Source organism: Sitophilus oryzae, unplaced genomic scaffold, assembly GCF_002938485.1.
Source record: "Sitophilus oryzae breed Bouriz unplaced genomic scaffold, Soryzae_2.0 scaffold_1111_pilon_pilon, whole genome shotgun sequence".
NCBI classification, from domain to species: domain Eukaryota; kingdom Metazoa; phylum Arthropoda; class Insecta; order Coleoptera; family Curculionidae; genus Sitophilus; species Sitophilus oryzae.
The window spans coordinates 1352145-1496323 of NW_022145740.1; the positions used below are offsets into that span (position 1 = coordinate 1352145).

The window sequence follows — 144179 nt, forward strand, 5'->3', positions numbered from 1 at the left end:
GTTTATTTCAACCCCTTGCACTCATTTTAAAAAGTGAAAAATCACCCGAGAAAGTGTTTTCATAACAGTAATGCTTTCCATAAAATTTCATTAGTCTATCGTTTTTCGTTTTCAAGGTAAAAAATAAAATTTTTCCGCCATCTTTGTACCGCGATATCTCCCTAATGGTTGACTTTTGACCCAACGTTTATAAAGCAAACTACCCTTTATTTTGAACAAGGAATCACCCCCTGAAGTTTTTCGCATTTGTTTTGAAACACCCTGTATATTACGCTCAATAGACGAATTCGGGCAATGCCCGAGAAAAATACGCAAATCTAGTTTTGAGCAAGGAATATTTTCCAAACCCGAAAAATTAATTTTATTCGATTATTTTTTGCTTAAAACATAAGTGATTTAATTTCTAAACAAACTAAACTTTGGTTGGATTGGTTTAGTTATTTGGCGAGTTGGTTAGCGTGGTTATTTGGTTTTTCGGGTTTGGGAAATATTCCTTGCTCAAAACTAGATTTGCGTATTTTTTTCGGGCATTGCCCGAATTCCACTATTGGGCGTATCATATATATAAAAGATGAAAAATTAAACACACTCTGGTTAAAAAATATCTATTCCTATGTGGCGGATTCATCTCTCCAAAAAATCTTATATGGGTATTTTGCCACTGCAAGAATATCTAGAAAATAAAATAGTTATTTTTTGTAAAAACTGTTGCGTTAACCCAACGGAAACTACTTATCAGCAATTAGGTATACAGATAAACAAATTTGCCTAACGAACAAAAAAATGCTTAACGTTTCGGAAAGTTTATTTTATTCGATTATTTTTTTGCAAAAAAAACACAAAGAATTGCATGAAAAAAAAAAATATTCGTTGAATTGGTTTAGTTTGTTAAAACAGATACGTCTACAAAAACCGTTGACGTTCTGTTAAAATGACATTATATCAAGTTAAACTTCAAAATTAACAACACAAAACATCCCCCTTTAGAACTTTTTCTTTAATGGCCATTAGCGGGAGTAAAAGACCAACCGCCCGAACAAACACTAGAGGCGCCACCGGTCATCAAATGGTGTAAAAATTGCCAAAGTTTAATCATCTAATTTTGACACAAGGGGTTGCGCTTAACTTTTTCAATTTTAATTCAATATTATAAATGTTTTCTTAGTCTAAAGTTGCATTATAGTAATTTAAATTATATTACATAATATATTTAAAATAAAATATTATGACATATATGTCATCCAGTTGCGTCTAAAAACGTCATCTTGATATCAAATTAGGTATACAGATAAACAAATTTGCCTAACGAACAAAAAAATGCTTAACGTTTCGGAAAGTTTATCTCTTTCCGTCGTCGGAAGCAAAAAAAATACAAAGAATAATGAAAAAAAAATATTCGAGAATACTTTAGTTTGTTAAAACAGATACGTCTACAAAAACCGTTGACGTTCTGTTAAAATGACATTATATCAAGTTAAACTTCAAAATTAACAACACAAAACATCCCCCTTTAGAACTTTTTCTTTAATGGCCATTAGCGGGAGTAAAAGACCAACCGCCCGAACAAACACTAGAGGCGCCACCGGTCATCAAATGGTGTAAAAATTGCCAAAGTTTAATCATCTAATTTTGACACAAGGGGCTTAACTTTTCAATTTTAATTCAATATTCATTGTTTTCAGACTATATTATTAGACTTTGTTGTATTTTGTGAATGTATAAATGTTTTCTTAGTATAAAGTTGCATTATAGTAATTTAAATTATATTACATACATATTTAAAAGATTCAAATATTATGACATATATGTCATCCAGTTGCCGTCTAAAATGTCATCTTGATAACAAAAAGTTAGTTATTGTCAAAAGTAGTTAAAATCATGTTAAAATATTAAAATTTACGAATTTATAATTAGATATTTTATATTATTTCAACAACAAACACATAATAGTACAGCGTAATGTTGATATGCAGGTCCAAAACAAAAAGTGCCGTTATTTTTCAGTTTTCGTTGAAAGCCGCGGAAGTTTCATGATTTAGTGTTGTCGGATATTTTTATTTGTAAAATAGAAATATTGCGTTTGGATTTCAAAACTAAAAGTGGAAGTTTATTGCAAATGTAAGTAAGCGTTTATCCATTTTATATTTTACTTTTTCCAAATATACATATATATGAAATTTTATAATTCGTTTTATTTAAAAATGTTAGAAAACAAGCTTGTAATCCTGTACTTGACATAATTGTTACGCAATATATTCCATTTAAATGTAATATATTACTTCTTTTCAATTAAAAAATGTAAATTTAAAAAATATATTGAAAATATACAGGCATTAATTGAAATTTTTGAGTGCGAACAAACACGAGGAGGCGCTTTATTATTTACTTTCATTTCTTAACATGACAGACGAAGTTCTAAAGGGGATGTTTTGTGATTAACAATTATTGCCTTTTGGATTGCAAAACTAAAGTGGAAGTTTTATTGCAATGTAAGAAATAGCGTTTATCCATTTTATATTTACTTTTCATACCTACGACAAATATACATATATGGAAATTTTATAATTCGTTTTATTTAAAAAATGTTAGAAAACAAGCTTGTAATCCTGTAATTGACATAATGGTTATGTAATATATTCCATTTAAATGTTCAATTAAAAATGTAAATTTAAAAAATATATTGAAAATATATACAGGCATTAATTGAAATTTTTTGAGTGCGAACAAACACGAGAGGCGCTTTATTATTTACTTTCATTTCTTAACATGACAGACGAAGTTCTAAAGGGGGATGTTTTGCGATTAACAATTACTACCTTATAACAATTACTTAATAAGGTAAAACCAAAAAGCCCCAAACTTTCTGTATGATTATTTTTAATTTTTTACGTATGTTATGTTTATTTATGTTATGTTCTTTAAAATCAAAGTATCAATCACCTCGTATGTATGGAGTTGTAAGTTGTATATATTGTGTATTGTTATCATTGTGTCTATGATTTAGTGTTTGTATTTTGTTTAATGTTTTGTCAATAAAATATAGTGGATAGTCGTTTTTTATTAATGTATTTTTTACACCTTCTGGTTATTTGTATTACCGGAGGGTGGTAAAAAGTCGTTCATGTTTTCAGATGAGAATGGTTATATGTCATTATGGGTAGATTGTACCGCGTGTGGATCTGTTGTGTCCCCCTTTCTTGAATTATAACTCATGCTGAGGTATGTGCCCATTGGTTCGAAGTATTTAGTTTTCGGCCCAAATGCTCCCATCTCTATTTGCATAAATAACTATTTTATGAAATATCGACCGATTTTAAATCAGTTAAATTTGTGTACTAAATTTCCTGTTCATTCATTAATCCAGAACTGTTAAACCAAACAGTATACACACCAAAATATATCCTTCTAAAATCATTTATTCGGCAAAACTTTTTTAAAACAATTTCTTTTCAGGAAAATCCGAAAAAATTCTAAAACCCAATAAAGCCAAGTCATTTTCCTTCCTTATTAAACACCACAGAATAGTAAAATCATTTTTCCGAAACCGTAAAATCAGTCAGGCTCAACCGTAACAATCTCCTTCTTCGACATTGATCTTGAAATTTAACGCTTTGCTTCGGTTGTAGACCGATTTTTTTTTTCAATTTTACTTTTTTTCGGCTTCAATCTCTTGTTCTATTTGCGTCACCACCGCTTTGTTATGCTTTTTCATTTCCAATCGACGCTATTCCGGTATAGGCGGAATATTTATAATCTTTAAAGCTGATTGTAAGAAGCTGATCGACATAATCTAAGGAAAAGAGAACAGAAAATAGAAGGAATTAGGTACCTAGTTGATATTTGACGGCGTTGACGTCAATATGGAGCGAGTTAAGTATGTTACTTCCTGATTGGCTAATTTTTTTATAGATTTTTTTGTGTTTTCCGTTGAGTTCTATGACGTCAATGCATTTTTTTATATCCAAATCGTGCACAGCCGTACCTTTCTTTAATATTATTAAATATACCTTTAATAAAATATAACTCTATATTTATATTGCCTTCTTATCTTAATCCGATCTTTAAGAACTTTATTTATATTTTGACCATACCAATAGGTACCCAAGTAGCATTTGGACGTTATCTAACGTCGGGTATACGTCGCGTCCAATAAACCCGACGTCGGGTACCAACGTCGGTTCGACCGCCTGACGACCCTTATTTGCACCTAAATGGGGAATACAGATTCGGGTCGCCTCGACGTCGGTATCTGAGCTAATAGGGAATGTAATGCTACCAATTACCAACGTCATATTACGTTGGATTTTAGTCACATAAAATTCGTCGCTAAGCACTTACATTACGTTTGGTTTCATATTCGCTACCAAGAATACATAAAAACCTAACCAAACTACCTAATTACAAATGGATTCATAATCGCTCCTCGAATATAACTATAAGTGCCTACCTAATTTCATATTATAATAATTCTGAATCATTAATCCAGACATCAGTTTTGTCAACGGAAGTCACTTTTTTATATATCCGATTAAAATACTCGGAAAACAACGAGCTCCTTCAAAATTAGGTAGATTTATGAAATAAAAATATCTATAAAAAAGTAACTCGCAAAATATTTTTTTTTTTCTAGCTGGTTTAATCATAAAACTGTACTGTGGTTCCCCCCAAACTCAACCTTATCAATATTATTCTACTAGAAATCGGAATGTGAATATAAATTTTAAAAACAAAAAATGATTTTAAAATGGCTGACAATCGGATACTTGTTAAGAATGGCGGATTCTTGTGTCCGACTTAATATGAACTACCAATATCCCAATTCCGACCGGGTCTCCAATATTAGTCGTCTCACACGACAGAAGTCATCAAACCGGACGACCGGCAATCGTATTATGACGTATATAATTCCAACGTACGCCACGTAACCTCACTTTGCGTATCAGTGATTTGTGGATTTGTGCAACTATATTTTAGTTTTTGTTTTCTCCTTAAAAAAAAGGGCAGCCACTTTTTTAAGATAGTATATATTAAAATTTAAAAGAATTGGAACCAGTACCTCACACGTGGGAGGAGGATGGGGTCTGCTGGTTTCCTAAGCTAAAAAATGAAATTAAGATGCACCAAAGGATGCACCAGTGTAATGTAGCATCTCTTCCGGATAAAAAACATTCGTGGGTGGAGGCAAGACATCACTACTACTATTATTATTTTATTTATTAGCTTTCTGTAAAATGTAGATGAATGTCTAAATGCCTTTTTAGTGTTTTTTTAGGCATAATAAAAAAATTAAGTTTGTTTACAAAAACTGTTTATTAGGTTATGTTCATGATGTTCATTAGGCCGCAAATGCTACTTAATGGGCTGTATTTACGGACGTAAACAGAGATACGTAAATTAGGTTATAAATATGAACATAAAATACAACAAAATATAATTGGACGTTACTTTAGGGATTATCAGTATGGGACGTATCCTATTCGGACAACGGGTAGACGTCGTGCTAGTTCAAGTATATGTACGTCGTGCAAGCCAACGTGGGAACGACGTTGGGAAATTAATAAAAATGGTACGTTGTTATTTTGTACGTCTACAGATCGTTGGATTTACCGACTCGGATCCAACGTCCGGTCGTATCACCAGCACCCGACCTAAATTTGCACAAAGTCTGACGTCGCTTCAGGTCAGATTTAGTTCGAAGTCAGATAGATGCTACTTGGGTATGGTAGGCTATTAAGATCGGCAAAAAAAAGTTTTTTTAATTTCACTCAAAATGAGTTATTTGGGTCATAAATGAGCTAAATACAAAATATTTTCAGAGCATGTCTGCCTGTCTGTGTGCCTGCCTGCCTGTTCAAAACAGAGCCTTTTTTCTCTTTTTCTTCTTCGTTTTGCAATAATGATCGCACTAGCAGCCGCTATTAAAAATACTTCGGTATCATCCATGTCCGAACAGCACGAACGCACGCACTATACATATTACAATGTGGACGCCGTTGCTTGCGAGCCGAAAGATCTTGAAAAACACGACAAATAGGAAGCGCAAGCAACGCAAGCACAATCAGAAACAAGAGCGCGAGCAAGATCACGAGCAATGTGGACGCACCTTAAGAGTTCCGTTTTTCCCTTTTGATGTATGGAACCCTAAAAAAGTGCATGGTTTATTTAGTATTTTGTAATAACTACTTTTTCCAAATATACGGTAATTATGTTGAATTTTGAATAGTGTGTATGTTTTAATCAATTCAAAGCTTAAAAACCATGTCCCTGTTAACTGAACAAAGCCCAATAAAAACGAATATTCTCTCGTATATTGAGACCGACGAGAATAAGAGCCGGCCTATTAGAGCCAATGAGCTTTAATAAGGCTCAATTCAGAAGTTCAAAGAGGTTACGGCTGGTAAGGAGCGCGATCCCGCCAGATTAATAAGTGTGGCGTCACCCGGACTTAGTTCCAATTTAAAGACTGCCATCGTCGTTCCGCTTCTTCCTGCACATAGTTGACTACTTAAAAATAAATGGGAGACAGTGGCGGATCCTTGGCAAGGACACATGTGCCCTCAAATTTAATGCATCTTTTTGAGAAAAAAAACTAATTTTATTTTTATCAATCTTTGACTTCGTGGCCGGCCGTGGCTCCAGCAGTAGTGTGTCGACTGCTGTGCGAGAGGTACTGGGTTCGATACCTTGTCCAACTCTAATTAGCAGAAAGCTGTTTTAATACCACTAACTCTGAGACCCCCTCCCCGAGGGTCAGCTTGAAGTAAACAAAGAACAAAGTTGAAGTCTAACATTACCCAAAATATTCTCAAAAAAAAATGAATTAATTGAATAGTTGTTTGAATAGAAATTATACTAAAAAAATAAAGTAGGTAGTGAATTAGTAGACACTTAAAACCTGAACAGCGAAGAAGATGGGAAATAAAGATATTTTATCAAGTTTCATACGCAAATAACGTTTAAGAACTGCGGTTGCCAAACCGGAAAATGAGACAACAAGATCTTTGTTCCCTGTTGATTTCGAGCATTTCAAGGTACCACCTGCCAACGTGTTGTTGAGTAAATGCAGAAAATCAAACAGAGTCTTTAAGTTACTTTGAATCGCAGTTACATCAAATATACTTGAATATAAACAAAATGGAATGGTTATAATAAAATAACTCAAAATTGAGAATTTCTACGTTAGTTTTCGATATGCAACACCACAGTTGTTTATTTAGAAGTTCAGAATTACAAAGGTTTAAATTCGGACATATAAAATAGTTAAACAAAAACTAGATAGATGGATAAAAATTCAAAATTGATCAATTTTTACCAGTGATTTATATATAAAAAATTGTTTCCTCTCACAGGAACACAGAGAAATTTTATCCGATAGTCAAGCAGCATCAATAATCAACTCACTAACGATCAATTCGAACTTGGTCGAAGATTGTCTACAAAAGCTGAACCTAAAGTCCTACTGTGGGTGTGCACCCACCAAGGGATAGAAGGTAATAAAAAAGCAAATGATCTAGTAAGAAAAGGAGCAAACACTCCACTAACTTAACCAGAACCGTTCTACTTCCCAAGTGGAAACCAACTTGAAACGGAACTCAAGAACCTATAAGACTCCATCCGTAACCTGCCCATATAACACAAAATATCCGCAGGATATTCATAGAATGTCGGAATGTCCCATTATAAGATCATCTTATAAAGACATCTATAGGATATCCTCCAGACATCCTGAAATCCTGTAGATGTCTCAGAATAGAATGTCCTATGGATATCTCTGCCGTGTATCTAATGTACATCCAGCTGAGATATCCAAACATGCTCATGATAATAAAATATCTTAACAATATCGTCTAGATATTTAGGAAAAATAAATAATGTACTACTTTTTATATTACATAAAATGCAATAAACCATACAGATAGATATATATTACGTCAAGGCAACAAAATATCCTGTTGGTATCTTCTGGATAACCTGGATATTTATGAGCTTGGCCACTCCCAGTAATACAGAGAATTTAAAACGCCCGCACAGTGCTTCGTCCCATGGACAAAAATCAAAAAATAAGTTGAAATTTACTAATATCTGAATATATAATTTTATACTTATAGCAATGTTCAACCATCCTATATATTATTTTTTATAAACAGCGTTTTTGTTAGCAAATATTTTCACTAAAAATAAATTTTGCGATCATTATCTCATCAGTGAAAAGAATAACATTCATAGTAGTTCTGTATATTATGGAGTTAAACGGGTACGTACTTAATTGAAAACCACTATGGATATTGTTAAACAAGGTATGTACTTTAAATTTATTTCTAAACAAGTTCGTGATTGTTTAGTTTTTATTTATTTTTTAAGATGATTCTTAAATGGGTATAAAAATTTTACGTTTTTCAAACTTCAAAAGGCATTAAAAAAACATATCAAAACATATCGTATTTATTGAATATTTTGTTGCCATATTCTACACTTTTAATTTTTGTATAGTTCACCTGCGTCTGCTTGCGACGAACTTTATTTTATAATACTTTTCAGATGGAGTAAGATTGATAAGCAATGCCGATCTGGCTAATACTTGGCTTGATCATAAGGACAAGAACTCAAAATTATTAGTATTTCAAAAAATATGTTCTTATTAGATATTGATGAACCTTCCAGTCAAATGAGACACCACTTGTGCCTGAAAAAGTCCACTATGTTGGAGCGAAACGTCGAATAAAAAAAGTGTCCATCTTTCAGTTTATTATAAAATCTCATACCCAAGAAAAGGAAAAAATAATATATGCATATGGTCTATTAAAGAGGTAACTATTAACATCCGAACCCCTCATACCGACAAAATGAACAGTAACAACGCGAAAAAGTAACATATTAGAAAATGATGTACAGAAATATCTTATATGTGAGGATACTTCATCTACCTGTGATTTAGATACTATAAATTTAGAAGATTCTGTCAGCAGTGATTCTCCTGAATCAGAGTAGTTACGATCTATGCATTTTGTTGTCCTAAAGTAAATTTATAGCATCTTAATTTTTTTTTTAATTAAATATAACATTAATGTTTCTTTTTCATTAAAGAAAAACATTTTTATCTTATATTAGGCTTATATTGTAGGAATCATGTTCTAATGTTATTTCAATTCTTTTTTATCACAGGAATTTATTTAATACTTACACCGTTTTCATACTATAACTTATTATTTTCTTAGATGGAACACAGCTCCAACATTATTATTATTTATAAGATTTTTTTTTCATAAACGTGAGACTAAGAACATCATCATTTAGTACAATGAGAGTACTCATCATTTGTATTCAAATAAACCTAGTTTGGAATAAATTGCTTACAATAAATATATATATATACATATATATATATATATATATATATATATAACCGATCAAAAACAACAAAAATATCCTGTTGGTATCTTCTAGGATAATCTGGATATTTATGAGCTTTTGTCCTCTAGTAATACAGAGAATTTAAAAGCACTGTGCGCCCGCGCAAAAAATTTCCCACAATCCATCAGGACAGTTGTTTATTTTTTATGGTTTTTGCATCCTGTCTTATTCAGTTCTTTGAGTTAGTGAAATTCGAGGTGAATTCGGTCGTTTGTCGATATTGGATGGGCTTAAAAATGACTGAAACTAACAAAACTGGTTGAGTTTGACTTAGTTTTTTCTTATACTCATAGTTCTAGCCTTGTTCTAGCAGAAATTCTATCCTAACCTCAACTAATGTCGAAAAACGACGAACAACTCAGGGTCTCACAATGAAGAATTTGTGACAAAATTATAGGTGAAAATTTGTTGAAAATCGCTTGTTCTTTATCCCTAAACCCATTTTCGTGTTTGATCTATTCAAACAGAAATCCTATTTTTGGGTTTAAATTGTGAATTTCTGGAATTTTATCCCTAAACCCATTTTCGTGTTTGATCTATTCAAACAGAAATCCTATTTATGGGTTTAAATTGTGAATTTCTGGAATGTGTCGTGTTAGAAATTATACCTGTATCCTGTGTGCTAACTTTGATGTAAACTGTTGCTGCTAGACATAAACTGCTGACTCCGTAAAGGGTAGTATAATCTGGTATAATACCATACGATCGAAAAAAACGGCGTCAAAGGTGGCTTGGAAATGAAGATTGCTGTTATTTTGTACGTAAAATTATATGGGGAATGTCATCGATCGTAATTTTCAAGCCAATTGGACGCCGTTTTTTTTCGATGGTACAGTATAAATTGAATGCTCTTAACTCATACCAATAAACTTCTAAATTTTGACGCAACATTTATTGACATAATATGTAGGTATACCTATTTTAGAGCTGTTAATAAAAATATCCAATGAATAACGTCAAAATGTGGCTAAATAAAACTAAATCGCGAACGTTTTTACTATAAACTAAGTATGAAGTAAGTATTGTCAAATAACAGTCCTCATATAATGTCCTAAAAATATTCTATAATGCTCCCAACATCCATCCTTGTATTATCCTAGAAATATCCTAAATAATCGTGAAAGGTTTGCCTAGGGATGTCTTGAAGATGACTTTTTTTGTCCCACTTGGATATCCCATAAATATCCTCCTCTAGTTTTTGGATATCCCTAAGATATTTACTATATTCTTGGTGGATATCCTCAAGATATCTATAGGATTGTGTTGTGTTATATAGGGTGGAATGGGAGTCCTCCAACTGTCTAAGACACTCGAAGAAATTTCTCAGAAATTACAACCAAGAAAAATCAAAAATTTTCCTTGATTTAAGTAAGAACAATCTTCGGATTGTCTTGGGTTTTTAACAGGATACAGTCTCCTCAATGAACATCTCAGTAAATTGAAGCTAAGAAACAACGACGAATGCAGATTCTCTGGGGAAGATGGGGAAACACCAGAACACCTCATCACTGAGTGCGCCTAGACGACAACCATTCGTGTCATAAACTTTGGTACGACTATATCGGAGATGGAAAAAATAACCTCTATAAAACCGTCTCAGATGCTGGCTTTTGTCAAAGCCCTGCAACTGTATGACGAGTTATAACTCAAGAAATGAGGAACAAAAATAAAATTCCTTAAAAAATCTGTTTTGAATCCAGTATTAAGCACCGTCACATCCTCAAAACTTCTATATCTGATTTAGATCTCAATTTTAATCTCTTTCACCTCTTCCTAAATAAGCCAACGCTCTGACTTAATTAACCATGCACCTATCCAACCATAATGCCTCTCCTGACGAGAGATACCTGCTAACTGCCGATAAAAAATGCCTCTTGGTACCACCATAAAACGTACCGGAGGGCTGAAGCCCCGATACCATCGAGATTCTTGACGATCGTTTTTGTCCGTCCACATCCGGTTGACTTGGTACGCGGCAGCACAACGGAGGTAGTCCGGTTTCTAAGAACGCGCCGTTGCCAGATCGACGCGGCGAGAAATAAGAGGAATGTTTCAAAGGTGGAAGTCGTTAAATTCCGCAAGAATCTGTTTGAGATGTTTCACAACGTAATATTTCATTTAAAAGAAAAATGTATATTTAACGTTCTTTGTGAGAGTACTTTGAGAATACTGTTTTGGAATTGTTTAATTTATTTCTTTAGCAAGTAGATTAGAATTTAGAATAAGTGGGAGGGGGGTTAATCTCTGCGACCTTAGAGATCTATTGTGTCCCCCTTTCTTGAGTTATAACTCATCATACAGTCCCAGGACTGCCTACGGAGACCTGTGTCCCTCATAGTCGAGGAGCTACGACCCAGGCCGGGTAGACGAAACGGTAGCTTGTGCCGCCTGTTGGGTTTAGAGGTAGGAGGTAGGCTCCCGACCCTTGGAGGAGGTGGTAGCTTGTATGCCACTTGCGGAGGATGGTCTCACGCAAGTGTCAGGCACCTCTCCTGTAGTTCTCTTTGGGTTTGGCCCCTTGGAACTTTCATTGTTACTGTTCCCAGTGTCGCTAGGGGGTTTCCCCACAGCTTCACCGGTGATGTTTTTATTACTATTATTACCAAATCTCATAGTGTTCCTATGAGTCGCTAGGGACAGTCGGTCCACTTCTACAGAGCCCCGCATGCAGAAGTAAGGGGTAAAATACAATGGGGTGCCCCCCGGTGCTCCAAGGTTGAGGCTGTCCGTAGCCCCGCCCGGTATCGATATATGTCTTGGTGCAATTCCTTGGCCACGACACTACAGTCAGGGACAAGACGATGAGTGAGATGCTTCTTAGACCAAGCCAAGTGCTAGAGGGGATTCCCCCAGCACCTGACCAGGAGCTTCCCCACCAACGACAAGGTCTTGCATCTCCTAGGGGAAGTAGCAAGTAGATACTAAAAAGATATTTTTGGTTTAGAGCAACGGTCCCCAAACTTTTTCTAGCACGGTTCACCTTACAGACTACTTGAAAGTGTCAAATTATCTACATTTCTTCCCTTTCCATTTCCCTCACTCGGTTTTTCTTATTTCTTGCCTCATTTAATTAAGCAAAATATTCTTGTAATATCTTTATTAAATACTTATCTAATAAACAAGAAGATTAACAATAATAATTGAAGATTTTAATACATTTATTTGTTGAAATTTATGGTCAAATTGTCCTCCAAGTTTTGCCTGATAAAAATGCTTAAAATCTACTACATTCTGGCGTTTTAAAAAAGCAACGAGTTTGTGATATTTTGATATGTCAGTCTTTTCCCATAATTCTAGCATTGTCCGTATCATGCTGTACGTAGCCCAAAGAGTAGATGGCTTTTTCTGCCTTGCCATGTGGCTAAAATATGCCATCAAGACTGTCTCCGAAGCAATATTCTTAGCATTTCTTTCGGCACACCATTTTTCGTATATTTTCAATGCTATTTCATATCGCCCCCTACTTTTCTCTGGAAGTAAACTGGCTTCTGCTCTTTTTGCAGCTTCTGTAAGTTCTGGTGGAGTACCAATATTAAAGTAGTCTTTATTATCAGAACTTTCTGACAACATTCTGGCTTTCTATGTTATATAAATTCGAAAAAGCGAACGAGAGATTCAAAACTGTCAGTTAGTTGTTTGTTTTGTTGTTGAAGGTTTGCGCCGCGCCATAACAACCACTGGTATCGGTAACTATAGATATGGAAATGCCAAAACAGAAAACGACAAATTTTCGTATATTTATTTTTTTTCAAAATAAAATACTGTCCTTATTTTTTAATTAATGATGTGGTTGTAAATAAAATAGTATACAAACCTCGGAGGAAAGTTTTCATTATTGTCTCGAGATTTAGTAACACTTCCTTCCTCAGTATGTAATATACTATTACTATTAAAATAGAAAACAAATTTCTTGCAGTAGAGGTATATAATAAAATTATATAAGGATTCTTGCCACTTAACTGCTAATATAGAAATTTAATTCTACGCTGTGTTTGTCATAATGCGGATCAACCTGCTCTCACTACCGGTTTCGGAGCCCTACTCCATCATCAGGTGAGCTTGGGAGATCCACAAAATGACAACCACAGCGCAGAGATAATTAATTCCGACTTGTCGGAAAGTATCGGTTAGATATTAAGTCCCGAACGGGAGATAGCGGCCTGCGTGCAATGGTAGTACTTTCGTACCACCGAGGCGCAACTATCGGTACTAAAAGGATGGTAAAAGGCTTTTTTTCAGGCAAGCCAAATTATAAAAATAGAAAACAAATTTCTTGCAGTAGAAGTATATAATAAAATTATATAAGGATTCTTGCCACTTCACTGCTAATATAGAAATTTAGTTCTACGCTTATATAATTTTATTATATACCTCTACTGCAAGAAATTTGTTTTCTATTTTTATAATTTGGCTTGCTTCCAGTTTTCAGTTATTCTAGGCATTCTTTGACCAACTTTGAATTGATGGATACTGAGTTGATCGCCGTTATCTGCGTAGATTTTTGCCTGAATGATATTGGTGTAGGTGCCTGGTTGATATTGGTTCGGAGTATTTAGTTGAGGACGTTCGCAGATCCTGAGCGGACCATTCTGAGGTTTTTACACGATCTTGTAGCTATTAAAACTATTTTTTAAATGAAATCTAAACTTTCCCTAAAGCAAACTATTTCCTTCGAACATCGGCAACGCCGCCTCGGGTACTGCCGATCGCTCCGATCCTTGCAAGGTCAGCGACTGATCCAGCATCCGAGAGCGGCTCGGCCGCCCCCCTTGCCTCCTCCCGCCGCCCCCGACTTAGCTTTCCTTCCTTCCTACGAAAAAGCACCGGGCGCATTCCGCACTTAGCAGCGTTGCCGGCGTGCGCGGAAAACCCTGAATATTGGGGAAAAGCGACATTTTTGCTTGAAATATTGCAATTTCGATTAGTGGGCATGTTTGTAACTTGCAAAAAGCCATCAATCATCAAAGCAAGATATTTCACGTTGTTTTTTAGAAATTAATCTTAGAAAAAGTTCTAAAAAAACCTTTATTTGCACAGAGTGCGATCGTTCCCTGACAAAAAAACACGAAAAAAATAATGAAACAACTTTTCGTTAGTAAGGAATTATACTGGGTATTTCAAAGAGATGCACTCAGATTAAGGCAAAGTCTTGTTAAGTAGTTGAACGTATCTTTGTCATTTGCGGAAATATGGCGGAGAAATTGAAATTTCCGCTTTTCGTAGAAGGAAACATTTTTAGCTCTATTCTTTGATGACGTAAAAAATCGTTTAAAACGTTTCGTTTTTCTTGGGCCATTATCAACTTTATTTTTTTAAATATACGGATTTAATTTTTTTACTTTATTTTTTAGAAGCTTATGATCACACAAATACAATGACGTAGCATATACTTGCCCAGGAAATGTATTATAAAGAATATTCCTTTGAGAGGCAATGTGTAGGAGAGAGATGAATTGATGATTGACTTTCGTTATGTACAGGGTGGATCAAATTCAACGGTTTTAAATGGAAACAACACCCTTTTCTATAGGAGATAGACAAAAACTAATATCGGTGTCTGGAGCTCATTTTTGTCAAAAACATGATGGTGAAAACCGCATATCGATATCTGTTACCGTTTCGGAGTTACGGGGTGTTTTTCAAAAATATGCATTTTTAACCTTTCCGGGACCGTGCTACAAAAAGTTACGTTTCAGGCCGTGTGAAAAAGTTACAGAAAGTTGCTAAAAAAGGGTTTTGTAATATATATTCTAGGATTACCTAATAGGAAAAAAGTGAGAAATAAAAATTGTAAAGTTATTAAAGAAAAAACGCATCTGGGGTACCTAAAATACCCCGCACGGTCCCGGAAAGGGGTTAACAAATCGCTGTAACTTTTTTGCAGTGGAAAATTTTGTATTATTATGAAAACATTTCCAATGCAGCTTTTTAAGTAGAATTTAATGGTTTAAGTATAATTTTTTTAAAATTAATAATTTAATAATTATCAACAGAAAATTTGATTTTTTATATGGGACACCCTGTATATTTTTAATTTATTGCAAATAATTTAAAATTACCTTTCCAAAAATATAATACACTTGATATTTTGCTCGATTCCTCTTCGAGATATAGAGTATATAAAAATTTGCCCGCTTTAAATAAGTAGGCTTTGAACGGCACAAGCTGCAAAAAAATTCTAGCTGTGAGCATCAATTAAAATGAAAATAATATTTGCTATGAGAGATGCAGAATTTTATAACAATTTAAAATATATTTAACCAACATCAACACATGTCATACTATATCTAATAACAATAAAAATAAATAGCAAACCAAGACATGAGATTTTGCTACAGGACATATCGACCGTCTTCTGTTATGGACAGACGGGGCAGTTTTTGAATATTTCTCGCGGAATTCATTAACTCAGTAGGGGTGAAAGATACCCTCTCATAACTGCTAAGTATTTCTAATTCTTGTCTAGATTATACGGAAGAATAAGGAACCTTTATTCTTCCGCAAATATATCCATAGGATTAGATCCATGGGCACTAAGTCAGGCGGCCTCGATGGCCGACAGCTGGGATCTTGGTTAGCTATTCAATTATTCTTGAATATGGCTGCAAAAATTTGCTGATAACTTCAGCGTTCAAAGGCGGTGCGTCGTCTTGCTGAAAAAATATGTTTTCGAGTTCCATTAAGGGCATATCATTAATTAGGGGCCCAAAGCCTACTAGTTAAAAGTGACGAACTTTTAAAAATTCTGTATTTCGAAGGGGATTATAACAAAATATCAAGTGTGCTATATTTTTGGAAAGGTAATTTTAAATTCTTTTTAGTTAATTAAAAATATAGAGGGTGTCCCAAATAAAAAATCAATTTTTCTGTTGATAACTCTTAAATTATTAATTTAAAAAAAAATATACTTAAACCATTAAATTCTACTTAAAAAGGTGCTTTGGAAATGTTTTCATAAAAATACAAAATTTTCCATAGCAAAAAAGTTACAGCGATTTGTTAAAAATGCACATTTTTGAAAAACACCCCGTAACTCCGAAACGGTAACAGATATTGATATGCGGTTTTCACCATCATGTTTTTGATGAAAATTGAGTTCCAGACACCGATATTAGTTTTCGTCTATCTCCTATAGAAAAGGGTGTTTCCATTTAAAAGCGTAGAATTTGACCTGCATATGAAAACCAAGCATCATTTTTTGAGTAAGGGCGATACATTAACGCTTTTGGGAGGTCAGAAGCTTCTAAAAAAAGAAAACAAGTCCAGGTGTCCATTTAAAAAATAAGGTTGATGATGGTTCCAGAAAAAAGAAACGTCGTAAATGACGTTTTTCATTTTACCAAGGATGAAGTGTCTCTGAAGAAAAAAAGTTCTTTGAGAATGTTTTGTAGATTTTTTCCAACTTTTTTTAAAATAAAATCCGAAAAAATAATACCAAAAAAATACAATATAAATAGCAGATAAGCTACTGAGATCTACACCTAAGTCAAATTAACGTGTAATTAACGTATCCCAATTAATTTTGAAATGTTGTAAATAAAAGCAAAAATGCAGAAAATATATTCTAACGAATTTCATAATTGATTGGTTTACTCACACGTAACTAACGCTAGATTTCATGCCCTTGGGAAAATACTTGCTCTTCTTTCTTTATTCAGTACATCTTATATTGTACTGAGCGTATTGTCCGTACTCTTGGTACACACGAAAATCGGCACCCAAGACAAGAAATGACTGACTTGTTATAGTTACCAGTGAAAATTATTCTCTTAAATAAAAAAAAATCTTCAATTATTATTGTTAATCTTCTTGTTTATTTTTGTTGATGTTAGTAAGTATTTAATAAAGATATTACAAGAATATTTTTCTTAATTAAATGAGGCGAGATATAAGAAAACCCGAGTGAGCGAAATAGAAGAGGGAAGAAATGTAGATAATTTGACACTTTCAAATTTTTTAAAAGTCAGTAATGTCAGTATTACATATGTGGTTGTAAATAAAAAAAATAACGAATCAGGTTACAATTTTTAGTTGTAAAGACCTAAAAATCGACTTCTCTGTCGTCAGGCGGTGTTCCAACCCGGAAAACCGATCGATCTCCAGATAAAGTACCAGTACTGCCACGATCGAGGCGGCCGCCGTGTCCCGCTCCGGAGGCAGTACCGTCCGCGGATTCAGTAGAACAAATTATTGAATGCGGGCTGTGTGCCACTTTCCCTCTTTACGTAATTTACGTAATCTTTTGCAACGAAAAGTCCACCGGGGATTAGAGACGTACTGTAGGTTCAGCTCGTTTAACGGTACGACAACGGCTCTCTGATCCCTGATTTTTCAGCGTACTCATTCATTTATTTATTTAAACATAGCTACATAATAATTGAAATACGGCTTATAAATGCTTATATTCAAAAATTTAACAAACTACAATTTCCAGCAACTACAAGAGAACTACATGGGGTGCGTCTCAAAAGTGGCTCACCTCTATAATTTTTTTTTTATTTTTTCAGATAAATAAACGAGATTTGGTATGAATGACACTCTCGGATTTTTTTTTACTTTATTCGATAGAAAACGACACTTTAAATTTTGAAACGACACATTTTCGCATATGGTTTATTTGAAATTGTAACATACGTTTCATAACGAGAATTTAACTCGAAATACCAAGTGAGTGGTATCAAATTATTCGTAAATAAATGCTTTTTCCAAATATGCTAATGAGCCACCCTTATTCCATTTGAAAAAAATGAGATATGATTAAAAATACGATTTGGGCATCTTTTAACCAGCCAGGACAAGACACGAAAAACATTAGACGATCAAATCTATTTTTCCAAAGCTCCTTGATTAAAAATTAGTGTTGTTAACACAGCCATGGCACTTTATATTGAAATTTAAAACACGATTTATTTTTAAAGCAAAAAAGTCAAAAGTTGCCATATGATATGTCATTCTAATCAGATTGTAATTTTCCATCGAATAAAGTAAAAATATACCAAGGGTGCCATTTAAAAATCAAAAGTGGTAGTCATTTCCGGTGAAACAGGAAGTGGTCGAAAACAATTTAATACGTCAATCAATCCTAATTTATGTAATATACTAACATACCAAATCTCGTTTTACCTGAAAAAATAAAAAAGTTATAGCATAGGGGTTAGCCACTTTTGAGACGCATCCGGTATAATTTCTAACTTTTTCAAACTATAGGTATATATTTAAAGAGAAAATTAATACAACAATATTTAGACAATACAATACAATATATATTTACAATTCATGGAATATGAAAAGAAGATTACGTTCAATCTTTAGTTTTTGTATACAGTTAAATTAGCAGCAGACTTACCAATAACAACATATGATGTGTCAAGTTGCAAAACCCGCCTTATCCGTTTAAAAAAATAGCCTAATGACATATATTAATAGTGGGACCCTGAAATCTACATAAACATAGTCCCAAACTGCAGTAAAAGTCGCTGCTATTCCTATATAAAATTCACTACAAATTACGTTACTGCAGCAAAATCCGTCTTATCCACTTATATTTGATTTATATTGTCATTATTGCAAATCCCGCATTTTTTTATAAGTTTTTTACACAAGTATTACCTATATTACTACTGACGTCTTATCGCATTTCATATCCTTAACTAATTTTAATAAAATGGCATATCTAATAAATGAAGCTATGATGCAGATATACATTGCTGTAGAGGTGGGAATTCTAGTTCCTTGAGAGGGACTAGTTCCTTAGTTCTAGTTCCTCCAGAGGAATAGTTCCTTGAACCAGGTCTTTAGTTCACAATAGTTCCCAACTAACATTGACATCCCCCTTGCTTGCTAATGCGTTTCGTTGTCAGTCAGAACTATTCACAGTATGATCTGCATAATTTTTATAATGTACGTAATTGTGTATGTTAAAAACATATAGGTAATTTTTATTGCAGATAAAAAAAAATAAAAAAAACTCAAATCAGAATTTAGAAAACTATATCACAAATCAATTGGAGCAAATATTACAAAAATTTTACGAAAAATTGCATTTTTCCTCACTTCAAGCTTTTTGTTTTTGTCTAAAAATTCAGAATATCTACTTCGTTTTATAAGATATTTCTTAATTTTAGGGACCTAAAGTGAAACATTCCCATAAAATATTTAAAAAACAAACTAACAATCAAAAACAGTATCCACGACAATTTTCTGTGGTAATTACACCGCGCCGGCTGTGGCAATAGACAAGGCCGAATCCATCGTCGTCGCCTTGTATTATATCTCGGATCTGCCGACTGAATAGATTCCCGTGAACTAGTCTTTTAATAGTTTCTCTATGTCCGGATCCGATAACATACGGCTGGCACTCCCCACGCCTGCCTAGCATCAATCGCGCTGGCTGATCCATACGTAAACTAGTCTTTTATTAGGTCTTCTAGTTCCTTTAGGTCCGGATCCGATAACATACGGCATACGGCTGGCACTCCCCACTCCTACCTAGAATCGATTGCGCTGGCCCGATCCGTTCGTACGTAAACTAATCTTTTATTTAGTTTAGTTCCTCTATAGGTCCGGATCCGATGACGTACGGCTGGCACTCCCCACTCCTGCCCACCATCGGGCTACGCGCGCTAGCCGATCCGTCACCGTCGCATATTATTCTATATCGGTCACAGTCTCGATCCCGGAATAGGTCCTGAGGAACTAGTTCTTTGAGAAACCAGGAACTAGTTCCTTTTATTCCGGGGTCGGAATAGTTCATTGGAACTAGTTCGTTCACGAACTACACACCTCTGCATTGCTGTAACAAAACCTGCAATATGCATCATACTGCAACAAACCCTCACCTTATCCGAATTATTTTTGTGTTTTTTTTCTCTTTCAAAATTAAATATTAATTTTTATTTCTAGAAAAACGAGATACAAAACAATGATTCCACTCAATGGGCATGTCTTGTGTAAAATAACGCTTCAAAAATTTGCTAAAACAGTTTTTGCGTATTATCTCGAAACAACGTTTTTGGGATAAGATAGGTTTTGCAACTTGACGCCTAGAAAATCAGAAAATCAAACTTTTTACACGGCAAATCGTAACAGGTATTACCACAGTTTAAAGAATTGTGGTATTACTGTCTTTAGTTTTTTTTTGACCCATACGACTTTTTTGGAGAGATGAATCTGCCACAGAGGTATAGACATTTTTTGACGCCTCATATTTAGACCAACATCCAATAACATAAAAATGAAGAAATACAAGTGAAATAAAAATGAGATATCGACTTATAAAGTAAGTCACGGAATGTGACGATAGTTCTCTATCCGCTTCTTGTTAGAACCCACGCCGACAAAAAGAAATAACGTTACGCAATTGTGCCCGAACCGAACGCACGCTCGGTATATTCGAGTGGCGGAAGTGAGCTGCATATACGCGGAACAATATGGCGCTGTTGTCCGCGATAACGTAACCTAACACACTTTGCCAACCAACTAACCAACTAAAGACGGCAATACCTGTTACGATTTGCCGTGTAAAAAGCTTGATTTTCTACTGTAAAGGCTAGGAATTATCGGAGACAAGAAATAGCCATCTTATCCGACAGCCTTAAAAAAAAGTAGCAAAATAAGCTTTCAGCCACACTTTAAAGAATATAAATATATCAGTTGACCCAGTCTTCGCCCGTATCAAAATTCCTCCCGCCGCTCCCCGCCTGTCTTGTAGACTTGGGTCAGTCTACATCCGTTGCTCGACGTGTACACAGCATCACAAGTTTATTTTAGTTTTGTTTTCGGCCCGACGCATAGGGTGAACCAAAAATAGTGTTTAGTTGTTCTGTTCGAATTGTGAATAAAATGTCTACTAGAAATATTTGTGCAGTGGATGGTTGTGAAAGTAGAATGACAGACAATATATCGTTCTTTAGGTGCCCAAAAGATGAAGGAAGATATGTGTTTATATAGTATAGGATATTAAGTATATAATAATTAAAGTATTAGACATATTAAGTATATTATAATTATGGAAACATAACTATGAAAAAATTGTTTTAAAAATATACATATAAATTAAGAAAAGATTTTACTCGAAATATGCACAAAATATTTATAACAATTAGTTTATTATTTTAGTAGATATTTTAGAGTAGTAGTAGATACTTTACTATTATGTTTTGGATTTTGCAGTATTTACCGGTTTGCAAAGTGCATATTAAACTATTATTTAGGATATTTGCATTTTTTTAAATAGCATGTATTACTTTTTAGATGTTTGTATTTAACTACCTACCTGGAAAGTCCAAATTTTATCGTTAGGTAATAAAAATACGTGCATACAACTTCTTCTGCTATTGACAAGTTTTTTTAGAGTTTTTACTAAATTTTATGTAACAGTAAATATAACAATTGACGAGCACATGGGAAAAACGATGAGTATCCAGAAATGATAAATGTTCAGGAAACCGTTTTTTTTTAATTGAAATTACGCATGGACTTTTATATCCGAGTTTATATCGTTTTTCCTATTTTTAAATGCCTGTTTCTATATGGCCGTTATCGATATTCCCGTTTATTTAGGTACCAAAAGGTGTAGCTTTTTGGTACTTTCATTATTTTTCCCGTGTGCTCTTCAATTAGTAGTAAATACTGTAATAAATTATATTTGCATATTTCTTAAGTTATAGCATGTTTTGCTTTTTAGCTGTTTGCATTTAACTTGAATTATCTACCTTTTTATTAAAAGGTAATAAAAAGTAGTTGGATACAACTTAAATACAACGTAAATTATTTTGTTCTAAAATTAACATGAACAAATTAGTATTATAAGATAATGTACTTAACTAAAATCCGTTTTTAATTTTACTTTTCAATTCATATCGTATTTATATTTGTAAACAATGAGATATGTTATTAAATAAGAAGAAGAAGAAAGTAAATGCATATTGATCAATTATTAACGACGCCTAAAACTGTTAATCAATAAAACTAGTACTGTATTTTTATTTTTCTACTTGCTATATTAAAATTCCTTAGTATTTTTAGTTGATCCCTCGTATACGGCCAGCGTTCTGACTGATAAAATAGCACTTCCGCTGCTCCCGGTAAACGTACAAATTTTTTGTCACCTCGAAGGGTCCCGGGCCGCCTTTGAAGTCAAAATAACAATAGAATTACTTCGAGTGGGCCAACTGATATATTTATATTCTTTAAAATGTGGTTCAGTATTTAACGTTTTATGCAAAACTGGCTAGGTATTTTTACACAAACGAAGAAGGAAATTAAAGATAAAGAGTAACTATATCCGTATTGTAGCACATTTTTAGACAACTTCTTTATTGTTTAATGTTTTGATGGTCAAACATCAACAAAATATTCCTAATGTTTGGACTAAATTTTCTCTAAAATAAAGACATAATTTAAAATACCGTTACAATACGGAAATTGATTAAAGTTTTGTGATTACGGTAATATATAATTTGTATGGTTTTGTAACAAATTGCTCGCTATTTTATGGCAAATGCTGAAGCTCTCATACCTTAATCAAGCCTTAATTAAAGCACGTGTGTTTGGAATTTTTGGTGTGGTTTAACACGACAGGATCGGGCTTAGCCTTAGGGCAGATTTATGAAATATAATATATATTTCCTTCGCCCACACACCCACTTTACCCGACTCCTTTGAGGGACCCGAAAGTACAGCGTAATAGACTCTTAAGCATTGGTGTAACTACAGGGGAGCCCAGGGGTGCCGGGCCCCCCCAGGTACTGCAGGGCACCCCCAGAGAAATCCTGAATTATGACTCTTACCTACGTATTAATTTTTATTTGCTTGCGATGCAGTAAAAATGACGTTTTTTAGTTTTGTTTAGTTAATATTATTTTGTTGAGTTCAAAAAATGTGTTGATTTTTATTTTTTTAGAAAATTTGTAGGTATTTAAGTAATCTACGGGAACACGGTTTGATAACCAAGTCTATGAAATTTATTGATGAAGAAATTCATGTAAACGTTTTATTCAAAAAATATGTTTTTGAATGCTCTTAGGTAAGTTCTTTGGATTGACAAGGGGTTTTTAACAGACAGATGTGCAATATCAATATTATTAAAAATATTGTGCATTCCTATAGTATTATCCTTCCATATAGCTACGACAAATTATAACGTGTACGGTATCTTTACTACCACAAATACGACCTGACCCACTTTAGCCTTATTTTTAAAATGGAAAAAGCAACGAGAATTATTTAACGTTTCGAGAGGTGGGGTGTTATGTCATCAGTGTCGGCGACGAGACATAAGTCTGGGAACGAAAAAGTGCAAAAATTTCTTAACTCTTTATTTTCTCGTTTAATTCTCGCAAATGTTGGAATTCAGTGAGTATTGAATTACGACGATAGTCTTTATTATTAACCAATTTGATCTTAAAATGAGTTTTTCAAAATTTTAAACTAGCCGTTTTTAATCGGCAGTTCGCAATCAACCGCCATGGAATATTGAGACGCCCAGTATTTAAATATAATGTAATATTTAGATATGTGTAGATACAAAAAAGGGACAGCTGTAAAGAGTGAAATACCACCCTGTAAAACACTTCCTAAAAAAAGAAACAGATTAATCATGCCATCGAAATCATTAAATATCGACAATCGACAATTGCCAAGTCCTGTCGGCCAGGTGGTCAGTCGTGGTCCTGTTTCAGCTGCCCACATATCATTTTTTGTCCGACCATATTCATATAACAATGATTTCATAGATTTTATTGTACAGGTATCGATGGACATAGAAATCTACAATATTATTATATCGAATGACTAAGCGAGCTAAAAATATTATACATTTTACTAGGGAATATACATATAGAATGTTCAGCCGTCGTTCAACGTTACGTCATAATATATTGAACTTTCTCAATCACTTGACAACCAGATGAAAGAGCGAATTGTTGCATATTATTGCATATACATTTGATTTGGGATTATCTTCCTCCGAGGGTACACACCATTCCACGGTTGGAATTTGGCCCTCCGTGCCGCCATTCACAGTCGAGGAGCTTGCCTCCGGCTGAGGAACCCGTGAGGTGGAGGCTGGAGGATCTGTCTCCATTTTCTCCACCTCTTTCACTTGGTCTCTCCTTAGACCTGATACCGGTGTTGTCCCGTATCTATAATAGAGGATATGTCCCTCGTTCTCTATTGCCTCCTTGGATTTGAGGTCAATTCCTATTGTGAGGACCTGACCATGACCCTCCTCCCTCGAGTTGATGACTCGCCAACTCGATGTCCTTACATTGAAGTTCTGACCCTGGACAAGGCTCAGCAGGTAGGTGGTGTCTTTCCCCTTGCTCCTCGGCAGAAAGACCGTGCTGGCCGCCCCTTTAGAGATGTTTTCTTCCTTCACTGCAATCAGTTCCGGCCCCTGCCAATTTTTAAGGCCCTCTTAGGCCTATAAAAAATAAGCATAATAAACCTTGGACCACTAAAGGTTTACGCATATCTTCTAAAAACATGCGTTCGTTATCTCTCTTAAAAAAATTCTCAGACAGTCTCTTCTTCCACAATTACGTAAAACTATACAGAAAAATTTATCATAAGACTATAAGAGCCGCTAAGGACCTTTATTATAATAGGAGAATAGTCAATTCTGGTAATGTTGCTAAGGAAACATGGTCTATTGTGAATGAGTTAAGAAACAAAGCTTCTTCGTCTAGCAATATCTCTACCTCGCCTGAGAACCTTAACGATTACTTTGTAAATGTAGCGAAAAACTTAACTAATACCATATGTCCTCCTCATGATCCACTTTCTTATCTCTCTAATGATAATGTAAACTTACACAGTTTCTTTTTTTCGCCCGTAGTTCTTGAAGAGCTTCGCAGTACAATTAATACCATCAAATCCTCTTCTGGGACCGACGGGCTAACTTTAAAAATGTTTTCGAATCTGCCAGAAAGCACTCTGAATCACCTAACAACTTAAATAAACATGTCGTTCCAAAATGGTATTTTTCCAAAATGTCTTAAGACGGCAATAATCATTCCTCTGCATAAAGGCGGAGACAAAGATGAAGCTTCTAACTATCGCCCAATTGCACTCCTTCCAACGCTATCTAAGATCATAGAAAGGTTGGTTAAAAGAAGGCTGGTATCTTTTGGAAGGCTTTTCTGTTTAAGTACAAAATACTTACTGAATATCAATTTGGATTTCGAAGCAACAAGTCCACAAATGACGCTATGTTTTCCCTGCTTAATAATGTTTACTCCAGCCTAAACAACCATCATTCTACAGCAACAATTTTCTGTGATTTTTCTAAGGCGTTCGATTGTGTAAATCATAAGATCTTAATTAATAAACTGCAGCACTGTGGGTTCAGGGGATCATCTCTCGAATCGTTTAAGTCGTATCTGAGCGACAGAAGTCAACTTGTGAGGGTGGATACCACGTTGTCTTCTAGCAAGCCAATAGAATGTGGAGTACCACAAGGCCCAGTACTAGGCCCTATTTTGTTTCTTCTTTTTATTAACGACATTGCTAACATAAACATCAGTGGCAAAATATGTCTTTTTGCGGATGACACTAGCTTCACTTGGAACAACAAGGACATCACGGCACTTCATAGGATTATATCAAATGACTTAATCACCATTAAATCTTGGTGCGATTCGAACCTCCTGACTCTCAACATTTCTAAAACTAAAGCTTTGTCGTATAAAAACTCGTTGCAGCCTTTTGTACTTAACAACACCACCATTGACGTCGTCAAATCTGTAAAGTTCTTGGGGCTTGTTGTGGACAATTCTCTGAAATGGGACATACATATCGAAGCTTTGTCAAAAAATTGAGCTCTGCCTGTTTTGCATTAAGGTACTGTTTCTAAGGAGCTTAACTTGTCAGTGGCTAGAACTGTTTATTATGCACTTTTTGAGTCGCACCTCAGGTATGCCCTTCCATTCTGGGGTACGTGTTGTGCGACTCAATTTGACCGCATTTTCAGGCTCCAGAAGAGAGCTGTTCTATATTCACTGGGACTAAACAGCAGAACTTTTTTAAAAAATTAAAAATATTGACTCTTCCTTCCTTATTTATATTTGAATCCATTTTCCTAATAGGTAAACATGTATCAGCTTCTCAAGGAAGGTCATCTCACACTTATCCACTCAGGAACGCGGAGCAAGATCTTTTCTACCTAAGGCAAACTGCAGGTTGACTCTGTCACGTTCAAGAATATGTTAGGGATCGGTAAGTTAAACGTAGGTTTAGACACCTGTACTATTTATGAATCCTTAGATATTTCTCGCTGTTTTCAATGTAATGGTTACAATCATACTTCTAAAAATTGCAAAAGTTCTCAGTGTTGTCCACTGTGCTCTGAGGAGCACACAGTTAAATATTCGCCATTGAAACGTATGCAGGATGCATATAATTTATATCAGTGTAATTTTGATATTTTCAGCTGCAGTTTGGTTTCGGTTGTTAGTTCAGTTTAGTGGTTTTTCTTGGTTTATATTGTTGTTGTTTTTTTTCATTGATATGTATTTTTTCTCATTGATGTTATTTTTTATTTAATTTAATTATTTTGTATTGAATTTTTTTTGTGTGTAACCCACTCTGTAATTGGCGTAAGCTGTAGAGTGTTGTAGAATAAATAAATAAATAAATAAAATAAATAAAACTACAGCTCAAAAAAAAATGTTAGTATATTTTTCTAAAAAACTGAAGTTAAAATGTTAAATAGAAAACGTATTATAATGGTTTATTGCAATACCGAGTCACCCTGTATACTGAGTCAAGTTTAATTAAATTATATTGGATTTCTAATCAACTTTTTTTTCTTCAGTACCACAGTCCAGTAGTTTAACTTCCTTTTTTTCTACATTCTATTGCTTCTTCTTCCTTCAATAAATATGTTTTAAAATATGAATCGGAAATTAGATTGCTATCAATTTGCTAATTAAATGTTACTGAAAACAGGTTCTAGATAATTACATACATACCGAGAGAGATACTTTGCCGTTGCAAGTACTGTCATATTCTTTTTATTTCTCACTAGCAGGAACTTCATTAATTTCATAAACATGAAATAAATATGATCAAAGCAAAACCTTTGAAGGCGGGTAAAAGGACAAATAACTCAAAATCTTTAAGTTGTTTAATTTAAATTTTAATGCTTAAAAAAACAAGGGGGCCGACATGTTTCGGGAATTTAAACTATTCCCATCATCAGGCCCAAAGCTAAAACAATTACAGAGGTCAAATTTAAAATACAATCACAAAAAGTTAAAAAGTCAAAAATTTTTTTACAAAGTCAAAAAGTTATATCTATCACAAAAATTGTTCAATCACAGATAACAATATGGAATGCTAAATTTGAAAAATTAAAAACAACTAGACTAAAATCATAAGGTGAGGGGAGCCGTATAATCAGCTTTAATTAGATAAATTGAAAGAAAAAACAAACAAGGCAATAATCAAATCATACCTCAATGTACAATTCAAAGAAATTTACTTAAGCATTAGTTAAATTTATTTTGAGTGATATATTTTTTTATTTATTTTTTTTTGTATTAGTAATGTAAGTTGAGAATTAATTATTTCAATCTGTACTTTGTATTCCTCCTTCAAAACCATTTTAGAACCATAAATACAAAATGACACACCCTTCACAAGCCTGGTAGAACACCTTTGGTCAGTTCAGAACCCATTATTATCTAATAAACTATTCATATTTCGTCGAAGACGTAACTTATACAGCTGAAAATGATCGGCTGAAAAATAAAACACAAGCCTTGCAACAGGCCCAAGGCCCGATGGTATATGTCCAGGTGTAAAATGCGGGCTAACCAAAATAAAATTAATAGATAATAGGCTTAAAAAACGGCGATATACATCTTTTGGTTTTAGTCTGACTTTAGTTTTAACAAGGGCTGGTTGGAGTGTTTAGTTCTTGTTCAGAATTAAAGGGCTGAAAGTTAGGAGGGTAATAGTGAAAGTGTTTGTGTCATGTGAAAGATATAATATAACGAAATTATGTACGGGTACACTTCATATGATCAAGAACCTGATTACTACTGGACTACAGAAGAACGAAAATATGATTTCTACATCAAATCAACTGAAATGAAGAAAAAACAACGACAAGACAGACATTTTAGCTACAAGCACGTGCCCCATAGTGAACGACCGCCTCAAGTTGTCGAAAAAAGAAATGCCAGGGAACGAAGAAGAGTTCAAGCAGTGAACAGCGCTTTTGTCAAATTGAGAAACGCCATACCTATACAAAATTCCAGGTAAAAAATTGAGGTTTTTTCGAAAAATCTTTCTCATATTTTGTTAACATTTTTTTTTTATTTTATTTACTGTGTTTATATTTTTACCTATATTTAGAAACCACATATTGCTACATTTTTATGAAACTAAAAATGCTGCATACTGATTTGTCCTACCCTTCTTAGTTTCGGAAATACAGGGATATTTGAAATTGTTGCATTTTTCCGACTCCCCTTGTATCTTGGTTATCTTATAACTTATCGAAAAGGTGAAACTTTTTGAGTTTTTCTCATATCTCTGAGTTTTTCACGTAGAATCCAGTGGCGTAGGAACTGTCATTTTTGAAATATGACTCAAACTTAAAATTCGCCCTGGATTTCGGTAACTAAGGGGGCTAGGACCAATCTGTGTGTAGCATTTATAGTTTCATAAAAAAACTAGCACGGTGATGTAAAATCCGCATCTTTGTATCTCTACTAATAAACGGAAAACCCCATAAAACACACGAAAATGGGATTATCCTGTCCTGTACTGTCATACTGTCATACGTTAAGAGATATATGTAGTCTCTTTTTGGAGAGACTACATATATGTATATATCTCCTAACATTATTTAAATTTTGTAGGGATCCATTGTAACATTTTTTATTTTTTTTAGGGGCAAAAGAATAAGCAAGGTTAAAACCCTGTTGCACGCCATTGAGTATATTCGACTATTGAATGGACTGTTGCGAGATTACGGAAATTACGCCTGCTCTTATGAAACGGTACTACCTTAATCAGACTTTTTTCTATTAATAATACCAAACTTATTTCCTTCTTATAACATTTAAAAACTATTTTTATAACCAATAGTTTTATATTAATTTTTGTATTAGATATAGTTACGAAAATTGGAACTATTAGAATATTTTTACAGTAATTTTATGTAAACCAAACTTATTTTTCTATGGTACAAGGTGTCTCTAGATAAGTGCCAGATCTCTAAAAGTGACAAGATGACCTCTATAACTTCTTTATTTTTTCCAATAAAAAAACGAGATTTGGTATGTTAATGTATGATATAAATCAGGATTGATTGACGTATTCCATTATTTTCGGTCGCTTCCTGTTTCACCGGAAATGACTACGACCTTTGATTTTTAAATGGTACTCTCGTTATTTTTACTTTATTTGATAGAAAAAGATATTCTGAATAGAATGACAACTTTTGACATTTTTAATTAAAAAAAATTGCATTTTAAATTTGTATGATCCAGTTGGTTGGGAAATAACAATCAATGACATTTCCCATATAAATTTACATATAAAATGACAGTGATCTTCATTTCATAGCCATCACTGACGCCGTTTTTTCGATAATGCGGTATTTTTCTTAGAAGATCTAATATATTTATTTCTCTAATATGAATAATATTTAAGGGTCAACTTTCGTTTAGCTGAAATCAGTTCTTAGAAAAAAAAATTGTCTTTGAAAAGCTACTGTGAACCACGGAAAACACAAATTTTCCTGCGGAAATGCGTAATTTCCAAATTTCGGACTTTAGAATAACTGAAATCTGCTATAAAAAAATACATTTTGCGTTTGATTTTTAATATTTTTTCTGAACACATAAACACAAAAATTTTCCTGCGGAAAGTATTTTAATGGCCCGTTTTATAAAATTGTGGTACTGCTTTCAAGAAAAAAGTTTTTTTTGCATTTATACATATTTATTCTAATAAATTGAACAGTTTCTGGCGAAAAATAAAATATATGCATCTTCCTCATTGAGGAAAATAAAAATTTTCCTGCGGAAATAAACTGTATGCATTTTTTGAGGAAATTTAATAGACTTTAGAATAGCTGAAATCTTAGAAGCGTTTAAAAACTCAGTAAAATAAAAAATTTCCTGCGGAAATGCTTGATTTTCATTTTCCATTTTTGTAAGCATAAATACATAAAAAAATATCTTTTTATCACTTTTGAACCAAAAAAAATCATTTAAAGGTGTCTAAAATGCTAACCAATCTAATAATAAATCTAATAATATTTTTACAAAATCACAGTTAATTATTAAAATATAAAAACCACAGCTTAACACCCTCCACAAAGAAAAGCTAACCAAAGCAACCAAAATCCTAACCAATCTAATAATAAATCTAATAATATTTTTACAAAATCACAGTTAATTATTAAAATATAAAAACTACAGCTTAACACCCTCCACAAAGAAAAGCTAGCCAAAGCAACCCAAATGCTAACCAATCTAATATTTTTGCAAAATCACAGTTAATTATTAAAATATAAAAGAAAACTGCATGATCCAACGATTTCTTGTTTTGAATCAACCCTATTTATGTAAAGCTTTAATAAAAAACAAGAATAAGTGCAACATTCCGAGGTACTTATAGTTTACAAGAACCTATATTATCTATTCTGAAAGAATTGTTATTCCTCCGAAAGATGTTTTACCCCACCCAGCACCCCTATTCGCTCCCGGGTTCCGTAAACTTCTAAACTGAAAAATGTATGAGAAACAAAGTGCACAAAATGACATTGACACATTTCCGCACGAATTTTTTTGTATTTCTTTGCTCGTAAAGGCTCGTATAAAACAAATATAAGTTCATTTTTCATGTAACTGATTTCGACTATTCTAAAGTCAAACCATTTTTTTATGTAAAATAAAAATAAAAAATCTCCGCAGACACTTTTTTGTGTTTTTATGTTTAGAAATATGTCTAAAACACACCCCGAAGACTAGTTTTGATGTAACAGATTTCGGCTATACTAAAGTCCGAAAAATGAAAATGACGCATTTCCGCAGGAAAATTTTTGTATGTTTGTACTCTTAACGCCTTCTGAAAGTTGAGCCATATTTAATAATGATATTTTCTCATTTTTTAGGAAAAATACGAAGGATACGAGTGTGACATTGGTGACAGTTGTTGGGACCCGGAACAGGACATCGTAGATGAAATTTTAAGTTAACACGCAAGCAAACATAAACCGTTTACTTCCGTATGTAACCATTCGTACTACAAAGAACGACATTGTAACTTAATTATGACCTAAGTCAATAATTTATTTTTAGCACATAGAGATTGTCTTGTTTCTAAATAAATAACTTAAAAATGTGAAGAACGAACCATTTACATACACTATGCAATAACCAAAATTTGATTTTAAAAAAAAAATTAAGCAATTTTTTATAAAATCTTTTTAGAAATAGTTTTAAAACAAATCAGTAAAGCATCTAATCACTTTACGTAAGACAATCACAAGTATTTTTATAAATATCTTAACAGAGTTTTTTTGTAATATTTAATTACGTTTTTTTTTATAGGGACAATAAAATCTGTTACGCCACTGTTTAAACTAGTCAAATTAAAAATCTACCTCTAGTCAGAAGTACATCAAATGTAATTTAAGTAAATATGTATACTTTTTTGTAATTTTATAACAAAAATGAATAAATATTTTGAAAGAAAAGTTTTATATTTCTTTTTTTATTCCTAATTCCTAATATCTCGATGTTTAACAGAGTTCCCTGTTTAGAATCATCATCACTATTTAGTATTCTAATACCAACGTATTTTTGAATTAAGTATGATGGTACCCACATAATTCTCGATTTTTCAACTAGGTATCTAAATAAATTTGTCTTAAAGTACCACTTTTGGTGTTCTGAAACATGAAACAATAAAAAATACAGAAAAAAAACTTTTAAAAACCAGCAGAAAGCAAGGTCAAGCCCTAGGTGCCATTTATTTGGCTCGTAGTCATGTTTAGATTTTAATGGCACTTACTGATAGGTTGTAATTTATTTTTATATTGAGTAAAAATGTTTTTTAAATGACGTACATACAGGTTGTCCCACTTAAGATGGATACAAGCCAATATCTTGGTTGTTTGTTGAGCGTACATTTTGCCCAGACGTACATTTTGCCCAGGGTAAGAAATGCGATACCTCATAGACGTACGTTTTAATGGGGTTTGATATTTTTCGAGTCAAGAGTAAACTACCCTTAGAACAGTATTTATTTCAAATCTGATAAATTGTATTGAAGCCTCTTTACCCAAGATACTTAAGTTTTAATTTTGATAAATATTGGTACAGGGTGTGTCATTAAAATAAGACATTTTTATTTTTATTATTATTTTTTTAAGTAATTACGACGCCACTGGATAAACAACTGGTTTATTATCGTTAACCAATTATAACCAATTATCAATTAATAATCGATTTAAGTTTTCAGATAGCTTCCATAATAATTAAGATACGATACAAAAAAACTTTCTTTAGAGCATATTTTTCAAAGTTAATAGTGATTGTTTTAAATATCTAACTATTGGGATTTTTTAAAATATTCCTCAATAAAACGAATAAAAATCATATTTCAGATTCCATTGAAAACTGGGGTTTTAAATTATTTTGTAACACATTTTATTCATTTGTATTAGCAAACTTAAAAAACAATTTTTTAAAGTAAACAAAATAAATTGAAAGTATTTAGTTTTTTTGTATCGTATCTTAATTATTATGGAAGCTATCTGAAAACTTAACTCGATTAATAATTGATAATTGGTTATAACTGGTTATTGATAATAAATCAATTGTTTACCCAGTGGCGTCGTAAGTACTTAAAAAAATAATAATAAAAATAAAAATGTCTTATTTTAATGACACACCCTGTATCAATATTTATAAAAATAGAACTTAAGTATCTTAGGTAAGGAGGATTCAATATAATTTCTCAGATTTGAAATAAATACTGTCCTAAGGGTAGCTAACTCTTGACTCGAAAAATATCAAACCCCATTAAAACGTACGTCTATGAGGTATCGCATTTCTTACCCTGGGCAAAATGTACGTCTTATAGCCATACAGCCTCCTGCCAAAAATGAAAAAGATCGCTCAACAAACATCCAAGATATTGGCTTGTATCCATCTTAAGTGGGACACCCTGTATTCAAGAAACAAATTCAAGAAAAAACAATTTATTTTGTGTGTCTGGAAAGTTCTATCCTTTTTCAATCTTTCTATAATTAGTGTTAATTTTTTACAAGTTTTATGTCAATATTTGGTAAATGACGTCTAGAGATTGGCCTCGCCAAAATTATCATCGATTGTTATTCCCCAGCCGTCTTTAACGTCGTTTTTTTTTCGATACGGTATTATTTTATTCGTATACGAATTAAATAACTACAAGAAATATAAAAAAGATAAAAAGATTAATAGTACGTATAAAAACATCTTTACAGGTACAAGACAATGAAGCAGATAAGATATTTTATTCTTTACCGAGAATTAAATTCGAAGAATTCCTAGTCCCTACTTCTTTGCCAAATTCAATAGTCTCCGCCCCTTTTTACGTTTTAATTTCTGCCACCAGTTGGCAGCATCGACTTATACAGGCACATTGACTAACTATTAATATATAAACAAGGGTAATAGCCTTGTTTATATATTCGTAGTAATAGGAACTCATGTTTTAATACAGGAGAAATATACAATATGATCGAAAAAAAAACAGCGTCAAATGCGGCTGGGGAATGAAATCAAGATCGCTGTAATTTTATATGTAAAATTATTTGGGAAATATCATCGATATTCATTTCCAAGCCAACTGTACGCCGTTTTTTCGATCATACGGTGACCAAAAAAAACGGCGTTATGTTATATCCAGTTGCAAACAAAAAAAACGAGATTTGGTTTTGGTATCTTACTATATTACATAAATTAGGATTGATTTGACGTATTGAATGGAGCGTCCGGATTGCACAACGACCTTAGCGTGTGGCCGCGGGCAGCCCAGTAGGCAAGCGAGACAGCGACGCGCCGATTTAACAAAATAAATAATTTTAAACCTGCCGTCATTTCGTTAATAATGATCGTAGCGTGTTGATTTTTGCATAGAAATACTCATGAGACTTTAGCGCTTCTGACAAGCCTAAATAACTGGATTATTTTTTTATATTTTCGATTTGTTTACATTGCCAAAGCAAAGACTGGCAGAGCCAAACTGACAGATATGAATACTATCATTTAATTAGTTATGCATTTAGTTACAACATATTCAAAATTTAGGTCTATCGGTTTATGCTAGCAGTAATAACGAGTATAAATAAAAAAAAATGGTCAGTACAACGCTCGCCGTTTTTAGCACACGTTCAGCTTTGGTTTTAGTTTTTGCGCTATTTTTACAGAAAATAAATTCTGAACTTTGATCAAATGACAAGAACATTATCATTGCCGATATCCCCTGGTTACAATGTAGTTCTTTTTTCAAAATATTGCATTGTTTTAGCTTAAAAAAAAACTTGAATTATGCGGCTTTTTTGCGAGAGCTACCGGCGCTGCGTTAATAAAGAGATGGCTATGTTACATACATTAAGTTATAATATGCTCGGGCAATGTAAACAAATCGAAAATATAAAAAATAATCCAGTTATTAAGGCTTGTCAGAAGCGCTAAAGACTCATGAGTATTTCTATGCAAAAATCAACACACTACGATAATTATTAACGAAATGACGGCAGGTTTAAAATTATTTATTTTGTTAAATCGGCGCGTCGATGTCTCGCTTACTTACTGGGCCGCCCGCGGCCACGCGCTAAGGTCGTTGTGCAATCCGCACGCTCAATTGTTTTTGGTCACTTCCTGTTTCACCGGAAATGGGTACAACTTTTGATTTTTATATGACACTCTCGGTATATTTCTACTTTATTCGATAGAAAATGACAGTCTGAATCGAATGACACATGTCAACTTTTGACATATTATTCATATATGGTTTATTTAAAATTGTAACATGCGGTTCATAATGACAATTTGACTCGAAATACCAAGTGTCTGGTATCAAATTATTCGTAAAAAAATGCTTTTTCCAAATATGCTAATGAGCCACCCTTGTTCCATTTGAAAAAATTGAGATATGATTTAAAATACGATTTGGGCATCTATAAACCGGCCAGGACAAGACACGAAAAACATTAGACGATCAAAACTATTTTTCCAAGGATGCTTGATTAAAAATTAGTGTTTTTAACACAGCCATGGCACTCTAGATTGAAGTTTAAAATACGATTTGTTTTTAATCGAAAATGTCAAAAGTTGACATATCATATGTCAACTGAAGTGACCAAAAACAATTGAATACGTCAATCAATCCTAATTTTTGTCATATACATACTAATATACCAAATCTCGTTTTTTTATTTCAAAAATTAAAAAAGTTATAGGGGTGAGCTACTATTCAGATGCACCCGGTATAGGAAATAGGAAGGACTGTAAATTTCAAAGTGCAAGACAGCCAGTTGACCGGCTGGTACTGAGTAGGCTGTGGCTTAAACTCAAGTTTAAGTCTTAGATTAATTTTAAGTGTTTATACGGAGTTTTTGCCATCAATCATATCCAAATACGGGAAAAACGAGGCGATGCACGTAATGACGGATAATTTCGACCAAGTACGCATCAGCGTACTGTGGTAGTACCGCAGCTAAATAATTTCTTCGTCAATTTCCTCCGATACCTTAGTTATATCCGTCCACCTGTTGGCGAGAAGGAAACCCTAATTATACCGGTTTCTCCAACTGCGTAGTACTTTTCTGTTCGGCACTACTCGTTTTATCTTCTTCTTGTTCTTCTTCATCCCAGCAAAGGAACTCTATATTTCTTCGACTTCCTGTCGCAGCAAATGCGTGTTTTTTCGAAGAAATGTTTTCGAATCTGCTGTAGCATTTTTCTTGTTACTTTATTTGTAGGTATGGATGTAAGTTAAAGCCGAGGATATATTATTTAATTTTAACTTATTTACTTTTAAATTTGATTATAACATACATACGGTTATACACTTTCAACCATGATCAGTAATAAATTATAGCTGCCCTAGCGAAATAGGCCTCTATAGAAACGCAAGTACAAAATAGAAAAGGCAAATATAGAAACTCTCGCCATAATATACAAAGAAGCCAAAGCAAGAGTAATCTATAAAATCCTTAAGTGACTCACTGATTAATTACGATCCTGCTCAAACCACTCAACCAAAGAATATTATAGTTAACACGTATTCGTAGTAGAATTATCTTTGACTCAACGTAAGAAGCTCAATTTTGGCATATAGGTTGATTCTAGGGTGTAGAGGTTCGATAAGAACGGATTTTTCGAAATTCCAGTTCCAAGGGTGTGAAACCACCCTCAAATATTACAATATTTTTTATTTAAAAAACGGTCAAGTTTCCGAATAAACACTTAAACACGTATATTTAATTTTGTTTTCTACATATTTTAAGTTTTTTTAAAAATTTCTACAGGGTGTTTCGAAAAATCTGGTCATTATTTGATTGATCACGATCCTGCTTAAAGCGCTTGACGTAAAAAGCTGATTTTTGAAAAACGGATTGACTTTAGGGTGTAGAGATAAGAAGGGATTTTTCGAAACTCGAATTCTAAGGGGGTGAAACCATCCCTCAAATATTAGAATATTTTTTATTTAGAAACCGGTGGGTTTTTCGGAGAAACTCTTACACAGGTATATTTTATTCTATTGTTTTACATATTTTAAGATTTTTTTAAAATTTATACAGGGTGTTTCATAAAATATGACCATTGAGTAATCACGATTCTGCTTAAACTGCTTGACGTTTAAAGCTAATTTTTGGCAAACGGATTGACTGTGGGGTGTAGAGGTTCGATAAGGAGGGGTTCGATAAGGAGGGAGGGAAATTCCAAGAGGGTGAAAACGCCCCTCAAATATTACAATATTTGTTATTTAAAAAACTGTTAGTGTTTTGGGAAAACGCTTGGACACGCATAATTTATTTTGTTTTTTACATATTTTGAAATTTTTTAAAAAATTATACAGGGTGTTGGAAAAAATTGGGTAGGTAATTGATTAACCACGATTCTGCTTAAATAACTGCTTGACGTAAAAAGCTTATTTTTGGCAAACGGATTTTTCGAAAGTCAAATTCCAACGAGATGAAACTACTCCTCAAATATATATTCTATATACTTCAATATCTTATTTCTAGATTTCGATAGGTATGCTATTTTCCCAACTATTTTCCTATGAACTTATATTCATCATGCAATCTAGTATTGTAAATAATAAAAAAAATTAGTCCTTGCGGGCAATATGCTTATAAAATATATCTATTTGATGTACGCACATAAAAACTCTAGGCATAAAAACATGTATAAAATAACATGACGAACATAAATTAACTAATTAAATATTCAGTACTTTGTTGCACGTATCAAAGACAGTATAGTACCCGTCATGTGTAAGGCATTAAGGAACACAGGTACTATTTGTATTTAAATATCATAGAGACAGAAAATACGACTGTTAGGCCGGCCAGAATTGAATGTTAATCCTTTCCTGCGCTAACGGGGCTCCATGAAAATTCTCTCACACAGCCAAAGGACATTATACGCCTATACAAGGACGTGTCCTTAATGTTTTATTACTGTTTTTTCATGGAACGACCACGGCTCATTTATATTCGGTTGCAATAAGGTCCTATTGGCAGTTTCGAGAATTTATTACTTACATATTATGAATGTTTCGTATGTACGGAACATTCTCATGGCATAACAATATATGTTTTTCTTTATTATGCCATTGTTTCAAAAGAAATGTCTAAAGTATGTCCAACAATCAGGAAAATTTTCGAAAGACGACTTCCAAAAATGTATATCTATAGAAAACTATTAACTGTGTTCTGTGTAGAGAAGTAGAATATATAAATTAGATAAATACCACCTTAAAATATGGAATATTTTGTGGAATTCTTTTCTAAACTTATGAAACACTCTGTATATTGAATTTCTTTTATATATTTATAGGTATGCAACCAGATATATAAAGTACTGTATTTTTAGTTGCATAACAGTTTTTCTTCTTTTTAACATTTAGGCTTTAAATCACTGGTACAGAAGCCAAGTTCACCTAAATACATGGCCACAGTAAGAAAAAAGAAGAAGAAAATCAGTATTTAATATGATTTTCTTAAGATATATTCTTTTTATCAGCCTATATATTTTTAAAATAATTTAAATTATATCAAACATTGCACTTTATTTAAATTAAACCCGTTTATTTGTCTAATAATGCCTAAATTCAAACACAAATTATAGCAAATTTGTATATGATATCTGGCCATAGATTATTAATTGAAAATTGTTAATTTTTAAATCAGCTTTACTGACATTTCGGCTTCGAAAAGAGCGCAATTTCTTAATTTTTATTTTTAACCTGTAGTTATTTGTTATTCTGTTTATTATCGTTAATAATATACAAATGTTAAAGTAACTAATTATCTGTATCAGTTATAATAAAATCAAAATGCCTATGATAGAGCTGAAAGGTGTTCCTGTGGAATTTCCATTCGAACCCTACGAAATCCAAAAGAATTACATGGAAAAAGTTATAGAGTGTTTACAAAACGAAACAACGGCAGTTTTAGAGAGCCCTACAGGCACCGGCAAGACCCTGTGTTTATTATGTGCATCACTGGCTTGGTTGCAACTAAAAAAGACACAATTACAAGTATATAATTTGCTGTAAAACAGTGTACTTTATTTTTTATAATTTTTCCCTCGTAGCTTCAAAGGAGTATGCCTGTTATCCCTAACGAGCAAGAAAATGAGTTTTTGGATAAATTGAATAATGAACTAGAGAAGAAAATTGGTAAAATAGCGACAGGTAGATCGTTTCTTGGTTTACCGACTATCATCTATGCCTCTAGGTTAGTATTATACCAAAAATATGCGTATTATTTTGTCACTAAGGGTCTTAATGTTTGCAGAACTCATTCACAGTTATCACAAGCTATGCAAGAGTTAAAAAGGTCCTCTTACAGTCACATGAGAGCTTCAGTACTGGGTTCTAGAGATCAGTTATGTATTCATCCTGAAGTTATGGCAGAACCAGATCGAGGTCTCAGGGTGCAAATGTGTCGAATGAAACTAGCTACGAGAATGTGTCATTTGTATAATAAAGTAGACCGGCTTAAAGAAGACCATAGGATAAATGATAGTTGTATTATTGATATAGAAGATATGGTAAAATTAGGGGATAAACATAAATTTTGTCCCTATTATATGACCAAAGAGTTACAACAAAGGTCGGATATCATTTTTGCACCATATAATTACTTGTTGGATCCAATAGCTAGGAAAGCCTTAGGTAAGCTTGTTTTTTTTATTGAAATAAATTAATAAAATGAAAATTATTTAGGGTTAAACTTAAATAATAGCGTTGTGATTCTGGATGAGGCTCATAATGTTGAAAATGTGTGTGAGAATTCGGCCTCGATAGAAATAAAAGCTTCAGATATAGCTTTGGCTATTGAAGAAACTACTGGCATAATGAAACTAGTCAGTGAAACAGTAAATTTTAATGATTCGCCACAAGGTAAGTGTAATTTATTAATTTGTATTAAAAATAGGATTGAGAACATTGAAATTATTAGAAATTGGTATATGATATATTTATTAACAATTGAAGGGTTTTTTTATATGATTTATCAGTAAAAATACTATCTAATATATAGGGTGTGCAATTTAAAAAATCTGAGATTTTTGAATTTTAAATAGTTAATATTCATAAATTTATTTTGAACGTCCTGTAGCATGAAACTCAAATGTCTTTACATATATGTTTTTCTTCATCTTTATAAAACTCTTCTACCAAATTTGAGTACTCTACCTTCAAAAATAATACTGTTACCGACAATTTTTTACCATACTGAAATCTAACATTGAGATTTTTTATTTTTAAATAATCAAAATTCATAAATTTATTTTTAATGCTCTGAAGTATCTAACTGAAGTATATTTACATATATATTTTTCTTCATTTCTATAAAAAAAACTCTCCTACCAAATTTGAGTACATACAAAGATATAGAATTTTACTCAGAACCTAAAAATAAAAGCCAACTAACCAAATCAAACTTTTTTGAATTTTGAAGTACCTTGTATACTCAAAAATAATTTTAAATCGTGTATTCCCTAAAACATTCCCTAAAACTTTTCTATTTAACATTTTTTTATAATTAAAACTAACGAGATAATGAACTTTACTCTATCATTGACTCACCCTGTACACTTATTTTACTCAGATATCGAACCGGAAGAGCTGGCAACGCTGAAAGAGATGTTGCTGAATTTCGAAAAAGCATTAGACGAGATAGTTTTGAATAAGACCGAGGAAGTTAACAACTATCCTGGGGATTTTATTTTTGAATTGTTGGAAAAAGCTAGTGTAAGTTTTGGAATTTTATTTGGGTGGCGTCCATTGATAACGTGTGGAAATCAAGGGGGGAGGGGATCCAGCTGAATCTCATACAATCTCACGTAGGGGTGAGGACAATATCAAGTAATATTTTTCAGGCAAAAAAATAATAAATTAATTTAAAGTTTAAAATTAATTAATTTTAAAGTTTTATGTTAAACTGGCTAGGTATTTTTACACAAATGAGCAAGGAAATTAAAGATAAAGGATTATACTATATCCGTATTGTAGCAAATTTTTAGACAACTTTATTTTTAAGATTTTGATGGTTAAAGATCAACAAAATATTCCTTATGCTTGGACTAAATTTACGAAAAAAATAAATAAAGACATAATTTAAAATTCCGTTACAATACGGAAATACAATTGAATTTCTAGGGATTACAATTTTATCACATATATAATTTATATGGTTTTATTGAACAAAAAAAATACACCATTTTACGGCAAATACTGAAGCTCTGCAAACCTTTAATAAAACCATTTTTTACTTAGCACGTGTGTATGGAATTTTACTGTTCATTACAGCCCGACATTGTCGGGCATGCTCCTGAGGCAGGTTTTCTGAAATATCTCTTCTTGAGGCTGGCCACACACGCTGCTTTCACTGACCCTGAACCAGACCCTACAGTTTCACGCGGCATAGCCATTCTCAAAACGCTTCTTTGGACTAATGGACATACGTGCTCGATGGGGTTGATAATAAAAAAATGCCGGCCAGGGTTAGATTTAAGATTGATGAGCATTGATAAACTCACTTACCACTCTGGCTGATGAGGCCGTGCATTGTCCTGCATGAGAATGAAGTTTCTCCCAAAATCATTGGCATATGGTAACGACGAGAGGCTCAAGAATTAAAATCACGATATGTGATTCCTGATGGAAACCTTTGTAAGGACAGGCAGATCGGTTTTCAGGCTAACTGGACTTTTCCCAGACCATAGCTGTTGCCACCTTGAGGTAGGGGTAAACTTACTGAACATGCCAACCTCATACGCCGCTGAAGCTCCACCCTAAGCCTTCTGAATCGGATGAGAGCAGACAACCTTAATCATTATTAAGAAGAGACATTGTTCATTCGACCACTGAACATGATCGGAGAAACAAATATCGTATCTCTCGTTCCGCGTAAAATACAAGAGACGCTCTCCAAGGGGCGTCTGCTTCTTTTGTCTCACCTCTCTTATACCTATTGCGAACAGTGTTTAAATTTGGTTTATTATGTTTCCTGGAGAATTAAACTATAGCTCTGGTGCTGGCAAAAGTCGGTCGGCGTCGAGCATTTTAATTGTAAAAAAGATCTTGCTGAGGGTAGTGCGATGTCATGCCTTGTGCCTTTCAGCAACATCACCACTTTCACGGTAGCGTGCACTTAATCGCGATATTACACTTTGCGTTGTATTTAATGCTACTGAACAAAGAGAGAACAGTAAACCAGCTTCGAGCAAACGTATGGCCCTGAAATCGCCTCTGAGAAGATGTGCACGCTCCATAAGAGACGTGGAAGGGATAGCAGCAGATTTGAATGCAGTCTGACCAGTTGACCCAATCAAAACCTCTGTCAGTACAGGTTAAAGTTCTAGGGACAGGTGCAACCTAATAGTTAACCTACATAGGACTAAAAAATTCAGCCAACACTTCCGCAAATATCCCAAATTTAGAAAACTACTAATGAAACTATTTTATGGGAAATACTGAAGCTGTCATGAAGTTATTAGTCAAAACGTTAATCCCAACGTGTGTTTAGAATTTTTGGGTGTGGCTTAACACGACAGGATCGGGCTTAGCCTTAAGCCCCGTTCTCAGAACTACGTCGTGTACATTGATTGACACTTCAAACGACCAATACTGAAGCTGTACTAAATTTAAAATTGACAGCTGTTTTGAATTTTCCTACAAATCTGATTGGTTCTTTGTCGTGTCGCTGGCGGTTTGACAGTTCTGAGGATGGGCTTTAGTCAGATTTCTGAAACCATAACTATATTTCCCTTCCGGCCACACATACTGGGACTTTACCCTTCCCCTGAGGCTTACCCGAACAGTACAGCGTAATAGCCTCTTAAAAACGCCTCATGTAACTAATGGACGCCCCCATATAAAAAATGAGATAATAAAAAAAATAAATGTATGATTAAATTTAAGATTAATGCTGGAAATTCTTATGTAATTATCGCTCTGATCGATAAAGTAGTTCAGTTCCTATCAACAAAAAATGATGGACCGTTTGCAAGGAAAGGCAAAGCTTTGCAGCTTTTTTCCGATTTTCTAACTATTGTGTTTGCGAGTAAAGGTAGGTAAATATACAGGGTGGCGCCTCTCATACGCCGCTGAAGCTCCAAGAATAAAAATGAAGTATAGAGAGCAGACAACCTTAATATTATTAACAAGAGACATGAATTCTCCATTGCATATCGGGATAATATACTGGACGTTCCGCTTAAAATACAAGAGACGCTATACAATATTCAATATTAATTTTGTCTCACCCAGTATACCTTTTTGGGTCAAATTTAAATTTGGATTAATGTACAATGGTTAGTTTAACTATACTAAGGGCTGGCAAAAGTTAGTCTTGGGTCGAGATTTCCGTATGTAAAAAGAGTATAATGCGTTTATAATGTACTGAACAAAGAGAGAACAGTAAACACGTTGCCAAACGTATGAAATAAACCGAGAAACTGTGCACGTTGCTAAGAGACGTGGAAGGAGATATAGCAGATTTGTCGCAGTCGACCGGTTGACCCAATCAGTACCTCTGTCAGTACTTAAAGTTCTAGGGAAAGGTGTCGTACATCATGCGTTCAGTTCACGATATAATTACGTCTTAACGAGTCGTTGTAATTTTCCCTATAGCTTGAAGATTTTTAAGTGCAAGTTAGTCGCACTTGCATTTTTGATAAAAATAAGTGGAAGTTAGTGTTCGACAGTGGTCGCGCTATTAGAATTCTGAATTCAAAAATCGATATCTCGAAATCTGTTATAAATAATTGATTGTAGTTTTTTAAAAACTTTCTTCTATCTTTCTAAATAAAAAAGTTACACGATTACTGAAAAAATGAATGGGTTGTTTAACATTTTAGAATGGAAAAAACAACCTTATCGAATTTTTCTTATGTAAACATATTGTACATGATCCGATCTTCAAAATAAAAAAAGCTTCAATATCTAAAGTGGTTCTTAAGTTATGGCGTGTTATGTGTTAAAAAGTTGAATTTTTAAATTATCGCGATTACTGACGTTTTCTCGTTATGAAAAATGGACACCCTAACGATATCCTTATAATTTCATTTCAGATGCTCAGAAACATATCTAATGATTTTATCTAGTTACCTTTTCGAAAAAGTCTTAGAAATAAGCGGTTTGCGATCGTGATTTTACTACACCGTCGCATTTCTCTCACTCCGACTTAATAAGATCCCTATGCGATTTACTTCCACACATATGTAAATACCGACCCAAAAGTAACAGTTGCCAGCACGGTATATCAATCAGGCTATACAGGGTAAAAGTTTATTGTTCATTTTTAAATAATGCTTTAAATTAATCAACATATGCTTGCTCATTTCAATACAAACTGTCGTTGGAGCTGCGACGGCATATGAGAGACGCTGTACAGAGTGTACCAAAAAGTTAGCAATAAATGTTAATGCAGAAAATTATGCATTTCAGCTACTAAAGAAAAAGTAAAATGGTGTTATAAAGTACACATACGGGAAGAGGACAAATCAAATAAAAGTAAAAAAGTACTAAACAGCTGGTTGGCCAAGGGTGGTCCAACCAAAAACAGGATTTTGTGTTTTTGGTGTTTTAGTCCAGGATTTGGGTAATAACAGGTCACTTTAATTGTTTTTTTTTTCAAATTTATTTGATATTTTAGTATGGACATGATTTTGAGTAATAACATTAAGGCGTTGATACTAACTAGTGGTACTTTGGCTCCTTTAAAACCTTTTATATCGGAGCTAGAGCTAAAAGTGACGGTACAGTTAGAAAATCCGCATATAATCGGTTCGAATCAAATCTGTGTCAAAATTTTGACAGCTGGTTCGGATGGGGAACCTTTAAATAGCAGTTATCAAAACAGGTAAGTAAAAATATTTTTTCTACGACACTTTCATCAAGTGTTCCGTACCTCAGAATTAAAAAACGGAATCCTTATAATAGTACCAGATCTAGCAACGTCGGAAAAACAAGTATTTTAAGACGTCTGGCTCTTTGATATATCTTTTACTATGCTCTCTAGAACAGCATGCAGAAAAAAAAAAAAGCCCGTCTGGCTGCATAGTTAAGTATTAAATATATTTTTTTGAATCACCAGATTTATTTAATACTTTACTATCAGAATATAAACGAAAATGAAATAAAAATGTCTTTGTCCTGACCCGGATTCGAACTCTGAATCATCGGTTCGTGGTCGGAAACTCTACGCACTGCGCTATGGAGACATGTTCGATTTATATTCAATACTAGAATTTATAGGACTAAATTAATAAAGAATATAGGATCTTCTTCTGATGCGCAGTAGTGAACGCAACGGGTATCGGTAGCCAGACGGGCCGCATGCTATTTCAGAGAGCATAATAAAAGATATACCAAAGAGCCAGACGTCTTAAAATACTTTCTCGAAAACGTTGCTAGCTCTTAGACTATAAGCTTGGTGATGTAAAGCTGTTTCGGGTAGTAAAAACTAAGTGAAAAAGAACCCGAATGTCGCTTTGTGTTGTGGCAATTTCAAATGTTAATAAAATTGTCGAAAAATGTTAACACGTAAAGGAGGGCGTAATTACGTGGTTGTTGAGTGCAATAACATTCAATAACTCACTTTCCCTGATATTCAACTCTACCGAAGCAACGTTTTATCGCTTCACAACTTCTCACTCTCTCGATTTGATCAAAAGCAAAAATGGATTCAAGCAGGTCGACGAAACAAGTGAATAAACAAAGTGCCCGTTACATAATCAAAAAATTAAATAGGTATATACTATGAAAGGATAAATTATATGCAGAAAAAAAATCGTGGGTGTTTGGGAATGTTTCCTTTCGAGCCTTCCTAAACACCCACGGTTTTTTTCTGCGTACTAACTACTGGGAACTAACAATAATTATAATGATAATTATATTTTGCAATACTATTAATGGTATACTTGTGTAAAATCGATTATTTCTGGGGCTTACTCAACCGGGTGTCACAATGCAAATTCACCTCAAATATCCATTTAGTTGGTCATTGGCAAGCACTCTCTCATTGTACATGAAAGTAACAAAACAAACATTTTCTGGTCTGGATAAAATTGATAGTTAAATAGTAAAACTCACCCGGGGGTACTCCGCCCCCTAGCCACTGACATTCTGTTCAATATATCCCATTCCATATCTTCCATCTAATTCAAATATTGTTCGGATCTATTGGTTAATCTTCAACAACTAGCTGTTGTCACCTGAAATAAGTATAGGGGCTTCCCCCGGACGCAAATCTGCCGCTAAACAGATTTGCATCCCTAATAGTCAAAAAGACTCGCAACCTTAGTCAAAAGACTCGCATCCTTAATAGTCAAAAAGACTCGCAACCTTCTCAAAAGACTCGCATCCTTAATAATCAAAAAGACTCGCAACCTTAGTCAAAAGACTCGCAACCTCCAAATGTCAGCTCTGTGACAAAACACAACACAACACTACTTTACAGCCGGCCGGCCCGTCTACTACTGACCCGCCGACAAGCTAAGCCTGACATCGCTTGCCAATGAATCATACTATTCTTTTCTAATCGAGTTTCAAATAGAGTGTTTTAGCATTACTAGATAAATAAATAGAGACTTTCCGAAGGAATGCATATTCTTTATTAGAATACTGAATAAATAAAAGCATTATTATAACGAACTTATTTTCCAAGTTTTACACTTGTTCTAATCAACTAGTGCTTAATTTTTTTATGAACATCTTCTAAAATTATAATAGTAAAAAGGTGTCATTCAAATATGTTCCCAGTATTCAAATCTGCGATCGAAAAAAAAACGGCGTCAAAGTTGGCTTGGAGATAAATCTCACTAACTTTTCACTGTCGAGTTTAGCTGTTTATATGTAAAATGTCGTCGATTTTATTCCAAGCAAACTTTTTACCATTTTTTTTTTCATCGATCAGACATGGCACATGGCACAATGAAATAATTTTTAGGGAGAATCCTAGGTATATCAGCTCTCTGGGCAGGACCATAGTAAATTTAACGCGAATCATACCCAATGGCCTTCTTATTTTTTTCCCTACTTATCCTGTCATGCACAAGTGTCAAAGTTCATGGCAAGAAGACGGTATTTGGAGCAGCATATCCAGTCAAAAAGTAAATTGAACCACCTCTTAATGTACTATAAAGTATTTACTGTTTTTTTTTGCTAATTACTAGGCGATATTTGTTGAACCCAGAGAGAAAGATGCCTTCAACACCGCAATGGCCGGGTACTATGAGAAAGTCAGAGATCCCAGCTTGAAGGGGGCCATTTTTATGGCCGTGTGTAAAGGAAAAGTTTCTGAAGGTAAACATTTTTTTTAAATTTTTTTCATCGCCAAAGCATTTACAAAACAAACAAAAGCAAAAAAAAAATACAATACAAATCATGCAATTCAAAAAAAAATTAGGTCATTAAAATTACAAATAGAACATACAACAATTTTACAATAGGAAAATTGTAAATGGATATAATTTTAAGAGTTATAAAATTTTAAAATTCATTGTTCATGATTATACATCAACAAAAAAGTCGTTTACCGCATATAACCACCGCTCTCTCCAGTAAGTATGATTTCAGAGCTTGGCGAAGTGCGGGAAAGAATGAAAGTGACTTGATATTCAAAGGCAGATGATTGTACATCTCTTTGGAATTGTACAGTACCTTTAACTTGTTCTGAGCTCGGGGTTGGCAGATAAAGATCGTGCTCCGCATTCCTAAGTGGATAGTTGTGAGATGGACTTTCGGGAATAGCAGATATGTGCTTGCGGATTAAGCAAACGGATTCAAAAATGAATAAAGAAGGAAGAGGAGTCAGTATTTTGAAACTGCTCTCTTTTGAAGTTTGAAAATACGATCAAATTTTGTTGCGCAGCAAGTACCCGAGAATGGAAGGGCATAACGAAGATGTGACTCAAAAAGGGCATAATAGGCTATTCTAGAGGTTGATAAGTTAAGTTCCTTAGAAACTGATCTTAGCGGAAAACAGGCAGCGCTTGGTTTCTTTGAAAGCTTTGATGGGCAAGTCTCATTTTAACGAGTTAAGAAAGGAGTAGAATGCTATCCATCCGAGTCTACCCTACATCATATTTTTACACGTTTTGAATAAAATTAAAACGTCACTGATAAACCGGAATTTAAGTTGGCCATTTTAGGGGCCTGTCGCCGTCGATCTAAGATTTTTGATATGCTCCCTCCTTAATATTTTTATTCAAAGAAGAAAATACTACTAGGAGGACTATACTACTGATAATTGTTTCTACTATAATTTTTTTATATTAGGTTTGGATTTTACCGACGCCAATGGTAGAGCTGTCATTATTACTGGTCTACCATATCCACCCTTAAAGGACGCAAGGGTTGTATTGAAGAGGAGGTACTTAGATCAGTGTCATGCGAAAGACCAAGATGTAAGACACTTTTTTAAATAATATTTAATCTCAAATTATTTTTATTTATTTATTTTTTTGAAGTATTTAAGAGGCCAAGACTGGTACTCGTTGGAAGCTTCAAGGGCTGTCAATCAAGCGATAGGTAAGTGACATTATTTGTAACTTATAGACCACTTTTATACGAAGCCACTTGTAGGCAACACATATTAATATTTTATTTCAGGTCGTGTAATTCGTCACAAAGACGACTACGGTGCAATTTTGTTACTAGATCAGAGATTTAATAACTTTAGAATTAAGGAACAAATGTCGAAATGGCTCAGGGGACATATTACAGTTGTGGGTAAATATTCGGAAATCATAAGAGATCTGAGTCAGTTCTTTAGGAACGCACTAAAAACTGTGAGTATCTACAGTTTGGTAAACGGGGAGATCTGACATAACGGGGCATCTCAATATAACTTTCTTTTACACGAATATCTTGTTTGATTTTATTATTTTAGTAGATAGATGTGTGAAATAATACTTCAATCTCTTTTAATTCACTTCCGTATTATATTTGGCGCCCAACGTGGGGCGGCCAATACAAGGTAGTCTGCCAAATGCATCTGAAACAACGGGGTAACGATAAGGGAACGCGGCTTTCTAAAAATATGACCGATTATTATTACTTTTTACGATTGTTGATAAAAAAACAAAAAATATTATGAAGTGATGATTTTCGTTTTTAGTTACCCGCTCCTACTGCCAAGCCTTTTATAAATAAGTTACCGTCAACGTTTAGCGATGACAGTTATAAAACAGGAAACCTAAATTTCAGTACACAGAGTTCTATATCGTTATCGTCCGATTCTGACTGTTCTGTGATATCAAATCCCGGCTGTTCAAATGCTGGTTTTGACTTGATGAGCGTATATACAAGTAAGTTTAATTGTTTGAATGATTTAATTTATGTTTATACAGATTTGGGGTCACAGTAGAAGCGTGGTCTGGATTTTAACGTGTAAGACAGTGATGCAGACAACTTAATAAACAAAAAATTGGTCAAGTGCGAGTCGGACTCGCGCACGGAGGGTTGCATACCATTCATTATCTATACATTAGACACTATATTATTATAAACTTTTTTTCCGATTTAGCTGAAATATTGAATGCCCGTATAAGTAATTTAAAAAAAATGAAGAAACACATTACTAAAAATTGTATTAATCAATAATAAATATGTAAAAAGTAAAAATAAATATGCAAAAATATGTAAAAATTAAAAAAAAAACGATTAAAAAAAAGTCGCCTAGGCTAGAATTCGAACCTGCCTTACTACGGCTCATAGCAGCGTAAAGTCCTAACGCTTTAACCAAGGACTTGAAAGATTCTGTGTAAAATTCTTACTTAAAAGATAATGTTTAGTGAAAGTACTTTTTTATTTATAAACATTTATTTATTTCTGTTTTTAGTATTTGTTCTTATAGCGGCAACATAGATACATTATCTGTAAAAATTTTAACTGTCTAGCTATAACGGTTATCTAAAAATAACAATTTTGTCCACCACTACCACGCAGTATCGATGACCAAATTAGTATACGATTTTGTAAAAATACTTTAAAGATTTTAATGCTTCGTTCTCTAGGCATATTTATGTTTTAAAAACCGCATAATGGCACTGAAGTTTTTTAATTTTTTATATATAATTTTGCATTAATAAAATTACTTTTTTACAGATAAAGAAAACGGTTTAGTAAGAATTTACAGTAACAAACGAGAAAACAGTGAGATTATACAAAGTAACCAGATTAAGAAAAAGAAATACATTGTGCAAACTAAAACGTTGCCTGTAGATGAGGAAAAATTACTTGATCCAAAACAGTCCTTATCTGAATATGTTGCGATGGTATTGTTATCTATTATTATTTATTGGTTATTTTTTTCTTAGACTTATTAACTACTGCTTAGTAATATTTTTATTTATTTTTTTATTATTTTTTTTTGTTTTGTTGATTTTTTTAAATAACTTAAGTGATGATTTTTGAATAAAAATTCTTTATTATATTTTTCTAACAGATTTTTATTTCACTTTCATGAAAATTGGTGTTATCTAAAAGCTGCACAAGTTTATTTTCAGTGCAGTTTGTTAAGGTAACACGATAGAAAGCAAAATTATCTGATTAAATTAAATTTAAATAATACTCTTTTAAACTCGGTTGATTTTACCAATGCTTATTCAAGCTCATGTTTTTGTCAATTTTACGCATATTTTATTTTTTATCTCGAAAACTAATACATAGGTTTAGATTAGTATAATCCAAAAATCTAATAATATACTGAGTGTTCCATTTAAAATAACAAAGATGCTACCACTTTTTAAGTGATCTGGCAACACTGTAACGCTAATAATTTTGTAGATAGATGGAGCAAGTGCTTTTATGTAGAAATTCAAATTTTCCATAAACATCTAAGGTACCATCGCCGTAAATCGCCCTATGTACAGGTTGCTACAAATTCGAGGTACGAGCATTGGTATCTCGGTAACCGTAATAGATACTTAAATATAGATAGATGGTTAAATTGGATTAATTGTTAATTAGATGTTCACCAAGATGAAATCAAAAAAGTTTTAAAAATTTCAAGGATTGCTGAGTTTTTTGGGAAAAACGGATTTCTTTGAAAATAAATGTTATTTTTTCCTGTCGTTAGATTTTAGAAAATCAAAAAACTAATTGCACATTCTCATAACCACTTTATTAGGGCTATCTGATAAGATACAGAAGCCAACTTAATATTTTTAAATACTGTTACGGATTCCGTGGGTCCACTATTTAAACTCACGATAAAATACTTAACGAATTTATTTGTTTCACTCTACACACAACTTATACTATTTACAACACAATTTATGCAACTAGTATTACTCTAACGGTATTTCGCGGTATTATTCAAACTTCAGACTATCTTCAGACTTTAGACTTCAACCTTCAAACTTGTCCAACTGTCAAAGCGCGGGCCTTATATACCCCCTGGCGGTTGTTTCTAGATTTTTCTAAAGAATTCTATAATTTTCTTTACTTTCTGGCGAATGCGCCAGGTTCCTCAATGCACGTTGCGATTTTTTAGCAGTATGCAGTTATGCAACCAGTAATACACCTTGACAATACGGACCTGCATTTTTTATTTCAGATTTTGAAAGAACTCGGTCTCCTGAGTACAAAGATATTTTAAAAGTTTTTTGATGGCATCTTGGTGAACATCTCAAAGCGCAACATGTTCGTATCTATTACGGTTACCGAGATACCAGTGCTCGTACCTCGAATTTGTAGCACCCTGTATAGTCTTTTTTATAAGTTATTTCAGCTAAAAAAACCTCGACTTTTTTTAGGTAAAGAAAAATCTGGGGTCAAATTTCCAGGCTTTCATAGATGAATTGACCGCATACAAGGAGCATAACGACATCAATAAATACTTGGATAAAGTTGACCCTTTGGTTCCGAGCAACTTGAAGTATATTTTCATAGGAATGAGCAAATATATCCGAGAAATGCACAAGGATACGTTCAAAACCTTCTTGAAAAGATACAACTTGAGTATGCCAGAAGATTTATAAGTTACATTAAGACTAACTAAACTTAATTTCGTATTTTGATATATCTTTTTATTTTATAGAATTAGTTAAAAATTAATATATATCTAAGTATTTTATACAGCTCAGATTTTTGTTTTTTAAATTACCTCATTTTTTTATAGTTTTCATAATCGTGGGAATTTTCTTCTTCTTTTGGCATTTGACATTGTGTGTGGCAACACTCTGATTTAAACTAAAAATAACTAGACAGTGGATACAAATGTATTCTTGACTTACATTGTATTATGGTAAGTTGCATATTATATACTCTGTTTTTTTTCTCAGGTAAGATTTCGACAGACGATGACAGAAGAAAAACAGATGACGTCCCATACCAATCTATTTATTTTACTAAAAAAAGTTTCTAATAATTTTTAAGTTATCTATGGATGGGTTTAAATATAAATCCGTCATACGTCGTGTCTTGTTGTTTTTAACCAGTTTTATTGGTTTATTTAAAAATGACAGATTGTAATTCAATTTTATTGGTTTGACGGAACGATGAACGACAAACGAACGCCGATGCGTATGAACTCGCCTTTAGATTTTTGTCATTTTTGACGCTTGTCAAAGTCTTGCCAAATTATAGGTTATAATTTTGTGTCAACTTTTGTTAAATACCCTGCGTTTTGGAAGATGATGCATTTTGATTCGTATTATTACGTGTGTTTTGTGTCTTTTGAAGTCAAGTGGAGGAAAAATCGAGTGAAAATTAACTGTAGACCCAGAGCACAGCCAGAACACAGTTTATGGTTAATACTCGCTGCCCAGGCAGAAAGTCTTATACACCAATGAAGTTGCCATCGATAAAGTTTGTATACCATTTCGTCGTAGATAAGTGCATCTCGTATATGGTAGAAGGATCAAACTAAACACATACTAAAAACTGAGTAGCTGTAAAATATCGACATCACACGATAGGTAAATAATGGATTTTAGTACTGCAGAAAAATAATGTCAAAAGGTACTGGTTTAAAAAATTAAGATAAGTAATAATTAATAAGTTAATTAATCAACTTTTAAGGTATAAAATTTGGTAGGTGTTATTATTAATAAAATAGTTTGTTTTATTTACCTATGTTGTTTTATTTATTCCTGTGGAATATTACAAATTTGTATTTGTACATAAGTTATATTGATAAATATAATCATAAATGCGGGTAGTTTCATAAAGCTTGAAAGTAAATAATAGTTCTTTTTTATATTTTTTTGGTATGTAGTGTCCTGTTCTTGTTTGTTATGTAGTAACACATACCGTTTTTATTAAATAAAATAACTCAATTACATTTTTTCAGTTTTATACAGTTTTTTTCACAATATTTTGAAGTAATCACTTGTCATCTTGTCAATCAAATTTTAAATATATCCTGCTATGCGTTCCAGTTGTACCAACTTATTTCTTTGTAAAATAAAATAACTACTTTGAAATTAAAATGACAGACACATCTATCACTGTCAAGGATCTTCTCGTTGGACAGACTATAGTTATTTATGTATCAAGGGAATTATAAGGGTATCTAATCTATACTAATATATAAAATCCTTAAGTGACTGACTCACTGATTAATCACGATCCTGCTCAAACCACTCAACGTAAGAAGCTCAATGTTGGCATACAGGTTGATTCTAGGGTGTAGAGGTTCGATAAGAAGGGATTTTTTGAAATTCCAGTTCCAAGGGGGTGAAACCAGCCCTCAAATATTACAATATTTTTTATTTAAAAAACGGTCAAGTTTCCGAAAAAACGCTTAAACGCGTATATTTTATTTTGTTTTCTTACATATTTTAAGATTTTTTAAAAATGTATACAGGGTGTTTCGAAAAATTTGGTCATCGATTAATCACGATCCTGCTTAAAGCGCTTGACGTAAAAAGCTGATTTTTGGAAAACGGATTGAGTTTAGGGTGTAGAGGTTCGATAAGAAGATAAGCAAAATATATACACTAAAATGACATTTAATATTTTCATTTATTTTTTTAATGTTATAATGTGTTTGTACTGGCAGTATCGTCAGTTTCTGGTAGTTTCCACGTTAATGGAACTCCGTATTCCAAATTTAAACTGCACAGTTCTTCGATAGATGGCAGCAGCTCATACCGTAGCATTGATGTCAGAGTTTGGGAGTGTAACAAAAGATGGAGTCTTGTAATAGCCTAAAACAGAGATAGTTTGTCAATAGCGCCCTATACACCAGCTTAGAGGTGTGTAGTTCGTGAACGGACTAGTTCCTATTAACTATTCCGACCCCGGAACAAAAGGAACTAGTTCCCGGTTTCTTAAAAGACTAGTTCCTCAGGACTTATTCCGAGAACCGAGATATAATAATATGCGACGGCGACGGATCGGCCAGCGCGATCGTAGCCCGATGCTAGGCGAGAGTGGGTAGTGCCAACCGTATTTTACCGCTCCCGGAAAGAAAGGAAGCTAGGCCCAAGTAGCACAAATATGTTTATATCAGTTATATAAACTGCTACATAACAATTTGTAATATAACCTTAAATTTTTATAAGAGGTTTATAAAATAAAATTATTTTTTCAAGTTTTATAAGAGTCGCAAACAACACTTTTAAAACAGTATTACGGATTTTATAAAATGTTTATAAATCTATTTTATAAATGTTTTATAAGCACTTTATAAATTAAGCGATAGTTTATCTACAAACTATGCTTCCAACAGTTACTAGATATTAATAAAACACTAATAAAACTGTTTATAAGCAGATTTATAAATATTTTAAAAATAACATATTTGTCTCAGTTAAAATATTTTTGTAGCATGCATCTGCATTTTTGGTTTTAGTTTTCAAGAATAAAATTATAATATCGTGTATTTATAGTGACCAAGATAAAACTGATTTTAAAATGGCAAAGTACACATATATACTATTTAAATGACAGATATGGCTAATTTAAAGAAAGATGTAAATCGTATAAAAAGTATATCGCCTAAAACGCTCCAGGAGTCAAATTTTCCTGCGGAGCAAATTTTACTGATATTATATATCCATATTTGTGGAAATATTTTAAGGCGCTTTTATTTTAATAAGTTTTTGCAGTTATAATAAATATTTAATTTTTAGGAAATTACTGCAAAATTACCTGTAAACTGGAAAATCGACATTGTCCAATATCCGATATTATTGGGAACTAATTCGTTTCTTATAAATACGTTTATTTTGCAATAAATTTCGATTATTTTGTATTGCAAATCCCGACTCGATAAAATGGCCGACATACAGTCGTCCAAATTCAACATAAAATCATGGCGTCGGCTAACAAAACATTTTTGTTGCTCAGAGAGCAGTTATACAATTAATTTGTTTTACAATGATGCTATACGGAACATATTTGTTTTATTACTTAAAATAATGTCTGCAAAATACAATTAAATTCGTCTATATATTCCGGTGCTGTCACATTTACAACAATAAAATTATAGAAGTGTGCTTTTAAATTCGCTAGTAGGTTCATCAATACTTATAACATAGGAAGACATTTTAAAAAATTAAAATTTTTACTAGCATCACTTTCTTCTGGTGTTATATAACAGTTTTTTTTTAATTTCTCTCTGGTGTCAACGTTTCCACAAGAATTTAAAATCCTTTGGTAGTTATCTTTAACTTTCTTTTTAAAATGTCCACTTCTTTTTAGCTTCTTCCAGTTAGAAATACTTGACATTTTAAGTTTTAGGGATAAAATCACAATTTTAAAATATATTTTAAACTCTGACCAAAACCAAAGTTTGAGGTTAGTGCTATAGTAGGTTTATAATTTTTCCTAAATAACATTTTTGTATTTGGGGAAACACTTTGGTTTTTTAATCGTTTTATAAGAATTTTAATTCGTTTCTATAACAGCAATTATAAAATTGTTTTCTTAGAGTAGCGGTCGAGACTAAATTATTGCGAAGATCAAATTGTTTTATAAATCAGTCGTAAAAACTGCTATAAAACATGTCGATAATGTTTTAATAAACTAAAATGCATATTTTTATAGCTGTTTTGTAAATATCATATAATTGTTTTAAATTATATTATAAATCAATTATAAAATATATCTAGCTTAAGCATAAATAGTTGTATAAGATTTGTTATATAAACGTTCCTGAGCATATTAACGAATATGTTTATAAAAATGTTTTACAAATTAGTCGCCAAAACATCTATATAACAAAATAATAAAACACATTTGTCTCTATGATAAATTTGTGTTCTTTGCGTTTATTATATAACAATTCAGTGTATGAGATCGCTTTAATAAATCGTATATAAAACACTTCTCTCATAATAATTTATTGTGCTACTTGGGGGGGGGGGGGGGGACTGATTAAAAGACTAGTTCACGGGAATCTATTCGGTCCGCAGTTCCGAGATATAATACAAGGCCACGACGACAGATCCGGCTTTATCTATGGCCGTATCATATTAAAAAATATCTTATAAAACGAAGTAAATATTGTGACTTTTTAGACAAAAATAAAGAGCTTGAAGTGGGGAAAATGCAATTTTTCGTAAAATAAGAGAGAAATCTTTACCTTCATATTTATCATTTAGCTTCATTTACATGTGCCAGTATTAAGTATTTTATTATTTAACTCCGATTTGAGTTTCTTTTTTAATTTTTTGTTTTTATCTGCAATAAAATCTTACGTTTATGTTTTTAATATAGGCAATTTCACGTCTCGTAATATTTTGCACATTATAAAAATTATACAGATCATATTGTGAATAGTTCTGATTGACAACGAAAAGGAACTATTCCTCTGGAGGAACTAGAACTAAGGAACTTCTGTTTCTTTTTGTTAAGTTTTATTTGCATTAAATTACTAAAATAGTCTTTATTGGAAGATTTTTCTCTGTAAAAATAGCCTCTACCAAAATTCTATTAAAAAATGAAAGACTTGCAAGAGTCTAGTAACAAGACCAAGACAAAGGTAGTCTCGGTCTTGATCTTGCATTTGCTCATAGGCTAATATTTAATATCTACCTTCCAGCACAACAAGGGAGCATTTCCCTTAACATACACTCTTCTGTCTTTGAAAATGTGTTGCAAAGGTACTTTCAAAATGACAGTATAAAAACTGCAACTCGAGCTGCAAATGTTGTAGAGACGATTCTCGTATGCTTGGTCGGTGTTGAAGAAAATCTTCATCTGACGCGAGTTGGACAAATTAAGGTCATTCCATAAGTTTAGTATAAAACCTACAAACATGAATTGATTTATTTTATAGATTATATTCAAATTTAAAAAAAAATGAGAATTAATGAAGCTCACGTTTTGGTATACAGTTAGGTTAAACCAATAAACAATTTTTTTTGAAAGTGGTTTGGACTTTGTTCTTGATTTTAACATTAAATATATTATATTGCAATACACATAAATATGAGCCGTTTATTTTATTTAAACGAAAATTGATAAAGAAAAAAAATAACAAGGAATGTCATCGTTTTTCTAAAAATGAGATAGATTGGCTATACACAATTATAAACTCGGTATTTGGAAAATGAGTGGCAGATAAAAGTTAGATTAATCTACAAATATAGATAAGTTAGATATATTTTTAGCGAGGACCGCAACTCTTTGGAACCTCGGTTACAAAATCGCGGTATTTTGTCGCGGTATTTTTCTGGAACGGTCGCTATTGTAACGCGACTCATGTGGAACCGGTATTCCCATCACTAATTCTTACAGCGCTTTCAGATGGAGCGGAGCGTCCGCGTGTTTTTTCAAAATAGCCGTCGACGAACTGATCCGGACTGAGCATACGCGACCCATGTGAAATTGTTAATATAAACTCATAGTACTTGCTCGAAGTCGCGGACGGTCCGCTCCATCTGAAAACGCTGTTATACAGAAGTGAACGCTCTACAAAAAAGGTCTCTTACAACTTTTCGATAAACCTACTCCTTCAAAAGTTATTTACGGTTAAAGTTAACCACTTGGTAAATTCCTAAATTTTTCAAATTTTTTGACAAAATTATGATTATTTTTAAAAAATTTAATCTATTATTTGGAAAAAAAGCAATTTTCATGATACAATGATAAACAATTTTGAATCATGAAAAAAAACTGAATGCACGACAGGTAGTTAATTCTAATACTTTAGTAATTAATAATAGTATCAGGCAAAAAATGGTTGAAGCTTTAAAAGTGAATAATGACGAAGAGTTCGATATTTCGTAAAAGCTTCTTAAAAATGAAGCCTGATTAAAAAATCAGGATGATTTTAAATGGTTTATAAAGAAAAACATTGATTATTTCATAAATTCAAATTCGTTACAATTCTTTAAACGGTTTAATATTGATACAAGTTTTCTGCAGTTAGGCAGTACGGAATAGTTAAATGATCCTGGATATATGAGAGGCTTAGAAATTGTGAAAAATTTGAGAGTAGTTAATGATACTGCAGAAAGAGCTGTTAAATTGTCAGAAGAATACATTAATATTTTATCTAGAAGTGGAAATGAAAAACTGTAATGAAGTTCATAAAAATTTCTGCACTCATTCCTGGGACACCCTGTATATTGTGTTAATTAATACTAGAATAAAAGGGACTTCATTTTCTTTTGATAATGACAGTCAATGTATTTTATTGTTAAATCATTATTGTAATGAACTTCATTAGTGTTCCGATTGTTAAATTAAATAAGTTAAATATTTAATTGCCATATTGTAAGAGAGTTTTGATCGGTTTTGGTCGCTATTGTTTAATGCGAAAAACCGAACCGTTTGCGCCGCTCGCCCTACTCTGCTAGTGCAGGCTGAGTGGAGGGGAGCGCCAGTCGAGTACCTTGGCTGCAGCAGTTCCAAAGAAACAGTTTGTGGTCGCACGAGAAACAGTGAAGTCGAGTCCGGAGTGCCCCGCCAAGTGACCAGCTGCCAGCCGCCGATCGTCGCCGTACTGTACAAGGTAAGCACCCACCGCCGAAGTGATCGAGGGTAGGTCGTATTATTTTTATTGTTATTAGCGTTTACTCTACTACCTGGGCGCGTTATAGGGATAAGGGAGTTAGTCGCCGGGATTGTTAGGATATTAAAAGCGCGGGAGGACAACCATTGCCGACTGGGCAAAAGAGGGAATACGCTGTGCTAGGGCAGGCCGCCAGGAACGGTGGCCCTTAGAGGTTCTGTCTGACATCTGCTCAGGTACGACGTATCCTTCGGTTGCGGAGACGAGAGTCCTTAGTTTTCTTTATTGACATTAAAAATTACCAGGGTTGCCGACCAGGCAAAAGAGGGACTACGCGGTACTAGGGCAGGTCGTCAGGAATGATGGCCCTTAGAGATTCTGTCTGACATCTGCTCCGGTAAGACGTACCTCTCGGGAAAAGCTAATTACGGGCTAATAATTAATTAATTAATCTTCTTAAGGGACAGCCAGGGTAGTTCAGTAAACGCACGGGTCGCGAATATTTATGGGGCTAGAACAGGATCTCGCCCAAATCCCGGGGCTGGTTTTGTCGCTCCCGTATTTCTCTAGGTGTGCCGTCCGGACGGCATCCTGCAACAGTGACGCTAGACGGGATCTCGCCGAAATACCGAGGCTGTCCTGACCGGGCGGTGTGTGTGCGGGCTGCGCTTATCCGAACGGCATACAACTCGCCGAGACTTCACTAAGGTCAACTGGTATCTCCACTGTATAAAAGCTACCCGTACTGGCACTAGTGGTCTCTCAAACACTTTAAACTTTGGGGGTGGTGCCCGAGGTACCGAACCAAGGCAACTCGGCGTCCGTGAGCGTTCTCAAAAACGGAGAGAGCCTCACAAAACAATATGTGATTCAGCTTGTATAAGAAGAAATATCAAAATCCATCTAAAGAATGTTTATTAAAATAAATCAGCTCTACTTAAATGGTTTAAACTTCATTAGACTGGAAGATTTCTTAATTCCCAACCTTAACACCATCAGAATTGTATATTTTTAAACTAATACATTAAATTTTCAAAAATAATAATAATTTTGTCAAGAAAGTTGAAGAATTTAGGAATTTACCGAATGGTTAACTTTCACCGTGAATAACTTTTGAAGGAGTAGGTTTGTCGAAAAATTGTAAGAGACCTTTCTTGTAGAGCGTTCAATTCTGTATAAGAATATGTGATTGTCATGGCTGCGAGAGAACAAGATCGAGAGAGAAAGAATTTAAACCGCCCTCGTTGAAAAAATACCGAAAAGTGTTTAAAGCGTCCGTTTCTTCCAACTTTGATGCCCTCTAGCGGAACAACGAAGCACTTTCGTATACGTAGTAGCTCTATGTCCACGGAATATTGGGACACCCTGTATAGTGTTACTGAGTTACTACTTGCCTGTAGACAACCCTTCTATATATATGATTACGTCGTTCCCATTATCAATAATGAACCCAGTGATTAAATCGCTCTCATCCAACTTCTGACACATAATCCTTTGGTTATGGTCCCAAATTTTCGATAGAAACTGCGTGGCCACTTGCTTTTTGAGAGCGATGAGCATCAACCTTTTATAAGTGTTCGGTATCTGATGTAACACCAGTGACGGCGCTTGCGGGGACAATAAATACACTTCTACAGTTAAAGAAGTTCCTTTTTCCATCAACAACCACTCTCTGAGTACCGGTTTGAATGAACTGTTCAGTTCTGTGTTAATATTCGCTAGGTTAATCGTATTGACAGGGAGACTCCTGGTGTAAGGCTCTGGTACTTGGTTTTTGATGGATATGTTCCTGAAATTCGTGCATTCTTTGCTATGGATTTGGGCTATTCCTCTGAAGTCCCAGACATTCCTTAACAAAGAACTCAGGTCGTAAGAACAGTAGCCTAAAAGTACATAGTCGGGCTGGGATTCTTCGAATTGTTTGGTGTAGTCCTTCGGGATGTTCGGGTAGACTTTCGCAATGTTCTTATCCCAGTGATTCTCGCCGAAGATTTTGGGGGTTATATCTGAAGTTACATACCTTTTAACACCATATATCTAGGAAGATAAAGGCTAGTTATAATCTGGATATTGCTAAGAAAGTAAAGACTGTTCAGCCATCGTTGAACGATGGCTGAACCATTGATTAAAAATCAATCATCAAATACCATTGATTAAAAAAGAATAAGTAGTATTAATAAGTATTACCTCCACTATAAACCTTCTCGAATCCAGGTATTCTAGCAGTTTAATTTTAGGTAAATGATTCGTAAAGTAAATATGAGATTCGTCAAAATATATCGTTTTGTCTATTGGTTTCTCGATAGTTGTACATCCTGCCACGAAGGGAATGGAAAATTTACAAAAAATATCGGTATACCTGAAATAATTAAAAGAGCTTAGATAAATTAGAACAAATTGGTTGAATCTATACAGAACAAAGAGTATATTGCTACCAGTGGCGTGCATATAAATAGGCTAAAAGGCGTTGCCTACTCCAGACAAAATCATAGTCTTTTTTATATCATTACAAATACTCATAACTAATCCAATAAAGATTCGCAAACCTTACCCTGCTTTAATTTGCACTGCACGCCACTGTAGGCTAAACAGTTTTCCACTTACCAACGAAAGAGATTAGACAGCGTTAAAAGTAAAAATGTTTTGGTGTATTGTGGTAAACTAGTGATTTATTTTTACAACTTTCAATATCATTTACCCAGTATTGTCGAACACTTCGGAGGGAAAATCAGTAATTTTCTTTATTTTAACCACCATAGGATTCAGTTCGATTTTCTGACTTCTAGTCAGCAAACGATTGACCGAGGCAGCAACCAAGAACTTCGGCACGCTAGCCTTGTACTGCTCCACGCTAAATATACTCATTTCGGGGTCGGTAAAGAAGGTTTCTCCCTGAATTTGCAAGTTTAATTTGGTCACAGACTTCTCGGCTTTTTCTTTTGGACCTTTTTTCTTCTTTATTTCCGGTTCAGTTTTTTTCAGTACTTTTTTAACGTCAGTTTTGGAACCTTCCATCTTACAAGGCTTCACGAAGCCTCTGAACTTCAAATGGGGCGGTCTGGTTTTGTTTATCGCAAATTCTATCATATCGGAAAATAGTTCTGAAAGAATTATTTTAGATATTACAAATGAACTTTTGAAGCATGGTGGTCCCGAGCTAGTAAAGTATCTAAGACTGTTATTTAACAAGATTATCGAAACATCAGAAACTCATCAAGAATGGCACAAAAGTTTCACAATTCCTGTATTTAAAATAGGACAAAAATCTACACCCGAAAAGTACAGAGGCATAACTCTCCTCAATACAACCATGAAACTCTTCACTAATACTTTGAAAGGGAAACTCGAGGAACACATTTTTTTAGGTTTTACACGAAATCGATCAACTAGAGACGCCGTATTTATCATTAAACAAATTAAAGAAAAAGCAATGAGTTTAAAATACTAATATCTGTTTCATCGACTTGACTAATAAAGCATTCGATAAAGTACGCCTATCTGACATTATAAACATATTGAAAGAGAAAAAAGTGCCTGATAATATTGTGAAAATCGTCAGAAAACTAAACATCGATAACATAACTCAAGTGAAAGCAGGGAATAATCTAACACGAGACATACCAACACCAGGAAGCATTAGACAAGGAGACAACATTAGTCCCTTCTTATTCAATCTCTTAATGGACTTCTCTCATCATAGAAAAGGTGACCTCGATGGATATCGGTTATCGAATGGAACACAACAGAGTTAACATGGTGCGTTACGCTGATACGTTTTTTTTTTATGAGGACGTCTCCAAAGCTCTATCAATCAAATCCCAATTTACAATATTAATGGGTGATTTGAATGCTAAAGCTGGACAAAAAGAAGATGAAGCAGAAATATGCGTGGGTACATATGGTTATGGTGAAAGAAATGAGAGAGGAGCGAAAATGATCGAATTCACGCTGCAAAATGGACTATATGTAATGAACACCTTCTTTAAGAAACATCCAAATCGAAAATGGACCTGGACAAGTCCGGACGGAATTACCAAGAACGAGATAGATTTCATCATGACTGATAAAAAATGGATAATTAGAGATGTACAAGATTGGGCGAATTCTCCATAGGAAGTGACCACCGAATAGTTCGAACTAGAATTGAATTCAACCTTAAATCTGAACGACAAAAAATGATAAGGAAGAGGACCATGAGAAAATGGGTAACACCAGAAAAGCCAGAAGAATATAGAGCAATGGCAGCTGAATCTGGAATCTGGAAATCTGGAAAGAATGAAAAATATGGAAATTGAAGATATAAATAATCACATTGTAACTATTTTAACGCAAGCTATTAAAGAAAATTGTCCTAAAAAGGATAATCAGGGAAACACAAAACTAACCCAAAACAATAAAGACCTGATAAAGGAACGTAGAGTTATGATAAACAAACATAATAAGATGATTATAGGAAACTTAACAAGAAGATATCAAAAGAGATAAGGAAAGACATCAGAACCCACAATACCAACAAAATAACGCAACTCATTGAGAGAAATCAAGGATTAAAAGTTTTCAAAAAAGAGGCAATCATAGGGAGAGCACTAATTCATAAATTGCAAAATGCAGAAGGACAGATAACATCAAATAGAGCAGATATTCTGCTTGTTACGGAAAATTTCTACCAGCAGTTATATGACAACCCAAACCCTAGAAACTCGTATAGTACCATACCAACTGTGATGAATCAAGGCTCAGAAGAAATCCCAGATATTACTTTAGATGAAATATCGGCGGCATTAAACTTTATGAAAAATAATAGGTCTCCCGGTGACGACAATATAGCTATTGAAGCCATTAAAGAAGGAGGAGAAAAGGTTCTCAAGGCTTTGCAAATATTATTCAACAAATGTCTTGTCGAAGGAAGAACGCCATCAGAATGGGATAATGCCAATATAATCCTATTACATAAAAAAGGGGACAAAACAAACCTTACCAACTATCGGCCTATTAGTTTACTGAGCCACACATACAAATTATTCACAAAAATCCTCACAAATCGTCTCTCCCTAAAACTAGAACAATATCAACCAAGAGAACAGGCTGGATTTAGATCGAACTTCGGTACAAATGACCATCTGTTGGTGGTGAAGTCCCTAATAGAAAAATGTGTTGAGTATAATAAACCCCTCATTTTAATATTTGTCGACTACGAAAAGGCATTCGACTCTATCGATCAACACAAATTATTCAAGGCCCTAGCCGAATGTCGTATAGACACCCGTTATACTAACCTTTTAAAATATATATACGACCATGCAACAGCATCTGTATCGCTACACGAAAACACAAATAAATTCCGTATTAAAAGAGGAGTACGGCAAGGCGATACAATTTCCCCCAAATTGTTCATAGCACTATTAGAATATATGTTCAAAAGACTAAACTGGGAGGAAATGGGCATTAATGTTAACGGGGAAATGCTCAATAACCTGCGTTTTGCTGATGACTTGGTGCTGATTACAGACAAAATACACGAAGCTCAAAATATGCTAAAAACACTTAAACGGGCGTCAGATAAATTGGACTACGCATAAATTATTCAAAAACCAAACTAATGACTAATCTTGTTATTAGTGGAAATGTCTCGGTAGACGGAGCAAATATAGAACAAGTATATTCATATAAATATCTGGGGCACGAAATAACAATTGGCCGCGATAACCAGACGCACGAGATACAAAGAAGAGTAGGACTAACATGGGCAGCATTCGGCAAACTAAGATATGTGTTAAAATCAGATCTACCAATGTGCTTAAAGAGGAAGGTGTTCCATCAGTGCGTTATGCCAGTACTTACATATGGCGCAGAGACACTTACACTGACGAAAAAGTCCATAGAAAAAATCCGTGTAGCCCAACGAGCTATGGAAAGAGCAATGCTTGGTGTATCTCTAAGAGACAAGATACCCAGTACAGTTATAAAACAGCGTACACGAATAACAGATGCTATATATCTGCTTAAAAAACTCAAATGGAACTGGGCTGGGCATATTGCCAGAAGAACGGATGATAGATGGACCAAGCTAATACTAGAATGGCGGCCAAGACAAGATGCTCTCAGAAACAGAGGCAGACCTCCGACAAGATGGTCAGATGACTTGAAGAGATTTAGGGGAAACTGGATCCAAGTGGCACAGGACCGAGAAGAGTGGAAGGATTTGAGGGAGGCCTACGTCCAGCAGTGGACACTTCAGGCTGGTTGATGATGATGATGTTACGCTGATGATGCAGCCATTATCGCGGAGACAGAGGACGATATGCAGAGACAGATTCATAAATTCTGTCAAATAAGCCGATAATTAAACATGATTATCCCTACAGAAAAAACTAAATGCTTAACTTTCTCTAAAGATCCGGTAAGATTTCAGATATATATATATATATATATATATATATATATATATATATATATATATATATATATATATATATATATATATATATATATATATATATATATATATATATATATATATATATATATATATATATATATATATATATATATATATATATATTCAGATACCTAGGATAATATGTCGCACTACCATGATCTAGAGAAAGATCTGAGAAGCCAGATAAACAGAGCAACGGCCATGTCAGGATGTCTGAAGCAAATAGTGTGGTCAAACCTCTTCATGCGAACAGACAACAAAATTAAAATTTATAAGACCTGCATCTTAAGTTCTAATATAAAAATATATAATAAAGTTCTAATAATGAAAACTACTTTAATATTGGCACTCCACGAGAACTTACAGAAGCTGCAAAAAGAGCAGAAGCCAGTTTACTTCCATAGAAAAATAGGGGGCGATATGAAATAGCATTGAAAGTATACGAAAAATGATGTGCCGAAAGAAATGTTAAGAATATTGCTTCGGAGACAGTCTTGATGGCATATTTTAGCGACATGGCAAGGCAGAAAAAAACATCTACTCTTTGGGCTACGTACAGCATGATACGGACAATGCTAGAATTAAGGGAAAAGACTGACATATCAAAATATCACAAACTCGTCGCTTTTTTAAAAGGCCAGAATGTAGATTTTAAGCCAAAGGAGTCTAGCATTTTTACCAGGCAAAACTTGGAGGATTTTCTCACGAAAGCACCTCAAGAATTACTTATGTGGTTGTAAATAAAATCTATTACTATCTTTGAATAAAAATAATGTATAATTTATAAAGTATAATGCTATCCATATGTTCATGCAAGAAGATAGTAATTACGCTATAAATAAATAATTACCGTTGAAATCATCTCTGTATACCATAAAGGAACCTTCTTTATCAACTGATCCATTTTGATCGTTCGTAATATTCGCAGCCTTAGCCGACGTTCTAGAGATGGATTTGGAGTTGACCAAATGCGTTTCTTCGATACGTGCTTCGACGAATCCTTCATAATCCATGTCAATTTCCTTTACATAAAATATAGTTGATTTGTCTGCCTTAGCCCTTAAAATATACATTTTTATGATTAATAGTCATCTAAATAACTAAAGAAACAAGAAAAAGTCATCTTATCCGATAGTGAAGTACCCTTAAGAGCGATCAACTCAGTAACCGTCAATTCGAAGTTGGTCAAAGAATGCATAGAGAAGCTGAACAAATTAGGCAAAGAAAATAAAGTTATCCAACAACTTAAAGCAGAACGCAAGAACCTGGAACATTCCATCCGCAACCTAGAATAGAAATCTTGCAACGGTTTTCATGCATCCGTTGTCCGACGATACGACGATACGAAATTAATTTTAATGGTTGAATTTAAAGACTTCGATTGGTTAGGAAATTACGCAGTTTTTAAATTTATTGCATTTTCATGTTCATCGGATATACGATTTGTTTGTGACTGGTGTCATTTTATATTTTCATTTCCATAACGATTTCGCTGTTTTACTTAGAGCGCTGTTTTATAAGAGCTAGCAACGTTTTCGAGAGAGAATTTTAGAAAACTGGTTCTTTAATATATCTTTTGCTATACTTTCCTGAACAGAGTGCCGACCGTCTGGCTGCCGGTAGACGTTGCTTTCACTACTGCGCATCATACCTGTATTCAACATCTGTTTACTACTGCGCATCACAAATTCTCCTTGTATTTCAGAAACTAAGGAGGCTAGGACAAACCTATGTGTAGCACATTTAGTTTCATAAAAAAGAAGCAAAGTAATGTGAAAATCGCATCATTGTGTCTCTACTCATAAACAGGAAATCCCATAAAATACACACAAATGGGATACCCTGTACAAATGTGATCGCATTAGTCTACCGGCAGCCAGACGGCCCGCACTTTGGCCAGGAGAGCACAGAAGAGAGCAAAATGCTCTTCTTGAGAACTGCTGTCAGTTTTCTAGACAGTTTTCCGTTGTAACTGACACTCAAAACTGGCAGGTAAAGCGTTAGGTGTAGGTGGGGCTTTAAAAATATTGGTAATTTTACGAATCTGAATTTTTTTTCTGGCGATCTCAGGCTGTTTTTCAGAAAAACGAAAAATTATTTCAACATCGAATTTTTCTTAATTTCTCATATTTTTAAGGTTTTCTAGCACAAATTTTGTTAGGTATTCAATAAACATGTTGTTTTTGCTATTTTCTGTTACTTTTTTAACCAATTCTATGCATAATAGAGGAAAATTTGCTAAAATAAATTTGTAAACAATCTGAAAATGTTGGATTATGTGTTTCTGACATTTAAAGCAACGTTGCCAATGTTAAACCTAAATTTAGCGCAATTCATTTCGCTCCCTCTGGGATTACGAAAGGCGGTCACCGGAGGAACGGCTCCTATACATAACTGCTATTTTACCAACGAGATTTGACTGTTTACATATAACCACGAAGTTGTACGAAAGAGTTTTGATTGCATTGATTTCAATTTCTATGCGGAGGAGGTTAATCTTTTTTTGTTATATTATATCAAAAAAAGATTAACCCCTTCCGCAAAGAAGTTGAAACCAATGCCATCAAAACTCTTTCGTGCAACTTTGTGGATATTGGAATATTTAACTATTATTGTCCCCAAATCTCCATAGGTAATTTATTTAAAATCCTTAATAACCCGAAAAAATACAAAATATGGCAACGTTGCAAATTTTCAAATTTCTAGATTAGATCTAGAATCTAGAATATATCTCTCTCATTACATAGGAGAGAGAAAGAAGGATATATGAAATGTCAAACTTCCATCTGGTCTCAATTTTCTTTGTTATGGTGGGTTCATACAGCCAAATAAAATAAAATAAGAATAAAATAAAATAAGAAATAAGGAATTCTTATTTGTGTGCGTTCATACAGTCAAATAAAATAAAATAAGAAATATATATTTGCTCATGCGCAGTACGATGAGGCTGGATAAAAGTTAACTTTTACGATTGTTTATAGTAATTTTACTATTTATAGTATATTTATTTATTCGTTGCCTACTATATTATAAATTTTACTTATGTGAAATTATAAAAAATAAATTAAATCCAAACTGAAAATATTTGTAGGTTAGAATTGAGCTTGCGCAAAGCCGTTTTCACATAAAATAAAACAAGAAGTTAAAAGATAAAGACTTCTTATTTTATTTGTTATTTTATTTGGCTGTATGAACGCATGTACGGTATCCCATATAACCAACTTTCTTATTTTATTTTATTTTATTCTTATTTTATTTTATTTGGTTGTATGAACCCACCATTATTTTGTTAAGAAAAGTATTTTTCAGTAAAATTTTGGACATTTTTCTATCCTCAATCAAGTGTGGCTTTTAGATAAACTATAATATAATGAAAATGTAGTGAAATTATTACTTTACAGGGCTGAAATAAAGAAAAATTCAATGTTGAAATTATTTTCCGTTTTTCTGAAAAACGGTAAGAGACCGTCAGGAAAAAAGTTCAGATTCGTAATCTACGACTTCAAAATAGGGTATATATCAATTTTCAGGTTTCCCAATAATTATACCAAAATATTAATAATCTTACGCATTTCCCATTTTTTTCTTATCAATAAAAACTTGAAACTCTATCACAGACGATTGAAGAGCTGTTAAATCCCCTATAGATAGTTCACTAACTTGATGTTCAACGCACACAGGAGCGAATACAAGCCCATTCTTCGTTACAGTTCGGAATATTTTAACACTATCCGGTGATATAATCTAAAAGAAAAAAAAATTGAACTCAAATATATCTTAAAATTAATTCTCCCCAACTTTGACTGCTTTCTCCCAACACAACACATCAAAAGAATACCGGCATTTTCCTTTAAGCAGTTCATACTCAACGCGGCAAAAATTCTGCTGTTTATCTAATCTGATCAAATTCGGCGGATCTTCGTCTTCTATAACGTTTAATTTTTGCTTGTTGTTGATTTTTTCCGCTTTTTGCTTTTTCTTAGTCTTCTCTTCTTTGGCCTTGAAAGAGAATGCCAAGAGGAATTTTAGTTTAAACGTAATCATTTAAGAAAAATTTATGTTTGCAACCTAACACTAATTTTAAATAAGTGAAATAATTATGTCATGTCAACTTAATGTCATTTAAAATATAATTTAGGTAGTTAGGCCAGGGGTTACCTGGGGTTAATTTTGAATAAAAAAGATTGGAAAGAGGATATCTGACACATCCGTTGTCCCCAACAAAATGGCGTCTAAGAACACTAATTCTCCTCCAGCCCGTATATGGGCGTTATGTGTCTTTGTATTCTTTAGTCATTCACGTCCAAGGTTATATACTATATTAATAACCTTTTAATAAACTTGATTGAGGTCACCCCGTATTTATAGAAATTATTTTCGTGACCACCCAGTATTATACCAATTTCTTAAACTTATTTCCTAATAAATTCACCTGTTAATAAAACCAAATATTTATACATCAATAATCGTCATATAATTGCCATACCTAGCTATTTTATTACTAATTATTGCTAATAAAAGTATTAAGTCTTTTTAAACATAGCACGTGTAGCTTTTATGGTCTCGTGCCTTTAAAATATACTAAAAATATGCCAGAAATACACAAATATGTGTTAAATTGCAATATAAGATTAGATAATTAATTTCTTTATTTCGTGTTTCCTGTTGAAAAAACAGCATGTTGTATAATTCTCCAAGATTTCTATCAAATTTTAGATCAAAATATTTGCTAAAGTTTGTACAACGATACATGACAATGACAGTTGTGCCTGTCATTTTTTCGATATCGTCTGTCGAAATCTCCTCCGACTTGTTGGACAGAGCCTCATGCTTTAACTAAAACTTATCTTATACATATAGATAGGAACTATCGAAAACATAAATAATCATCTTATCCGAGAGTCAAGCAGCCTTCAAGGCGATTAAAAGTTGATTCTCACTAAACCTTCCATATCAGCTCCCTTCCGTTTACATAAAATATTATATCTGTTTCCCTTCCATTCCATATACTTTCCTTCCATACATTATTTTTTTGGCGGACGGACTGAATCGTATCGGAAACAACGTTGTCAAGTTCTTACGTTTGTACCAGCTCTGTTAAGGTAACTGTCCATTTGAGAGTATTACTCTCGCGAGAACCTCTCGATAGTAGTTCTCGCATATCGATACACGTCTGCGACTACCTATCGGAGAATATTCATTTTACTATCAATAGTTTACGCAACGATTTGCTCTCAAGTGTATACATATTATTTTTAATAGCGGATAGTTACTTCCGAAATACGATTACGTTTCGTATTGTGATAGTTCTAGCAGAGAATTATTAATTTAAAATGGCAGCTACGCGCAAAGAGTGGTCAAAAGACGATACTTTAATAAGTATATACGAGGAAAATACAGTTTTGTGGGATACCATGGGATTAACTATCTGCACTTCTATGTTTCTTTCACACTACACATATTATTTATTCATTTATTCATTCACTAACAAATTAAATGAAAAATTACGAAAATACAAACTGAATCAACACATACTAGAACTGACGGAAAGCTATTTAAAAAATCGACCACAAAAAATTTGCATGGAAAATATTGAAAGTAAAACTACCATGGCGCCATATGAGATACCGCAAGGAGGAAATCTACCATCTCTCCTGTATATCCTTTATACAAACGATCTCAGCGAACTAGCATTAAATCACTAAATGGCATCATATATGGATATGCCGATGATACATGTTTAGTATATACAGGAACAGATCAGAACATCCTTGAAACAAACATAAACAAAGACCTGCAAAAAGTACAAACATGGTGCTACAACAATCTCCTAACCATAAACGAGCTAAAATCAGAATATATGATATTTAAAACAACAAAACAAAAATTAAACTTACAAATAAAACTACAAAACCATATTCTACGAGAAACATCAACAATCAACTATTTAGGGTTAAAAATACAAAATAAGTTGAAATGGGATGTTCATGTAGTAAAGCTGAAAAATGAAAATATACGCACAATTGCAGCTTTAATAAAAATTCAAAAATTGATACCAAATAACATGAGGAAACCTTATATCACGCACTGTTTACCTCCAGGATGAACTATTTAATGAATATATGGACTAATACGACCGAAAAGAATTTAAACGCATTACAACATCAACAAAATAAAATTTTAAAATTAATATATAAATTACACAAAAGAACACCAACAAACATATTATTTGATACAGTGCAAGAACTAGATATAAAACAATTAATACTTTTTAATAATTTGCTAAATATTAAATTAAATACAAACAAGGAAGTTCAGAATTACCAAACAAGGAAAAAGTCACATATTAGATGCCATAAAGTAAAAAATAAGACATTAACACAGAGACTAACAGCAAAAAGAATTCAAACATTCAATAGTTTAGCAGAGAAGGTAAAAAAATTGAAATTTATACAATTCAAAAAGAGGATTAAATGGTTAATATTAAATAGAACCATACACTAAATCCAGGAATCGACGACAGAAATAATTAAGAAAAGAATGCCTTCGATACCATCTGGCCAGGATCTGGTACCAACAGGTCACTGATGCGACAGATGAAGAAGGACGACACCCAGATCTTTTATGATATGTATATGCTGTACATTATTTATGTGTTGTATATATGTTTTATATGAGGGAATAACTAAATTGATTAAAAAAAAACACAAAACACGTTAATACACAAAGAAAGGCAGTTGATGAAACAGAAATCTCAAATGGATACCCTCCTGACAGATATGTATGACAGTAAGCATTTGGAGAGTTTTTAGTTATCTAGCCGATAGCAAAAATTCTTTAAATCGCTCTCAAATGGATACTCTCTTTAGAGTGACTATCGAGAGTCACTCTCACGAATTACTCTCAAATGGACACTTATTACCACCTTGAAATCAACCTTACCTGAGAATCAACCTTACCTCGGACAGTGCCTCCTCAATGAACACTTCAGTAGATTGAAGCTAAGAAACAACGGCGCATGCAGATTCTGTGGGGAAAATGGGGAAACACCAGAACACGTCATCGGAGCAATACTACGGCTCAAGGAAGGTAACGGCGAGAGACCACCGTGGCAGGATATTACGGACAGAGGGCTGGTTTTCAAAGCTCTCTGGGCTCAGTGGAATTCACTGGTAATTGAGAATGGATTGTTAAAGCGGACGTGGGAAAGTGCGGATGGCAGGACAGTAACAACTCAGTTACTGGTACCAAGGAAGAAAGTTACCCAGGTATTGGAAGAAATTCACGGTGGTAAACCTAGCAAAACTGGAGCCCAACTTGGAGTAAACAAGACCTTGAGTAAGCTGAGAGAGTTTTTACTGGGTGGCTTATTGAGAAGATGTCAAGAAATGGTGTCGACAATGTAAAATTTGTGCAGCCAGCCAAGGACCAAGCACTCGATCTAGGGGAAAATGAAACAATATAACGTGGAACTTTGTACGTGGGTAACAAGTACGTTTTGGTGGCGATGGATTATTTCAGTAAATGGCCGGAAGTTTTTGCCATTCCAAACCAAGAAGCATCGACTGTAGCTGAAGTATTAGTCAATAATGTCTTCAGTAGATTTGGAATTCCCTTAGAGCCTCACACTGACCAAGGAAGGAACTTCGAGTCAAGACTGTTCCAGAAGATGTGTGATCTACTGTGGTATTCACAAGACCAGAACAACGGCTTTACATCCGCAGTCTGATGGGATGGTCGAAAGATTCAATAAGACCATTGAAGGACACCTCTCGAAAATGGTGGACGAACATCAAAGAGATCGGGATCAGCACATACCGCTATTTCTAATAGCATATAGAAGTGCAGTTCACAACACCACCAGATTTTCACCATCGAAAATTTTGCTTGGTCGAGAATTACGGTTGCCTTGTGACTTGGTGTTCGGATCACCAGACGACAGCACCACGAACGTAGTGGACTACGCGGATGAACTGAAGGAAAGGTTATTGGAAATTCATAAGACCGTTAGAAGGAAGATTGGGCCAGCCAGTGACCGGATGAAAGCTCGTTACGACCTCAGAGCTAATTCTACGGGATTTCAACAGGACGATATGGTGTGGTTATATAACCCGCAGCGCAAGAAAGGAAGGTCCCCAAAGTTAACTCCAGCATGGGAAGGTCCTTATACAGTCATTAAGAGAATAAATGATGTTGTGTACCGGATTCAACGCAGCCCTAGAAGTAAGATGAAAATCTGGATCGATTGAAGAGATACCGGACAGGAAACCTTGAGAAGGGGGCAATGTCAAGGTGTATGTGACCCTAAATTGTATTGCTGGTTGCCTACATTGTCGCAACGTGTATTGCTGATTGCCTACGTGTCAAGAAACCTGGCGAATTCGCCAGAAAGTAAAAGACATTTTTAGGCGCCATCTCTTAATCAAGTCGACAAGTAAGCGTATCAGACAATCGAATTTACTGGTAGATGGCAGAAAAATAGTAGGAGTATATAAAGGTCCGCGCTTAGCAGTTGGACCAGTTTGAAGTTTGAATATACCGCGTTCTAAATTGCGAATCGGACAATTTGGCGAAGGAATTTTATAAATAGTTGTGCGTTTAACTAGTATAAACTGTGTGTAAATAGTAAATTTAGAAGAAAAATAAATTCGTTAAGTATTTTATCGTGAGTTTAAATTAGTGGACCCACGGAATCCGTAACAATACTGTCGTTGAGGCTGTGTATATCATATTGCGTTATGTTTTCCCATTCTTCTTTATAAGGACCAAGTGAAGTCCATTTTAATGAAGCTGGTACTGCTTCGCGACCTCTAACCCTCCTGCCCATTCCTTGTATCATGCCTCCTGCTAAGCATTTGCCAAGCGTCGAACGACTTGGGCAGTTCATTGTAGTATATAGTTCACAATAATCACCAAAGGCGGCTTTGGTGATTGATTTGAAAGGCGGCTTTGTCACAATGATAAACAACTTCAAAAAAGAAATGATAATTGAAAAAATTGCAATTTGTTGGTGGCAAGCTCATTATTTCGCTCTTAAAAATAATTAACCAAGGCATGTATTGACATGAACAAGTAGGCAAGTATTGAAAAAACAAAATGCTCAGGAGACTGCTGGTTCTGACCGTAAAATTATATTTTAGGAAAATTTACACACGAAATTATTGCACAGGGTGTTTTATAGTTAGGGTAAAAAAACAATCCCTCGATTAACCCTGTATAATATGCCAAATACTAGAGTTTATAAAAAACTGAGTTTACGAATAAAAGGTGATATAATTATGTACAGCCAAAGAGTAGACAAGACAAGAGACGACAGTGAACAAAGAAGTCGAATTTCGCGAGAGAGACGCAGATATATTAAAATTTAAAGGTCCCATCAAGTCCCATTTTGTCTGTTGCCAAGTATATTTCTTTGAAAAATAAACAAGATTTTCTGAAAATAAATTAATAATATAAGAAGGATATAAGTAACGTATATATACGGAAATGTAAATTTTTAGTTTAGGTTGGTTTATGTTCTTTTTTCGCAATGTACTGATAATATCAAAGAAACAGAATAAAGTTGATCGATTTCAAAGATAAACAGATAAAATCTGAAAATCTGACAACGGCGTATTTTATTTATTCTAACCTATGATTTTAGGACGCTAATCAGCTCAAACAAAAACAAATCTGATTAGTTGTTTCCTTGCATTTTTGCCTTTTTAAGGTGTGTTTTCAGAGTTTTTCGATATATTTTATCGTTTTGACACTTTTTAAGGTTTAATTTTAGTATCGTTTTTGTTGCGTACTAATTTGTAATTATTAGGGAGTTTTCGTTGCTTACAAATTGCAATTCCGGTTAACGCTAATTGACAACTTTGACATTTCAATTTCGATTATCGTATATCGTAACCGCTAGCTGCCGATATTTTACGGACGTTAGCCAAAGCCGTTAACATAGCGGTACGCATGCGCACTAGCGCAGTAGAAACACAACATTGAAAAATACAGATCTAACCTAACCTCATTCTATTTTGTTTAAGTTTTGATTATTTATTTTATCTGTGTTAAACTCGTTGGGAATTCTTAGTGCTTCAACTAATCGAGGAATGTCTTTTTTTCAAAGCGGAAGTTAGTTTTGCACTCTTGGTTAGATAATATTTCTAGGTTGAACTCCCCATAAAGTTCTGCTCGATATTCGATGTTAGCGGTTATGGTTACGTATCCGTTAACCGTACCGTTGAATTTTTTTAAAGCAAGGAAAACTCCCTATTGTTAAATATGAATACTGAATAGGACAGGAGTAGCAGGAAAAGACGAGATGGTGGCAATGTGTGTGCTTATAAAGACTGCAAAAATAGGTCTTATTCTTCGACAAACATAATATTTCACTCTGTTCCAAAGGATCCTGAAAAGTATTTTTATAGAAATATACTATGTAATTATGTTATTAAACTAAATGTAATCCATAGATCGAAGACATGGTTAGAAGCTTGTAATATATTTTTACAAAAAAAATTGAGCAATTTTTTTTTTTTTGCACATAAACTCCACATTGTGATATTACACTTGTTCAAAAAAGTCCATATGTAAAAAAATACACGTAAATAAAACATTTCTTACAAATCGACTTGGTCACTTTATCTTGTTTACCAACGATATACAAAATATTGCTTTTATTATCTTTATTCCCCGAAAAATTTATTTTATATAATATAAGAATAATATATTTAGAAAACTCATTTTTTTTTTTCATTTCTATTTATTTCTTTACCCATACAGTAACTATTTATAAGCTATACAGGCAAGTTTTAATAACAGTCTATTTCAAATTTCCCGCGAAGAAATTAAGAAAATTTAAAGGGACAAGCGAGACGAGGTCACTCTTCCCACCACACTTTCAAACATGAAAGGTACCGCGCGAACTGTCGTCTCTTGTCTTATCTACTCTTTGATACAGCTTACTAAAAAATTCATGAAAATAGGGGTAAAAATAACATATTATAGAACTTTAAATTTGGACCAAAAATTTCTTCGTTTTGGTTCTTCGATCTGAGTGTATATCCAAAAAATAACAGAAAAAATATCTACATCCAAAAATAGACAGAGAATGTAATCTATTTATGACTCGAGATGGTTTCTTGATAGTTTTTCTAACAGCTTATTTGACTAATTTAGATTACGGAGTAACTTTTCAGATATTATTGTAAATTTCTTTTTTTACATTTGGCGGTGTGATTAAAAAGTGTACTCACGAGTGAAAAACGTGGGTAAACATTCTTTTCGGCATTTATAGGATGTCCATAAACTGGTCCTATTAAATAATAAAAACATTAATTGACCCACAGATATGTAAATTAAGCTATAAAGGCGGAAAAATTGCAAATATTTAAACAATTCGGTATAATAGAACAACGAGATTGTATATAAAACATCGTTGATTTACTGAAAAACTTGCTAAAACTAAAAATAATGTATTTGAAGATTGTTTTATGCTTGATTGCAATCTTTGCATCCATTCATTTGGTTTTTGGTGCCACAACTGAAAATGATACGTTAATTTTGGTTCATGTTGTAAGTAGATTTTGTAAATTTGATACACAATAATAATAAACAGGGTGTTTCAAAAAAGGGTGGCGCTTCTCATACCTCTCATCATATATCTAGTTTTAATTCCGTAATAAAAACAATCAAATAATAAAGATCTACTGATGCAAAATCATAAAAATAAAAATATCTAGGAAAATCTTTGACTAAAGGGTAGGCAACTTTAAGAATATTTTGAAGATATATGAATTCTCCATTGAATATCGGAATAATATACGGGGTATTTTATTTAAAATAAAGGAGTAATCTGCTTTTAAAAGTGACCAATGTTTAATATTAATTTTGTCCCACCCTGTATAACTTTTTGGGTTAAATTTTAATTTCGTTTAACATACAATGGCTATTTTAATGAAATATACAGGGTAAATTCCAATGTAGGTAGCTTTTATTGAAATTTATTCTTTAATTTTAGAAAATCTTAAATATGTCAAAAACCTTACATTTTAGTCATATACTATATTTATAAAACTCACTTTTATTTTTCTCCTAGAATACGAACATCAATTAATATACAGGGTGTCCCAGAAATAAGTGCAAATATTTTAAGGGGTGGTAGATCTCCATGAGAGAAACATATTTTATCTTTATCGTTTTTCAAATAAGTCCAAAATAACGGAGTTATTTTACTTTGAAAATTTCCAAAAAAAAAAATGATTTTTTGCTAAAATTTTGAGAACCATTGGATCTTTTCTGGATCTTTTTTCTTGTAAATTTAATCTACTACTTATGTGTATTATCAAGAAATATTTTTTTTTAATAAAAACTAAAAAAATTTCCAAAAAAATTTCGGAAATAGCTATTTCGGAAATTGTAAGTGATCTTAGCAGACTGTTGTCCCACTGCAAGTCAATAATTGCCAATGTTATAGTTTGGATTTTGTTAACTGCATATCAGACAAATGGTTGATTTAACATAAATGCACAAAAAGTAGGTCTACAGATGATTGGTTGTAAAGATAACAGACGTGTTTAACGCCCAGTGGGCTGAGGGAGGTACTAGAGAATTATAATCTTCATATAAAAAGGTTAGGGATTTATTGTGGCCATAGACTTAAAATAAAATATAGACTACACTATTTACATCTCAACGCGGTCAAACAATCTTTTTTGTACACATGTTTAATTCTGGGTACAGTCGACCGAGCCTTCCTCATTCAGCCTATGTTGTCACGTCTTTAATATTATCAATTTTTTTTTCTTGTTATAAACATATATTGAGATATTAATACTACAGTTTAATAAAGTAGGTTTTCATATTCCATAGATGTATTAAATAGTCCTTATACTACTAAATTATAAGTCGGATACTGTTTAAAAAGGATAAGTTCTTTACAATATGACAACACCGATTAGAGGCGAGGGAGCCTATTCATTCATTTATTACCTTGTAGTACGCGTCGCACGTGTGCGGTAAAGCTTTGTTGCCGCTATGTCCCCGGCTGTATTAACGCATTTTCTTAGCTTGTAGTCCTTAGTGTTTATTTTATTGACTTTTTCTGTTCAAGAACTATAAAATATGGTTCGACAGTGCCAAATTTTCAAAAAATTTGACTTAAATAATCCATTTAAGTCTTGAAACGACTTTCGACCGTAGGCAACTCTCAATTTACCCATTAGGAATCAGTGGCGTTGTTGTAGAAAGGCGCTTATTTAGATAATATTTTAGTAAAATGTAAAATCTGAATTTTTTCTCTTACATTACATTATTTACTTACTTACATTGTAACAAAATCATAATTATAACCCTGTTAATAATTAATAATGTTTTAATTAAAAATATATTCCGGTTTATTCTAAAATTATCTTCAGAATCTAAAATAACATACAAGAATTTTAAAATGATATTACATGATGAAACAATATTTTTTAATATACCGGGTGGTCTCAAAAGTGGCTCACCCCCTATAACTTTTTTATTTTTTCAGATAAAAAAACAGATTTGTATGTTAGTAGGTATATGACATAAATTAGGATTTATTGACGTATTCAATTGTTTTTGGTCTTTTCCTGTTTCACCGAAATGATTACATCTTTTGGTTTTTAAAGGCACCCTCGGTATATTGCTACTTTATTCGATAAAAAATGACACTCTGAATAGAATAACATATCATATGTCAACTTTTGACATTGTCGCTTAAAAACAAATCGTATTTTAAATTTCAATCCAGGGTGCCATAGTGTTGTTAAAAACACTAAGTTTTAATCAAGGAGCCTTGGAAAAATAGTTTTGATCGTCTAATGGGTTTCGTGTCTTTTCTAGGCCGGTTAAAAGATGTACAAATCGTATTTTTAATCATACATATATCAATTTTCTTAAATGGAATAAGGGTGACTCATTAGCATATTTGGAAAAAGCATTTTTTTATGATATATTGATACCACACGCTTGGTATTTCGGGTCAAATTGTCGTTATGAACCGCGTGTTACAATTACAATTAAACCATATGCGAAAATGTCAAAAGTTGACATATGATATGTCATTCTATTCAGAGTGTCATTTTCTATCGAATAAGGTAGAAATATACAGAGGGTGCCGTTTAAAAATTAAAAGTTATAGTCATTTCCGGTGAAACAGGAAGTGACCAAAAACAATTGAATGCATCAATCAATCCTAATTTATGTCATATACTAACATACTAAATCGCATTTTTTATTTGAAAATATAAAAAAAATATGGGGATGAGTCACTTTTGGGACGCACCCGGTATAATAAAGACAGTACCGAGTTAAATAAATGTAGTTTTGATTTTATTCACTTCCTATCACCTTCCTTGCTTTAATGGAACAGATTTATGTTTTCTCTAATTTACATAATAAGACATCACTTAACCAGAAAAAAAATTACAACAATCATATTTTTTTTTCTCTCCCTGTCGCCGATTCTATTATATCTGTGAAATAAATCCTGTTTTGATTAATATTAGGGGTTGTAATTTCGATTATAAAATTTCTTCTATAACGTGTATTTTATTATTTTTATCCTTTTTGGACTCTAAGACGTTTTTTCTAATAAAAAATTTTTAATAAGAAAAAAAAATTCTTAATAAAAATATAAAAAAGGTTAAATACGATATATTTTTAATTTAATTATAGCTTCATTAAAATAAAAAAATTACCTAGCTATGATACGGAGAGTTCAGGTGTACTTGAGAAACGAAAGACAGTTGTGTTTCTCGGCAGAGTCGTCAGGAAACGACCGTTACGACAGAGACAACTTATCTATCGCTCGTGTCGCACTGGTTGTAACCTAAAATAATAACACAACAATAACAAGACATTGTCTGACCGCATGTTCCAGCTATTTATGAATGAGATGCTCAGTCTATATTTTATTTTAAGTCTATGATTGTGGCCCTCTTTTGATCCTTACATTACACTGATTGAATGGTTGTCGTCTCTGCGCACTCAGTGATAAGGTGTTCTGGTGTTTCCCTATTTTCGCCACAGAATCTGCATTCGCCGTTGTTTCTTAGCTTCAATCTACTGAGGAGATAGTGTTCTCAAAACCCTGTGACAAATTCGAAGATTTATATTTAAATCAAGGAAAATCTTTGATTTTTCTCGCTCGTAAGTCCTGAGAAATTTCTTCGAGTGTCCTAGACCGTTGGAGGATTCCCATTCCAAGTTACGGATGGAGCTTTCCAAGTTCTTGAGTTCCGCTTTAACTTGGTTTCCACTTGGGAAACAGAACGGTTCTGGTCCAGTTAGTGTTCGCTCCTATTCCAGCCAGATCGTTTGCTTTTTCATAACCTTCTATCCCTTGGCGGGCTGGCACCCAGGGCAGGAGACCACAATAGATCTATAAAAGTCTCAGTGGAATATAAAGAAAGATTTTCAAGTTAATATTCAAGTTCGTATAAGCAAAAACTCTCTTACAACCAGTTTTCTATGGTCATACGTTTTACTACTAAACTGATTAATGATTCGGAGTGTTTTCGATATTTATAACCATTTAAACGGTCTTGTTTCATGAATTATTCTGTTAGCGATCTGGTTGTGGACGTTTCGACACACCTGTTACATCATTTTCGGTCGCTGACAACCAGCCAGTCACCACCTGTTTGTAGATTGTGATCTTATCATGTTTGGCGCTTATGTTTGAATGCTATTTTTTAGTTTTAATAGGGCGACGTCCACTAAATTCGTGATGGAATCAAAGGCTGGCCACCAAGAATTTGCAATTTTTTCAATTATCATTTCTTTTTTGAAGTTATTTTTCAATGTGACAAGGCGGCTTTGGTGATTATTGTTGGTCATGTTCGACGTTTGGCAAATGCTGCTAGATGTCGCGAAGCAGTACCAGCTTCATTAAATGAACTTCGAACGGGAAAACATAACGCAATATGGTATATGCAGCCTCAGTGACAGTATGAAAGGACATATACAGGCAGTTATAGCAGTCAAGGGCGGCAATACAAAATATTAGGGTATTTTTTTACAATTTTTTTTTCTGTTTGTATACTTGAGTATTACAGATGTTTTCTTTAATATCGTTAGTTCTGTTATCATTATTAATGTTTAATAAAATTCGGACTGTATCGTTAGTCTTTAACGTTTTTTTTATTTAGTATCCAATGCACTATAAACGTATTGCTATGATGATGATGTTACGCTGATGATGCAGCCATTATCGCGGAGACAGAGGACGATATGCAGAGACAGATTCATAAATTCTGTCAAGTAAGCCGATAATTAAACATGATTATCCCTACAGAAAAAACTAAATGCTTAACTTTCTCTAAAGATCCGGTAAGATTTCAGATATATATATTCAGATACCTAGGATAATATGTCGCACTACCATGATCCAGAGAAAGATCTGAGAAGCCAGATAAACAGAGCAACGGCCATGTCAGGATGTCTGAGGCAAATAGTGTGGTCAAACCTCTTCATGCGAACAGACAACAAAATTAAAATTTATAAGACCTGCATCTTAAGTTCTAATATACAAATATATAATAAAGTTCTAATAATGAAAACTACTTTAATATTGGCACTCCACGAGAACTTACAGAAGCTGCAAAAAGAGCAGAAGCCAGTTTACTTCCATAGAAAAATAGGGGGCGATATGAAATAGCATTGAGAGTATACGAAAAATGATGTGCCGAAAGAAATGCTAAGAATATTGCTTCGGAGCAGTCTTGATGGCATATTTTAGCGACATGGCAAGGCAGAAAAAAACATCTACTCTTTGGGCTACGTACAGCATGATACGGACAATGCTCGAATTAAGGGAAAATACTGACATATCAAAATATCACAAACTCGTCGCTTTTTTAAAAGGCCAGAATGTAGGTTTTAAGCCAAAGAAGTCTAGCATTTTTACCAGGCAAAACTTGGAGGATTTTCTCACGAAAGCACCTCAAGAATTACTTATGTGGTTGTAAATAAAATCTATTACTATCTTTGAATAAAAATGATGTATAATTTATAAAGTATAATGCTATCCATATATTCATGCAAGAAAATAGTAATTACGCTACAAATAAATAATTACCGTTGAAATCATCTCTGTATAGCATAAAGGAGCCTTCTTTATCAACTGATCCATTTTGATCGTTCGTAATATTCGCAGCCTTAGCCGACGTTCTAGAGATGGATTTGGACTTGACCAAATGCGTTTCTTCGATACGTGCTTCGACGAATCCTTCATAATCCATGTCAATTTCCTTTACATAAAATATAGTTGATTTGTCTGCCTTAGCCCTTAAAATATACATTTTTTATGATTAATAGTAATCTAACCGTCAATTCGAAGTTGGTCAAAGAATGCATAGAGAAGCTGAACAAATTAGGCAAAGAAAATAAAGTTATCCAACAACTTAAAGCAGAACTCAAAAACCTGGGACATTCCATCCGCAACCTAGAATGGAAATCTTGCAACGGTTTTCATGCATCCGTTGTCCGACGATACGACGATACGAAATTAATTTTAATGGTTGAATTTAAAGACTTCGATTGGTTAGGAAATTACGCAGTTTTTAAATTTATTGCATTTTCATGTTCATCGGATATACGATTTGTTTGTGACTGCTGTCATTTAATATTTTCATTTCCATAACGATTTCGCTGTTTTACTTACAGTCTAAAGCCCCGTTCTCAGAACTGCGTCGTGTCGCTGGCTACACAGTTTGACATTTCAAACAACCAATGGGAGCTGTACTAAATTTAAAATTGACAGCTGTTTGAATTTTGTACAAATCTGATTGGTTCTTTTGTCGTGTCGCTGGCGACAGTCGCAGTTCTGAGAACGGGACTTAAAGCCCCGTTCTCAGAACTTGCGTCGTGTCGACTAGCGACACTGATTGACACTTCAAACGACCAATGGGAGCTGTACTAAATTTAAAATTGACAGCTGTTTGAATTTTGTACAAATCTCATTGGTTCTTTTGTCGTGTCGCTGGCGACAGTCGCAGTTCTGAGAACGGGGCTTAAGAGCTATAGTAAACGCCAAGAATGTTTGGGAGTGATTCATCGGTCGCTACCATGTGAACTTGGTGAATTGAAAAACCATGAAATTCCAGTGCCGTGGTGTTTCAAGTCATATAATAATCAATATATAATCTGTTGTAATTTGTTGTTTTAACTGTCAAAGTCTTGTCAAAACATATATTTGGTTATAAATCTAAACTGGAATGCCCCATTGGTCGCACTACAAGCACACCAATGGACTGACGCACAAAAACTAATCAATCAAAGAAACGCGATATAGTATCGTCTTTGTCATTCACGCTAACATTTTAGAATAAGTAGGAGGAGCGCAGGCAGATGATTAGACCGGGCCTTTAAAAACCTACGTCTGCGGTAAAAATTTACGTTTTTAATGTAAAAATGAGAGCACGCGTGTCGATTCTAACTTCATCAAGCGATGAATCACTCCCAAACATTCGTGGCGTTTACATTAGCAACGTTTTCGAGAGAGAATTTTAGAAAACTGGTTCTTTAATATATCTTTTGCTATACTTTCTTGAACGGAGTGCCGACCGTCTGGCTGCCGGTAGACGTTGCTTTCACTACTGCGCATCATACCTGTATTCAACATCTGTTTACTACTACGCATCACAAATTCTCCTTGTATTTCAGAAACTAAGGAGGCTAGGACAAACCTATGTGTAGCATATTTCGTTTCATAAAAAAGAAGCAAAGTAATGTGAAACTCGTATCATTGTGTCTCTACTCATAAACGGGAAATCCCATAAAATACACACAAATGGGATACCCTGTACAAATGTGATCGCATTAGTCTACCGGCAGCCAGACGGCCCGCACTTTGACAAGGAGGGCACAGAAGAGAGCAAAATATATATTAAAGAACCAGCTTAAGACGGATGGCCGTCTTGAGAACTGCTGTCAGTTTTCTAGACAGTTTTCCGTTGTAACTGACACTCAAAACTGGCAGGTAAAGCGTTAGGTGTAGGTGGGGCTTTAAAAATATTGGTAATTATTGGGAAAACTGGAAATCGTCCGATTTTCACCAAAATTGGTTTATACCCTATTTTGAGGTCGTAGATTACGAATCTGATTTTTTTTCTGGCGGTCTCAGGCGGTTTTTCAGAAAAACGAAAAATTATTTCAACATCGAGTTTTTCTTAATTTCTCATATTTTTAAGGTTTTCTAGCACAAATTTTGTTAGGTATTCAATAAGCAATGATGTTTTTGCTATTTTCTGTTACTTTTTTAACCAATTCTATGCATAATAGAGGAAAATTTGCTAAAATAAATTTGTAAACAATCTGAAAATGTTGGATTATGTGTTTCTGACATTTAAAGCAACGTTGCTTTAATGTTAAACCTAAATTTAGCGCAATTCATTTCGTTCCCTCTGGGATTACGAAAAACGGTCACCGGAGGAACGGCTCCTATACATAACTGCTATTTTACCAATGAGATCTGACTATTTATAACCACGCAGTTGTACGAAAGAGTTTTGATTGCATTGATTTCAACTTCTATGCGGAGGGGGTTAATCTTTTTTTTGTTATATTATATCAAAAAAAGATTAACCCCTTCCGCAAAGAAGTTGAAACCAATGCCATCAAAACTCTTTCGTCTAACTTTAATGAATATTAGATATTTAACTATTATTGTCCCCAAATCTCCATAGGTAATTTATTTAAAATCCTTAATAACCCGAAAAAATACAAGATATGGCAACGTTGCAAATTTTCAAATTTCTAGATTAGATCGAGAATCTAGAATATATCTCTCTCATTACATAGGAGAGAGAAAGAAGGATATATGAAATGTCAAACTTCCATCTGGTCTCAATTTTCTTTGTTATTTTGTTAAGAAAAGTATTTTTCAGTAAAATTTTGGACATTTTTCTATCCTCAATCAAGTGTGGCTTTTAGATAAACTATAATATAATGAAAATATAGTGAAATTATTACTTTACAGGGCTGAAATAAAGAAAAATTCAATGTTGAAATTATTTTCCGTTTTTCTGAAAACGGTAAGAGACAAATCAGGAAAAAAGTTCAGATTCGTAATCTACGACTTCAAAATAGGGTATATATCAATTTTCAGTTTTCTTCCAATAATTATACCAAAATATTAATAATCTTACGCATTTCCCATTTTTTCTTATCAATAAAAACTTGAAACTCTATCACAGACGATTGAAGAGCTGTTAAATCCCTATAGATAGTTCACTGACTTGATGTTCAACGCACACAGGAGCGAATACAAGCCCATTCTTCGTTACAGTTCGGAATATTTTAACACTATCCGGTGATATAATCTAAAAGAAAAAAAAAATTTGAACTCAAATATATCTTAAAATTAATTCTCCCCAACTTTGACTGCTTTTTCCCAACACAACACATCAAAAGAATACCGGCATTTTCCTTTAAGCAGTTCATACTCAACGCGGCAAAAATTCTGCTGTTTATCTAATCTGATCAAATTCGGCGGATCTTCGTCTTCTATAACGTTTAATTTTTGCTTGTTGTTGATTTTTTCCGCTTTTTGCTTTTTCTTAGTCTTCTCTTCTTTGGCCTTGAAAGAGAATGCCAAGAGGAATTTTAGTTTAAACGTAATCATTTAAGAAAAATTTATGTTTGCAACCTAACACTAATTTTAAATAAGTGAAATAATTATGTCATGTCAACTTAATGTCATTTAAATATAATTTAGGTAGTTAGGCCAGGGGGGTTACCTGGGGTTAATTTTTTGAATAAAACAGATTGGAAAGAGGATATCTGACACATCCGTTGTCCCCAAAAAATGGCGTCTAAGAACACTAATTCTCCTCCAGCCCGTATATGGGCGTTATGTGTCTTTGTATTCTTTAGTCATTCACGTCCAAGGTTATATACTATATTAATAACCTTTTAATAAACAGGTATTGTGGCTAAACGATTAGATTTTTACAAATTGTAGTTTTGGGTTCGTTGAAGGGTTATTAGAGCTACAATTTAAAATATTTTTTTACAAGATACAGAGTGTCCCAACTAAGTAAAAAAATATTATAGTTGTATTCAAATGGAACTGTATATTATTCTATTTTTAGATTCTACGTTTAAAATAAAAGGTAAATTTGATTAAGGTTGATTGAGGTCACCCCGTATTTATAGAAATTATTTTTCGTGACCACCCAGTATTAGTACCAATTTCTTAAACTTATTTCCTAATAAATTCACCTGTTAATTAAAACCAAATATTTATACATCAATAATCGTCATATAATTGCCATACCTAGCTATTTTATTACTAATTATTGCTAATAAAAAAGATATTAAGTCTTTTAAACATAGCACGTAGCTTTTATGGTCTCGTGCCTTTAAAATATACTAAAAATATGCCAGAAATACACAAATATGTGTTAAATTGCAATATAAGATTAGATAATTAATTTCTTTATTTCGTGTTTCCTGTTGAAAAAACAGCATGTTGTATAATTCTCCAAGATTTCTATCAAATTTTAGATCAAAATATTTGCTTTAAAGTTTGTACATGACATGACAATGACAGTTGTGCCTGTCATTTTTCGATATCGTCTGTCGAAATCTCCCCCACGACTTGTTGGAAGAGCCTCATGCTTTAACTAAAACTTATCTTATACATATAGATAGGAACTATCGAAAACATAAATAATCATCTTATCCGAGAGTCAAGCAGCCTTCAAGGCGATTAAAAGTTGATTCTCACTAAACCTTCCATATCAGCTCCCTTCCGTTTACATAAAATATTATATCTGTTTCCCTTCCGTTCCATATACTTTCCTTCCATACATTATTTTTTTGGCGGACGGACTGAATCGTATCGGAAACAACGTTGTCAAGTTCTTACTTTGTACCAGCTCTGTTAAGGTAACTGTCCATTTGAGAGTATTACTCTCGCGAGAACCTCTCGACAGTAGTTCTCGCATATCGATACACGTCTGCTACTACCTATCGGAGAATATTCATTTTACTATCAATAGTTTACTCGCAACGATTTGCTCTCAAGTGTATACATATTATTTTTAATAGCGGATAGTTACTTCCGAAATACGATTACGTTTCGTATTGTGATAGTTCTAGCAGAGAATTATTAATTTAAAATGGCAGCTACGCGCAAAAAGAGTGGTCAAAGATAGGTAAAAATGGTATAATAAAATTTGATAGACAATTAAATTGTGCATATGATTCACGTAAAATATACAGGGTGTTCCATTTAACTTAAACACATTATGGCCGTTTAAAGCTAGTAATTATTTAATATAAATTTTTAGGCACTCTGTATAGGAGGTAGTAAAAATTTTTATTATTGCAATACAATATCTGATCAATAAATAATACTTTAATAAGTATATACGAGGAAAATACAGTTTTGTGGGATACCATGGGATTAACTATCTGCACTTCTATGTTTCTTTCACACTACACATATTATTTATTCATTTATTCATTCACTAACAAATTAAATGAAAAATTACGAAAATACAAACTGAATCAACACATACTAGAACTGACGGAAAGCTATTTAAAAAATAGCAAACTGTATTTTCCTCGTATATACTTATTAAAGTATCGTCTTTTGACCACAAAAAATTTGCATGGAAAATATTGAAAGTAAAACTACCATGGCGCCATATGAGATACCGCAAGGAGGAAATCTACCATCTCTCCTGTATATCTTTTATACAAACGATCTCAGCGAACTAGGATTAAATCATTAAATGGTATCATATATGGATATGCCGATGATACATGTTTAGTATATACAGGAACAGATCAGAACACAGATGGTGCTACAACAATCTCCTAACCATAAACGAGCTAAAAACAGAATATATGATATTTAAAACAACACAACAAAAATTAAACTTACAAATAAAACTACAAAACCATATTCTACGAGAAACATCAACAATCAATTATTTAGGGTTAAAAATACAAAATAAGTTGAAATGGGATGCTCATGTAGTAAAGCTGAAAAATGAAAATATACGCACAATTGCAGCTTTAATAAAAATTCAAAAATTGATACCAAATAACATGAGGAAACCTTATATCACGCACTGTTTACCTAAATTAAATACAAACAAGGAAGTTCAGAATTACCAAACAAGGAAAAAGTCACATATTAGATGCCATAAAGTAAAAAATAAGACATTAACACAGAGACTAACAGCAAAAAGAATTCAAACATTCAATAGTTTAGCAGAGAAGGTAAAAAAATTGAAATTTATACAATTCAAAAGAGAGGATTAAATGGTTAATATTAAATAGAACCATACACTAAATCCAGGAATCGACGACAGAAATAATTAAGAAAAGAATGCCTTCGATACCATCTGGCCAGGATCTGGTACCAGCTGGGTCACTGATGCGACAGATGAAGGACGACACCCAGATCTTTTTATGATATGGTATATGCTGTACATTATTTATGTGTTGTATATATGTTTTATATGAGGAATAACTAAATTGATTAAAAAAAACAAGAAAACACGTTAATACACAAAGAAAGGCAGTTGATGAAACAGAAATCTCAAATGGATACCCTCCTGACAGATATGTATGACAGTAAGCATTTGGAGAGTTTTTAGTTATCTAGCCGATAGCAAAATTCTTTAAATCGCTCTCAAATGGATACTCTCTTTAGAGTGACTATCGAGGAGTCACTCTCACGAATTACTCTCAAATGGACACTTATTACCACCTTGAAATCAACCTTACCTGAGAATCAACCTTACTCTCGGACAGTGCCTCCTCAATGAACACTTCAGTAGATTGAAGCTAGAAACAACGGCGCATGCAGATTCTGTGGGGAAAATGGGGAAACACCAGAACACGTCATCGGGAGCAATACTACGGCTCAAGGAAGGTAACGGCGAAGACCACCGTGGCAGGATATTACGGACAGAGGGCTGGTTTTCAAAGCTCTCTGGGCTCAGTGGAATTCACTGGTGATTGAGAATGGATTGTTAAAGCGGACGTGGGAAAGTGCGGATGGCAGGACAGTAACAACTCAGTTACTGGTACCAAGGAAGAAAGTTACCCAGGTATTGGAAGAAATTCACGGTGGTAAACCTAGCAAAACTGGAGCCCAACTTGGAGTAAACAAGACCTTGAGTAAGCTGAGAGGGTTTTTACTGGGTGGCTTATTGAGAAGATGTCAAGAAATGGTGTCGACAATGTAAAATTTGTGCAGCCAGCCAAGGACCAAGCACTCGATCTAGGGGAAAAATGAAACAATATAACGTGGGACTTTGTACGTGGGTAACAAGTACGTTTTGGTCGCGATGGATTATTTCAGTAAATGGCCGGAAGTTTTTGTCATTCCAAACCAAGAAATATCGACTGTAGCTGAAGCATCAATAATGTCTTCTGTAGCATCAATAATGTCTTCAGTAGATTTGGAATTCCCTTAGAGCTTCACACTGACCAAGGAAGGAACTTCGAGTCAAGACTGTTCCAGCAGATGTGTGATCTACTGTGGCATTCACAAGACTAGGACAACGGCTTTACATCCGCAGTCTGATGGGATGGTCGAAAGATTCAATAACACCATTGAAGGACACCTCTCGAAAATGGTGGACGAACATCAAAGAGATTGGGATCAGCACATACCGCTATTTATAATGGCATATAGAAGTGCAGTTCACAACACCACCAGACTTTCACCATCGAAGATTTTGCTTGGTCGAGAATTACGGTTGCCTTGTGACTTGGTGTTCGGATCACCAGACGACAGCACCACGAACGTAGTAGACTACGCGGACGAACTGGAGGAAAGGTTATTGGAAATTCATAAGACCGTTAGAAGGAAGATTGGGCCAGCCAGTGACTGGATGAAAGCTCGTTACGACCTCAGAGCTAATTCTACGGGATTTCCTGCAGCGCAAGAAAGGAGGGTCCCCAAAGTTAACTCCAGCATGGAAAGGTCCTTATACAGTCGTTAAGAGGATAAATGATGTTGTGTACCGGATTCAACGCAGCCCTAGAAGTAAGATGAAAACATCTGGATCGATTGAAGAGATACCGGACAGGAAACTTTGATCGAGACGATCAAATTTGAGAAGGGGGCAATGTCAAGGTGTATGTGGCCATAAACTGTATTGCTGGTTGCCTACATTGTCGCAACGTGTGAATTCGAAATTCGAAACCTGGCGAATTCGCCAGAAAGTTAAAAACATTTTTAGGCGCCATCTCTTAATCAAGTCGACAAGTAAGCGAATCAGACAATAGAATTTATTGGTAGATGGCAGAAAAGTATCGAAAATTATAGGTTCGAGAAACAGTCAGTAGGGTATAAAGGCCCGCGCTTGGCAGTTGGACCAGTTTGAAGTTTGAATATACCGCGTTCTAAATTGCGAATCGGATAATTTGGCGAAGGAATTTCATAAATAGTTAGTTGTGTGTTTAACTAGTATAAATTGTGTCTAAATAGTAAATTTAGAAGAAAAATAAATTCGTTAAGTATTTTATCGTGAGTTTAAATTAGTGGACCCACGGAATCCGTAACAATACTGTCGTTGAGGCTGCGTATATCATATTGCGTTATGTTTTCCCATTCTTCTTTATAAGGACCAAGCGAAGTTCATTTTAATGAAGCTGGTACTGCTTCGCGACCCCTAACCCTCCTGCCCATTCCTTGTATCATGCCTCCTGCCCATTTGCCAAGCGTCGAACGACTTGGGCAGTTAATTGTAGTATATAGTTCACAATAATCACCAAAGCCGCCTTGTCACAATGATAAACAACTTCAAAAAAGAAATGATAATTGAAAAAATTGCAATTTGTTGGTGGCAAGCTCATTATTTCTCTCTTAAAAATAATTAACCAAGGCATGTATTGACATGAACCAAAAAAACAAAATGCTCAGGAGACTGCTGGTTCTGACCGTAAAATTATATTTTAGGAAAATTTACACACGAAATTATTGCACAGGGTGTTTTATAGTTAGGGTAAAAAAACAACCCCTCGATTAACCCTGTATAATATGCCAAATACTAGAGTTTATTTTAAATTTGTCCAAACATTTTTTCGTTCTGTTTTTTTTAAACACATCTACATCCAAAAATTAGACAGAGAATGTAATCTATTTATGACTCGAGATGGTTTCTTGATAGTTTTTCTAATAGCTTATTTGACTAATTTAGATTACGGAGTAACTTTTTAGATATTATTGTAAATTTCTTTTTTTACATTTGGCGGTGTGATTAAAAAGTATACTCACGAGTGAAAAACGTGGGTAAACATTCTTTTCGGCATTTATAGGATGTCCATAAACTGGTCCTATTAAATAATAAAAACATTAATTGACCTACAGATATGTAAATTAAGCTATAAAGGCGGAAAAATTGCAAATATTTAAACAATTCGGTATAATAGAACAACGAGATTATATATAAAACATCGTTGATTTACTGAAAAACTTGCTAAAACTGAAAACAATGTATTTGAAGATTGTTTTACGCTGGGTTGCAATCTTTGCATCCATTCATTTGGTTTTTGGTGCCACAACTGAAAATGATACGTTAATTTTGGTTCATGTTGTAAGTAGATTTTGTAAATTTGATACACAAAAATAATAAACAGGGTGTTTCAAAAAATATGTACTATCTCTCGTGGGAAGATTCCTCACGCAAAAATAAGATTTTTTTTTTATATCAACATATGTCCGATTCTGCTTTGTTTCGTAGCTACAGGGAGTTAAAGTGTTTCTTTTTTCAAAAAAGAAACACAAAAAATGACTTTAACCTTCCTGTAGCTAAGAAACAAAGCCGAATCGGACCCTATGTTGATATAAAAAATACCACCTTATTTTTACATGAAGAATTTCATCACTAGAGTTGGCACATGTTTTTTCAAACACCCTGTATAGTGGATTTTAAGTAGGTGTTGTTATTTGTTGACTTTTTTCAAAAATTAGGTAAATACTTGGTAAGAAATAACGGAACTGTTACTTTGAATTGGACAATAAAATCAATTAAAATTCCAAATAACTTTTTTCTTAAAAAAAATAATGTTTTCATGTTTTCTAAAGTTACACAGGCATGGAGACCGGACACCCAATAACGTAGGATACAAGAACAATCCAATATCCAACGAGAGTTTCTTTTGGCCTCATGGATATGGCCAAGTATCTACAGTGAGTAATAATTTGAAAAGTAAATGTCAGTCTTTATTGTACAGGGTGAGTCAACGATAGAGTAAAGTCCATTATCTCATTTGTTTGGAGGTTTACAAAAAAATATTAAATATAAAAGTTATAGGGACGGTTAAGATACACATTTTAAAATTATCATAGAGCATACAGGGTGCTTCGAAAAAGTGTGGCGAATATAACATATGTTTTTTTTAAATGAAATACCATATTTTTTATTTTATTTTTAGATTCTGCGTAAAATTCCATAACTTTTTTATATATAATGTTACATACCTAAAATTAATAGTTTTTATAATATTTAAATTTGTTTAAACAAATGTTAGATTGGAGTGTGATAAAAAATTGTCAGTGAAGGTATTGTTTCTGAAGTTCGAGAACTAAAATTTGGTAGAAAAATTTTATAGAGATACAGAAAAAGACCTATGTAAAGATATTTTAGTTAGATGCTACAGGGTGTTCAAAATATATTTATGAATTTCAACTACTTAAAATTAAGAAATTTCAAATTTTTTTAATGGTACACCCTATATATTATCATTTTTTCTGATAGATTTTACAAAACTCTTCAACTTTTATTAAGTATGTCATATACCTATTATTAATAGTTTGTGCTTTATTCCATTTTTTTCTATTTTGCTCATATTTTTAATACAGTTACCCTATAACATCATAGTTGCCATGACAAAAAGTAATAATTATCAAAATGTCTTCTCTGTTAAGCAAGTTAAGAACAAAACTTGAATTTTAGTTTAATTTGTTGTAATAAGTATAAATTGTAGAGATAATAGTTACAGATTTTCCTGAAATTAATTAGTTAATATGACTGATATAGGCGAACAAGCCAAAAAAAATATATTTTTTGGTTCAGTACTATATATTATATAGTACTTTACTAAGTAGTATAAGAATAGATGTAGATTACCTAGAAAACAACTTCAGTGTGTAATGGGACGGTTTCGCGGCAGTAGTAATATTATATAAACCAGAATTACTACGAGAAAAAAAACTTTACTGTATGTCGAAGAAAATTCCTATATCATCAGTAGTCTTCAACAATTAGGTAATCTAGTATTACCCTTAATCTGTGGCTATTCGCCCCGACGCGCGACGGAAAATCCAAGTGTCCTCTTTCATAATATAAAAATACACCAAGAAATTCACGGCTGCGATTTTAGTTTATTTGAGTAAAGTTAATTAATTTTAACTAATACCAGCAGTTGTAACTAATTATTAAGCTACTTGTGAAAGATAAGTAATAAATAGTTTGCTTTGTCATGGCAACTATGATTTTATAGGGTAATTGTAAAATAAAAACACTAAATCACCACAATACACCAAAACACTTTTACTTATACACTGGACGCGCGTTTCGCTAACCATGTTAGCATCATCAGCAGATGATTATAAACTAAAGTACAATCTACAAGTTGAGCGTTTATATACTCGCTCAGTGGGCACCGAGTAGGCGTGGCAAAATCTAGCCAACCGAGTCAGAGCCAACTGAGCGTAACAGTTAGATTTCCGCCACTAGAGTAGTAGGAACAAAGAACTTGAAGGAATTGGACCGTTGACTCTGTTCATACTATCTTTACATTTATTAATTCTGATGCTTTCATATGCATCTAATTGCCTGTAATTTGAGACTTGTTTAATTAATTTTAAATTATTAAGATCTATACAATGTTCATTATCAACAATATGTTCGGCAACGCAAGATTTATCCGGTCTACCATATCTTATCTGAGCTAAATGTTCTTTAAATCTAGTTGATCTTCTAGTTTGCCCAACATATTTCTGATTACAATCTTTACAAGAAATTTCATAAATACCCGACCTTTCCAGTGGAGGTGTTTTATCTTTTGGATTACCTAATAATTGTTGTAATTTATTCGGAAAATTCGACTTTTCAAGTGGAGAAAGATACGTCTAAATATTTTTCGATACCGTTTGATAGAGAGTTAGCCCGTGGTCTAAAAGGAATTTTTAAGAATGTCAATTATAAACTTGTGTATAGTGCTAATAATAAATTACAACAATTATTAGATAATCCAAAAGATAAAACACCTCCACTGGAAAGGTCGGGTATTTATGAAATTTCTTGTAAAGATTGTAATCAGAAATATGTTGGGCAAACTAGAAGATCAACTAGATTTAAAGAACATTTAGCTCAGATAAGATATGGTAGACCGGATAAATCTTGCGTTGCCGAACATATTGTTGATAATGAACATTGTATAGATCTTAATAATTTAAAATTAATTAAACAAGTCTCAAATTACAGGCAATTAGATGCATATGAAAGCATCAGAATTAATAAATGTAAAGATAGTATGAACAGAGTCAACGGTCCAATTCCTTCAAGTTCTTTGTTCCTACTACTCTAGTGGCGGAAATCTAACTGTTACGCTCAGTTGGCTCTGACTCGGTTGGCTAGATTTTGCCACGCCTACTCGGTGCCCACTGAGCGAGTATATAAACGCTCAACTTGTAGATTGTACTTTAGTTTATAATCATCTGCTGATGAAGCTAACATGGTTAGCGAAACGCGCGTCCAGTGTATAAGTAAAAGTGTTTTGGTGTATTGTGGTGATTTAGTGTTTTTATTTTGCTGTGTAACACCAAAGGTTCCAACCCTCAACTGTAAGGGTAATTGTATTTAAAATATGGGTAAAAATAGAAAAAATTGAAATAAATCGCAAACTATTAAAAATAGGTATATGACATACTTAATAAAAGTTGAAGAGTTTTGTAAAATCTTTTAGAAAAAATGATAATATATAGGGTGTCCCATTTAAAAAATTTGAGATTTTTTAATTTTAAGTACGTTGAAATTCATAAATATATTTTGAACACCCTGTATCATTTAACTAAAATATCTTTATATATATATCTTTTTGTTCATCTCTATAAAACTCTCTTACCAACTTTTGGTACTCCAACTTCAGAAATAATGGCACCACTGACAATTTTTTACCACACTGCAATTTAACATTTGTTTAAACAAATTAAAATATTACAAAAACTATTAATTTTAGGTATATAACATTATATATAAAAAAGTTATGGAATTTTACGCAGAATCTAAAAATAAAATAAAAAATATGGTGTTGCATTTAAAAAAAACATATGTTATATCCTCCACACTTTTTTGAAGCACTTTGTATACTTTATAATAATTTTAAAATGTGTATCTTAACCTTCCCTACTACCTTTATATTTATTTTTTTTGTAAACCTCGAAACAAATGAGATAATGGACTTTATTCTACCTGTACAATATGATCGAAAAAAAACGGCGCGGCGTCGGCGATGGCTATGAAATAAAGGTCGCTGTCTTTTTATATGTAAAATTATATGGGGAATCTCAACGATCGTCATTTCCAAGCCAATTGGACACCGTTTTTTTCTCAAACAGTAGAACTTGAATGAATGTATACATGAAATATGAAATACCTCAATTTCTAGAAGAATATAAGTATATTCTCTGTCTTGTCCAGAAATTGAAGTACATATATTGTTCTTATAGAAATGGAGGTACCTATTCCAGAAATATAATATGAAATTCCTTTCAGGAAGGCAAGAAAATAGCTTATAAAATTGGAACAACATTGCGTAAAAGGTACGACGATTTCTTGGGAGACGTTTTCACGATGAACTACATTGACGCCAGAACTACGGATTCCAACAGGACGAAAATGTCCCTAGAGTTGATGTTGGCAGCACTGTGGCCACCCACCATGGAAGAGAAGTTTTACCCTTGTTTAAAATGGCAACCTATACCATATAATTATATTCGCTCTGACAAGGTATACTTTTTTTATTACATACAGTGTGAACTTTTGATTACAGTTGAGGGTTGGAACCTTTGGTGTTACACAGCAAAATAAAAACACTAAATCACCACAATACACCAAAACACTTTTACTTTTACACTGGACGCGCGTTTCGCTAACCATGTTAGCATCATCAGCAGATGATTATAAACTGTGAACTTTTGGTTTTAACTGTGTCTTTTAGAATCTATTTATCAGAGCAAGTAAAAAATATGAGCTGTTTCAAAGACAATTTATGCTTTAATATGAGCATAAATTTATCCAGGGTACTGATCGTTTATATGCGTACCAATGGGTAAACAAAAAAAGGTAAAAAAAGGTATTTGGGTTGTGGTGACAATAAGAATAATAAATTTGTCAAATATTGCAATTACTACCTTTGTAATCGAAATTTTCACATTGTTCTTTTATTCTTTGATTAGTTGTGTTTCATTGTTTGATTACTGTTTCAATTTAATGCATACATCACCGGAAAAAGCCGCCCAAGTAATCGCTTTAATCGAAAATGGACTTAAGGTGGGTTCATACTTCGAGTATTAGCCCTAACCTTAACCTTAACATTAACCCTAAGAAATTAACCTTGAGAACTTACGGAAAGGCCGTTCATACTTCTCCTACTTGTCTTAAGAAAATAATCAATATTCTCGTAAGCGCTTGCGCTCATATAAAACATATGTTTTGAACTAACCTAAATTTACAATTATTTTTATTATTTCTAATACAAGAGAAACGAATTTTTACGTTAATACTGTCTAGACCAAAAAATATATGATTTATTAACATTTATAAACCGTCAAATTCAACATGTCAGATATTATTTCGAGAATTCTTAAAACCCCTAGCTTTGAGCATGCGCGATTCAGTTTTGAATTAGCATTAGCCCTAAGAATATAAAATATCCCAACCTGTTAGGACTAAGGCTAATGTTAGGACCGATACAACGAGAACAACCGATACAAACATTTCAGAAGTCGGATTTCGGGTTATGGAATGGCCAGCATGCAGGCCAGACGTAAACCCGATAGAACATTTATGGGATGAGCTAAAACGAAGAATTCATACTAGACGAAGAGCCCCAACTTCTATCCCAGAGCTCATTGTTGCAGTACAGGAAGAGTGGCTTAACATTCCACAAGAAACAATATCAAATTTGATCGAATCTATGCCAAATCGTATTAGAAATGTTGTTAGAGCAAGAGGGAGTCATACCCATTATTGAAAATTTAGTTTAATTAATTGTCCATAAATAAATAAATAAATAATAACATACCTCTTAGTAATAAAAAACGATAATTTGTTTCGTGCATTAATTTAATAATTTTAATCCAAAGAAACGAAAATACAAATTAATATCTTTAAACTCTTTTCGAAGAATATGAAATTGTCTTTCAAACAGCTATTCATTAGCTTCTTTCAATTCAGCTATACATTTTTTCTTAATCTGACAAATAGATTCTAAAAAATATATAGTTAACTTCAAAAGTTTGCCTTGAGCCGATTTCTATGCACGCAAGTGTATATACTCCCGACATACACTTGCATTATAGCCTGTATAATTTCATTTACTTACGTTATTTTTGCAGGAATTGGACGGTACCAAAACTTGTAAAATTTACAATTCTCTGTACCAATCGGTATTCAATTCTACAGAGACTCAAAACGCTTTAGCTGAATTTAATCCAGTATTTGAATACGTGTCTAACGCTACCGGTCAGGAATTTAGTACTCCCGAAGATATATTTTCGTTGTACATGGAGTTATTTGCCCAGGTAATTTGTTTAGTTGAAATTTATATTTTATTTCTACATTAATTCAGTAGTAGGGATGTGCAGAATACGTTTATTTCGATACTTTGTAATATTTCATATCGATATAATTAGTGCGATACATTTCGTATCAATGTGTCTATACTGGGTGTTCTGGACCCTGTATACCGGGTGCGTCTCAAAAGTGGCTAACCCCTATAACTTTTTTATTTTTTCAGATAAAACAACGAGATTTGGTATGTTAGTATATGACATAAATTGGGATTGATTGACATATTCAATTGTTTTTGGTCACTTCCGGTTTCACCGGAAGTGACAACAACTTTTGATTTTTAAATGGCACTCTCGGTATTTTTTACTTTATTCGAAACTACAGGAAAATGACACTCTGAATAGAATGACATATCATATGTCAACTTTTGACATTTTCGAATATGGTTTATTTGAAATTGTAACATGCGGTTCATAACGACAATTTGAGTCGAAAAACCAAGTGTGTGGTATCAAATTATTCGTAAAAAAATGCCTTTCAAAATATGCTAATGAGCCATCCTCGTTCCATTTGAAAAAATTGAGATATGATTAAAAAAACGATTTGGGCATCTTTTAACCGGCCAGGAGAAGACACTAAAAACATTAGATGATCAAATCTGTTTTTCCAAGGCTCCTTGATTAAAAATTAGTGTTTTTAACACAGTCGTGGCACTCTAGATTGAAATTTAAAAAACAGTTTGTTTTTGAGTGAATATGTCAAAAGTTGACATATGATATGTCATTCGATTCAGAGTGTCATTTTCAATCAAATAAAGTAAAAAAATACCGAGGGTGCTATTTAAAAATCAAACGTTGTAGTCATTTCCGGTGAAACAGGAAGTGACCGAATACAATTGAATATGTCAATCAATCCCAATTTATGTCATATACTAACGTACCAAATCTCGTTTTTTTTTATCTGAAAAAATAAAAAAGTTATAGGGGTGAGCCACTTTTGAGATGCACCGGGTATATGTAACTGTATCGAAAAATATCGACATATCAAGTTTTTTTTTAATTTTATCGATATAATATCGATATTATTAAAAGTATTGTACACTCCTAGTTTCAAAGTTTTGCAAAAAATAACGAATTTCTAACTTTTCTTGGAAAAAAATGGGGCAGATTAAATAAAATAAATATATTTTTTAGAAAAACTATGGATATGCTCTCGAAAACTGGACAGATCCAGTTTTTCCAGACGTTTTGGAACGAATAGCTGTTACTCAATACTACATAGAAAGCAACACAACCGATCTAAGAAAATTAGGTGCAGGTATGTGTCTCATATTTGCCAAAAAATTAAAATTTAAATTCTTTTTGAATTGAAAACTACAGGATACTTGCTGAAGAAGATCATCAATGACTCCAAAGCTAAAATTGATGGACTTTTGAAACCACAATCGAGAAAAATGTTCGTTTATTCAGCACATGAAAGGAATTTGGCCTATGTGCTGATAGCGTTGGGTGTGTTCAACGATAAGGTACCTCCATATGGCTGTCACATTTTGTTTGAGGTGCATTTGATAGACAATGTTTATGGATTTAAGGTAACTTATCATTATTTGATTTATATTTTTGGGATTTTCAAGTTCTTTTAATCAAAAAATTTGGTCGAAAAAAACTACTATTTTAACAGTAATAACAGTAATTTTGTTTTAAGTAGTTATTGGAACGCGCCCACTAAAAATTGCAACGAATTTTTGTGTTACCCCTTGTATAGACAAGGTGCAAAATTTTACAAGTTCTTTTTAAGTTAAATTATATACTTTCGAGTTACTTTGGCAACATAGGTAGTCGATTTAATTTAAAAATAGTAAAAAAAAAATATAAAACCGGAAGTTATCAAAATGTGAAATTTTGTGAACATGAAGCGACGCCTGAAAATATTTACCCTTATTTAAGGAACACCCTGTATAACTAATATGATTTTGATTATTTTTATTTGCTTTTTTTGAACAGATATACTACCAGGACTGGGAAAACAGAGATCCAAAATTAATGACCATACCAGGCTGTACAGAATTTTGTCCGTATGATAAATTTGTAGAAATATTTAAAGATATTATACCCAACGACAATTTTTGTTAAAATAAAAAACTTTTTTATAACAAATACAAACTCTTATTTTATTTACTTTTTCCTTAACGTAATCGAACATTAACAACCTTTATAAATAATCAACTTTTTATAAGAAAGATTGATCAAACTAGAAAAAATCTTAAAAAAACAAACCTATTTCAGTAAATTTGATCTTAAATTTTAATTTTAGCATATTCTTCGTATAGTTTGATTAAACTTTCTGGCGTTCTCGGTTGAATCAGCGTTAAAGCTTTATCAAAATGTTTATTATCTACGTATTCAATCTCGATATTTTCTTCTAAAGCCATCATGGCGGCTTCATGACAGACAGCATTGACTTCAGCGCCTGAGTAGTTCTCTGTTTTTGTAACTAAATATTCAATATTAACATCTTTTGTCTGTAAAATACCATTATTTTTTCTTTAAAGTGAAAAAAATTGATTTTTTTGATTTGGAACCATACTTACTGGCATTTTAGATAATTTGATTCTAAATATTTCCCTCCTTGTTTGGTTGTCTGGCAACGGCACATAGACGATTCTGTCTAGCCTTCCTGGTCTTAAAAGTGCTTTATCTATCCTATCCGGCCTGTTAGTGGCTGCTAGGATAGTAACGTTGCCTAATGGAGTGACACCGTCTAACTCAGTGAGAAGTTGGGCTAGAACCCGGTCTTGTACACTGGTTGATGAGCCTGTAAATGATTTAACAGACGAAACAGTAAAATTATATAGAAACTTTTCAGAAAAATAAGTTAAAATACAAGCGTCCAAATAACATTCGTTGGTGGTTAAATGCGACATCACAATATTATAGTGAGACGAAAACCTGTTATAGTAAACGCCACGAATGTTTGGGAGTGATTCATCGCGTGATGAAGTTAGAATCGATAAGCGCGCCATCATTTTTACATTAAAAACGTAAATTTTTACCGCAGACGTAGGTTTTTGCGCTCCTCCTACTTATTCTAAAATGTTAGCGTGATTGACAAAGACGATACTATATCGCGTTTCTTTGATTGATTCGTTTTTGTGCGTCAGTCCATTGGTGTGCTTGCAGTGCGAACAATGGGGCATTCCAGTTTATATTTATAACCAAATATACGTTTTGTCAAGACTTTGACAGTTAAAACAACAAATTACAACAGATTATATATTGATTATTATATGACTTGAAATACCACGGCACTGGAATTAAGTTTTATGTGACCTTGAACATATTAGTTCACATGGTAGCGACCGATAGATATATAATAGACCGTTAGGGTAAACCTAAACAACAGTTATTAGACAGTTAAAGCATTACATATCGAGAGATACGGTTCATACCAAGTAAACTTTTAGTTACGTCATCCAGGGCGCGATTTTAAAATTAATTGTCGCCAACCATGGATATATTCGACGCCGTGCTGACTAAATGGAATTTAAATTTTGCGTTGGGGATTCAGATGGTAACTCTGCTGTAAAAAATGTCAAGTTGCCGCATTTATTTATTTATTCCCACGACACCGTCATTCTTTTTGACACTTTAGTTTTTTATTACGAGTTTTTGGTTTAAATAAATAGTGTTGCGATACTTTAAGCACAGTTTAAAGAATATAAATATTGCCAAGATGGCGAAGGATATCATTATCCACCCTAGCCACCCTCCCTGGACTCGATGCTTATGAGTCATATTTAAAGTCGAAGTTTGAATCTTTAAGCCAAGTACGATGGACCACGATAAAGGATACTGATTAATTAATGTAGCATTTAAGAATATTTTTACGTTCATAGTATATTATTAAAAAAAAACAAGAGACTGATAGAAACTAATCTATTTTTGAGTATTTTTAGGTGACATATTATTTGTTTTCTAACATTGAGCAAAAATAAGGATAAAAAAAAGGAAGGGAAGAAATACTTTCAAGGTAAGCTGAGGTAAAGTATACTCAAACCTACTACATTTACATCTCCTGGGGAAAGATTGTGTAGCTATGTTGGTCTTAAAGAACTGCTCGGATGATATTTTGTTAGTTGATTTGTTGCTATTTTTATTCCTAGTATCAACGTCACGTGACTATTTTGGCCTAGGATGCCCATTATTTTTTAGGAAGCCGTGATTGTTTTAGAGGTACTAGTTGAATTTGATTATTTTTTTTTTCCCGAGTCAGAAACAAATATTATTTATAATTTATGTTAGTAATAAAAAAGAAAAATAAACTGGCGATAGTTTTGTCAATATGTATGTATGTTGTTCTGTTTTGTAGACTGTTTATTGTATATGTTTCGATATTGACAAAACATGTTATTAGAAGCCACGCGACTTTTCCCAAACAATCTTTCACCACTTAGGAGATAAAGGACATGTAATGTAGTAGACGGAATAAAGAAAAGCCAAATAGATATTAAAGATAGGAATAAAATATAGTACTTACTCTTTAATTTCTCATGAATTTTGTATCACACCTGCCGATACCACAATAAACACTAAGAAGTCGAAGGAAGAAATGAGTTGCTGTCTGGAAACACGTACCAACCACACCAGTGAGATGAAACTTTCCAGCATCACAAGCTCTGTTCAGTTGAGCAAATGTTAAACACGCCGCTCGTCTTTTTGCCTCGAATTCTAATGGATTGGAGATGTATGGAATTTTTGGATACGGATATGGAAGCAATAACCAGCCTGGAGAAAAACTAATTTGGTTGGTTGAAGTAACAAGCCACTGAACCCATAATACCGCAGAGAAGCCAGAAAACCAAGAAATATTAACAAGTAAATTTTGTTTGGCTCGAATGAAAAACAGTACACTAATGAAGTAAAGAAAAATAATTGTCCAGTATTCCGCTGATCCCAGCAATTTCAAAGGCCGTCGCCCGTTTGACATTGAAACCAAGCGCACGGACGAACAGAAGTATACAATGAATAAGAAGGCAACCAGTCAAACAAAGGCAAAGGCAGTGCTGGCGTGTGCATTACTTAACTGATATGAGTTAGGGTTAAAGCTTGAAGCTTATGGTATTGTTGAAACGGACGCAACGCACCAGGATGCCAGGAGACATATTTTCAGTACGGGTGGTATCGCGTAGGACCTTTTGTTTGTACGGGATTAAAGAGTAAATGATAAAAATATATATTTTTTTTTTGATTTTGATGAGTCGCAAGAAAATCTTAATTAAGCTTAATAGCACATGATTTTTTATCGCTGGGGACCAGCTCTCAAGCCAGGGGATATGTCAAGACTTAAATATAGCCAACTTGGGTTTACATCAAATTGGGAAAAATCATGTAAAATATAATTCTAGTAAACCAATTTGATGTAGATTCAAGGGAATCGTTCGCGTATACGTTGACCTGAATATGTTCTTATGATAAACATTGTTAATTAAACAATTAAAATCAGGTCGATGTAAGCGTGGTGTTTCAGGGCTAGCTCGTACTAAATATCGGTGCTGGAAATATACAAAGGAGATTTTTGAGCACGTACCCGCCGATAATTGGGACGAGCGGAAAAATATAAAATAGTGTGCTGAAGACAGGAGGAGGTAGTAGGTTAGTCCATCGATGTGAGTCGTATTATACAGTTAGTAATTCGCGTCATCAGTCCGTTAGCAGAAGACAGCGCAGACTGAAGATGTTCCTGTAAGTACTTAGTTAACTAAACCATTAAGTCTTGGCATTCCCCAAAATTGTATTATACTGTGAACTTTATGTTAAATAAATGTGTATTTTGTTCAATGGTTGTTTTGATTGAGAGAGAGAACCTGGTATAGCGACCCTAGCAAACAACCCCCAGCTAGGTCGCGACAATATATCAGTTGGCCCACTCTTCGCCCGTATCAAAATTCCCCCCGCCGCACCCCGCCTGTCTTGTAGACTTGGGTCAGTCTACATCCGTTGCTCGACGCGTACACAGAGTTCCAAGTTTATTTTAGTTTTCTTTTCGGTCCGACGCATAGGGTGAACCCAAAAAATAGTGTTTTAGTTGTTGTGTTCGAATTGTGAATAAAATGTCTACTAGAAATATTTGTGCAGTGGATGGTTGTGAAAGTAGAATGACAGACAATATATCGTTCTTTAGGTGCCCAAAAGATGAAGGAAGGTATATGTTTATATAGTATAGGATATTAAGTATATAATAATTAAAGTATTAGACATATTAAGTATATTATAATTATGGAAACCCAACTATGAATAAATTGTTTTAAAAATACACATATAAATTAAGAAAATCTTTTACTCGAAATATGCACAAAATATTTATTTTTAACAATTAGTTTATTATTTTAGTAGATATTTTAGAGTAGTAGTAGATACTTTACTATTATGTTTTGGATTTTCCAATATTTACCGGTTGGCAAAGTGCATATTAAATTATTTTTTAAGATATTTGCATTTTTTTAAATAGCATGTTTTGCTTTTTAGATGTATGTATTTAACTTTAACTACCTACCTGGAAAGTCCAAATTTTATCGTCAGGTAATAAAAATACGTGCATACAACTTGTTCTGCTATTGACAAGTTTTTTAGAGTTTTTACTAAATTTTATGTAGCAGTAAATATAACAATTGACGAGCACATGGGAGAAACGATGAGTATCCAGAAATGATAAATGTTCAGGAAAGCGTTTTTTTAATTCAAATTACGCATATGGACTTTTATATCGTTTTTCCCATTTTTAAATGCCTGTTTCTATGTGGCCGTTATCGATATTCCCGTTTATTTAGGTACCAAAAGGTGTATATTCATGTATTCACCATAATATGTATAAGTAGAGTCTGATAAGGAAAATAACTTGTATTGTACACAGATATGAAAATTATACACCAGAGAAAGTAAATAAATACTGATCAATTATTAAAGAGGCCTAAAACTGTTCAATTCAATAAAACTAGTACAATAAACAGTTCAATAAACAAATCAATAAAACTAGTACTGTATTTTTATTTTTCTACTTGCTATATTAAAATTCCTTAGTATTTTTAATTGATCCCTCGTATACGGCCAGCGTTCTGACTGATAAAATAGCACTTCCGCTGCACCCGGTAAACGTACAAATTTTTTGTCACCTCGAAGGGTCACGGGCCGCCTTTGAAGTCAAAATAACAATAGAATTCCTTAGAGTGAGCCAACTGTATATGTATATATTCTTTAAACTGTACTTTAAGCTTGAAAATGTTTACTAGCAGACCTTGCAGTCGAACATTGTTCTTTTTAGAACCTCTTTTAGTGCGAAGTGTACAAGAATAGCCGTAAAAAAACTCATCGCAACTTTATTAGAATATTTTGAACGGGAAAGCGGTAGTAATAGCCTGTTATGTCCTTTAATTGCTGTTAAGAAGGTGAGTTTTGTTGTTTGTTGATGTAAATAATAACTGTTTATATATTTATAATTAATTTATTTTTGTTTCCTAAAATATTTTGATTAAAAGAAAATATGTAAAACAGGGCAACGCTGTGCCGGTCAAGCTTAATCACATGACTAAAAGTTTATTTGGTATGAACTGTATGTATAAATTCTGTGCAATGCGTTAACTGTCTATTGATTCGTTAGTTTGTCCAATAAGTCATAGATTTCGACAGACGACATCCAGAAAATGACAGACAAAACTGTCACTGTGATGTATTCTCTCCTCAAACTTTATATAACATTTTAAATTTGTAACAGAGACTAAATTTGTGTAATTAAACTTCAACTAAGCTTACCTGAACTCCGTTCACCACCCAACGCGTCAATTTCGTCAAAAAATACTATAGATGGCGCCACTTGTCTGGCTTTGCGAAAGACTTCCCTGACAGCTTTCTCAGAATCGCCAACCCACTTACTAAACAACTCCGGACCTAGCAAAAGTAAACACACACCATATTTTATGTCTCCATATTATGCAAATTATTGTATATTTGAATTTGTACTACCTAAAATTTAGCTGTATATACCTTTAATGCTAAGAAAATTGAGCCCACTTTCTGTAGCTAACGCCTTGGCGATCATAGTTTTGGAACACCCTGGCGGCCCGTACATCAATACACCTCTTGGTGGTGAAACTCCCAACCTCACAAAACTACTGGCATACTTCAAAGGCCACTCGACGGCCTGTTTTAGAATCAATTTGAGGTTATCCTGACCTCCTATATCACACCATTTTACGTTTGGTATCTGAAAATTCGTCAACCGTTAGTGAGATTGAAACTTATTAACGATTCACCAGTTTATTCTTACTTCTATTTCGATTTCCCTCATGGCACTAGGCCTAACTGTCCTTAAGGCCATCTTAAAATCCTCAAACTCTAGGCTGTCCGAAATTCTTCTGTTACATAATAGACTTGCTTGTGAGCAAAGAGAGACCAAATCAGCTCCAACAAAGCCATGAGTTATCCTAGCTATTTCCTCAAAATGAGACGTTTTTAGATTAGATTTAGAAGTTGATAATAGATAGGTAAGAATGAGTTTTCGTTGGTTAGGATCTGGAGTTGGAATTTCGATCTCTCTGTCCAGCCTTCCACATCTACAACAGATACGGGTTTACAACTGTTATTTATAAATAACAGTTTGCAACAATTGCTGCTTCAAAAAATAACAAGTTTGAAAATAACAGTCTATCCATAGTGACCAGTCACGGTGTAAGGCTTCTAACTGTATGTTAATTGGGACTGATGTAATATCGGTATCGCCGCGCCACAAAACTTTACGAACCTGGCAACAGTTCTTTCAAAAATTAAGTTACAAAATAACAGCTGCGATATACATCTGCAACAGCGAAGACAAGATATTTTCCTCAGAACAGCGACGCTCTTTTATATAACGTTATTTTTTTGAAACTGTTATTCATAAATAACAGTTTCTGCTTCCAAAAAATAACATCTATGACAATAACAGCCCACCGACAGATACCAGTCACAATGTAAGGCAACTGACGATACGTTATTTTGCAAGTATTACTTACTTAAAAAAATAACAGGTATAAAAATAACAGTGCACCAACAGCGATCGATTGCGATGTGATATCAGTATCGCAGCAACACAAATTTTTACCAACCTCGCAACAGCTCTTTTAAAAAATAAAATATAAAAAACAGCTGCAACAGTGACACTTTGATATTTAACGATATGCTATGTTGAAACTGTTATTCAAATTCTGTTACTTCCAAAATATAACAGGAATCAGGAAAATATCAGCCCGCCCTTTGATGCTGTGCTTCTTTCTAAAGAATAACAGTTATAAAATTACTGCCGAGGTACACGTTTACATCAGCGTCGTGTTGTTATATAACAATATGATTTTGAAACTGTTATTCATAAATAACAGTTCGCAATATCTGTTGCTCCCAAAAAAATAACAGGTATGAAATAACAGTCCTCCTTTAACAACCGCTCGCAATACGATATCGAGATTGCCAAGCTTATAACAGTTCTTGCTTTCAAAAAATAACAGTTACGAAAATAACAGTACATCCTTTACTTGGGATATTAAATTTTATCAAGTTTCCGAGTAAAATACTTTATTGTCGCGTTAGTAATGTTTCTAAAAATATACTTGTTTATGAAATATCGATTGTTTAATAATAAAATAAATAAATGACAGGAATCTATTATTTTTAAGCTTAAAAAGGTCAATTTTAATTCTACAATAGTCTTACCTTCTTAAAGATGGATCAATACTATCGATTTTATTAGTTGTAGCTATGACAAATACTTTCAATCTATCATTTGTCCAAATATTATCTAAACAAGTCAAAATCGCCGATACAATCTTTTTTTCCGTCTCAGATAATCTACCTAAAGAAAAATATGACTAGACTGAAAATAAGACTACACTGAAAATAAAAAAAAATAAACGGCGTCAGGGTAGGTAGAGAAATTCCGAAAATTTCATAGGTTACCGAAACGGCGTTTTTTTTTCGAAATTCTAAAATATTACATACCAGTTCTTGTAGGGCACAATATATCTATTTCATCTAAAATAATAATGCTAGGTGTATTTTCGACAGCTCTGTCAAAATTCTCTTTAACTACTTCTTCGGGACTAACTGAACTGTTATTATACAGATAAGAAGGACATATTTCTACCACATTTGCGCCTGAACTATTGGCTAGATGTCTAGCTAGGCTAGTTTTGCCTGTGCCTGAATTACCGTAGAGAAGTACTGATTTGCATTTAAAATTTTGTGTGTGAGTTCCTTTGCCTAGGCTTACGTTCATCATATCGGTAATTTCGTTAGATTGAGATGACAAACCATAAACTTGGGTAGAGGATTTTTTAGTGCTAGTTTTTTCTTTATAATCTTCTTGGTTTCTGTAAAGTTAAAATATAGTTAAATACAATAATGATGGGATGAGGTTGGTTAAGATATTCTGCAAACCAAAGACATTCTGTGAACCAATTTAGCTGTACTAACTTATATATTTTCCATTTAGTTTGATTTCCAACAAGATAGAACTTTATATCATCTAATATAGATATATTATCAAATATATCCTCTACTGCTTCGGTCAGTCTTTCACTTATATATTTTATTTGAAATTTTAGCAAATTCCCATAATACATAATGCTTATGTAGTTACCAGGTGTAAAATAATAAGATACATAAGACTTAGAGAGTCTGTTATTTAGTTCGGAGTTTATTTCTAAAGATTTCGGTCCATTTATGACAACAACACTTATTTCAGCTGCCTCCCTTATAAGTTTAGGCGAATTTAGTAATTTTGTTAGAAAGCCTATATCGTTTGATGTAAATCCATGGGTCTCAAGTGCTGTAAAAAAGAATTAGGTAAATAACTTATATAAAATAAATTAAGAAAAGTAATTAGTACCGTTTTTGGTTAGTAAAATCGACGTTAATGATTTTTCATTCGTTGGCCAGACTTTCTGTACAATAGGAGGAATTTCTTCACATGACGACTCTACAATAACAGATTCGCCAATTGAAAATGAACAAAGCTGCATGGCATCTTGACTAAGAAAGACCAAACTATCTATTTCTCTACTACTTAAATTCTTAATATCTTCAGTAGGTTTAATATCAACGATACCACATAAGCGGCCTTTATAGATGTAGGCATGCTGAACTAAACGGGTCTCCGGAGGACAGAAACCGTCATGATTTTCCACGTCTCTGTGTGAAATGTAAGCCTCGCACTTCTCGCAACGAAACCACGGTGTTGATTTTTTCGATTTCTGTTGGGACATGCTTATAAAAGCTCGATTTTAAATGTTTGTTAAATAAACATTTGAATCTCTGATTTGAATTCAAAAAATCGAGGTTAGATGACCACAGAATAGTTTACTGATAATCGAATCGTCAAACAACATTACTTAATCTGTGGTTACTATTTAACCATAGATCAAAAAGGCAATAAGACTGGATCCAGAGATATAGAGGAAGTGGAGATTATTTTCTTATAGCCGGTCTACAGGGGATATCAAAACGTAGTAATAAGACCTTATAACAGCTATAAAATGGCAAAAACTTTCAAAATAAATTACAGCAGTTAAGAATTAACTTTATTTTATAAAAATATTAATTTCTTAACTTTAATAAATCTATGTAAATTAAATAACAAAACATTAGATCCTGACTATTTTGAAAAGTACCTATTTAAAATTCTGCATTAAAACTGTAATATTTATGGTCTTTAAAATCCGTTAGTGGACAAACTCTTTTATTTTTGTTGCACGAGTCCAAGTAAGCTATGTCCTCCTTACTAAGAGTAAAGTCAAAAATATCGATATTTTCGACTATTCTTGATTTTGTAACGGATTTAGGAATTACTGATATACCCAAGGATACCTTAAAATCAATAAATTAGAATTACACTGTTTGTTATAACTAATAATTAAAGATAAACTTACCAAATAATTCAAAACAACTTGAGCTGGACTTTTGTTATATTTTTTTCCGATTTCTGCTACTTTGGGATCGAATATAGTAGGTTCTGGAAATCCTGGCCTACCCATATATTCGCTTCTACCAAGTGGACAATATCCTACAATCGCAATGTCTCTCTGTTTACAAAATTCGATGAGTTTTTTCTGGTTTAAGTTAGGATTACACTCAACCTAAAATTTATTTATCTATTAAACAGTCTGTAAAATAGAAATAATTTTGCAATTGTGCGTCAGTTCTATGGTGTATTCAGAAAAATTAAAAACTATTGAAGGAGGACCTCCAAAGCAGATTTTGAATATTAATACCAATTTAAAATCGTGTATTCGTCATTTTAGTGAAAATGTTTATAAAAGCGAACACAGCGTGTTTGCGGAATTAATTAAACTGGTAGGTTATTCCGGCACCAAAACCAGTGTTACCAACTCCGGGATTTTATCCCTAAATTTGGGGAGAAAAAATCTATATGGGGATTTTTTTAGGGAGTAAAATTTTTTGGGGATATTTTTAGGGATAAAATTTCAATGGAATACCGCTACCAAAGAAGAGATAAGACCGCTACTGCTATTTTTCAAAATTAATAGGAAAGTATAAATAAAACAAAATAATTTATTTATTTTAATCACTGAATCTTGGATAACAGTTGTGGGGATGTTAGTTGATTTAAGAAGGTTTGGTATTGCTTTAATGGAAAGTTTCGAACAGTTGGCTACATTGCTGTGATCAGACGTTTCAAGGTCAACCACTTAAAACACAACAAATTGATTATTTATTATTATTTATATTTTTAGGGTTTTTTTTCGGGACATTTTTTAGGTTTTTAGGGATATTTTGGGGATTTTTGATGCGAGCGTTTTAGATTTTTAGGGAGATAAATTTTTGAGAGTTGGGAACACTGACCAAAACAAGAGAGACTGTCAACATGCTGTCAACTTTAGCATTGATGAACATTGAAAAATAAAAATCCTCCTTCATTTGAAGAAAATATAATAAAAGTTTTTACAAATATGCATACTAGAAGAATTCTAACAGATATATAATAATATGATAACAGATATTTTCCCAGCTTTGTTTTTTACCTATATTTAGTTTTTTTTTAATTGGTTTGATCAAAGGGTTTGATTATTGTTTTAACCTGTTACATTTTGTGTACATTTCATTTTTGTAACTTCAAAATTAAAGACTGTAATAAAAAAAAGAAAGGTCATTATTGGGAAAACTGGAAATCGTCCGATTTTCACCAAAATTGGTATACACCCTATTTTGAGGTCGTAGATTACTAGATTACGAATCTGAACTTTTTTTTGGCGGTCTTTTACCGTTTTTCAGAAAAACAGAAAATTATTTCAACATCGAATTTTTCTTAATTTCTCATATTTTCAAGGTTTTCTAGTACATATTTTGTTAGGTATTCAATAAACAATGATGTTATTGATAGTTTCTGTTACTTTTTTTAACCAATTCTATGCATAATAGAGGAAAATGGCTAAAATAAATTTGTAAACAATCTGAAAATGTTGGGTTATGTGTTTCTGGCACTTAAAGCAACGTTGCCAATGCTAAACCTAAATTTAGCGTGTTTTTTTTGCTCATTCTGGAATTACGAAAGGCGGTCGCCAGAAGAAGGAATTACGAAAGGCGGTCGCCTTTTCCGTTGTAACTGACACTCAAAACTGGCAGGTAAAACGTTAGGTGTAGGTGGGGCTTTAAAAATATTGGTAATTATTGGGAAAACTGGAAATCGTCCGATTTTCATCAAAATTGGTTTACACCCTATTTTGAGGTCGTAGATTACGAATCTGAACTGAATTTTTTTCTGGCGGTCTCTGACCGTTTTTCAGAAAAACGAAAAATTATTTCAACATCGAATTTTTCTTAATTTCTCAAATTTTTAAGGTTTTCTAGCACAAATTTTGTTAGGTATTCAATAAGCAATGATGTTTTTGCTATTTTCTGTTACTTTTTTAACCAATTCTATGCATAATAGAGGAAAATTTGCTAAAATAAATTTGTAAACAATCTGAAAATGTTGGATTATGTGTTTCTGACATTTAAAGCAACGTTGCCAATGTTAAACCTAAATTTAGCGCATTTCATTTCGCTCCCTCTGGGATTACGAAAGGCGGTTACCGGAGGAACGGCTCCTAAACATAATTGCTATTTTACCAACGAGATCTGACTATTTATAACCACGAAGTTGCACGAAAGAGTTTTGATTGCATTGGTTACAACTTTACAGTTTTTTACAGTAACCATACAGTTAAAACCAATGCAATCAAAACTCTTTCGTGCAACTTCGTGGTTATAAATAGTGTTTATATAACTTCTTTGCGGAGGGGGTTAATCTTTTTTTGATATAATATAACAACAAAAGATTAACGCCCTCCGCATGGAAGTTGTAACCAATGCAATGAAAACTCTTCCGCGTAACTTTGTGGATATAGGCAGGTATATTTAATTATTGGCGATCTCATAATAGGTATAAAAATAATTTATTTAAAATCCCTAATCACCCGAAAAAATAGAAGATATGGCAACATTTTGTAAATTTTCAAATTTCTAGATTGGGCTTAGAATATATTTGTCTCTCTCATTACATAGGAGAGAGAAAGAAGGATATCTCAAATGTCAAACTTCCATCTGCTCTAAATTTTCTTTGTTATTTTGTTAAGAAAAGTGTTTTTCAGTAAAATTTTGGACATTTTCCTATCCCCAATCAAGTGTGGCTTTTAGATAAACTATAATATAATGAAAATATAGTGAAATTATTACTTTATAGGGCCGAAATAAAGAAAAATTCAATGTTGAAATAATTTTCCGTTTTTCTGAAAAACGATAAGAGACCGCCAAGAAAAATCGATTCGTAATCTACGACTTCAAAATAGTGTGTATACCAATTTTAGTGAAAATCGGACGATTTCCAGTTTTCCCAATAATTACCAAAAGAAATAAACTTTGTGTTGGTAAAATTACAGCAGTTACTTATTAAATTCCCTTGTATTGACGCTGCGCTATGCCGCTGGAACCTTTGGTTTTACAACAGCAAAATGCCGATTGTCAGAACTATTTTTCAAAAGTCAAAGTAAATTAAAAGTCAAAGTAAAAAAAGGAGCCGGTGGCAACACTGCGGCGTGCATTTTTTATTGATTTTCCTACAGATTATAAATTAAATAAACACTTTGTATATCTTCAAGACTTACCTGATTTACTACAGGCTTTATAGTTCCATTTTTTAAAACTCTGTCTATTTGTTCTGCATTAAAATTTGACACTCCAATAGATTTTGCCAGTCCTAGTTTGTGCCCTTCTTCCATACCTTGCCACGTTTCTATGTAATCAACATCGCTGAAACAGTCTTGTAAGTTTTCGGTAGGCATCAACGGTGCATCTTCCTATAATAGATGTTCTTGGTAGGTGTTCTAACTTATTTTGTATGTGTTAAGTAAGTACCTTAGTACCAAAAGGCCAATGTATCAGATATAAATCCAAATAATCCAACCCTAATGCTTTTAAGCTTTCCTTAAGTTTCGGTACTACAGCGTCTTTGGCATGGAAATTGTTCCACAGCTAAAAAATAATATGTGTTTTTGGCAAAAAACTGCAAATTTTATTTTTTTTAACTTTTTTTATTAACGTTATTATAAAGATACAGATTTTCTTCAATAAGTAAACACGTAAGTAGTATGCAAAGATATAGACGTAGGGAAAATTAATTTTGACAAAAAGATGACCGTCAAAAATTTATAATCGCGATTATTTTCTGATATCCCCTTGTATATATAAGCGCGAACATGGCGGCAGCCATGATGAACGCAACCCAGAGACACAACCATTTTCTCTTCGCACGTCCATGGTCCATGCTCATTCTCCCTGCCTCTATATCTCTGGTAAGTCAAATAAAAGTAAAGTTTAAAATAAAAGTTTTATTTAAACGTATTTGAGGTAAGTTGTATGAAGTGGCAACGTTGCATGCCCTTGTACAAGGTCACGAAAAAATCTGAAAATTTCAGGTAACTGCAGCTCTAAAAAGTTTTTTTGAAATAATTGTATAGGAAAAAACATCATATTATCATAAGCGTTTCAATGGGGCGGAAAAATACCATGAAAAATACTACCACCTAAAGTATTTGCGCTCATTTAAGAAAGATCCTGTGTAGTAAGTATCTACCTATCTTAAAAGGTACCTAAATTTAATTGTTAACAATCCTGATGCAATATATTTAAATATTAAAAATAATATACAGATAAAATTCTATAAACTTAAATAAAAGATATATTAATTTAACCTCTGTCAAGAAAGGCAGAAAAAGTGTACAAATATTTACATTTTAAGGCGTCAGCTTTGTAGATAAAAATATAATTTTATTTCTTTACCTACTATTATAGAAAAATATGCAAACTTATTACCGTAATTATTGTGATTTTTGTTAGTATATTGTGATGTTGATAGTTGATATGTTTTCAACATTCAACATTACTTGATATACATATTAACAGTATTTTTAAACTAAATGCGGGGCTTACTTTACTCGTAATAAAAAGGTCTTCCCTTTTAACAGCCCCACTGGCAATTTTCTCTCGAATAGCACTACCTACTTCCGCTTCATTTAGATAAAACCAGGCACAATCGATATGACGATAACCGGCGTCTATAGCAATTTTTACTGCCTCTTCCACTTCACCAGGCTTCGACTAAAAATCAAATTGAGGTTATATTTTTTAATTTTTTAAAAACAAACAATTTAAAATATTTTAACAAATATCTGAACTTACCCTGTATGTTCCTAGGCCAACGGTAGGTAAAAGAACACCGTTATTTAGTTTAATAGTTTTGGCAATCATTTTTAACAACTAGCAACAACAACAACAAACCAGTACAGAACAGAATAAAATATGACTTGTGTATTTTTTTATATTTTGCAGCAATAAGTTGAGAGAACTTTACAAATATATTTACAGAGGAATTTTCCTGAAGTATGAAATACGCATAATCCTTATCAAACCAGTTAATGAAGCCTTATATAAGTAATTTATCAATAAATAAATCTTTAATAGCTTGATAAACAAATATACATCTTTTTTAAAATCGTGGAGTATTTTTTCATCATTTGTATTTAGTTTTTGATATGTAACGATGGAATGTAATGTATTTTACATCAAAATTGCTTCAATTTTTAAAAAAATATAGATTAATTTATTTACTATCATATATTTTTACTGATTTTTACAAACAATGTCATATCTTTTGATCAAGATCAAGTGACAGAATGCTGATGCCGCTAAATTTATCAAGAAGATTTTTTGTACATAACCAAACTTTTAAATGACCTAACACCTAACCTGATTTATTGTTGATTCTAGGCTTTTCTGCAGACTTTTTTACTTAAAATCTCTTAAAAATGGTAGGTTTTAAAGGAATTTAACTTATTACAGTTCAGTACAAGTTTTTTTGTAGGGTAAAGCCAAGAAAACGAGAAAGATTGCCGTCAAAAGATTCGCAAAGATGAAAAATATGATCAGCCCTAGTGATGCTCGAATTAAAGCTAGCTTGCGAGCTCCTCCAAGAAAGAAAAAAGCTGAGGATCCCCACCAAATTAAAGTGCGTGAAGCCCCGCAAGTCAGTTCAGCTCTATTTTTCCAATATAACACGCAGTTGGGGCCTCCATACCACATTTTAATTGATACAAATTTTATTAATTTTTCGATTAAGAATAAATTGGATATCATTCAAAATATGATGGATTGTCTGTATGCTAAATGCATTCCATATATTACTGATTGTGTATTAGGAGAACTGGAGAAATTAGGACAGAAATTTAAAGTAAGTGTGTTATATTTTTATTTGTGGAAGGTTTTTCAAATAATTATTGATTTTAGGTTGCTTTGCGTATTATAAAAGACCCAAGATTCGAGAGGATTCACTGTTTGCATAAAGGGACTTATGCTGATGACTGTTTAGTACAAAGAGTTACACAACATAAATGTTATATAGTTGCAACAAATGATAAGGACTTGAAAAGGAGAATTAGAAAAATTCCTGGTGTTCCGATAATGTACGTATCACAGCATCGCTATACAATTGAGAGAATGCCTGATGCTTTTGGTGCTCCCAAAACATAGTTGTAAAGTGTATTTGTTAAATGTATATTAACTTACATTTTTATATTTATACTTAATATTAAGTAATACAAAATAATTTAGTTTTTAACTAACTCTTTGATTTTCCAAGCTCCTACAGTATACCTTAGCCAAATCAGGCCTAAATCTATGCCCATCTGAATCCAGCTCCATACTGGTGTCACTTTAGATCCATCGATTTCGGTCCAGTTAATAGCAATTTCCCCGATGGGTATTTTAAGAGTTTGAGCAATGTAAAGTAATTCAACATCAAAAGCCCTTAAAAAATTATTTAATTTTAATTAAACATTGATTATTAAACTCACCATCTCTCGACATGCAAGCTACTAAAACAAATTTCAGCTGCTCTTCTGGTAAACAGTTTGAATCCACACTGGGTATCTTTAATGCCTTTTACGGCAAAGAGCCATACTAAAAAATGGAAGCCGTACATAAGTATGGTACGGAAAAATGTACGACTAGCAACTGCCTCCTCTTCTAAATGCGCTCTTGACCCGATGACTATAGCTAATTTATCGGCTATACTTGCAGATTCTTTGATATAGTCACCTGAATATTTTTAATTTATAATATATTCAGATAAATTTAAAAACTTACATTTTGTTAGTTCTTTAATATTACTCTCTAATTTCGTAAGGTCTGCAAATTTAGATGCACCATCGGCATCAGCAAATAACACTAAAGCACCCCTTGTACTGAACACTCCCTATAAATAAAAAACAGTATAAGCTAAATAAAAAATCTATTTTAAAACACTTACTAATCTGACTGCACCACCTTTTCCTCTGTTTTGTTCCAGTTCCAATACTCTAACTTTATTAGAACCGTATTTTTTGGTATATTCTAGCGATTTTTTCACAGTACTATCTTTGCTTCCATCGCTTACAATGATAATTTCATAACTAAAAGACTTGATGTTTTTTGAGCGTTCCTCTAAAAAATCGAGGCATTCATCTAGCATCGGTGGTACTGAAAATAAGTAAAGAATACGCAAATTACTTGATATGAGTTCGTCTATAAATACTAACGTCGTTCTTCTTCATTGTATGCCGGAACTACTACACTTAAACTTAGTGTAGGTTTTTCGGAAATAGACGAAAATTCTAGCTCTTTTCCACTGGCAGGATCAAGAAAATACTTTTCTTTTTTCGATCTGTGTATAATTGGATATGTTTGGGAACATGCTATCAATATTATACAGAACTAAAATGAGAAATATAATTGTGAATAAGTGCGATATAAATTAAGAGTTTTTTGAGAGACATACAGCTAAAAAAGTGGAAAAAATTAGTGCGGAGCCACAAAATAACCAATATTGAAGGTCCATCGTGAAAATACTGTTAATTGCTGTTAATTTTCTGCTTATGTTGGCATTTTCCAGATAACAAAAAAACAAGAGGTTATGGAACACGTCAAGGGAGGTAAACAATGAAAAACTCAGAGATATAGAGTAAAGAGATTGAGCATCCTTGAGCATGAACGTGCGCAGAACTCTAATCAGGGTAGCCGCTATGTTCGTCCCAAACAGGGGGAGGTCAGAAAGTAATAATAGTTTTATTTTTTTTTTTTCATCTCTAGTTAATCTTAAAAATATCGCTGCTATAGTATATACTAGGGCTGGCATTTCTGGTCTTGGGTACCGATTTTCGTGTGTACGAAGAGTACGGTCAACACGCTAAGCAAAATAAGATGTACTGAATGAGGCAAGTATTTTCCCAAGCGCATGAAATGAGCACAACGAGCCATGATTGAAATACTAAACGAATAGTGCAATTGGCTAAACTATCTAACTACTGTTAAGTAAATTATTATACATAAAATAACTAAAAACAGTTCAGAAGAAGACAAAAAGCTGTTTATCATACATGCCAAACAAATCTTGCAAAACCCAGAAATTCGCAACAATAATAGGAAAAAAAAACGAAATTAAACTGAAAAACATTTTAGAACATATTATCAGCTGTTTTTAATACTTATTGCTCTCCCTCTGTATGACATATAAAATTTTTTGGATGCGTACTCATTACTCATCGAAGTTCATGCTCCTTACCACCATATCTTTGGAAAAATACGAATAATGTGTTGCCATCTGCCGATACAATATCTAAGGTCTGGATATTAGATAAATTAGATTAATTAAATTTAAATATAATTTACTTCTTTTTATAATAATTTGTGGTGACAAAATTAAAAACTATATTATTCTAAATTATTTATTTAGTTTTCTAACTATAAATCACTGTATAAATATATATTTAATATAAAAAATGAAACAGGTTTCTTTAAGAGGTAAAAAAGGAACCTACTAGATGGCACCATAGAACATAAGGTTTTTAAAATTTAAGAAAAATACCCGTGGACATTAATTGAAAAATATCATTATTAAATATTGCGTTAATGAGTGGGATTTGAATAGTTTTCAATGAATTATTCCATTTGTGTATTATGTAAAATTCGAAACAAAACAAGCGATTGTTTACTGCTGTCAAGCATAATTTATTATTTCAAAATAATTTCTCAATCTGTTGGTGGGCCACAAAATGCATAATTAATGCTGAAATTTGAATAACTAAACATTAGTGTCCCTAAAATGGTTAAAATTAAAGTTTTATAAGGTTGAGGAGCTCGACATAGTTCAGCAACAATGATTTCAATAAGCATTTAGCTTAATTGTGATTTTTGTAATTTCCTTTGCGACTTCATAATGCATGCGCTCTTTTAATCATCGATAAATTTAAAAATGTTTATTAACAAATAATACGCCCAACTGTGTTTTTCTAGCATTAGAATACGCCCAGGCAAGTAAAAAATACGCAGTATTATTTTAAATTACAAACGATTTGGTTATTTCATGGATAATTTGAAATAATATATCCTGTGTGAAATTAATATGGGATAACAATAAGTTATTTATATTGCTTTGTTTTTATATTCAACCTAGAATGCTCTCAAAAATTCTAGCTTGCTTAGACGCAAGAAAACTAATAGTTATTTTTTTATACAAGACGATAAAATGGCATTTTATCGTCGACCGAAAAGATTAATTCACGAGCGATGAAATCACGAGTGAATTAATTTCGGGAGACGATAATGCAATTTTATCGTCGCCTATAAAACAATATTATTCTCCATAGCGAGTTACGTTTTAAAAAATATTCAGAAATTATTATTTCAAGGAATTTATTACGAGTATAGAAAGAATATTGTGCTGGGTTGGCGTTGGTTTCTATGTAATTTGACAAATAAATAAAGCTGTCTCTTTAGTTGTCAATTTTGAGTCAATATATTTTTTAATTCTCTTTCGTGTCGATTGCTGATTGAATTGGAGCCAGAAATGGCTCAAAACGAAATATGTAAATCAGGGGGGTGACAGTAAACCGGAAAATTGGAAACAGTTCTGGCGCGATCCTACCCAGGTAGAAAGCATATGGCTTTCTAGACTGTCCTAGACCAAAATCTGAATATTTCTGTATGATTTTTGTTACGGAACATTTTTATGCAAGTCGGCGTCCTTTTCTTTTGTCTGTGTGTCAGCTCCCGAACCTTCTGGCAAGGTCCGGCATAGGTCGGGCGCCATTTTAAATTTTGCCGTTTAGATTTGATTCGAAGTTTGTTTATGATATTTCGGCTGAAATTTATAAGTACAAAGATGTTTTTTGATATAAAGTTCCTCGTTAACACTTTAAGAAAGTATAATTACATGAAGAAAATGATGAAATCGACGTTTCTGCGTGTAATAGGTATGGGCCATAGACTTAAAATAAAATATAGACTGAGCATCTCATTCATAAATAGCTGGAACATGCGGTCAGACAATGTCTTGTTATTGTTTGTGTTATTGTTGTGTTATTGTTTTAGGTTATAACGAGTTCGACACGAGCGATAGATAGGTTGTCTCTGTCGTAACGGTCGTTCCCTGACGACTCTGCCGAGAAACACAACACTGTCTTTCGTTTCTCAAGTACACCTGAACTCTCCGTATCATAGCCAGGTAATTTTTTTATTTTAATGAAGCTATAATTAAATTAAAAATATATCGTATTTAAACTTTTTTATATTTTATTAAGATTTAGGACAGGTTTTTTAAATAAAAATTTAGAAAAAAAGGCTTAGAGTCCAAAAAGGATAAAAATAATAAAATTCACGTTATAGAAGAAATTTTATAATCGAAATTACGTAATTTTTGAAATTAATAATAATAAATTATTAATTTTAGTCAAACATTTACAACCCCTAATATTAATCAAAACAGGATCTATTCCACAGATATAATAGAATCAGCGACGGGGAGAGAAAAAAAAATATGATTGCTATAATTTTTTTTCTGGTTAAGTGATGTCTTATTATGTAAATTAGAGAAAACATAAATCTGTTCCATTAAAGCAAGGAAGGTGATAGGAGGTGGATAAAATGAAAACTACATTTATTTAACTCGGTACTGTCTTTATTATACCGGGTGCGTCCCAAAAGTGGCTCATCCCCATAATTTTTTTATATTTTCAAATAAAAAACAAGATTTAGTATGTTAGTATATGACATAAATTAGGATTGATTGACGTTTCAATGTTTTTGGTCGTCACTTCCTGTTTCACCGGAAATAACTATAACTTTTAATTTTTAAACGGCACCCGCGGTATATTTCTACTTTATTCGATAGAAAATGACACTCTGAATAGAAAATGACACTCTGAACTCATATCATATGTCAACTTTTGACATTTTCGCATATGGTTTAATTGTAATTGTAACACGCGGTTCATAACGACAATTTAACTCGAAATACCAAGTGTGTGGTATCAATATATTCATAAAAAAAATGCTTTTTTAGATATGCTAATGAGTCACCCTTGTTCCATTTGAAAAAATTGACATATGTATGATTAAAAATACGATTTGTACATCTTTTAACCGGCTTAGACAAGACACGAAACCTATTAGACGATCAAAACTATTTTATAGCAATATACCGAGAGTGCCTTTAAAAATCAAAAGATGTAATCATTTCGGTGAAACAACAGTTACAGTTAATAAATAATAAAACTATTTCTGACTATGATATTTAAAATTTAAATAGATAGAATATTAAAAAACATACCGGTATTTGCAGACGCAGGCCCAAATTCAATAAAAATCAAAATTTTTCCTGCGAAAACCGGGCTTTTTTCACAGAAAAGGTATTTTTTGATTTATCAATAATCATTGTCAAGTTGACAATATACAGGGTGTTTTCTAATTAGTCTAAAAAATTATGGTGTGATTCCTCATGTGTTCTTAAAACAATTTTATATAACCATCGGGTCTAAAGTACTTACTTTCTGATCTACAAGGTGTTAAAAATTAAAAAAAAATCGATATTTTGTTTAAAATAAATGGTACACTACTGCTTTTTTAAAGAAAATATATTTTTTTCTTGACTGGCCATCCTTTTTCAACAAAATTGATCTTTTGAGTTTTTCTTGTTCATCAAACGGTTGCCGAGAAAAAAATAAATATACTTATTAAGAGCCCGCCTTAAGCCGATTTTTTATTTTTTAGATTAATTAGGAAACACCCTGTATATGCATATCACAGGCAACCAAATAAACTAGTAACCTCTAAAAATTATTTTTCCTACCACTAGCGACATACCGTGTTTTTAGTGAGTACTAAATTATTTTATCAAAATTTCACCATATAAGGTGATATATGTCAGTTTCCAGGCTTTGAATAAGAAGACTAAGGAAGGAGCATATCAAAAATCTTAAAACCACACCGGTACACCGCGATGGGCCTCAATTTTGTTTCGATAGGCCTCAATGGGGTTCTAATGTGTTTTGTGTTCGATGGGCCTCAATGGGGTTCTAATTTTATTTAAAAAATGTAAAACTATGATGTAGGGTAGACGTGGGGTAGACTCAATAATTTGTTATTTTATTTTACGTTGTGAATAAATGTTGGTAGTTATTAAAATTGTTATAAAAATATATAATTCTAATAAAAATAGATAAGTTATAATAAGTATTTATTAACACAAACATCCGATACGCTACTGAAGCAGGTAAGTCAAATTAACGTATCAAAATTCTTTGAGATCTGATCTTTGACAAGTAGTAAATAAAAGCTAAAATGCAAGAAAATATATAATTTAGTTAATTTAAGTGAATTTCATAAATGATCGGTTTACTACACGTATGTATATTATATAGTCACTTACTAGCGAAAAGTTGTTCCATTATTTCACTCAATTTTTGCCGAGATCTACCGCACGCTACACAACCAACTATTTTAGAGTCTTTTTCGATAAATCGCGATAATGTCACTGTTAATTTAAGTTCTGCTACAATTTACATCTAGATTTACTACCTTTATACAACTATCAGTAGTAGAATAAATAATAAATAACATAAAATAAGATCCATAAAGACTGACAAATCCACAAAATTTCAAATCAAATTCAAATGTGTCAAATGCATCGTGAAACAGAACTGTCAAGGATCCCCACCCTAGAGTGCTTTTATGGCGCTTTTTCCGCCCACCATGCATGAATACATGGATAGCATTATGCTCCTTCCTTAGTCTTCTTATTCAAAGTTTCCAGGCAATGCTAAAAATGTGACAACTAAAAATGTCACAAATGTCATAGTTAAAGGTGGGCGACTAATAAACGAAAATTTTAAATCAGCATTTTCTTATTTTTCGGTTGTAGATAAAACGTTGTACATGACACGTGCGTTTAAACATGATTACAACACTCGTTCACACTCGTTGTTGGTGTAATACACACACTGTTGTTCACACCCGTTCACACTCGTTGTAATATCATGTTCATAAACACACTTGTACCCTTGTACTGTAAATAACTATTTTTGATTTTCACATAAATTAAATATTTGTTATTCTATTACCAACGTTTTTTAAAAAAAAGCCTGTGATTGTTTGAGTAATGAATGAATATTTTTGTTACGGTCCTGTACCTAATTAATTAACCATTTCCTGCATGAAAGCATGAAATTTTATCGATCCACTACAGGACCGCAGTATCCAGACGCAATTCGTCTCTCTTAAAAATGGATAACAAACACCCTCGTTCCATAACAACTGTGGAAAGTTCAAGCTAGCAGACACATTCTTTACTTTGAGAGTTATTCTGTCTCTTTCGCTCTCGCAGTGTGTTAGATACAGTCGTTTCTTTTTATCTCTTCCTAGTCTGGAAACGTCCTCCAGTTTCTTTCCTTGTTTAGCTCTGTTGAATGGCGTAAAGTAGGGGAAGTCGGGGTTATATAGAACAGAAAGCTACCGCATGATCACAAAAAAAATGGTTTCAAATCTATTTCCAAAATTTTTTTTTTCAAACGTTACAAAAGTATTAATTTTTGCGACGCCGATTGACAATCTAAAATATTTTTTTCCATAACAACTGTTAAAATTGCCTTATATCTATCAAAAATAGTAGATAAAATAGTACTTTAAACACAAGGGTAGATTAAATGATACTTTAACAGCTAGGATAGGTTAAAAACTTTATTTCTTCTTGCACGTTTTTTAATTGCTTCCATTTTTGAAAATTTTTGTATTCCTTTTCATAAGTTATTCGGGATTTAAATGGAAGTAGTTTGGATATGGCGTTTGTCGCCTCAGTTTGAATATCTGTTGGTAATTTACTTTTTTCGTTTCTGGCTTCAATTCAATCAGCAATCGACACAAAAGATAATTAAAAAATATTGACTCAAAACTGACAACTAAAGAGACAGCTTTATATATTTGTCAAATTACATAGAAACCAACGCCAATCCAGCACAAATTTTTTTCTACTCGTAATAAATTCCTTGAAATAATAATTTCTGAATATCTTTTAAAACGTAACTGGCTATGGAAAAAAGTGTCAAATTCAACGAGCGTAATTGTAGTTTCTCGATATTATACAGGATGTCCCAGAAATAAGTGCAAGTACTTTAACTGGTAGTATATTCCGGCCTCAGAAACAGGCGAAAAAAAATGTTGAATTTTTATTGAAAAAAAATTCGGATTTTTCCAAAATTCCGATTTTTTTAGTTTTAAGTTAAAAAACAAAATTTCTCGATAATATGGCCAACATAGGTAGTTGCTTAAATTTACATGAAAGAAAATCGAGAATCGAATTTTTTTTTTGGAAATTTTCAAAGTAAAATAACTCGGATATTTTGGACTTACATATTTGAAAAATGGCAAAGAGAAAAAATGGTTCTTTTGACCAGATCTACCACTCCTTAAAATAATTGCACTTATTTCCGGGACACCCTGTAAAATTTCTTACACGGATAGCTGTCTCTTGTTTAATTATGAAGAATCTATAATTTTTATATCTACAAAAATTTTTGAAAAAGGTTTGGTCTCCTTCATTAATCTGTAGTTTTACGATCGAAGGAAAATCATAGTAAAAAATGGCACACCCTGTATATTTTTTTTTATTAAATGGAGAGTTAAAAAATTAACGATTTTTGTATTTAAAGTATTTCAAAATTTTTAATGGTTTCGCAGATACACGCAGTATTATTTCTGCGAAATAATATAGAATATCTGCAAAACCGTTAAAAATTTTGAAATACTCTAAACACCAAATGTTCATTTTTTAATTCTCCATCTAGTGAAAAAATAATATACCGGTCAAAAAAAAACTAAGAAAATTTATTTTATATTTTAGAAAGTTTGGCATAGAATTTTGAACATCCTGTATGATTTAAGGTTACGATATTTATAGCAAAGTAAGTACAGACCATCTAACGTAAATACATATTATTGTTTTGATTTCAGGACAGTTTTTGTATTTTAAATATTTTTTTTAAAAAACGCTGAAAAATATACCTATATTTTTTATTTATTTATAAATATCTATGAAAATATCGAAATATAATTACTCATATCTTAGGATTATGTAAAGTGATCTGAAAGGAAGCCAAAAATGCAATAATATACACGAAGTTCTATTAAAAAAACATCCTGATCTACTCACACTTTTTTGAGCCACCCTGTAAAAGTTAAAATATTTTCTTGAAATACATCCTAGTACATACTTTAGTACAAAGTTTCCAAGTTTTTTATTCTATTGCCGGACCCCCCTGTATAAACTAGACTAAAACTCCTATAATTTAGTCTTTAATCGAAAGCTCTAGCTCAAAAAATAAAAAAGTTACAGCCTGTTAAATTTCAGACAGCCTGTATTTTACGTGTCTTATTTTAACAAAAGCTTCCCCTGCTCAACCAGCATAACCCCACTCCTCCTGACCCTTTCCCATTCAAAAGCTCCCATCTCGCATCTCTTTTCCTCTCTCGCACGCCTCATCCAAGCTCAAAGCTGGCCCTTTACCTCCCACCACCCTGTATACATCCACCCTCATATCGCCGGCGCTTCATCAAGCAAGCGAGAGCGAAAGCTTTCGGAACAGCTGTGGGACTCCAGCCAGCAGCATCGGCCTGCTACGATCATCCATGAGAACCAGCAGGATTTTCGTATAGCAGCAGACGCATTCGTACAGCGTGTCTGCATAGTGTGCCGTGGCCGGACGTATAGCTGTCATTGGCGCGATGTAGATGCGGTTTTGTTTATGTTTGTTGTCAAACGATTTTCGCCGGTCGAAGAAGGAACTTTGAGTTTTTTGATTGTTGAGTCGATTGTTATTGATTATTTTGTTGTAAAAAGACTTTAATGTATTAAGATATTGAGAAAAATGGGACTGGTGTAGAAGTTTTAAGTTTAAAAGAGTTTTGTGTCGTATTTTTTGGAGTGATTGGTGTGTAATTGAAAAAAAATTAAGGTAAGCGTTATTTTGATTTGATTTTTTATGAATATCTTTATTTTGTGAGAATGTTTTTTTTTATTTTTCGGTGTATTAAAAAATGCCAACCGATATATTGAGAAAAATTCCTCGAGTTGAAGAATTTTAGTGCCGAAGTTCATTTTTTTGAAGTTATATAATTAAAAAAGTAACTTTTTTCATTTCTCATACATAATATAGCTTTTTATTTTTGTATTCTGAAGAATATTTTTTCCATCTCTAAATTACACTGGGCGTTTGTTATTATCAGAAATTTAGACCTTTTTTAAATGTCTTTAGTAGACTTTAAGTTGATCGGTGTTTGGTAGATTGTTTTAACAGATATATATGGAAAAATTCTCATACTTAATAGTGAGTGCAGAATGCATTGTTTAATTTTTTAATGTATTAATTGCACTGGGTGTTTATTGTTATCAAATATTTAGACTTTAAAAAAAGTCTATTTTTTACTGTTTAAGTTTTGTGGAAAACATTTTTGGCTGTTTTCATTTTTGATATTAATAATTTACAGGGTCCGGAAATCCTCGGGCATCTGTAGCTCCTAGAATAAAAAAACTTGAGACTTTTATGAACGAGGATGTATTTCAAAAAAATATTTTATTTTCTATAGGGTGGCTCAAAAAAGTGAGTGGATCGGGACGATTTTTTTTAAACAGTAAAAATGTATATTATTGCAGTTTTGGTTTCGTTTCAGGATCACTTGACATAATCCTAAGATATGAGTAAATATATTTCGGTAATTTCAGAGATATTAATAAATAAATAAAACATATATATTTAGCAACCTTTCTTAAAAAATTATTACAAATCAAGATCTGTCCTGAAATCAAAACTATATTAGGTATTTACTTTAGATGGACTATATTTACTTTGCTATAAATATCGTAATCTTAAATCATACAGGGTGTTTAAAATTCTACGCCAAACTTAAATATAAAATAATTTATTTTTCATGGCTTTTTTTAAGGCAAAACCCTGTATATTATTTTTTTTATTACATGGAGAGTTAAAAAATGAACATTTTTTGTATTTAAAGTATTTGAAAAATTTTAATGGTTTCCTAGATACACGCAGTATCATTTCATATGGCTCTTTCAACGGTGGAATGGAGCGAAAATTGATTGGGTGGCTTTTTGATAAAAATTTACTGTGGCAAATGCCATATGAAATATAAAACCGCGAATATCTGGGAAACCGCTAAAAATTTGAAATACTGTAAATACAAAAATTTTTCATTTTTTAATTCTCCATCTATTGAAAAAAATAATATACAGAGTGTTTTATTTAAAAAATCTAAGAAAAATTATTTTATATTGGAAAGTTTGGCCTAGAATTTTAAATATCCTGTATTATTTAGGAATCTAACGTAAATTCCTAATATTGTTTTGATTTTAGCACAGTTGTATTTTTAATATTTCTTTAAGAAAGGCTGAAAAATATATATTATTATTTATTTATTTGTTAATATCTCTGAAAATTTTGTCTATTTTGACATTAGATTTTGAGCACTATGTACAATATTTATTAAAAGTTTACTAATAACGAGCTTTGCTTTTTGACTTCAGGACATATCAATTTGTATTTTTAATTATTATTTGAAAAAGTGCTGAAAAGTATTTTATTTATTGATATATTTTTTTTAAATTAATATAGAGAATATAAATATAAATTCTATCAAAAACTGTCACAAAAATGTATTAATTATCTTTCATACGGTAACTAAAATTTTTGTATAAAGTAAAACTGAAAGTGGTTCAAGTGTATAAAACTGAATATTGAATTTAAAAATGTAATTATATAATTTGGATTATAAATAAAGATGGCATCTAGTTTTCATACCATAAAAATAAATAGTTATAAAATTACATAACATGTAAAATAAAACTAATATCATACAACAACGTAGCTCACTTCGGAGTAGGCAATGTTTTTGAAATGTCAAAGAATAATTAGAATTCGAGTTCGAAATCTTCAGCCTATATGTGTCAAACGTTTCAAAAAAGAAATTCAATCTGACAGTTATAGTGCCTGTCATTTGTAATTAATAGGATTAATAGATTTAATTAAAAAAAAAAGAAATAGAAAAGAGGAAATAGATAAGTGTTTAAAAATGGGTTCATATTTTGCATGTCAACCATATCGATAAACTAGGTAAGTAATTAAATAAGTTTATTAGATTTCTGTAGATTTTTTTCTACAAATTTTACTGAAAGTTAGAATATAGGCTCAATTACATTTGTCACTTTGAATGATCATCTTGGGGGAACCATTATGAGTGTAGATTTTCTTTAATTTTTGGTTCATCCAAAGAGCCACTCAGAGATCTTTCCCCTATTGAATGATTTATCCTGAGTGAAAAGTGTGAACAGTCCTTTCTTTATTTTTTAGTTGACTTAAGTATTAAGATCACCAGCAAACATCTCTCAAATTTTTATAATTTCGATTCAACAGAAAAAATTGGTTAAATTTAAAGTGATTTTTGTTATTTGTAGCCCTATTTTTCTAGTTTTTTTTAGCCAACTGTATATATATAATTATTGATTAAAAAAATTGCAAATTTTTGGTGGCAAATTCATTATCTCTTAAAAATTAATCAAGGCATGTATTGACATGATCCAAAAAACAAAATGCTCAGGAGACATAGTTCTGACCGTAAAAATAAAGGGTAGTTTGCTTCATAAACGTTGGGTCAAAAGTCAACCAATAGGGAGATATCGCGGTACAAAGATGGCGGAAAAATAATGTTTATTTTTTATCTTGAAAACGAAAAGATATAGACTAATGAAATTTTGTGGAAGCTTTACTGTTATGAAAATACACTTTCTGGTAATTTTTTCACTTTTTTAAAGTCAGTGGAAGGAGCTGAAATAAACTAACCCTATCATTCTTGTTAACGAAATTTAAAGAAAAATTTTATCAAACACATGCAAAAAAAATAATTTGGATAATTTAGTTTGTTTAGAAGCTTTTTTATCTCTTGTGTTTTTTTGATAAAATTCACCGAATTTAAATTAAAAAATAAAATGTAAAGCATCACATGTCAGGATTCTTTATTTAAAAACATTTTTAGATAAAGAATCTAGTGGGCTGCTGTCAAATAGTTTTATTTCGTAATAATATCGTTACATTTTCTTCTGATCGATAACCTCCTTAAAAATTATTTACCAAGACAATTTTTAATTCTGTATTTTAATTCATGAAAGTACAAAATAATATCGTTAAAAAAATAAAAATGTTTTTGTCCTGACATGTAATGCTTTACATTTTATTTTTTAATTTCAAATCGGTGTTTTATCAAAAAAACACAAGAGATAAAAAAGTTTCTAAACAAACTAAACTATCCAAATCATTTTTTTGGCATGTGTTTGATAAGATTTTTCTTTAAATTTCGTTAACAAGAATGATAGGGGTAGTTTATTTCAACTCCTTCCACTGATTTTAAAAAAGTGAAAAAATAACCAGAAAGTGTGTTTTCATAACAGTAATGCTTCCATAAAATTTCATTAGTCTATCTCTTTTCGTTTTCAAGGTAAAAAATAAAAATGCACATTTTTGAAAAACACCCCGTAACTCCGAAACGGTAACAGATATTGATGTGCGGTTTTCACCATCATGTTTTTGATGAAAATTGAGCTACAGACACCGATATTAGTTTTCGTCTATCTCCTATAGAAAAGGGTGTTTCCATTTAAAAGCGTCGAATTTGACCCACCCTGTACAAATGAATATATTGCACAGGGTGTTTTAAAGTTAAAGTAAAAAAACAACCCCTTTTCTTTAATCCTGTATAATATGCAAAATACCGTATGATCGAGAAAAAACGGCGTCAGCGATGGCTATGGAATGAAGATCGCTGTCATTTTATATGTAAATTTATATGGGAAATGTCATTGATGTTCATTTCCCAGCCAACTGGACGCCGTTTTTTTTCGATCATACGGTACTAAAGTTTATAGAAAACTGAGTTTACGAATTAAAGTCGATATAATGATATACAGGTTGCTAAAAAAATCATGAAAATAGAGCTAAAAATAACAAAAATATAACACTGTAAATTTGACCAAAAATTTCTCCGTAGCGTTTTATTTTTGTATCTGAGTTGTACATTAACAAAATTGTCTATTGTTTTTGTTAGAGCTTATTAACAACAATAACAAACCTATAATGACATAATGACACGCTTTTTGAACTACTCCATTACATGCTCTGCTTGCTTTTAATTCCAGAGCAACAATATTAATGAATAACGTCGATACGGTATTCGGTATTACTTTTAATATCGAATTACATTATAAAATTCAGTTTTAACACGGGGAATGCGGATTTTCTATTCCTGTACCGACATTCTTTATATTTTAATACGTGGTTCTTTGGAATGCATTTATTGAAGAGGAGAGCAAAATTTTTAATTTATTAATTAGTCAGATATTAATTAGAGACAATTAGAAAATGAAAATGTAGACGTTCAGTTAACAACCTGTGTGATATTGACCTGCACGGTCTAGATATTTTAACAATTAATTTATACGGGGAAAACAAAAAAACTGTATAATAAAGTATGTATTTTTTCGAATAAAAAACATTATTCTGTAGTAAAAGTAAAATTTTTACCATAAATTCTATGATTATACACTTTTTACTTTCTATTTTCTAACTAATATAAATAATTTGAAATAAAAAGGGCCTGGAAGGTGTCTCCTCGCTCAGCCATTGGTAGACCTTCCAAATCGCATATATCTCTGCCTGAATATTTATACAGGGTGGCCCATTAGTGCGACGAAGTCCAATATCGTCGTCGTTGTCGAAAATATGAAAACAAAATTATATAGATATTGCATGGTTTCTAAGAAGGCATGTCCTAAAAATATTTTATTATATACAGCGTGTCACAAAAAAAGTTATTAAGTTTTAAGTTTTTTTAAATTGCACCCCCTATTTTTCTGGGGATAATTAGATTCAGCATAAAATTCTGCATATAGCAGAAAATAGAATGCCAAAACCGCATAGTGCTTCAAATTAAAATAGTGTACTTACTATATGCAGAATGTTATGCTGAATCAGAAAAATGGGGGGGGGGGTGCGATTTAAAAAAAAATTAAAATTTTATCATAACTTTTTTTGTGACACCCTGTATACAACAAAATATTTTTAGGATATGCACCATTATAAACCATGCAACGTTTGTATAAAACTAATAATACGACACGGAGTATTGTAGCTAAACGATGAGATTTTTGTAAGGTTTGGGTTCGTTGAAGGACTATTAGAGCTACAATTTAAAAATATTTTCACAAGATACAGAGTGTCCCAAATAAATTAAAAATATCAAAGTTGTATTTTTTAAATGGAACACCCTGTATATTATTACATTTTTAGTTTCTACGATTAAAATAAAGGTAAATTTGATTAAGGTTTATTACACTTAAACCTTATCGTTTTTGAAATATTTTCAATTTTGTGAAATTGCAGTAAAAATTTTAAGGCTTCGTTTCTCCAAGGGTATCACAGTTTTTAATACTAAATATTGACTGTAGTTTTTTTATTGATCAGTTATTGTGTTGCAATAATAAAAAATAATACTACCTCATACAGAGTGTCTAAAAAATTATTTTAAATAATTTCTAGCTTTAAACGCCAATAACTTCTTTAATTTAAATGAAATACCCTATATATTTTAGGAGAATCAGATGCACAATTTAATTGTCTATCAAACTGTATTATACCATTTTTTACCTATCCCTTCAAGTTTTTGTAGAAAATGCATTTTCTTATAATTTAAACCTCACTTATCCATATACCCATGGAATATTGACATTTTAGATTGTTTTTAAGTAACAAATGTACAAAATGTACAAGCTAGTAATATTATCGTTTTTAGTAAAACGATAATATTACTAGTCCATTTGTATGCAAAAAGAAAACTATTTAAATCTTTATAAAAGAGTATACCATTCATTAAATACAACACCATTATTTTCACCCAAATACTAATTAATTACATACTTAATTGTGTTCGTTAATAAATTATTCTAAATAAATGTGGATTTGAATCAGAAATCAATACAATAATAAGTTATGAAAATGAACGTCTCTGTTGTTATAAATAAGCATTTATTAAAACATTAAATATCATTTTTTAAGTGTTACTTTTTACCACACTGTCTAATACACATACAAAACTCAGTTTTTTAGTATTTGCGGCAATTATTATTAATCAACGCAAACAGTCAGTTAATGTAGTTTGAATACTGGAATCATATTAATTGGTCCTCTTTAACAAATATTTAAACAGTTTTTATTATAGTTTTTAATGAAATAAACGAATTATATCGACAATATTAGTATCTATACTCTTTAAAAATTTGATACATCTTTAAAAATAATCTAAAATGTCAATATTCCATAGGTATATTGATAAATAAGTTCTAAATTTTAAGAAAATGCATTTTTTACGGAAACTTAAAGAGATAGGTAAAAAATGGTATAATACAATTTGATAGACAATTAAATTGTGCATCTGATTCTCATAAAATATACAGGCTGTTCCATTTAAATTAAATAAATTATTGCCGTTTAAAGCTAATAATTATTTAAAATAAATTTTTAGACATTTTTAGATATATTATATTCTTCTATTTCAAGTGCTATTTATTAGAAAAAATGTATCATATAGTATATCATAGTAATTGTAAAAGATATTATTAAATTTAAAATATGACTTTATTAAATAACTAGCGTTTAAAAATTATATTTTCTGATCAAATTATAGACATATATGGTACTCTCTATCTAGGTCGTCTCTAGGAAAAAAAAAATATTAATCGGTATAGTACTAATAAAATTATTATGTCAATTTGCATTTTTTTGATTACCTCGGCAGCTGTAGATCGGTTCTTTAATGTTGCCATTTTAATTATCGAAGGTGTGTCACAAAATACAAATAATATAGACATATATGTAGCGAAATTGAAATTTTGAGGTGTATATGATCTAAATATTGCACGATCGGTATTTGTTAGACTTTGTTTCGCTCTGATTTTTCATGTTTATAGTTGCATGCATTCTCTTTAAGTTAACTAGAAGGAAATAAAAATGTAGTATCACTTTCTTAAACGATGGAAATTTTATGTTTATTAGTATACAGGGTGGTGCCTCTCATACCTCTCATCATATATCTAGTTTTAATTCCGTAATAAAAACAATCAAATAATAAAGATCTACTGATGCAAAATCATAAAAATAAAAATATCTAGGAGGTAGGCAACTTTAAGAATATTTTGAAGATATATGAATTCTCCATTGAATATCGGAATAATATACGGGGTATTTCATTTAAAATAAAGGAGTAATCTGCTTTTAAAAGTGACCAATGTTTAATATTAATTTTGTCCCATCCTGTATAACTTTTTGGGTTAAATTTTAATTTCGTTTAACATACAATGGCTATTTTAATGAAATATACAGGGTAAATTCCAATTTAGGTAGCTTCTATTGAAATTTATTCTTCAATTTTAGAAAATCTTAAATATGTCAAAAACCTTACATTTTAGTCATATACTATATTTATAAAACTCACCTTTATTCTTCTCCTAGAATACGAACGTCAATTAATATACAGGGTGTCCCAGAAATAAGTGCAAATATTTTAAGAGGTGGTAGATCTCCATGAAAGAAACATATTTTATCTTTATCGTTTTTCAAATAAGTCCAAAATAACGGAGTTATTTTACTTTGAAAATTTCCAAAAAAAAATGATTTTTTGCTAAAATTTTGAGAACCATTGGATCTTTTCTGGATCTTCTTTCTTGTAAATTTAGTCTACTACTTATGTTGCCGTATTATCAAGAAATATTTTTTTTAATAAAAACTAAAAAAATTTCCAAAAAAATTTCGGAAATTGTAAGTGATCTTAGCAGACTGTTGTCCCACTGCAAGTCAATAATTGCCAATGTTACAGTTTGGATTTTGTTAACTGCATATCATTGATCGTTGATTTAACATAAATGCATAAAAAGTAGTTCTACAGATGATTGGTTGTAAAGATAACAGACGTGTTTAACGCCCAGTGGGCTGAGGGAGATACTAGAGAATTATAATCTTCATATAAAAAGGTTAGGGATCTATTGTGGCCATAGACTTAAAATAAAATATAGACTACACTATTTACATCTCAACGCGGTCAAACAATCTTTTTTGTAAACATGTTTACTTCTGGGTACAGTCGACCGAGCCTTCCTCATTCAGCCTATGTTGTCACGTCTTTAATATTATCAATTTTTTTTTCTTGTTATAAACATATATTGAGATATTAATACTACAGTTTAATAAAGTAGGTTTTAATATTCCATAGATGTATTAAATAGTCCTTATACTACTAAATTATATGTCGGATACTGTTTAAAAAGGATAAGTTCTTTACAATATGATAACACCGATTAGAGGCGAGGGAGCCTATTCATTCATTTATTACCTTGTAGTACGCGTGGCAAGTGTGCGGTAAAGCTTTGATGCCGCTATGTCCCCGGCTGTATTAACGCATTTTCTTAGTTTGTAGTCCTTAAGTGTTTATTTTATTGACTTTTTCTGTTCAAGAACTATAAAATATGGTTCGCCAGTGCCAAATTTGCAAGAAATTTGACTTAAATAATCCATTTAAGTCTTGAAACGACTTTCGACCGGTAGACAACTCTCAATTTGCCCATTGGGAGTCAGTGGCGTTGTTGTAGAAAGGCGCTTATTTAGATAATATTTTAGTAAAATGTAAAATCTGAATTTTTTCTCTTATATTACATTATTTACTTACTTACATTGTAACAAAATCATAATTATAACCCTGTTAATAATTAATAATGTTTTTATTAAAAATATATTCCGGTTTATTCTAAAATTATCTTCAGAATCTAAAATAACATACAAGAATTTTAATATGATATTACATTATGAGACAATATTTTTTAATATACCGGGTCGTCTCAAAAGTGGTTCACCGCTATAACTTTTTTATTTTTTCAGATAAAAAAACAGATTTGTATGTTAGTAGGTATATGACATAAATTAGGATTTATTGACGTATTCAATTGTTTTTGGTCTCTTTCTGTTTCACCGAAATGATTACATCTTTTGATTTTTAAAGGCACCCTCGGTATATTTCTACTTTATTCGATAGAAAATGATAATAGAATTCTGAATAGAATGACATATCATATGTCAACTTTTGACATTGTCGCTTAAAAACAAATCGTATTATAAATTTCAATCCAGGGTGCCATGGTGTTGTTAAAAACACTAAGTTTTAATCAAGGAGCCTTGGAAAAATAGTTTTGATCGTCTAATGGGTTTCGTGTCTTGTCTAGGCCGATTAAAAGATGTACAAATCATATTTTTAATCATACATATGTCAATTTTTTCAAATGGAACAAGGGTGACTCGTTAGCATATTTGGAAAAAGCATTTTTTTATGAATATATTGATACCACACACTTGGTATTTCGAGTCAAATTGTCGTTATGAACCACGTGTTACAATTACAATTAAACCATATGCGAAAGTGTCAAAAGTTGACATATGATATGTCATTCTATTCAGAGTGTCATTTTCTATCAAATAAAGTAGAAATATACCGAGGGTGCCGTTTAAAAATTAAAAGTTATAGTCATTTCCGGTGAAACAGAAAGTGACCAAAAACAATTGAATGCGTCAATCAATCCTAATTTATGTCATATACTAACATACTAAATCTTGTTTTTTTATTTGAAAATATAAAAAAATTATGGGGTTGAGCCACTTTTGGGACGCACCCGGTATAATAAAGACAGTACCGAGTTAAATAAATGTAGTTTTCATTTTATCCCCTTCCTATCACCTTCCTTGCTTTAATGGAACAGATTTATGTTTTCTCTATTTTACATAATAAGACATCACTTAACCAGAAAAAAAATTACAACAATCATATTTTTTTTTCTCTCTCTGTCGCCGATTCTATTATATCTGTGGAATAGATCCTGTTTTCATTAATATTAGGGGTTGTAATGTTTGACTAAAATTAATAATTTATTATTAATTTCAAAAATTACGTAATTTCGATTATAAAATTTCTTCTATAACGTGTATTTTATTATTTTTATCCTTTTTGGACTCTAAGACGTTTTTTCTAATAAAAAATTTTTAATAAGAAAAAAAAATTCTTAATAAAATATAAAAAAGGTTAAATACGATATATTTTTAATTTAATTATAGAAATTCATTGAAATAAAAAAATTACCTAGCTATGATACGGAGAGTTCAGGTGTACTTGAGAAACGAAAGAGTGTTGTGTTTCTCGGCAGAGTCGTCAGGAAACGACCATTACGACAGAGACAACTTAACTATCGCTCGTGTCGCACTCGTTATAACCTAAAACAATAACACAACAGTAACAAGACATTGTCTGACCGCATGTTCCAGCTATTTATGAATGAGATGCTCAGTCCATATTTTATTTTAAGTCTATGATTGTGGCCCTCTTTTGATCCTTATATTACACTGATTGAATGGTTGTCGTCTCTGCGCACTCAGTGATAAGGTGTTCTGGTGTTTCCCTATTTTCGCCACAGAATCTTCATTTGCCGTTGTTTCTTAGCTTCAATCTACTGAGGAGATAGTGTTCTAAAAACCCTGTGACAAATTCGAAGATTTATATTTAAATCAAGGAAAATCTTTGATTTTTCTCGCTCGTAAGTCCTGAGAAATTTCTTCAAGTGTCCTAGACCGTTGGAGGATTCCCATTCCAAGTTACGGATGGAGTTTTCCAAGTTCTTGAGTTCCGCTTTAACTTGGTTTCCACTTGGGAAACAGAACGGTTCTGGTCCAGTTAGTGTTCGCTCCTATTCTAGCCTGATCGTTTGCTTTTTCATAACCTTCTATCCCTTGGCGGGCTGGCACCCAGAGCATGAGACCACAATAGATCTATAAAAGTCTCAGTGGAATATAAAGAAAGATTTTCAAGTTAATATTCAAGTTCGTATAAGCAAAAACTCTCTTACAACCAGTTTTCGATGGTCTAAAACGTATTAGTACTAAACTGATTAATGATTCGGAGTGTTTTCTCGATATTTATAACTATTTAAACGGTCTTGTTTCATGAATTATTCTGTTAGCGATCTGGTTGTGGACGTTTCGACACACTTGTTACATCATTTTCGGTCGCTGACAACCGGCCAGTCACCACCTGTTTGTAGATTGTGATCTTATCATGTTTGGCGCTTATGTTTGAATGTTATTCTTTAGTTTTAATAGGGCGACGTCCACTAAATTCGTGATGGAATCAAGAGCTTGCCACCAACAATTTGCAATTTTTTCAATTATCATTTCTTTTTTGAAGTTATTTTTCAATGTGACAAGGCGGCTTTGGTGATTATTGTTGGTCATGTTCGACGTTTGGCAAATGCTTCTAGATGTCGCGAAGCAGTACCAGCTTCATTAAATGAACTTCGAACGGGAAAACATAACGCAATATGGTATATTCAGCCTCAGTGACAGTATGAAAGGACATATACAGGCAGTTATAGCAGCCAAGGGCGGCAATACAAAATATTAGGGTATTTTTTTACAATTTTTTTTTCTGTTTGTATACTTGAGTATTACAGATGTTTTCTTTAATATCGTTAGTTCTGTTATCATTATTAATGTTTAATAAAATTCGGACTGTATCGTTAGTCTTTAACGTTTTTTTATTTAGTATGGAGTATCCAATGCACTATAATATGACGTTACGACAATAGTCACCAAATCCATTTCGTCATATTAAAAATTAAACCAAAAAGTAATTATAATTAAAAAAATTGCAAATTGATCGTTATCAGTTCATTTCGCTCTTAAAAATTAACCAAAGCATGTATTGACATGAATCAAAAAACAAAATGCTCAGGAGACATGATTCTGAACGTAAAATTATATTTTAGGAAAATTTACGGACGAAATTATTGCACAGGGTGTTTTAAAGTTAAGGTAAAAAAACAACCCGTCGATTAACCCCGTATAATATGTCTAATACTAAAGTTTATAAAAAGCTGAGTTTACGAATTCTTCTTCTTCTTCATGTGCCTTCTCCTCATCGGAGGTTGGCGACCATCATTTGGAATTCCTCCCTGTCTTGAGCCAAACGGATAGTTGCACTGGCCTCTTCTATATTAAACCACTGGCGCAAATTCCGCAACCAGGAAAACCGTTTACGATGCCTCGTCGTCCTTCAATCTTTTCCTTAACGATCAGCTGTAGGAAACTATATTTGTTATTTCTAAAAATATGACCAAAATATGCTGCTTTCCGTCGTTTTATTGTAGTCAGTAGTTCTTGGTCTTTACACATTCTTTCTAATACGTCGAGATTTGTTATTCCAGGATATTTTCAACGTTCGTCGGTATAACCACATCTCAAATGAATCCAAGCGTGACATGGTCCGTGCTTTCAACGTCCATCCCTCGACTCCGTATAACAATGTAGAGAGTACATAGCATTTGGTACAGTACATCTGCTGGATCTGTGTCTATGAAAGGAATGCGGACAAAAAACATTTAAATAAACAGCAATATATTTTATACGTCGATTTGACGAGTGCGTCACCGCAAATCGCTCCGCCCACTCATTTTATTGGCTACTTGAAAATTAGTTGAATTTTTATTGATGGGACGGCGTCGTCTATTTTTTACGAAAAACATCATGAGAATATCGTTTCCCCTCTCACGGATACCCCGTAGCTACAGAACGGACAGACGTACTGTAGCTCGCCATCGAGTAGTCAGATTCAGGTCTCGGTTGCAGAGTAGAGTCTTCATTTTGAAAAAAGTGTTTCTGGTTATTTCAATTCTATGTTTGATTTCTTCATCAGGATCCCATTTATCATTCAGCCAGCAACCCAAGTACTTAAATCTTCTTACCCTTTCTATATTTTGATCTTCCACTTGTATCCTGATGGTTTACGAATTAGAGTTGATATAATTGTATACAGTTTGCTAAAAAATTCATTCCGTTGTGTGTTTTTATATACCGTATGATCGAAAAAAAACGGCGTCCAGTTGGCTGGGAAATAAACATCGATGACATTTCCCATATAAATTTACATATAAAATGACAGCGATCTTCATTCCATAGCCATCGCTGACGCCGTTTTTTCTCGATCATACGGTACATCTGAGTGTAGAATGAATGTTCCCTATGAATTTTAGTACTTCCCATTAAGTAGTTAATATAGAAGAGGCCAGTGCAATTATCCGTTTGGCTCAAGACAGGGAGGAATTCCAAATGATGGTCGTCAACCTCCGATGAGGAGAAGGCACATGAAGAAGAAAAAGAATTCGTAAACTCAGCTTTTAATGTTAGGTATTACTCTGATTTTAGATTACGATCTAAACAATCTCAAATAAAACACGTCTTAATAAAAATAATAAAGCTAGTTGCGTTTTTTAAATAGATTTAATACATTTATATCTGCTCAAAATACAAATTTTGAAAAAAATACAAATTTTGAAAAAAATACAAATTTTGAAAAAAATACAAATTTTGAAAAAAATACAAATTTTAAAAAGTTTTTTTTTGAAGTGATGAAGAGAAAAATACATATCTGACTGACTCACTGCTTTATTATCACTCTCAGAATCCATACATTAGCAGACATCATTAAACGTAAAAGAGAGGAAGAAGCCATTTTAAGGCAATTTCCGATAGTTACCAGGAACTGGCGTAAAATCCCACCCTTAAAACTTCAAAATGGAAGGGTTGTTACAGGGACACTCCTTTGCTAGGTGTAATGAACTGGTAACAGTCTCGCATTTTAATCAGTCTCGCACTCAGAGAAATACTTAGACATAGAGGGGTCCTGAAATATTTGTAGATACTCAAATTTTATAATGCATAATTTATATAATTAAGAAACAACGTTTTTAGTGCTCCATAAGACTCAAATATAACGAATTTTTATTTTTTACCAGCCATTTTGCCCATCCCAATAGAAACTTTGCTCAATAATTGCTCATGTTTCTGATTTAACAAATTTTCACGTAATTATTGTACTCTTTGTTTTACACTCTAAAGGGATGATTTTCTAAAAACATTGTGCTTGCTACTGTGCTAAATTTCATATTTCAATTTTTATGTCACTTTAAGAAACCACCTTTTGAAAAATTTCATATTTTTTTCATCATTCTAAGAACCTTTGTGCAAAGTTTAATTGTTCTAGGCCGGATAGTATTGAATTTTCATAAAAATCTCACACTCAGTTTTACTCCCCAAGAATCTTGAGCAAAATTTTAAACTTTTTCTTCTATGTCACTCTAAGAACCCTTGAGCAAAATTTCATAATTCTTCTTCTATGCCACTCTACGAACCCTTGAGCAAAATTTAATATTTATTCGTTTATGTCACTATAAAAACCCTTGAGCAAAATTTCATACTCCTTCTATGTCACTCTAAGAACCCTTGAGCAAAATTTCATACTTCTTCTATGTCATTCTAAGAACCCATAAGAGAAATTTCATATTATTTCTTCTATGTCGTTCTAAGAACCCTAGAGAAAAGTTTCAAGAACCCTTGTGCAAAAGATCATACTTTTTCTATGTGAAGAACCTAGAAACTTCTAAGTCACCCTAAGGATCCTTGAGCAAAATTCCATACTTCTATGTTACACTAATTACCCATGAGATAAATTTTATATTTCTTTTGTGTCATTCTAAGAACCATGGCAAAAAGTTTCATGTTTCTTCTTCTAAGTCACTCTAAGACCCTGATGCAAAAAGATCATACTTCTTCTATGTTGTTCTAAGAACACTCGAGCATAATTTCATGTTTTTTCTTCGATGTCACTCTAAGAACCTTTTAGTAAAGTTTTATACCTGTAAACAAGATAGTATCGAATTTTCATACAAATCCTCATTTCCTATTTTACTTCTTGGGATTCATTAAAATAATGTAACGTAGGTACAATATTAAATTTTAAATATGGTATGTTATTATAATTTAAGTAACTCCCGTGTACCAGCGACTTCGTTCGCGTCGAATTAATCATTTGTAATGGTGATGATAAAGCAAAGCAAGAATTTCCATTAACATACAAACTGGATAAAATTTTCTCACATTTATGTCAGCATGAGAAAAAACAATATGGCGATATTATTATATAACTTGGTAATATTTGAGGGGTAGTTTCATCTCGTTGGAATTTGACTTTCGAAAAATCCGTTTGCCAAAATAAGCTTTTTTACGTCAAGCAGTTAAGCAGAATCGTGGTTAAGAAATTACCCAACTTTTTGGAACACCCTGTATCATTTTTTAAAAAAATTTCAAAATATGTAAAAAAACCAAATAAATTATGCTTGTCCAAGCGTTTTCCCGAAAGACTAACCGTTTTTTAAATAACAAATATTATATTGTAATATTTGAGGGGCGTTTTCACTCTTTTGGAATTTGAGATTCGAGAAACCCCTCCTTATCGAACCTCTGCACCCCACAGTTAAAAATTTCAAAATATGTAAAAAAACCAAATAAATTATGCTTGTCCAAGCGTTTTCCCGAAAGATTAACCGTTTCTTAAATAACAAATATTATATTGTAATATTTGAGAGGCGTTTTCACCCTTTTGGAATTTGAGATTCGAGAAACCCCTCCTTATCGAACCTCTGCACCCCACAGTCAATCCGTTTGCCAAAAATCAGCTTTAGCAGTTTCAAGCAGTTTAAGCAGAATCGTGATTACTCAATGGTCATATTTTATGAAACACCCTGTATAAATTTATAAAAAATCTTAAAATATGTAAAACAACAAAATAAAATATACGTGTTTAAGAGTTTTTTCCGAAAAACTCGCCGGTTTTTAAATAAAAAATATTTTAATATTTGAGGGATATTTTCACCCCCTTAGAATTCGAGTTTCGAAAAATCCCTTCTTATTGAACCTCTACACCCTAAAGTCAATCTGTTTTCCAAAATTCAGCTTTTTACGTCAACGCTTTAAGCAGGATCGTGATTAATCAATGACCAGATTTTTCAGAAACACCCTGTATACATTTTTAAAAAAAATCTTAAAATATGTAAAAACAAAATAAATTATATGTGTTTAAGCGTTTTTTCGGAAACTTGGCCGTTTTTTAAATAAAAAATATTGTAATATTTGAGGGGTGGTTTCACCCTCTTAGAACTGGAATTTCGAAAAATCCCTTCTTATCGAACCTCTACACCCTAGAATCAACCTGTATGCCAAAATTGAGCTTCTTATGTTGAGTGGTTTGAGCAGGATCGTGATTAATCAGTATGTCAGTCCAGGGGCGTAGATAGGTGTATGCTATGGGGGTGGTACTATGATTAAGTCGCAAAAAAAATCACCGTCGAAATTTTTTTGTCGAATTAAAACGACGGCGATTTTTTTGTCTTCAAAAAGATATAAAAAACATAACACAAAAATTAAAATATAGATTTGTAAATAACAACAAAAAAATGAAACAACGACGTTTATTAGTTAATTTTCTATAAACTATAAATAAAAACTCTAAACTATCAAAAAAAAACTATAAAAACTATAAACTATAAATAAAACTACAAAACAAAATCAAGTTTTCTAGTACGCTGTTTGGAAAACCTATCAATAACAGCATCAACATTTTTTTCAATATCTTTATGGATATTGATTAGAGTTAACCCCACTAATCTGTCCTGGCCAATAAGAACACTTTGTATGCTTACAAAGTGTTCTTATATGTCGGATATTAATTAAAACAAATCCTTTCATAGTCAATGACTATTTCAATTCTCGTATCTCGTCAAGCGTCAGGGGGGGGGGTACTGTCCCCCAGTACCCCCCCCCCTTATCTACGCCCTTGTGTCAGTCACTTAAGGATTTTATATATTAGTATAGATATAGATTTATCAAAATATAATATAAATACCTTTTGAAGATCCTTTAATCATTATTACAGTTTTTTGAGAGTCTCAATTAAAAAGGTGTATACGGATTGTATAAAAATTATGTATTGTTTTCTTTTCCTTATTGTTAATTCTTAAGAACTCCAAATACGTACAAAATATTGTTAGTGACAATAATGAAGCGGTCTTACAAAAGAAAATCAATAACATAGACCTTGAGATTATAAACGAAATTTGAATAATGATTGTTTTCTATTGGTGCCGGTTCATTTTGATATATTTTTTTTAAACCGAAATACAATTATATAACTTTGAAAAAAAATCATTTGAATAATTTGGTGTCTATATATTTCACGTGCTTGTTTAGATATAGACTTTGCCTAGACATAATATAATTTTTGACTCACTTTTTACAATGCTAGATATATTTGATACCATTTAAACTTTTAGTTACGTAATCGAGGGCGCGATTTTTAAATAATTCATTGTTGCCAACAGCCGTTAGCTTAATAGCCGTTAAAAAAACTTATCGCAGCTTTATTAGAATATTTTGAACCGCTTAAGTGATCTTAAGGAGGTTAGTTTTGTTGATGATATTTTTGTTTCCTAAATTTTTTGTTACGCTGCTATAAAAAACCGGTTTTCAATGGTATACTTTTCCCCATAAAATATAAACTAGCATATACAGGGTGTCCCAGAAATGAGTGCAGATATTTTAAGAGGTGGTAGATCTGGTCAAAATAAACATATTTTCTCTTTACCATTTTTAAAATAAATTGAAAATAACTGAGTTATTTAACTTTGAAAATTAAAAAAAATAATCGCAACATTTTGAGAACCGCCGGCAGATATTGCCAATTACATCCGATTACCCGGATCAAGCCCGGATTTCAGTTAATTCGACGCACTGTGTTGCCATATGGACAAGAAAGTATATGTTTACAAGTAAGTCATAAAATCACAACACCTGAAGAGTTTGCAGAGATGCATTATATTTTTAAGATTGTGATATTATTACATAAAATAAATTAAAAGTTAAATGTTTAAAAGTTAAATTTAAAAACTTACCCAACAATAA

The 144179-nt window shown here is 32.7% G+C and overlaps 9 protein-coding genes across 14 annotated transcripts in view; 5 read left to right on the forward strand and 4 right to left on the reverse strand.

Moving 5' to 3' along the window:
- The first annotated feature begins 28108 nt into the window (after positions 1-28108).
- Positions 28109-32053, forward strand: LOC115881492 (achaete-scute complex protein T3-like). Its single transcript, XM_030898992.1, has 3 exons — positions 28109-28676; positions 29315-29423; positions 31547-32053. Exons 1-3 carry the CDS (start codon positions 28417-28419, stop codon positions 31628-31630), a joined length of 453 nt encoding a protein of 150 aa, XP_030754852.1. The 5' UTR covers positions 28109-28416; the 3' UTR covers positions 31631-32053.
- Positions 32054-38849: 6796 nt separating this feature from the next.
- On the forward strand, positions 38850-52245 carry LOC115881826 (regulator of telomere elongation helicase 1 homolog). 3 transcript variants are annotated; one of them, XM_030899512.1, is made up of 17 exons: positions 38850-39195; positions 39252-39394; positions 39455-39834; positions 39886-40062; positions 40772-40914; positions 43087-43234; positions 44614-44767; positions 44822-45028; positions 47117-47279; positions 47343-47472; positions 48448-48575; positions 48639-48699; positions 48781-48959; positions 49289-49478; positions 50278-50447; positions 50959-51013; positions 51930-52052. In XM_030899512.1, exons 1-16 carry the CDS (start codon positions 38992-38994, stop codon positions 50983-50985), a joined length of 2604 nt encoding a protein of 867 aa, XP_030755372.1. In that variant the 5' UTR covers positions 38850-38991; the 3' UTR covers positions 50986-51013; positions 51930-52052. The 3 variants fall into 3 exon arrangements, with proteins under 3 accessions (XP_030755372.1, XP_030755361.1, XP_030755380.1); XM_030899501.1 differs by lacking the exon at positions 50959-51013 and having other exon boundaries at positions 51930-52245; XM_030899520.1 differs by lacking the exon at positions 51930-52052 and having other exon boundaries at positions 50959-51016.
- Positions 52246-54122: 1877 nt separating this feature from the next.
- Positions 54123-86216, reverse strand: LOC115881837. 3 transcript variants are annotated; one of them, XM_030899536.1, is made up of 8 exons: positions 85909-86216; positions 85769-85852; positions 82609-82817; positions 61782-62184; positions 61271-61442; positions 60478-61120; positions 57160-57374; positions 54123-54326 (listed from the first exon to the last, which is right to left on the reverse strand). In XM_030899536.1, exons 2-8 carry the CDS (start codon positions 85804-85806, stop codon positions 54156-54158), a joined length of 1851 nt encoding a protein of 616 aa, XP_030755396.1. In that variant the 5' UTR covers positions 85807-85852; positions 85909-86216; the 3' UTR covers positions 54123-54155. The 3 variants fall into 3 exon arrangements, with proteins under 3 accessions (XP_030755396.1, XP_030755391.1, XP_030755403.1); XM_030899531.1 differs by lacking the exons at positions 82609-82817; positions 85769-85852; positions 85909-86216 and adding exons at positions 66373-66581; positions 69091-69266; positions 69321-69642; XM_030899543.1 differs by lacking the exons at positions 85769-85852; positions 85909-86216 and adding an exon at positions 85679-85709.
- LOC115881852 (venom acid phosphatase Acph-1-like) lies at positions 58857-100410 on the forward strand (the record flags this gene model as incomplete). Its single annotated transcript, XM_030899553.1, has 7 exons — positions 58857-59083; positions 92590-92694; positions 96284-96517; positions 98128-98313; positions 99496-99619; positions 99682-99893; positions 100306-100410. Coding segments are annotated over exons 3-7 (783 nt in total), but the record flags the coding sequence as incomplete, so codon positions are not given.
- A 56-nt stretch (positions 100411-100466) lies between these two features.
- On the reverse strand, positions 100467-109668 carry LOC115881863 (ATPase family protein 2 homolog). Its single transcript, XM_030899564.1, has 9 exons — positions 109214-109668; positions 108799-109153; positions 108325-108695; positions 108040-108178; positions 106622-106907; positions 106339-106558; positions 106108-106242; positions 100893-101116; positions 100467-100823 (listed from the first exon to the last, which is right to left on the reverse strand). Exons 1-9 carry the CDS (start codon positions 109587-109589, stop codon positions 100599-100601), a joined length of 2331 nt encoding a protein of 776 aa, XP_030755424.1. The 5' UTR covers positions 109590-109668; the 3' UTR covers positions 100467-100598.
- A 214-nt stretch (positions 109669-109882) lies between these two features.
- Positions 109883-115394, reverse strand: LOC115881877 (aldo-keto reductase AKR2E4). Its single transcript, XM_030899588.1, has 6 exons — positions 115060-115394; positions 114811-114978; positions 113737-113853; positions 113487-113678; positions 110253-110459; positions 109883-110190 (listed from the first exon to the last, which is right to left on the reverse strand). Exons 1-6 carry the CDS (start codon positions 115126-115128, stop codon positions 109999-110001), a joined length of 945 nt encoding a protein of 314 aa, XP_030755448.1. The 5' UTR covers positions 115129-115394; the 3' UTR covers positions 109883-109998.
- Positions 115395-115478: 84 nt separating this feature from the next.
- Positions 115479-116441, forward strand: LOC115881884 (rRNA-processing protein FCF1 homolog). Its single transcript, XM_030899604.1, has 3 exons — positions 115479-115688; positions 115742-116107; positions 116164-116441. The coding sequence occupies exons 1-3, from the start codon at positions 115686-115688 to the stop codon at positions 116404-116406; spliced, it is 612 nt and encodes a 203-aa protein (XP_030755464.1). The 5' UTR covers positions 115479-115685; the 3' UTR covers positions 116407-116441.
- On the reverse strand, positions 116402-117840 carry LOC115881869 (dolichyl-phosphate beta-glucosyltransferase). Its single transcript, XM_030899576.1, has 6 exons — positions 117692-117840; positions 117453-117627; positions 117185-117393; positions 117022-117130; positions 116730-116973; positions 116402-116682 (listed from the first exon to the last, which is right to left on the reverse strand). Exons 1-6 carry the CDS (start codon positions 117749-117751, stop codon positions 116484-116486), a joined length of 996 nt encoding a protein of 331 aa, XP_030755436.1. The 5' UTR covers positions 117752-117840; the 3' UTR covers positions 116402-116483.
- A 7983-nt stretch (positions 117841-125823) lies between these two features.
- Positions 125824-144179, forward strand: part of LOC115881890 (growth arrest-specific protein 2-like) — a 126415-nt gene continuing 108059 nt past the window's right edge. For both annotated transcript variants that reach the window (XM_030899616.1, XM_030899621.1), the window contains exon 1: positions 125824-126194. The gene's annotated coding sequence lies outside the window, so the exon portion shown is untranslated. The remainder of the gene's footprint in view (positions 126195-144179) is intronic.

Excerpts from the sequence above, each read along its gene's own strand:
- LOC115881877 (XM_030899588.1), bottom strand. The coding sequence starts at position 115,128 with ATGATTGCCAAAACTATTAAACTAAATAACGGTGTTCTTTTACCTACC. Across the intron at positions 113,679-113,736 it reads ATTGGCCTTTTGGTACTAAG|GAAGATGCACCGTTGATGCC; the intron begins GTACTTACTTAA and ends CATCTATTATAG. Across the intron at positions 110,460-113,486 it reads TAAAGCCTGTAGTAAATCAG|GTTGAGTGTAATCCTAACTT; the intron begins GTAAGTCTTGAA and ends AATAAATTTTAG.
- LOC115881826 (XM_030899501.1), top strand. The coding sequence starts at position 38,992 with ATGCCTATGATAGAGCTGAAAGGTGTTCCTGTGGAATTTCCATTCGAA. Across the intron at positions 43,235-44,613 it reads TATTGTGTTTGCGAGTAAAG|CTACTAAAGAAAAAGTAAAA; the intron begins GTAGGTAAATAT and ends TATGCATTTCAG. Across the intron at positions 48,576-48,638 it reads GTCATGCGAAAGACCAAGAT|TATTTAAGAGGCCAAGACTG; the intron begins GTAAGACACTTT and ends ATTTTTTTGAAG.
- LOC115881884 (XM_030899604.1), top strand. Across the intron at positions 116,108-116,163 it reads AATTAGGACAGAAATTTAAA|GTTGCTTTGCGTATTATAAA; the intron begins GTAAGTGTGTTA and ends TATTGATTTTAG.
- LOC115881492 (XM_030898992.1), top strand. The coding sequence starts at position 28,417 with ATGTACGGGTACACTTCATATGATCAAGAACCTGATTACTACTGGACT. Across the intron at positions 28,677-29,314 it reads ATACCTATACAAAATTCCAG|GGGCAAAAGAATAAGCAAGG; the intron begins GTAAAAAATTGA and ends TATTTTTTTTAG. Across the intron at positions 29,424-31,546 it reads ACGCCTGCTCTTATGAAACG|GAAAAATACGAAGGATACGA; the intron begins GTACTACCTTAA and ends CTCATTTTTTAG.
- LOC115881837 (XM_030899531.1), bottom strand. The coding sequence starts at position 69,566 with ATGATTACGTTTAAACTAAAATTCCTCTTGGCATTCTCTTTCAAGGCC. Across the intron at positions 66,582-69,090 it reads AAGAAAAAAATGGGAAATGC|GGCTAAGGCAGACAAATCAA; the intron begins GTAAGATTATTA and ends GTATATTTTAAG. Across the intron at positions 61,443-61,781 it reads GAAGTGTTCGACAATACTGG|GTATACCGATATTTTTTGTA; the intron begins GTAAATGATATT and ends TAATTATTTCAG.
- LOC115881869 (XM_030899576.1), bottom strand. The coding sequence starts at position 117,751 with ATGGACCTTCAATATTGGTTATTTTGTGGCTCCGCACTAATTTTTTCC. Across the intron at positions 117,131-117,184 it reads AAGGTGGTGCAGTCAGATTA|GGAGTGTTCAGTACAAGGGG; the intron begins GTAAGTGTTTTA and ends TTTTATTTATAG. Across the intron at positions 116,683-116,729 it reads AGCTTGCATGTCGAGAGATG|GGCTTTTGATGTTGAATTAC; the intron begins GTGAGTTTAATA and ends TAATTTTTTAAG.
- LOC115881863 (XM_030899564.1), bottom strand. The coding sequence starts at position 109,589 with ATGTCCCAACAGAAATCGAAAAAATCAACACCGTGGTTTCGTTGCGAG. Across the intron at positions 108,179-108,324 it reads ATTGTGCCCTACAAGAACTG|GTAGATTATCTGAGACGGAA; the intron begins GTATGTAATATT and ends ATTTTTCTTTAG. Across the intron at positions 106,243-106,338 it reads CAATTTTCTTAGCATTAAAG|GTCCGGAGTTGTTTAGTAAG; the intron begins GTATATACAGCT and ends TACTTTTGCTAG.